This window comes from Nelumbo lutea, chromosome 1 (assembly GCF_056320005.1).
Source record: "Nelumbo lutea isolate HS-2025 chromosome 1, American lotus-T2T, whole genome shotgun sequence".
In the NCBI taxonomy this organism is placed as follows: Eukaryota; Viridiplantae; Streptophyta; class Magnoliopsida; order Proteales; family Nelumbonaceae; genus Nelumbo; species Nelumbo lutea.
Window position 1 is genome coordinate 33134689 of NC_142684.1, and position 107483 is coordinate 33242171.

General features: G+C 35.6%; 2 protein-coding genes, 1 long non-coding RNA gene and 1 other non-coding gene across 5 annotated transcripts; 3 read left to right on the forward strand and 1 right to left on the reverse strand.

The window, feature by feature from the left end:
- Positions 1-20602: 20602 nt before the first annotated feature.
- Positions 20603-30530, forward strand: LOC148874208 (GDSL esterase/lipase At1g71250-like). Its single transcript, XM_088982731.1, has 4 exons — positions 20603-21043; positions 28458-28694; positions 29799-30051; positions 30168-30530. The coding sequence occupies exons 1-4, from the start codon at positions 20642-20644 to the stop codon at positions 30398-30400; spliced, it is 1125 nt and encodes a 374-aa protein (XP_088838857.1). The 5' UTR covers positions 20603-20641; the 3' UTR covers positions 30401-30530.
- A 9192-nt stretch (positions 30531-39722) lies between these two features.
- LOC148874209 (uncharacterized) lies at positions 39723-50707 on the forward strand. 2 transcript variants are annotated; one of them, XR_016104869.1, is made up of 5 exons: positions 39723-39979; positions 44371-44642; positions 44825-45137; positions 49955-50122; positions 50301-50707. It is a non-coding gene; the product is annotated as an uncharacterized LOC148874209 (long non-coding RNA). The 2 variants fall into 2 exon arrangements; XR_016104870.1 differs by lacking the exons at positions 49955-50122; positions 50301-50707 and having other exon boundaries at positions 44825-44891; positions 45082-45308.
- Positions 50708-51761: 1054 nt separating this feature from the next.
- PUR7 (purin 7) lies at positions 51762-85190 on the forward strand. Its single transcript, XM_088964084.1, has 12 exons — positions 51762-52274; positions 52373-52474; positions 52695-52824; positions 54718-54810; positions 54891-54979; positions 61859-61939; positions 80871-80960; positions 81068-81157; positions 81392-81442; positions 81561-81607; positions 84638-84695; positions 84805-85190. Exons 1-12 carry the CDS (start codon positions 51966-51968, stop codon positions 84859-84861), a joined length of 1197 nt encoding a protein of 398 aa, XP_088820210.1. The 5' UTR covers positions 51762-51965; the 3' UTR covers positions 84862-85190.
- LOC148874211 (U2 spliceosomal RNA) lies at positions 63502-63703 on the reverse strand. Its single transcript, XR_016106020.1, has one exon. It is a non-coding gene; the product is annotated as a U2 spliceosomal RNA (small nuclear RNA).
- Positions 85191-107483: the final 22293 nt, after the last annotated feature.

Genomic DNA, 107483 nt, shown 5'->3' on the forward strand with positions numbered 1-107483 from the left:
TGCTATCTTTCCATTGGAAACAACCAATAGCAATGACCCTTGTGTAGCAACTGATGATTCCAATATGGATTTGTCTCAAGGCCAACCACTTCATCAAAATGATGATACAAGCTTGATCTCATCACAAGAGTTGCATATTGACTCTGCAAATCAAAATGAGAATGTAGAATCGTCATAATCACAACCAAATGATGGACTTATTGGGCCCATTCACACCATTGAGAATGTTCAATCCAATTCTAGGCCCACTAGAATATGTTGTGCACCCACAAAATTGAATAACTTGATCTACCACACCATTAAACATGGACAACAAGGTACCAACTCTGCATGTAGTACAAGTCATCCAATTTGTAACTATCTCATCAATTTTGATTTGAGCTCTACTTCACCTACCCTACCTCTTGAACCCACCACTTATCAACAAGCCAACTAACATGCATGCTGGTGTAATGCCATGGCACCTGAACTTGCCGCTCTTGAAGCCACTAAAACATGGTCTCTAACAAATCTTCCTCCTGGCAAAAAGCCTATTGGCTGTAAATGGGTCTACAAAATTAAGACCAATCCTGATAGTGCTATAGATCGCTATAAAACATGCCTTGTAGCTAAGGGCTTCACTCAAACTAAGGGTGTGGACTACACTGAAACCTATGTACCTATTGCTAAACTCATCATTGTTCGTTGTTTATTGGATTTAGCAGCAACTCATGATTGTCATTTGCATCAAATGAATGTAAACAATTTTTTCCTTCATGGTACTCTTCACAAAGAAGTGTATATGTGGCCTTCTCCGGGCCTCCTTCTAGGTGACAACCATTTTTATAAACTGAACAAGTCAATCTATGGGTTGAAACAAGCATCATGAAATTGGTTTGAAACTCTAACTCATGCACTTAAGCAAAGAGGGTTTTCTCAATCTACAGATCATACTCTCTTCACACTTCACAAAACTGGAGATGCTTTGATTGTGTTAGCTTATGTAGATGATTTAATCATAGCTGGGAATGATCCAGTCAGTATTGACTCACTTAAAAAATACCTCAATCATTGCTTTCCCATCAAGGACTTGGGTCTACTTCGATATTTTTTGGACATTGAGATTTCTCAGTCTCCTTCTAGCATCTTCCTAAACTAGCATAAGTACACACTCAGCATTCTCAAAGAGATGGGCATGCTCGGGTGTCGTCCAAATTCTTTTCCAATGGAGCAACAACACCATCTTGGCCTAAATTCTAGGCCACTCATACTAACCATCACCAGACCAGAAATCACCTATGCAATGCACATTCTTAGACAATTCATGAGCAATCCACGACAATGACACTTGGAAGCTACTATGCATGTTCTATGGTATCTCAAGTCTATTAGACAATGTGTGATCCAACTTGATTGATGTATAGATACATTTATTGTAAATGAATAAAAATACATTATAATTTCATGTTGATATTGGTATGTCTCTATAAAATTACTCCTTAAACTGGACACTTATGAGATTCGTGTTAGTTTAGAATGTTCTCAATTATTGGATAGAGTTGGGCAGTTTCTCTTGCCAATGATGACACTGATGTGCTGCCAAGGAAGTTTGAGTGACTTGTCTCAACTTCTAGGGTTAGACCAAAAGGACATGCAATGTGTGTTTGGTTGAAATATTGAAACCGAACCATTTTCCAGTTATGTCCTAGACCTTGGAGATTGATGGGCAAATACTGAAAAGTTACACATAAACCCCAGACTTGATTACAGTGTTGCAATAGGTGTTGGATTGAGCTATGTTTGATATGCCAATCGGTGAGATCCATTGAAAGTCAAAACCTGGATATGCTGGGGCAGTCTGAGAATCATCTGAGTGGGCGATCATAATGATAGGATCGGCCCCCTTGTCGGACAAAGTGGATGATAGGGATTACACTTTCTCTGATACAATCCTAAACTATCGACAGTAGATTTCAACTATGTTTGAGATTTGGTTTTGCAAAATATATTTATATGATATATATATTATGAAAAGTGTTTGCAAAATGTTTTAATTCTCGAAATCCATCTAAACAGAGAGTGTGACATTGTACCTTGCAGCCAAGGGAGAAGTCATTCCCTTTTGGATAGTGTTTGATCACTATGGGTCGAGAGGTTAAGTGAAAGAAACCATTAAGGGGGCCGATCCTATGGATTACCCGATGGGTTTTATTTTACTTAAGTCCATTATCCTTAGGCCTTCATAGAATGGTTGAATTCAATGATCATTTAAGTGTAAATGTTGGGCCTATGTTGAGACCATAGTGATGTGCTCAATGGTTCATTGCATTTAGTAGTGAATTCAACCAAGCCTTTTCACAGGGGTTGGGCCAAACCCACGCAAACTTTGTTAGGTCATTGTGGAGTCCCATGCCATATAAAACTAGAATACCATTCTCTATTGTTCTCTCTTGTTCTCTCTTGTTCTCTTTTGTCTTCCAAGAAACCTTATCACAACCTAGGTTTTCAAGGACTGATAGAGATAAGTTTTCTTCTGATTTTTGCAAGAAAAATTCAGAGAAACTCTAAGCTCACCTTCCCCAGTTTGATCAGATTTGGGCATGAATTTTCACCTTGGGATGTGCACTTGTGGTATCCGTGTCAGGTATAAACTTCCCTCTTTGATTGGTTTCAAATTTGGTCTGGTTCAGTGCATGGCTGATCCTAAAAAATGTAGTTTTTCAAAACATGGAGAATTCAATTCCCGGAAGGATTAAGAAATTTTTGAAATTTTGCTCAGCCATCTAACATGGTTCGGCCATCCATATGATGAATCATAACCCTTCCAATAAAGTCATCACTTGATCATGGGGTGTTTTTCTCTTCTAAATCTGATATTCTCATACGAGGATATCATGACTCAGATTGGGCAAGTTTCCCATCTACAAGACAATCACTGTTGAAGCCGAATGCATATCAATGGCGGCAATAACAAGTGAGTTACTCTGGCTTAAACATATGCTTGTTGATCTTGGACTACAACATCTACAGCCCATGCAGCTCTTCTGTGACAAACGGGCTACATTGCATATCAATTGCCGCCAATCCAGTTTTTCATGGATGGACAAAGCACATAGAGATTGATTGTCACTTTGTCCGCTCTCATCTTCAAGCTCACACCATTGCAACAAATCACATTGCCTCCAAGTTGCAACTAGATGATTTGTTCACCAAAGCCTTAGGGCGTGATCAATTTGTTTTTGTGTTATCAAGTTGGACATTCAACCTCCTGCTCCAACTTGAGGGGGGAGTATTAAGCTATTATGGCCACGTGCTAACTAACTTTATAGGCAGTTGCCTCCAACTGGCATTTAATTCTTGATCTTCATCTTGTTTCTTGCCACTTGCTTGGTAAGCAGCTAAATTGTTATTTGCATTTATAAATATATTTCTATATCCATAAAACGGGTGAACTTTTTGACCACTGAAAGTTGATAATTAATATGGACCAGATTAATAATAGATTCGGAACTGATACACCCTTTCCCATACCAGACCCAATCCATTAATTGACAACCTTGCCTTAATTTTTGGTGTTTGTTGATGCATTTATAGAAAAGGCTATAAAACGGCCACATAAGAACTTAGTCCAACACCGTACCGACAATCCCCAAGTCTCCGTTACAACCATCCAAAGACCTTAACAATTCAACCATTTGGAAATTGGCCATATTGGCATAGTTTCATAGTTGGTAGGGCAGTTATTGATAAAAAAAAAAAAAAATCTTTTGAGAGGTTCCCCAAACCTGTTAGGAAGCTAAACCATAATCAAAGTGTTGTGAATGGGAACTACCTATAAGGAGATGCGATCGATCTATCATGATTGACCAACTATTTACGAGTATGAGCCATAGGCGATTTTGGGTTAAATTTAGGCTGTGTTTGGTTTGATACAAAATAAGATGGAAATAGAAGTTGGGGAAACTCCTTAACAAATTTTGTCATTTTGTGAAATTCATCCAATTAATTAACCTTCCCAACTTTCTGTTTATATTATTTTCTATCAAAGCAATTGAACACAATATTACATCATTTATATGCCATTCCTTGTCTTCTGTGCGAAGATTTCTTTTAAAATTTCAGCCAAATTTGTAACACAGGAGATTGGGAGAGTTTAAGGAGTCAGACTCAAAAGTAATCTACTTATTACTCTCAATGTTTTTATTTGGTGAAATTAAAGGGGGGAGAAAAGTGGGGACCAGATTTGCTTACAACAAAATACTTTTCTACCAAGTACCAACATTATCTGTGTCTGCAAACCCAACATAAAACTGGGATCCACCATGATAAGATGTGTGGATACAGATCATGTTAAAACTCGTTCATATTGGAACTTGTTGGAAAAGTATTTTATGGTGAACGGATCACAGCCACAGAAAATACACCAGAAAATGAATGCGGCATTTATGAATTGACTTTGTGTTCTGGGGTTTTTGGGGTTAGAAATCTGTCAAAAAACAGACCTTTAAAAAGGAAATCTTTAGGCTGAGGTTGATGAAATAGAAAAATCTCTTTAAATTTATATTTATTTTTTCTAGGCAAAAAGCCCCTTGGGGTTTCTGATAATCATAGAAACCTCCCATGAGGTTTTATTTTCATAAAAATCTCCTTTGTAGTATTGAAAAAATCTGCAATTAACTTCCTTTTATTATTGTCTGGAATGGAAAACGTAGTCTAAATGCATTAGTTTTTCAAAAGTACCCATTTACCCTTATATCTATCAAATCATTATGGAAATTTATTAAAATGCTTTCAAAAGAATTTTTCACTTTTAATTAAAAAATTCTTCAAATAAGATTGAAAAAAATAAAATAATTTTACTATATAAAAATGTTAGGTATAGTGAAGTCTAAAAGGGAAAATCTAGCATTTTGCATTTTATTGAAAAGATAATAACTAGTTGTGTTAATGGCCACCCATACCTAGTTTACATACAAACATTTCAAAATATATAATCATTATTCTCATCCTCAATATAGATGGAACACACACCCCTTTGAATAAGAAATATCTTTTGTGGGGAACTTAATTATTTAGTACTAGAAACATGAAGATTTTAAGCTTAGGGGGCAAATGATTCTCCAAACATTTTCTAAACAATTATTGGACATAGGATTTTCAAGATTTGCCAAACACTCACTACTCTAAGTTTACTTCACAGTGTACTCACCATTGAAGGTGAATCTCTATATCATTTTATCTCCCATAGGAATAGATGGGAGAACAATAGGTTTAATCCTCCACCATGCAGCTCCTGGCACCAAGGATCGAATCATCTACTCATTCCAAACATTCCTCTCATTAACTACAAGATCCATATTCTCAATTTGTTCATGATCCACCTCATTGACAAGGGAGGTGGCACCATTCCAAACATTCCTCCTAGAATGAAAGAAGGCTTTGAACAAAATCCCCAACAATAGACCAAACTTTTAAAGGAGCATTTAATCCATTAGGACCGGGAGCCTTCAAGTCCTAAATGGTAAGTAAAGTATTAAAAATCTCTTCATCAATCACATTTTTAATCAGACTTTGATTAATGGCAACCATGATGCAATGATTAATATAGCCTCATCAATACCATAAGTACCCTCTCTTTGCAAAAATGGAGCAAAAATGATTTCAAATATCATTATCTTCATTAATGCACTCTCCCTATTCATTCTTAATTTTAATGACTTTGTTCGAATTTCTTGTTTTGGTGGTTGCAATATAGAAAATTTATTGTTCTTATCACCAAGTTTTAACCAATTAATTCTAGATTTTTGTGCCCAAAACAATTCTTTTCCAGCCAAAATATTGTCTGATTGTTTTTGAAGATCATAATCCTAATTAATTAAACAACAATTCCAAGGATCATCCAATAATGCTTCTGAACTTCCTCAATCCTCCTTAAGATATTATTCTTCTTTGAATGAATATTTACAAAATGAATCGCACTCCATTCTTTTAATTGTTGGACAAGAATATTCCTCTTTTTAATAAATTGAATTGCCCCATAAGCCATCAACTTGACTATCTTAATTGCCTTTGATAATGTTAACAAGATTAGGTTATCACACCACATGAGCTCAAATCTGAAAGGTTTAGGCCCCAAAAAATGATGATAACATGTATGTAGGAGGAATGGTGTACTCAAAAGCAAGACAAAAGGAGATTGAAAAGGTAACCATTACCAAAGTCACGCCTCTAACTATCACCAATAAATTACACCCAATCCAATTTTTCATTTAGGCTATCTTTGGTTTAATGAAAAAGTAGGGAAAGGAAAAGAAAGGAAAGAATAGAAAAGGAAACCTTTACAAACCTTGTAGAGTTTTCATACCTTTTCCTTCAAACCAAACATAGCCTTAATAAAAATGTTTTTCCAAGTAAACTGTGTCTGCCTCATATCCAAGTCAAACAAACTAGGGTGCTTAATCTATGGGTTCGACTATAATATGGAAAAGATATGATATCCGAAAATCTTCAGACCAGTCAACTGTAATCATAAACGTGGTAGCCAATCAAATGTTATTTATCAAAATTCATGGGTGGGTTTTGATTGGTCAAAACTCTTCCCATACCATATCTTTTCTGCATCATAGATTTCCCCATATATATATATATATATATATATATATATATATATATATATATATATATATATATTAAAACAAAGTGGTGAATAAATTTTTTCCTTTTTTTTTGAATTTTTTAGTTTTTTATTCCATGTCATTTTCAAAACAACCAATGAGATGCACTTTCCCAATAACCTAAATAATCTCTTCTCCTAAAATTTCTCCTAAACTACCTCCCCCACTATCCCCCACTTTCTCCAAAATTATCTCTAATTCCTATTTATCCTCTCCCCTACTTTTTATCTATATCTATCTAAAGAAAGTTTGGATAAAAAAATTTAAGAATTATTTAAATATTCTAAAAATTTAAATAATAACTTTAAAATATTTATTAACAATACGAAAAATAATATTATATTTTTTCAAAATATATCCCAAATATTTTATTCAAAATAATTTTATATTTTTTCAAAATATATCATGAATATTCTAACAAATTAAATTATGTTTTTCTGGATTATAAATTTAAATATTTTTTAAATATTTAATAATATGTAATAGCTTTAAATAAATAAAATTAAAATAAAAAATTTAGATATTTTATAGATTATTTAAATATTTAAATAACTAAATATTTATCAAAACTAGATTTTAAATAGTTAAAATAAAGAAATTATGTAATAAATTTTAAAAATTCTGAAAAGTAGAAAAATAATTGTAAATAACTAATTTCACTTATATCAAGTAATAATTCGAGAAAATAACTTTCAAAAAAAGTTAATATTTATTAATAATAATTTTAAACTCTTAATATGTATTTATTATATAATTATATATACTAAAATTAATATTTATTGTATTTCAGTAATTATTTATTTTTTTCATGATAAATGTATTTTCAATTATTTTGTATAAATTTATTTTGTTTTGTTATTTAACAAAAAAACTTTCAATAATAATTGGAGATTAAACTACTATTATTGAAAATTTTAAATTGATTAATATTTATTAGAGATTAAACTATTATTTGAGATTATACTATTTATTGACTAAGGGGATGTTTGGAACTGTGGCCGTTTTTCAAAATAACGGTGCCACGTCAGATCCACTTAGGCGTTTCAACAAACGCCCATGTATCTCATTGTTTGGTTCAGCCGATTATCAAAAAATCGGGCATGCCTCGAAAATCGGGACCCCACTAATGCATGAAACACAATTTGGCGTTTCATGCATCGATGAACCATTTCCCCCAACGGTTGACTGATGTGTATCCTCTGTGGTGCTTAACTGTAAACACATACATGAAAAACGGTGGTGAAAATCACCTTACCAAACAACATAGTGTTGTTCATTGCCTACGTGGTAGAAAAGTGTTTTGTGAAAAACAGGTCTTGAAAGCATGGGCATTCTTTTTTGAAAATCGGTTGTAAAAAGCACCCACACTTCAAAACACCATATAAGTTAATATATTTTTAGTGCATATTGTATTTTTATAATTATTGTATTTTTCATTATCAATATATTTCCAATAATTGTGAATTTTTGCTATAAATTTTCAATAATTATTGGAGATTAAACAACCGTCATTTATCAGAGATGAGACTATCAATTTAGCTGAAACTATGAGTGTTCATGAGTTGGTTCAGTTCGGTCGTAGGCTATTTGGCCAACGAAATTGACTTGGTCAGTTGGGGAGTTGGTTAGTTGAAACCGACTGACCTTCTGTGAAAATTGACCCACTCAAGTTGTATTGGTTTGGGTCGATTTTTTTTGTTTGGTCAATCGATTCAAAAGATTTAAACTTAAAAAATAAATTTAATTTTCAAAATTACAATACAATTATTAAAAAATAAATTTAAAAATTAGATTTATGATATAAAACATTTAGAATAAGAAATATGGTGACTTTCCCACTTTTTCATATTAAAAATTACATTTAAAATATAAAATATTAATATAGATATATCCATGGTTAAGTCGTTTGATTTTGGTCAGTTTACAAATGGCTAAAGTAAAATCGATCCAACTTGGTTGAATTGGAAAATTTTTTAACCAAAGCCAACCTAAAATACTAAAAAACCAACCAACTCAGGTCGAGTTGATCGAGTTGGTCAGCCTTATCAGTTTGATGAATAAACCTAATTGAAATTAATTATTGTTATTTTTTATAAAAAAATTGTTAAAAATAGTATATAAAATATAAATAATTATTAATTATTTAAAAAGTTGAAAATATAAAACAATTGTATACTCCTATGTGTTTGTATTAGTGTCATTTACTAAAACACACCTTATAGTTTTACATATTTACTTAAACCTACCTTATAGTTTTCATTTTACTAAAGCATCCCATATATTTTACAACTTGTTTACTTAATCAACATTTCATTAAGGAGTGTTTGTTTTGCCATTAGTTCCATGATTTTTTATTCCAAAAATACTCTTAACACTTTTTTGTATAGAAAACAAAATTGATAAAATATAACCAATAGAGTGGTTGTCCGTGTCTTATTAAGGGCAAACATGTTATTTTTATTTTTATTTTCATTTGATTAAATTTATTTAAATGACATTAGGGTCAACACTATCATTTTCTATTGTCATCTAATGGAAGATTGGTTAAATCCATTGCAAATTATAAGTGGTGTTTTAGTAAAGTGCTAACTATAGAGTAGATTTTAGTAAATCCATGAAACTATAAAGGGTATTTTAGTAAATGACCTTTCTATTTTTTAGTTTTTTTTAATAAATCTCGTGCATCGCACGGGTCCCCTCTAGTATATATTAAAATAAGGAAGTCTAGAAAATTTCTCATTTTTTGAATATTTTATTTTTTTAATTCCATGTCATTTTTTAAACAACCAATGAGATCCACTTTTCCAATAATCTAAATAATCTCTTCTCCTAAAATTTCTCCTAAACTACCTCCCCCATTATCCCCTACTTTCTCCTAAATTATCTCTAATTCCTATTTATCCTCTCCCCCACTTTTTATCTATATCTATCTAAAGAAAGTTTGGGTTAAAAAATTTAAGAATTTTTTAAATATTCTAACAATAGTATATAATAACTTTAAAATATTTATCAAAAACACAAAAAATAATTTTATATTTTTAGAAAATATATCATGAAATTATGTACTAACAATTTAAATTCTGTTTTTTTTTGGATTATCAATTTAAATGTTATTTAAATAATAAAAATTAACATTAAATATTTCAATAAATAAATATCCTAAATAACAAAACATTATAAATATATAATTAATTATATAACAAAATATTTACTAATACATAATAGCTTTAAATAAATAAAATTCAAATAAAAAATTTAAATATTTTACATATTATTTAAATATTTAAATAACAAAATATTGCACATAACTAGATTTTAAATAGTTAAAATAACAAAAATATGTAATACATTTAAAAAATTCTTAAAAGTAGAAATTATTTAAATGTTTTAACCACTTATATAATAGCTTTAAAATATTTATTAAAAACAGAAAAATAATTATAATAGATTTAATAATATTCATATTATTAATAGTTTTATATTTCTACAAAATTCAACACAAATTTATGTACTAACAATATAAATTATGATTTTCCATATTATTAAAATTAAATGCTATTCAAATAATAGAAATTTAACATCAAAAAAATAAAATATTATTTCAATATTTCAATAACTAAATATCCTAACTGAAATTAATTATTGTTATTTTTGTATTATAAAAAAATTTATTAAAAGTTGTATATAAAATATGAATAATTATTAATTATTTAAAAAGTTGAAAATATAAAACAATTGTATACTCTTATGTGTTTCTATTAGGTCATTTACCAGAACACACCTTATAGTTTTACATATTTACTTAAACCTACCTTATAGTTTTCATTTTTACTAAAACATCATGTATATTTTACAACTTATTTATTTAATCAACCTATCATTAAGGAGTGGTTGTTTTGCCATTAGGCCCATGACTTTTTATTCCAAAAATACCCTTAATACTTTTTTTTTGTATAGAAAACACAATTGACCCAATATAGCTAATAGAGTGGTTGCTCGTGTCTTATTAAGGGCAAAAATGGTATTTTTTTTTCTTTTGATTAAATTTATTTAAATGAACATTGGGGTCAACATTGTCATTTTCCACTATCATCTAATGGAAGATTGATTAAATTCATTACAAATTATAAGTGGTGTTTTAGTAAAATGCTAACTATAGGATAGTTTTTAGTAAATCCATGAAACTATAAGGGGTATTTTAGTAAATGACCATTTCTATTATTTAACTTTCACTTAATAAATCCCGTACATCGCACGGGTCCCCACTAGTAATATCATGAATCATGAGTTTGACTTGGACGGATTTGGAATTAATCTAACACTGCTATCTTATAATTAAAATAATGAAAAAAAATGAAAAATTAATCATTTATGATAAAATCTATATATGAGCTATATACATATAATCAAAGTCAATTTTTTGTTAATAAGGTGGGATTAATCTATGTCCGATCTGATTATCAAATACAAGTAGCTTTTAATATCCAAATCCGAATAATTCGATTCGAATATTAGAATATATTGATAAATTGATGTTGGTGCCCACAACATTCAGAAACAAGACAATATATATTAGAATATTTAGGCTTTTGTATTTCAGGACAAGTGATTTGGTTTTACATTGTTATTTTTTAATCTTTTTGCTAAATACATTCCTTTCAGTTTTTTGTTTCCCACACCTAAAGCCCAAAAGCAAAAGCTTATCAAATGGTGTATTAGAGAATGAGTAGAAAATTTGCACTGCTAATTAATTCCAGTATATCTCTTCTACCACTTGAACCAGTTTGTCCATCCAAAAAAAGATTTGTCCTTTGTGGGATCATACCGACTTTTTAACCACAAGGTGACTACTGGCCCTAACACCTTTTTTTGTGATCAGATTAAAGTATACACTTTACATGTCAACCTGAGAGAGAGAAGAAGAGGAAACCGAAGACCTCTTCAGACCGGTTGTCCGACCAAAGTTAATGAGATAATCTCACCATAGGGATTGGGATTTTAGCGCATCAGAATTTTTACATACTGATGAGATCATTCTCAAGAAATCTTGCCATTCCATTCCCAAAGATAATAATTCATTTGACACTTGAATTTGAGAGACGCTACGAATTTTTACTTAGCTCATCAGAAAATTAAATGCTGGAAAAAGAAGGTCTATGTGATATGTGAAATCATCAGTTTACAATTTTATTTCTTATTAGATCACTCGGTTACCCAGCATTTTTAGATAAGAACAAACTCCTATATTGTTGTAATCAAATACATTTCTCCTGTATTTGTTCCTGCTTTTGTTTGTTCTAGTAAACATTTACGTGCATTTCCACGTGACAGTATCTTCAAGATAAAACTATTTATAATTCATGGACAGTTTTTGAATAGTTATAAGTGGATAATTTCTTAACTGTTATAATTAAATGGACAGTTTTTGAAAAATTATAAGTGAGCAGTTTCTTAACTGTTATAAGTGAGCAGTTTTTGGAGTGAAAGTAAAAGATATATATGCCATTTTTATGCCCGTTGTATGTTACTTAAATAAGGGGTAAAAATGTCTAATGAAATGTCCAGAAAATGAGGCTATTCGTTCTTTTATTGGTAGTATAGATTTATCTCTGTCTTTGATACCCCTAATTATCCTATTTATCATGTTACTCTGTACTTATTCTGTACACATACAACCTGGATGAAACATATGGAATTTTTTTTTAAGTTCTTTCATGGTATCAGAGCCCAGGAGTGCCTGGATGAAACATATGAAACATATGAAACAAAATCATATGTTTACCCCTTATTTAAGTTCTTTCATGGTATCAGAGCCCAGGAGTGTACTTATTCTGTACACATACAACCTGGATGAAACATATGAAACAAAATCATGCACAGCAGGCTGAGCAACCTATCTCAAATATATATGTCAGTATTCTATATATAGGGTCATGAGGCTGCCTTCTATGAAGTATTTTGATACAGCATCTATCCCCTAAGTTATAATTCATTTTGCCAAAATATTTCACCACTTCAATAATATTGGGTACAACTCCAACTTCCCAACATCATCAATTTAACCTTTTACATCTTGGTTCTTTAACAATTGAAGTCCATGAATTATAAGTATTGTGATTATTAACAGGTTATATATGGAATAGTAAACCATAGGCTCAGTTTGGAAGGAGTACAAATACAAATACAAATATGTAGGGTACAAAACCTTGTATTTTATATTATTTTGTACATATATGTACTATACATATTTGTATTTGTACTCTTTCCGAATTAAGCCTTAATTTAGAATGAATGACTCTAAAAGCATGGTTGGAGACAATGGATAGTTCTGCTATATTTAGAATTTTTCTCTTTTTATTAACATCATGTAGACTTTAATATGTATTAAAGGAAATTTGATATTTGAAATACATTTTAAATAATGGATTTATTTATTTTTTGGTAATACAATAGATGTATTCAAATTATACAAGGCATGTAATTTCTTATTAAAATAATATAACCATTTGTTATAAATTATTATATAATTTCCATGTGATGTATGAATGAAATAGGTATTGCTTTAACCTTTAAGGTGACGGTGTCTCTATTTTACTACTTTAATTGGAATATAGCCACGGTTTTCAGTTAGCTATAATTAAAACCATGGCTATAGACTCTAGTTTTTAGCCACAGGTCAAAAATCGTAGCTATAAGCTAATGTATTTATCTTCAGTTTTGGTAGAACTGTGGTTACAAAGTGGTACATTTAGCTGCGATTTTGTAGCAAACCGTGTTATAAATGCAAGTCTTTAGCTACAAACAACTTAAAAACCATAGTTATATGCATCTTTTAGCTACGGTTTAGTCTGTGGCTAAAGGCTCATATAACTTGCATTCACCCTTTAGCTACGGATAGATACCGTGGCTATAGATGAGCTATAGCCACGGATTAGTTGAATCATAGCTATAAATTATAGCCACATGAACATAAATTACGGTTTTCCGTCTGTAGCTAAACTGTAGCCATTGGTCTTTAGTTACGGCTTTTTTGATCTTTAGCCATGGTCTTGTCCGTAGTTAAAATTCATATTTCTTGTAGTGATCAAGTCCGAACCAAATGTTCCAAACACCCTCCCAACATCTCATAATTAATGTATGAAATGTGTGGTATCAGATCATGTTGGGAGAGTGTTGGAACGTCTTTGTTGGCAGGTGATCCCCAATCTCCATGGGACCTGTGTAGTACATGTGCATAGGAAATGCTGAGATAGACTTACCTGGGCGTGGAGGATGGGAATTAGAAGACTCATTGTGGAATCCAACTCTTTGACTACCCATGAGCTATGATGAATAAGAAAGATGAAGAAAAAGAAGAAGGAAGAAGTGGACACTATCTATCAGAACTCCATGTGTCCAAGTCTACACCAATCATTTTTGCTACCCATCTGCTCTTTCAGATTAAAGAAAGAGAATGACACGTTAATGCATGCGTTACAATCTTCGACACTGAAGTCCGACTCTATCAAAACTGGGAAAATGAAAGCCTTAACAAATTTTCAACAACTATTCAATAATTGTACTTTGGTTGACTCAGAATTGCATTCAATATACATATCAAACCAGCTACTCTACCTAATTGCCTGTCTCTATTATCTTCCTCTTTTACTCCTATCACCTCTGAATTACTACTATTAGTCTATTGCCAATATTCCTGCAAATTTTAAACTTGATTCACCTTAGGGCCTGTTTGGTTTTTTGGAATAGAGGTCTAAATGGGAATATTTGATTGGCGGAATTGAAATCCCATTTCCATTACCGGTGGAATGGCATTTTCCCCATTTGAGGGAATGGCCATTTCCTCCCCCTCCTTTGTTGGAAGTATTTTATCGTGAACGGATGACAGCCACCAGAAAATAAATGCGGCATTTATGAATTGACTGTGTTTTGGGTTAAAAATCTGTCAAAAAACAGACCTTCAAAAAGGAAATATTTAGGCTGAGATTGATGAAATGGAAAAATCTCTTTAAATTTATATTTATTTTTTTCTAGGCAAAAAACCCCTTGGGGTTTCTGATAATCATAGAAACCTCCCCTCAGGTTTCATTTTCATAAAAACCTCCCTTCTAGTATTGAAAAAATCTGCAATCACCTCCCTTTTATTATTGTCTGGAATGGAAAACGTAGTCTAAATGCTTTAATTTTTCAAAAGTACCCATTTACCCTTATATCTATCAAATAATTATGGAAATTTATTAAAATACTTTCAAGAGAATTTTTCATTTTTAATTAAAAAATTCTTCAAATAAGATTGAAAAGAATAAAATAATTTTACTATATAAAAATGTTAGGTATAGTGAGATCTAAAAGGAAAGACCTAGCATTTTGCATTATATTGAAAAATGTTTTAATAAGTTGTAAGGGTAATTTGGTAACTTTGAAATGTTTAAGGTGACTTTTATTAAAGTGAATCCTTAGGAGAGGTTATTATGATTGTCAGAAGCTTAGGGGAGGTTTTTATATTTTGCCCAAAAAAGTTTTGCTCATTGAATTGAGATATTACTGAGCACGCAGTGGTGGACTAATTATTATAAAGAGCAATTTATTAACACGTTATGTGTCCATAAGTGGAACGCTCACTTTAATTCCTTCACTCCAGCAAGGATTAGTTGAACGCGATGGGTTTTAGAACCCAGGATAATGTTTACGCCATTAATAAATACGTGGGACATGCACTTTTTATAGTGACGCCCATCAATTTATTATTGGCATGAAACATTATCGTTGGTTCCACAGCCCCTTAAATAGCCACTAATTCGAATTGCCTTCTCTCTTGGGTGAAAATAAAGGGGATGCTTGGAATCGTGGCCGTTTTTCAAAAAAATAGTACTATGTCAAATCTATATAAGCGTTTCAATAAATACCTTTGTATCTCATTATTTGGTTCAACTGATTATTAAGAATTTGAGCATATCTCAAAAATCGAAACCCCACCATACATAAAATGTCAAATTTGGCGTTTCATGCATTAGTGAGTTGTTTCCCCCAACAATTGACTGATGTATATCCTATGATGTGCTTATTTGTCAATATATACATGAAAAATGGTGATGAAAATCACATTACCAAACAACATAGTGTTGCTCACTGCCTATATGGCAGAAGCGTTTTTTTGTGAAAAACGAGTCTTGAAAGCATGGGCATTTTTTCTTGAAAATCAGTTCCAAAAAGCGCCCACGCTTCCAAACACCATGAAAGTCTACCAGAATGAGACAAACTTTTTTTGATTGCAATTAAAATTGCATTTGCCATACTTATCCACAACTTTTTCACGTTACACTGCTTTTCTTTATAATTTTATTCCTATTATTACAAATGGACGGAAGTGCAAATGAAAAAATTAAATTTTTTGCTTAATTGTGTTTTGGGTTTTAATTTGCTTTATTCTGCTTTAGGTCTTATTTTATTTCACTTGTACTGTAATAAAAAAAAAAAAAAACTGTGTCAATTTTGAAACAAAATAAATCAGAATTTGCACTTAAATGATATCATTTGGCTTAGCACAAATGCAAGAGGAAATTAAAATTTGTATTGCAATTCAGTTTTGAAGCTGTTTAGTAAGATGTCTTTTATACTAAGACTATAAATGCAGAACTAATCCAATGTTTTAAACAACCGACCAAAAATTGAAGTCATTTTGGCAACAGGTTTCCATGTCGGCAGTTGGATTGTCCAATCTGAACATATCAACCCCGATGCTTTAAAAAGTTTTAAAAAATAAAAATTGGCCCAAAGGCACTTGTCTGGGTCGAACTTATTGATGGTTTGACTGCCCGAGCTATCGTGTCATTAATTAATTCAGGGTGAAATGGAACAGGTACACTGGCTGGTTTTCTAGACCGAATGGTCCGTTCATCCGACCTGGTCGATGATTGTTTCAAAACCTTGAACCAAGGTTAATTTGTAGTCCAATTCAGTTTTGCAGATGTCTAGCTACTAAAAATCAGAAGTAAGCTTTCTTTTTCCTTGATATTTTTGCACTCAAAATAGGAGCAAAGCTTGTTTCTAAAGATAATCAAACTTTGCGCTCAAAGTAGGTTTTGGTCTTGAAAATTAAGGTTATAAACTTGGAATGGGGGGGATTTGAATAGGATTCAGCTACATCCAAATTTAATCCAATCACTGAAACTCTGAATTTGATCTGAAATGTCGAACTTGGACAGATTTTTTTGCTAAATCGAAAAGGGAAGGAGTATAACATCCCCAAGCATCACAAAAACAAATGAACATCAAGGACCCGGAAGCTCATTAATTGAATCATCTATTCATTCCAAACGTTCCTCTCATTAACAATAAAGTCATTAACTACAAGATCCATATTCTCAATTTGTTAAAGATCCACCTCATTGACAAGGGAGGTGTTACCACTCCAAACATCAGTCTAAAATTTACTTCTTTGCCATCACCAATGACCTACTTAACCAATGCCCCTTCTTCTCACATCTAATGAGAAGAGGATACCCGTCCAAGCCCACAAGATACCCTTTCTAGTTTTGATTTCCTAGAAATTATGTTTTTGGGGTATCTATTAGAAAACCACCCTCACCCACAAATCATCTTGATCAATCAAAATATGTCAATCCAATTTCGCAAGATAGGCATTGTTCATCCATCTAACATTTCTTACCCCAAGACCACTCCAAATTTGGGAGTACATACATAATATCAGTTAATAAGATGAATTGGTTTTCTATTATTGGATTTAGACCAAATCAAATTGTTTGGATTTTATCAAGATCCTCAATCACATTATGAGTAATTTTAAAAGATTTCATAATGAAATGAGGCATCATACAAGTGATAGAATTGCCCAAGGTTAACTTTCTGGCAAGAGAAAGGGAATTCATTTTCCACCTAGTTAGCTTTTCTTTCAATTCTCTTAAGATTTTTGAAAACATCTTTGATCACTCTACCATCAATCAAGGGAGAACCTAAGTATAAATATAAATGCTTTTTATATTCAAGAGGAATTTTCAGAAGTCTTAACCTAATTTTTCTATGTCTAGAATGAATGTTCTTAGAAAAGCTGAGCGCGAACTTAGCATAATTAGGGCATTGCCTCAAAGCCTTAGCAAAATTATCTAGAATCTCTTTACTGATTTTAAGACAAGCGTTGACAAAGGTGTTCTTAGTAAAGATGAAACAATCATCTGAAAATTGTAGGATCGGAATCATAGGACTTTCAAGAAAAAATTACATCAAATTAAATTTTCCCCGTAAATCGATTCTTTTTCTAGCTTCCTAAAACAAGGCTTCTACACACTAAACAAAATATATAGGGAAAGAGGATCCCCATATCTAATAGCTTTAGTGGGAAGGAATTCTCTAGTAGGGGAACCATTAATCAAAATATTAAAAATAAAAAACAACAAATTTGATATATTCTATAACCCACTTAATCCATTGGGTATGGAACCCAAATTTGACCACCACCTTTCCATTAAAATCCTATTCAAGCCTAACATAATCCTTTTGCATATTAATTTTACAAGCTCCAACACCCTTGAACTTCCTTTCTTCTTTTTTATGGAATGAAACATCTCATGAGCAATGAGAATATTGTTAGTTGTATGTCTATTAGGCACAAAAGCATTCTGGAATGGGGATATGATGTTATCTAAGTAAGGTTTAAGATGATTAACTATAACTTTTGAAATAATTTTATAAATCACATTACAGATATTGATGGGGTGATATCCATTATCAATCTCAGGTTTATTGGATTTGGGAATTAATGTGATTAAGGCTCTATTAATATTTCTATTTGCTTTCCTAGAATGAAAGAATGCTTTGACTGTCTTATAGACAAAATCCCCAACAGTAGACCAATTTTTTTTAAAGGAGCTTTTAGTCCATTAATACCGGGAGCCTTCAAGTCTTAAATGGTAAGTATTAAAAATCTCTTCATCAGTCACATTTTTAATCAGACTTTGATTAATGACATCCATGATGCAATGATTAATACGATAGGTACCCTTAATTTTACATCTCATTGCAAAAATGATTTCATATATCACTATCTTCATTAATCCACTCTCCCTATTCATTCTTAATTTTAATGACTTTGTTTGAATTTCTTGTTTTGGTGGTTGCAATATAGAAAAACTATTCTTCTTCTCACCGAGTTTTAGCCAATTAATTCTAGATTTTTTGTGCCCAAAACAATTCTTTTCGAGCCAAAATATTGTCTGATTGCTTTTGAAGATCATAATGCTAACTAATTAAAGAACAATTCCAAGCATCACCCAATAATATTTGTGAACTTCCTCAATCCTCCTTAAGATATTATTCTTCTTTGAATGAATATTTACAAAATGAATTGCATTCCCTTCTTTTAATTGTTGGACAAGAATATTCCTCTTTTTAATAAATTGAATTGCCCCAAAGCCATCAATTTGACTTATCTCAAATGCTTAGGGGTGGCAATTTTTCACCCAATTCGCTGAATTCATCCAATATGTTCATTTACTTGGCGGGTTGTGTGATCAACCCGTTATCTAATGGAAATGGGTTGGGTTGTGTATAACCGTTGGGTTAATCATTACTTTTTATTTGAATTAAATAATTTATAATTAATGCATTAATTTTCTATTAATTATTGACTAAATTTAGTTTTGTCTTGAATCAACACACTTCACCCAACATAAATCCAAATTAATTTGACCCAAGTCCAGATGAATTCAATGCGGTCTGACCCGATCCAACATATATTGATCCGGGTCGACCCATATCCGAAATAGGCCTCGGTTAGGATGGCTCGGTATCGCTTGCTTTGCCCAGTTTGGGTCGTATAGTCCAACCATTATTCACACAGCCAACTCGACTTGGTACAAGCTGATCCGGGTCTGCCCGAATCCGAAACGGGTCGGACCGACAGGGTCCAAACCCTAAACCACCCTGTTTTCTTTGCCCGGGTTGGATCGTCTAGTTTGGCTCATATCCGCACAACCCAACCTGAATCCGGTCCGGTCTGATTTACTTCTTTTGACCCACTTCGGGCCAATCGGTTCAACCCAAAACCCGTGCACAAACCTGATATGAGCTTACCCAAGTCAATCCACCATTGATTGAACCGGTTCGATCTGGTCCGACCAAATTGAACCAACCTGGTCGGGGTCTGGCCCAATTGGACTGATTCCAATCCAATCATTTTGTCCGACCGGACTGATCCGGGTCTAAACGGTTCAACCACTCTTGAACTTGATGTGATTACCTCAAAGATAATCCAATTAGATAGTTCAAGTTGGTCTGATTGGTTTGAACCTATGTGGTTCGTCAAATCCAAAACCCGAACATAGTTAAATGGTTTTGCTGCTTGTATAAAAATAACATGCATGTAATGTAATTTGCACCTTCACCACTTGTGTGAATAGCAACTATTATTACCACCAAGCTATAGCTATCTTATTTGTTAAAAAGGAATTAATTTTTTGTTTTAAGTACATAAAAAAAAGATTAATGGGTTTGGGTTTGGGTGGGTTAGATTGGATTAAAGCAGGTTTGGGTTGAACCCAACCCATTTAATTTTATATAACTGCGTCACTAACGGATTGGCGGGTTAAATGGATAACCTGCAGTTTGGTGGGGCACATCTCGGCTTCAAGAGTGATAACTGATAACGAGTGGCCATCACAACAGACAATTTTACCGTGTCAGTAACAGAGCAGAGTGACCCGGTAGTTATGGTCATTAATAAATTTTGCAGAGTTCAGTTTTCAAAATAATACAAGTCCCTCCTTCCCGGCTAAGTAAGCCCCACACGTGTATGGAACTGACGTGGTGTGCTCTGATTGGCCCACGTATAAATTACACGTATGAACCGTAGACGATTATTTAAACCTCACTTACGTGGGGTCTACAGGACCTCTGCAATCTGCTGCTCTGCACTATAAAACTGTGTCGATGACTACGAGTGAGGTTCTGCCGTATATCCAAAATACTGAAACACAATGGCCGTTGAGAAAGCAGTCCCAGTTTTCTTCTTCTTCTTCTCTTTGTCCCTTCTTCCTACTCAGCTTTTGTGCGGTTGTAGAGAAGGATTTGAGGAAGGCCAAGCTAAGATCAATGGGTTGTTTGTATTTGGGAGCTCTCTGGTCGACAATGGCAACAACAACCACATCAATTCAACTGCAAAGGCTGATTACTTGCCATATGGAGTGGATTTCCCTCTTGGACCTTCAGGGAGGTTCACCAATGGAAAGAATGTGATCGACCTTATGGGCGAGCTTCTTCAGCTTCCTTCTTTGATTCCGCCTTTCGCTGATCCCATGACTACCGGTGACAAGATTGTTCATGGTGTCAACTTTGCATCTGGTGGTTCAGGAATACTAGACGACACTGGTTCTATTTCGGTAAGAATGTCTTCTTTATTTATATATCACTTAGACACGCATACACAGAGACACAGAGAGAGAGAGAGAGAGAGAGAATGGGATATAAAACTCAATCAGAAATAAACACTGTTATCTGATGAACAGAAACTGACGTTTACTTCTGATTGGGTTTCATATCAGCAGACTCGGTCTATTCCTTGTGATCATCTTCTTTCCACAGGGTTCGACGACTACGATGCCGGAAAGACGTGATACCGGAAAAACTTATAACCAACCATAAAAGTGGTAACCAACGACAACGAGGTGGGTTTTTATCAAAATTCACGGGATTTTCAATGGTCAATCACTTGGGTTCGGGGGTACTGGCAGTGTGGCTGCATTTAATGATAGAAGTGGAGAAAGGAGTAAAGCAATTGTCATTCTTACCCCTAACCACTCTGTTCAGAAATTTGGTAAGATCACATTGGCGCCCCACATGCACATCTCACCGTGAAATGGGAACATCTCCCATCACTTATCATGGAGAGATGTTCCCAATAGACGGGTGGGAGGTGCTGTGGGGCGCTGATCTGATCTTCAATGTTGTTCCCCATTTCGAAAACGAAGATATGATGTTGCAGTTAAAATGATGGCTGTCATTGTTCTCTCTTCTTTATCACTATTCTGCTGAAACCAAATATTGTTTGGTAGATCTGAAATCCAATGTTTTAAAACCATCCTTGATCCAAACGATTGGACCTTTTAGCCCGGAAGGCAATCAGTTCTGGTTCACCCCTGAAATGTCTTTTATCAAAACTGTTGACTCGGTCAAAGAATTGCTTATCCAAATGATTGAACTGCTAAACCATTCAACCTGATGAATGGTTTTCGGTTTTTGCTTTTGCAATTCTTTTTAATTTTTAAATACGTTTTCGGGCTGATCTGTTTGGACTAAACAGTCGAACTGCTGACCCAGATATTGGACAACGAATGGTCTCTTAACCCGATTTCAAAACCTTGTTGATATTATATTTATGGAAAAATAGAAATTTTTATTTACCCTTTTCTAAGCATAGACCGAGTCCTCTAACTCAAATTTTCTGATACCAAATATCTTTCAACAATTTCAGTTTTATCTTTAAAAAAAATAGAAATTAATTTACTTTCTCGTTGAAAATCACTTATTCAGAAAAATATTCATTTTACATGCCACCTGACCTATCAATCTCAAATCTTCATTTAACCCTGTTATCTATTGTCAGGTGGGTCCATTAGGTCGGGCTTAGGTCAACCCCCAACCAAATAGCTTTAGGTTTTTTTTTCTCTTTATTTTTTTTATAAAAATATCCTCCTCAAAATTGGAATTGTCCAATTTTACGTTGGGTTAGATTAATCCAATTTCTTCATTTTTTTATTTTTATTTCTTTAAATGCTATTCTTTCTTAAACCTTTTTAAAAATGGAATTGACCAATTAAAGTTAACTACACATAGTAAAAAAGATGTATATGATGCCTTAAGAATACCATATTTATGCTATACCAAGAAATCTCTGCCTATAAACTTAGAATTACTGACAAATATACCTATATAAGACTATATATATAATATTTAGATACACAAATATGAAGGACATGCCAAGTTCACCCCTATCCTAATTTGAAATTAAATAGGTTCATATATATTTTCAACTCCAACCCAATCCTCAATTCAATCCAATCCAGACTTTTTCGGGTATGGTTCAGGCTAACTTGGCCCAAAACCATGGTTAGAAGACATTGGATCTCATATCTTTGAAACATCTACTAGGGGTTTGGGGTGTACACAGTTGGATTAGATTTAACACATCCATGAAAAAAAGGGTAGATTTCTGTTTTCTTTTTTTTTTTTTATTTTGTTTTGGGTAATTGACTACACCACAGCTTTGACCCAAACCTAGAGGTGGTCATTTTCAGTCCAGCCTGACCTACAAATTATGTTAATTATATATATATATAGATATCTTATTTTATGTTATATTTATATTTTGTGTATAAATATTATAATATTGGATATTTGGCTCTAATACCCTTGAACTTTGTAAAAAGACCACTTTGGACCTAATGAAATAACAAAAACCCGTTGATGTACCACTGTTTAAGTCAAAAAATATTTAAAATAATAATTTGATCTTTCAAATTAAATAATTTTAGGGAAAAAATAACAGATGGATCTCACTTAAAATTCCCACTGCACGTTTTTATACATAAAAGTAGTGGGCCTATGTAGGCCCAAACCTAAACTACAACCCATATAACATGTGCAAAGCCCAGATCAGGCCGGGACGATAATCACCCCAACCGATATCGTTCTGAAAAGGGCTGAATTTTGGCTTGTTGCCCTACCATAAGAACATTTTTGTGCTGAAGGTGTGGCAGCATGAAGAACCCCGCTAAGATGGGCTACACTAGAAAAAGTAAATGTGTATTGATTTGAGAATAATATGTTTTGAAAAACAGGGCACACCTCATATAGTGAAATAATAGATAACACAAAAGTTTTACGTTTCATAGAATAAACTTTTAAAAGAAGCATTAAAACCTTTTGACACATAAGGGGCGCAGCCTGTTATCTCCCATGTATATTAAATTTATACTAGCAGGTATCATGTGAGCTATGAGATACAGAGATAGTTTCTGTAAGGGGTGTTAATTAGACCGAATTTCATCCAATCCGATCTGTTTCAATACGAATCCATTATAAATGGATCAGTTCAATCTAATCCGATGACTATTTTGGACCATTTTGAATTAGTCCAATTCAATGTTCACACGGTTCGATCTATTCAAATTGGTTTTAATTTAGATTTCTTCCAATCCACACCTGGTCCATTGATACTTGTATTTTATTTTCTTTCAATGGATCGGATATTGGTTCGATCTGATCCGATTCAACATAAATCCATTACATATGGACTAAGTCCAATGCTTTGGACCATTGAGTGTAGACTGGTCTAATTCAATGTCTTATTGGTTCATCCAATCCGTCCAAATTCAGTGAGTATACTGAGTGAGCACAGAATCAATTGTGCACTATCTATTCTATAAAGTGTCTCTCAACCCACCCATGTGATGCAGGTAGACTTGTTCATGGCTTGATTTGGGCTTAGCTTTTGAATGGGTCCAACCTGAAGCCCAAGCCCGAAGACCAATCCATGAACATGTCTATTTGCAGGTCAGGTGATACATACTAATTTGTGTTTACTCAGTGTGTTCATCACCAAATGTGTCTATCAGATCTATGCAAAACAAGATCTGATAGACACACTCATTGAATATATTAAGTAGACCTGTTCACAGGCCAAGGGCCGGCCAGGTTTGTGTCGGGTTTCACCTCTTACCAACAGAAAATATTCAATTATCCACTACCGAACCTGGCACTTATATAAAAATAGAAGCCCAGTTTGAATAGGAAGTACAAGAAAATTTTATTATATATTATTAATATATATTTTTATTATATTTTACTGATAATAAAATATTAGTAAATAATACCAATAATAATATATTAATTAATAATAATATATATTTTATTTTATACAAAACCAGGCTGGCCTTATTTACAAAAAGCATGAACCAGAGCCCATGACAAGCCCGTGGGTGATCAAGTTATCAGCCCATGAACAGGTCCAATATAGGGAGTGTTCGACAATCTGGTCAGTTTTATTTTAACCCAGCCTATGGATGGCTTTCAAAAACAAAATCAACCATGTTGAGGGCCCTAAGTAGGCACTAGAAATGGCAACGGGGCAGGGCTCATATTCTCCATTCCCGACCCCAACCCCAATTCTGAAATTAACCCTCATCCCTACCCCCAATCCCCAAAATTTTTTTAGATAACAGTATTTTTGTCTTTTCTCTTTTATCTAAGTTTTAATATTAATTATTAGTCTTTTGTCTAAGTTTTAATAATTAGTCTAGGTTTTACTTACAACTACACTCATTTAATGAATAATTTAATGACTAATTATTAAAATAACTATACCCATTGTTAACAAACAATTAATGGGCAATTAATACTTAGTCTAGATTTTAATACTTTAATTGTTTAGAGTCTTTAAACAACTTAATGAACTATTATTAAATAAAAGCTAGAATGGGCCCAATGGGGAATTGCCAAATTGCCCATTGGAAAAGATAATAATTATTAATTAATAAGTATAAAGTATTAAATAGAATATTATATATTTCATATACTTAATTAGATTAAATATATTTCATTATGAAATGATTATTAATTAATTAGATTAAACCATTAGTCCGGTTTTCGGTTCTGTTCGGTTAAAAATCTCAACCAAATCAAACTGAAACCAAAAACTGATTTAAAAACAAAAACGAAAAATAAAAAAACAAAAACTAAACGAAACCAATACTCAAATTAACTGAACCAAACTAGCTTATTCAATTTGGTTTGGTTTGGTTTGGTTTTTGATTTATCATCTGAATCTGAACACCCCTATTCTATTCACAAAGTGCTTTAATTGGTAAAAGATCTTCCGGTGCCATGTCATTTCGGTTTCATAGGTTTTCCCTATATTGATAGTGCTAGTGCATACTCAGTGAGCTCACCAAGTGTGCCTACATAGGGAGAGCAGTTGATCAGGTTTAGTGAACCCACATTGGCCCGTGGTTAGCTGATCATGGGCCAGTCTTAACACCTTTGTCAAGGTACTTAGACTGGGCCCGAGCCTGGCCTAGCCCAGACACTGGGTCTGAAATACAAGCCCGGGCCTGGGTCTTCACAGGCTTGGGTTGGGCCGGGCCTGGTTCTGGACCTTGCCAAAGGGCCAAGAAATCGACATTACATTAAGGCCCAGAGTTCCCTTTTATAGTTCAACTTTCTGATACAATACGACTAAAACGTCATTTACTAGGTATTAATAATTACATAACCACCAATTAAAACGTCATTTGCTAGGCATTAATTGCATTTTTTGAGGTTGTATTGACTTTTGAAAATTTAAATTTAAATTAAAAAAAAATCAATATTCTTTGTACAATGGAACTTCAAATAAACGATTATATTCAAAGAATAAAATATTTGAATAATAATATTATTAAAATATTAAGATTTTACTTATAATATATGATATGTGATGTGAAATAATATGAGATGGGGCTGCCCCAAACCCAAGCTTTTTACATTGCACTAAATTTCTTTATTTAATATAAAGCATTAAAATATTTGTACATAACTCTTGGTTGAGTACTTGAGTATGTGTGTGCCATATGGGACTCGTCGGGTTCGAAATCCCATTTTTGTATAGTCAGATCAGTTCAGTTTAAGGTTGGGGTTACCTTAACCCAAACCCGACTGGTAACATCTCTACATATCTGCTAGATCCGCTCTCGAGCTGGGCCCCTGTATTCAGATGGGCTCAAATGCTTTATGGGTTTCGCAAGAAAATTCTGTGTCACAAGAAAATGCTTTATGGGTTTCACAAGAAAATTCTGTGTTTTATGGGCTAAAATGTTAATGTTTTTAAAAATATGTTTAATTATTTTTAATAGGATTATAAACTTTAATTATTTTATTTTTATTTTTTAAAACTTAATAAAAAATAAAATAAAATGATTGATATTATAAAAAATTATAGGGAGTGGGCATCCCCATCCCCGTAAGGACAAGGATCGGGTTTTTGAGGGGATGGGGATGGGGAGTGACTCCCATCCTGCCCGGCCCTGTTGCCATTCCTAATTCAAATTCCCAATTTAATATCTCCTATTGGATTTTCTAATCATATTAGATTTAGATATACCCCAATTCATATCCAATCCAATCCGTTTATATCCCTAATCTTCTCCCATAAACAATGGGTGAAAAGTGTGATCTAATTGGAAGCAATATTAATACAATACCACTCAACTTATTTTCAATATTTCATTTAATTCTCACGTCCAAACCACCCTTACCAATCTCTCTCTCTCTCTCTCTCTCTCTCTCCATTATGTACTTTGGGGGCCATGATGGGCCTCAACTTTCACGTACTATGTATTTTCAAAAATCAACATTCAAATTTAGCTTAGGACACGTTTCTCTTTTGGATTTTGAGAGAAGGAAAGTTAATTAATGGGACTTTGGTCTCCATTGATCAAGACATTTATGTTCTTTTATCAGATTTATGTGGGATTCCTAGAAATTTCATTTTCCTGTGTATCATGCCTATCTCCCGGATGGGTAAGTAAGTTTTCCACTTAGGGGGAAATTACCAACACTTGAATGGGACAAAATTGCCTCTTTTAATGGTTTGTTATGTCTAAAATGATCATTTTCTTATTTACCTAAAAAAAAAATGTGTAAATGCACTTCCCGAAAAGCAAACAAAGCCTTAATATTACATCAGTAATCTAGAGCATGTGATAACTATGTGTATCTTACAAACATTTTAAAATCTCAAAACTACTCTTTGCATATGTTATGAGACCATTTTGTCCATTCCTTTATTGAGTCTCTAAAACCCTTCTTTTTTTTTCTTTTCATATTTTCATTCTCATAGTAGTTGAATGAATAGAATGTTGAAGCATCACGGCATTTATGCATTAATCATGTTGATTTCTGTCATTTTGCAATTTTATTTTCTCAGTTACTTTAATGGTGAATGGACATTGATAAGTTTACCACTTGGAACATGGTCAGATAATTCAACACATAAACTGAAAAGCTCATTAGGTTACGGTTTTAATGGTTTAACCTCGGTCGGATCATTCAATCCATAAAAACCAAAAAGAAATCGGGACCCCAAAATGCTCACCAAATCTCTGGTTTACCGGTTTAATTGCCCGTCCAATCTGATTCTGAGAACACTAGACTTATCAAGGCTCAAACCTTGAGCACATTTGACAGTTGATATCATTACTCCGGAACATTATAAGTTTATATATTTGTTTGTAGTGGAAAATTGAACATGATACAAATTTTGCACCAAATTCAATTCTGTATCCATTTGTTTGTTAATATGATTTGCACTTTTAATATTTGGTGCAAAATTTATACATTTTATCTTATTTGCATTCACTAGTAGTGCAAAATTTGTACCACCTTCCTGTTTCCTCAAAACTTTTCTCATATATAGTGGCAATTATACTGTCATCTGACTTCACATTTCACAAACAAAGAACCCTCTTTTTATCTCTATTTCCTTTTATATAGGAGACGAAATCATTTTACTTCTCACAAACAAAATAAAGACAAATCTGGAACCAAAGTAAACTAAAACTTACACTTAGCCCATTTTTACTCTCATGCATTTACAAGTACAACAAACTCAGCTTCTATAAATTAGTATCATATGATCTAAACCACCAACCTGATAATATTTCTTTTTGTCCGAAAAAATTCAAAATATTAATTAATTAATTTAATATATTATTTTATGAAATAATGCATTGATTATATTGAAGTGACATTATATTTCAGGGCCAAGTGATCAACCTTAATCAACAAATCAAGAATTTCGAGGAAGTCACACTGCCACAATTAGGAGATCAGTTGGGTCGTAAGACCACAGAAACAAGTATATCAGATTATTTATTCGTTGTTGGAACTGGTGGGAATGATTATTTACTTAACTACTTCTTACCCAACCGCCCCATCAAATTCAGTCTTGGAGCCTTCACCTCTGACCTAATTGCTCAATTGTCTCAGCAGCTCGAGGTAAAAATAAAGCCCTATCTCTGTAATGCATGTTTTTGGAAAATTATATTCTTTGTTATCAGCATGTTTGGTCTATGGTACAATAAAATGATTTCGTTGTTTGATAGTAGTGAATTGGTTGAACTAAATTGCTTATTGTTTTGCCTTTAATAATATTTTCAACTTATATGGTTGAACCAGTTGGTCAGACCAGATGATATGTTCAGTCAGTTTTCCTGGTCCATTTAGCTTCAAACTGTTCACTTGCAAAAGAAAATGTTGAATCAGGCTCCTGGTCACCTATGTTGTAATGGAACAATCCAACCGTTGTGCCAAGACCCACCATCGAGAGATGGTTAAACCAGTTGCACAATATGACCTGGTGATCAGGTCATGTGTTAGACATTAAGACTGTGTTTGGTAGTGATGACCAGTTGCACAATATGACCTTGTATAGGTTTTCCTATTTTTCCCTTCCTTTCCCTACATTTTCCTTCAAGCTAAACATAACCTAATCTTTTTATCCTTTTATTGTTTTTGCATCTATAGATATTTCCACCATTTATATATAACAATAATTCTTATCTATTGCACATTTTGTTTAATATGATGGATATATAATATTGTAGGCATGTCCAAATTTTTATTTTATTCTGTATTTTATTTATTTTTTATATTTTTATTATTTGATTTATAATGTTATGGATTGATGCATTTAACCCATAAGGTTGAATTACTGACTAGCCATCCTGATAATGAAACAGTTCCATTGTCATGACATTTTTTAAACATGGATTTTTAGGATCCATTTGGAAGGAGTACAAATACAAATATGTAGAGTGCAAAACCTTATATTTTGTATTATTTTATATGTATGTGTACTATACAAATTTGTATTTGTACTCTTTCCAAACTGAGCCTTAGTGATTATACACAATTAACTAGGATGTAAGCTCCGGATGAACTTCTCAATGACTTGTCAGTCAATTCAGTAGTTATCAAACAGCCCCTAAGATTGTGTTTGTTGCCTCTAGGTTTTTTCATTTAAGTGAAGCTTTTCTGTTTTTTTTTTTCTTTTTCTTGTTAGAGATTATCATTCTTTCTTTGAACAATTTGGTGATGCAGAAACTGTACTCTTTGGGAGGTCGAAAACTCATTCTGATGTCAATATATCCCATTGGATGTATTCCCGTGGTAAAGAAAAATTTGAACATCCAGCATGGTTGTGTAGAAGCATTGAACCAAGCTGCTCATCTCTTCAACACCCAATTGAAGTCATTGGTTGATGATATTAAGCCAAAAATGCCTGGTTCTAATGTGATTTTTGTTGATTCTTATCAAATTATCAGTGACATTATCAATGACCCCACCTCTACAGGTAAACTGTTTGGCTTATCACCTCTATCTCAACATTAGCATCATTGCCGCCATCATCTATTTCATTGATTGAATGAACAAGTATATATGAATAAGAAGCAATGCTGTGGTTTTTAGGTTTCAATGATACAAGCAATGCTTGCTGTGAAGTGCTTTCAATTCCTGAAGGTGGAAATGGGATATCATGCAAGAGAAATGGGCGCACTTGTGGAGATAGAAAGAGTTATGTGTTTTTTGATGGGTTGCATCCTAGTGAATCTGTAAATACTTTGATAGCCAAAAAGGCTTTTGCTTCTAACCTTACATCAGAAGTTTATCCCATTAATGTTCAACAACTTGCCAAGCTTTAGTAAAGTCATGTACTTCATGTACTACTCTTTTATTACATCATTTCTGTATTTTAGGGCCTGTTCATTTGCTCTTAAGTCTGATATCTAAAAGTGCAATAATTACATTAATAGGTATGTTGGTATTGGTAAATTTTTCTTTCCTCTAAACTCTGAATGCAAATGATGTTGTTATGAATTCTGAATTCTGAAAATTATCAAATATTCATTTTGACCCATATATGAGAGTTTTTGTTTGTCTTTTTGAGGGTATCATTGGAAGACAAAAAGTTATATGATTGCACTTTAAGAGATAAGAGATAAGAGGAAACGAGCAACCATTTTTCTCTTAAAGTTAAAAGATTCCTCTTAAGATATAAGAGTTAAGAGGAAACGAACAGGCCCTTAGTGTTAGCTCTCTCTCTCTCTCTCTCTCTCTCTCTCTCTCTCTCTCTCTCTCTCTCTCTCATTGTCTCTCTTAAAAAATGGAAGATATTTGTTGGTGATACTTGTTGAAATCCAAGACTTTTCTTAATGTTCATCATCTAATTGTAACTAGATAGAAAAACATCATACCCTATTATTATTGTTGATAGTGGATGTTTTAAATTTTGGTCTTATGGTTTTTACCCTCACATTTAAGGTTTTGTCACATAAATCTTGGTAACCTACTCTTCCTTACTTTGTGTTTGATTATTTGCCTCTATTGTTGTGTATTTTCTATTTGTTGTTAAATCTTTTTGAATTGCACAAAGAAAACATAGAGATATATATTCCCAACAAAATAGTTTTAGAGCTCTTGGTTTTTATGAAAATCATGGAATGAGGCTTGGTTAGAATGATTTTATTAAATGAAAGGAATTAGTCTCTTTGAAAACCCAAAATGAAGGACTTATTGTTTTTTCAAAGACTTGTATGCACCTATGAGAGGTGATAATGGCAAGCCAAAAAGATCTATCCAATGAGGATTGAGAACTCCTTGACTTGAAAGTGATTGCTTTTATTGGACAATGGTTGGATGATACCATTTATCACTTTATAGCAAATGGTACATCAACTATTTCACTTTGGAACAAGTTGAAAGAGTTGTATGAGAAGAAGAAGGTCAATAATAAGGCTTTCTTGATTAGGAATTTTGTAAATTTGAAGTTTGAAGAAGGTACCTTCATCACTAAACACTTAAATCAAATGAAAAACATTGTAAATCAATTGACCACAATGAATGACATGGTGTTAATGATGCAAATGGATCAGATCGGATTCGAATCATGGTATATTTGAATCTGATTCAATGCTCTAAAGAGCAGATCTGATCCAATCAGATCTCATAAATAGGGATTTGAATTTGAATCCAATAAGGAAGTTGGATATTTAATATGATCCGGTCCAATTTAATTTTTAAAAAATTAATAAATTATTAAAATAGAAATAAAATAAAATTTAAAAATGCAAAAAATACAAGTATATTTTCAACTATTTTCACTGTATATATATACATGTTTTTTATAAAAAATAAATAATATAAAAAAATTATAAAAATGCAATATAAATAATATATACGTATGTGTTATATATTTATATAAATAAATAAATAACATATATACATCGAATCGGATCTTCTTGGATCGGATAGGGGTGATCTGAATTCAATCCTTTTTTTTTAATTAGGTCCTATTATATGATCCAATCCAAAGATCCGAAATAGGGATATCTGAATCCAACAAAATGGGATCAGACTTCGGATTGGATCAGATCATGATCCAATCCATTTGCACCCCTATATGGTGTTAGATGATGAGCTTCAAGCTCTATTATTGCTTTTCATTGTCAAAAAGTTAGAGATGCTTGTAGCATTTCTTTGTAACTTTGTACCTGATGGAGTAGTGACAACAAGTATAGTAAGCAGTTTGCCTAATGAGGAAGTAAGAAGAAAATCACCAAAACCAAAACTAGATGTTTTTCTTATAAAAAGTAAAGATAAAAGCCAAAGTAAAGGTCCATATAGTCATGACAAGTCTAGAGGCAAATCTAAGCCAAGGAAATATATCACAAGCTTTCACTAGAAGAAACAAGGCCATTACAAGAATAAATATCAAAAACTTAGGAGAGACAACAAGAAAGTTAAAAGAATGAAAAAAGACACCATTGTAGTTACTCTTGCATCAATTTAGCATGTCATGACACAGATTAGATTGTTGATATAGGTGCTTCCCCTTATGCTACCTCTTAGAATTAAATTATTCTAATGTTTGTGGGCTATGAAACTTAGGACTCTTGGTGATGCATATTACTTTGTTATTCTCATAGATGATGCTAATAAAAAAGTATGGGTTTATGTTTTGAAATCTAAAGATTAAGTGCTTAATGTCTTTAAAGTTTTTCATGCTATGGTTAAAAGAGAGACAAATAGACTGACTTCTCAAGTGCATCTGTACTCACAATGATGGTGAGTATGAAGGTTCATTTCAAAATTATTGTAAGAACCATGGCATTAAGAATAAGTACAAATTATTGTAGGTAGTCTCTAAAACCCTACAACAAAATGGTGTAGTTGAGAGAATAAATTGCACCATTTTAGAGATAATCAAATGTATGCTGTCATAGTCAAAGTTATCAAGATGTTATTGGAGAAAAGCTATGCGTACAACTGTATACTTGATTAACTTGTCTCCCATAGTTCCATTGAATGGTAATGTTGCTAAAAGGATATAAATAGGAAGAGGCATTTCTTATAATCATCTTAAGGTGTACAGTTATAGAGCCTTTGTACCTACACCTAAGGATGAGTGGTCCAAGATTGATGACAAAACCAATCAATGTATTTTTTTTTTATTTTTTTTTATTTTGACTATGTAGATGAAAATTTAGATTACTAGTCATGGGATATGGTGGGCAAGAAGATAATCAGAAGTAGAAATGTGGTTTTTCTTGATGATTAAACAATTGAAGACTCTAAGAAAATTGATAAGCCTCAAGTAGATGACAACAAACTTGTAGATTTAAATCCAATTTATCCTCCCTTTATGCATAAAAAATGATGAGAGTGATGTACAATAAGAAAATACAAAATCAAAAAATGATGAAAGTGTTTCTAATGAAGATGTTGATGATGATTAATAAGATCACTTCACTTAAGAGCCACCAATTGAATTAAGAAGATCATCTAGGGAATGCCAACTATCAAGAAGATTCCCACCAAATGCATACATAATGCTTTTAGAAGCAGGTGAACATGAAAGCTACTAAGAAGTTTAAGAAAATGAGCACAATAAAATATGGCTCAAGCCTATACAAGAGGAGATGGATTCATTACACAAGAATCATGTGTATGATTTGGTGGAACTACCTAAGGTTAAACTTATATTTATAATTACACAAGAATCATGTGTATGGGTTGGGTTCAACCGAAACCCACTTTGACCCAATCAAACCTGCCTAAACCGATTAAACTTATATTTATAATTTAAGTACTTAAAACAAAAAAACTTACTCTCATTTAACAAATAAATTGTTTATAGCTTGGTAGTAATAATGTAGTTGTTATTTATACAAGTGGTAAAGGTTCAAATCACATTACATGTATGTTATTTTTACACAAGCGGCAAAGCCATTTAACTATGTTTGACCGAACCACTTAGGTTCAAATCGGTTAGACCAACTTGAACTATCTAATTAGATTGTCTTCGAGCTAATCACATCAAGAGTGGTTGAACCGTTTGGATACAAATCAATCCAGTTGGATTAGACCAGACCGGTTCAATAAACAATGAATTGACTTAGACCAGCCCATATCAAGTTTAGGCTTTTCCAAAAATCGATTACAAAAAAAGCCCATGGTTAAGTTAACCAAATTTTGAGCACCCCTAACAGGCTAGCAATGTCTATGTCATGGATGGAGACCTTGTAGCCATTATTTATTAGAAGTGCACACATTTAAAAAAAAAAAAAAAAAATTAGAAGCACGCGAGTCATGAATATTGATGATGCCTAAACTTTAGGAGTCTGCATTGTGTGCACCCATGGGTGCACTGGATGAATGCACCGCACCCTTCAATGAGAGACGACCACGTTGGCATATTTAAAAGTTATTAACGCTGACGGACCTTTAAAAGTTAACCGAAAAAATCGGTCGAACCAGGCATAAAAGGACAAAAAATACTTAAAAATTTATAAACATTTTAATTACATGGGATTTTTCGACCTTCCTCCCATTGTCAACTCTCCCCCGCTACTCTGGTGTTCCTCAATGCAAGAAATTGCCAGGGGTTTCCAGTTATTTTTTTTGTTGTTTGTGAATGCTTCTGAAGCCGGTGGTACCTAAACCCCCTTTTCTATGAAACGAACAACCACATCCCCAAATCATTGGTACCTTGATAGAAGGCAATCTATCGAAGTTCCAAAAAGAGAACAATTAACTCTTTACGCCAAATCAAGATGGGCATTTTTCTGCAAGTTCTAGACTTTGTGAACGTGAAATCCACAAGCGGACAACATCAAGGGCTACAACTTTGTTTGCCACTGGATAACGCGTATTGTATCTGCCATCGTCGTCTCCGTCAACTATCATCTCTCACCGGAACATCAGTACCCGACACTGTACAACGACAAATTCAAAACTCTGGTGTTCCTCAACACAAGAAATTGCGAGGGGTTTCCAGTTAACACCAGTATTACTTCTTTATACTATTATTTTTTTATTGTTGGTGGTACCTGAACCCCTTTTTCTATGAAACGAACAACCACATCCCCAAATCGTCAGTGCCTTGATAGAAGGCAACCTATCGAAGTTCCAAAAAGAGAACAGTTAACTCTCTACGCCTAGTTTGTTTCACCAAATCAAGATGGGCATTTTTCTGCAAGTTCTAGACTTTGTAAGCAGCTATAAATTTAAGAGTAAAAAAATCAAGGTTTTATTTTATCTTTTACTTGCAACAAATTTGTATCACAAAGTAATAGAGCTTGGTTTGAGGTGGTGCTGAAGTTCTTCCTTGAACTCCTCAAGGTTAGCAGATCAACATGTATTTTTTATTTTTTTTAATTCTAAGGTTAAGGTAAAATGTTGCATTAGTTTCATAAAAAAACCTATACAGGCATAAATCATGTATAGTGAATAACCATGCATTAAGAATATAAAAATCATTTCGGAATTTTTGCAGTGAGATGAACTCAAATAGTATTCAGTATTGGAATTCTAGTAAGTGAATTTCTTTTACAATTTCATTTCTATAGTCCAAATTCCAAGATTTCAACTGTCAAAGCAGTGCAGTAAGTCTCATAGAACTGCATTAAACGGACAAGGAATTCAGTTCTTCTTCATTAGACAAAGGGCACCAGAGCAATAGAGAACTGGATCCAGTTCTGTTTTTGGGGTTTTGATAGATTGCCTTTGATCAAGGTAGCACCAACTTGGGGATGTGGATGTTTGTTTCAAAGAGGAAGGAGTTTAAGGGTAACGTCGACTTCAAAAGTATTAAAAAGAAAAAAAAAAGTTTGTAAGGAAGGAGGAGAAGAAAAAGAATGACAAGCATGCTTATTGCCAGTTGATTTCTTGTCGTCGGTGGATTCCCCGTTCACGAAAGTCGGTTATGCAGTGAAATTGCTGATGGATTGCTTTCCGTGTTAGGGCTCCGAGGAGAAAATGGGAGGGAGTAAGAATGAACTCTCACATCCCAATCCTAAATAATTAAAAGAATCAATGATTTTAAGTTTGTTTTGTCTTTTTCTATCCGGTTCAACTAGATTCATTTAACTAACGTTCAAACACCTATTAACGTTAGCTTGATTTTGCCTAGACGACATGGTCATCTCTCATTCGAGGGTGCATTCGCCCAGTGCACCCATGGGTGCGTAGAACGCAGATTCAAACTTTAGGTTTGCAAATGAATGACATCGAATTGGACCATTTTGATTAGTAATTCATCAGCTTGCTAAAAATGGTCTAGTGGAATCTGATTTTTTTTTTCTTTTATAGTTTGTTGAATTTCATGGTTATGTTTTGTCAACCCAATATTTCAAAGAGACTTTCTCTAGACGTACCTAAATACAAATTTTATTGGCTAATATTCATAATATTCTTCGAATTATCTTATTTATATCAAATCCGGATTGATTTTTTATATCCAATTCTATTAAAGTTGATGTAGATATCATATAGGGTAAGTGATAAACTACCACCCTCTACTTTGGGCTAGTGACACTTAACCCCCCAAAACTTTCAAATCCAACAAAGGTGCACCTTGAATTTTAAGATTCCAATACTTCACCCCTGTCATTAGCATCCTGTCAATTAACTTCAGAAAAGATTCCCATGTGACTATCATGTGCATGTTGAAACATTTCTAAAATCCTAAACTGCCCTTACATTATTCTATGAGACCATTTGTAGAAAATTGTTAAAATACAACAAAAAAGAACATAAAATAATGAAAAAGTAGGAAATTGCAAAAAATGCAACAAAAGAGAAGAAAATGTGAAACACAAAAAATTAAAAAAAAATGTAGAAAATATAACAAAGGAAAAGAAGAAAATACGATAGAAAGAAAATTGTAGAAAGAATTAGAAATTAATTGCAAAACTGACAAAACATAACAAGAAGAACTGGGAAACAGATAAAAAGTATAGAATATTGCAAATAAAGAGAGGAAAGTATATAAGGACAAAAAACTACAAAACAATAGAGAAGCTTGGATGGGCATTTTCATAATTTTATCTTTACTGTCTAGCCCATTAACAAGGTAGAGTGTAAAGTGCTAGAAACTAAAAGTTTAGGGTGCTTGTCACAAATGATAGTTCAAGGGGCTAAATGTCATTACCCTTAAAGTACAAGGTGGTGGGAATTTGTAATTTATCTTATTATATATTATTAATAAGATGAGTCAAAGATGAATTTAATATTACATATCATGGATAAAAACAAATTTAAAAATAACTTAGATCAACATTATTGCCTAAGTGGCTACTGTTAGACAATGTGTATACCCTTAACTCTAATTGATGTATTATACATACTTTTGTTATGAATAAAAGAATGTTTATTTCATGTGTCAAATGGTTGTTTTGCTAAATACCTTTAGTCCATTTAAGTATTATGTAGGTCATAACATGATTGTTATATGGACTTAAAACTTTACAACCAGTGGATATACTTGGGAAATCTATCCTAACAAGGTTGTCATTCTCACATTTCCTAAGGTAGTGGAGTAGTGGGTCTTAGTTGCTCAAGTTGTGACATGCGGTGTGAAGATGAGTGTTTACAAGAAACATTGAATTAAACCAAACCCAACATATTCCTAGACCTTTTGACAAGTGGAACAATTGGTGTTGCTTTTAATCCCTATCAGACTTGCTTATCTTTAATATACCAACCAATGAGACCCTTGTAGGGTCAAATATCTGGATATGTTGGAACATTCAAGAACTGTATATTGACTAATGATCAATGTGATAGGATACGTTACTATGTTAGGACATAAAAAACAGTTTGTACAACTTCCTACTTAAAGTCTTGGATATGACGGTAGTAGGATTATTTGAATTCTCGATTAAAGATCCAATGGTATTGAGAATTGGACACCATGTTATAAAGACAAGGAGGGAAAAAATTCTTCCCTTAATGTGTTATCAAATGTTACTACAAGAAAAATCACATTTAGCATCAATATAAGTTTTAATAATTGAAATTTTCCTCTAAAAGTCATCAAAACTGTTGGCTAAATCAGGTATCACTAAAACTTCTAGCGGGTATTTTTGTATTTGCTAGTAAAGATAAAAAGCTACCACTAGAAATAAGACTTTTAATGCCAATCATTACAGCTGCTAAAGGGGTATACTGACTACCGCTATAGGTCTTTATTTTGGGACATATTTTTGTAGTGGCAGCTAACAATATTTTTAGTAGCAGTCATGACTGCCACTAAATAGCTTTACTCCATGCCTAAACCAGCCTACATAACATTCTAATTTAAATTTTTTCACCTACCAAAATAATCTAGAATTTTGTCCAAAATCCAAGTAACCTGTAATTGTTTTCAATTATTAAACAAAGTTGTAATTTGTTTCAAATAACCTATTTTCTCTTCATTCATCCAAATTGTAATTAAATATAAAAAAAAAAAAACAAATCATCAAATTACGAATAAAATATAAATGCCTATTCTTCATTTAAAACATTTAAGTCACAAATACATCTTAGCTTCAAATTGATAACTCCTTAATACAAATTTCATCCTCCATTCTCAGAAACACGTAATTTCACTCAGAACACTTGGTTTGCAAAATCGTTTTCTACTTCTTTTACCAAAATCAAATAAAGATTAATTCCTATACAAAGGATGAAAACAATTGTAAATAGACCTTAATCATGACCACAAATAAGAAAATAGCAATTATGCAAACAAATTAAAGAAGCATTAAAATTTATGAAACCCAAAGAGTGTTATTAACTGAGGCTTGTGTATCCACTAACAAAGACCATAAGTCAATTGTTTTATATTGGCACCTGGCCCTAGTAAACCCTATTCTAAATCAAATTTATTGGCCTTCATTCTATTTAAGCTATTATCTTTAGAGCCATGGTTTTGAGTTTCTTTATTTTTGTTAGTAGATTTTGTGATATTAATGTGTTTCACATTTAACATTTGATATATTGTCCAAAGAAATGTTAGTGGCGCCTTAGACAAGTTTTAATTTCTTAGTACTATAGATCCTGCATTGTTGAAAGATGCAGTAGATCTTGATATCTATGTATAGACAAATAAAGACAATGGGATTATCACTATTACATAAGTTGGACAACAAGCAAGGTTTCAGTTTGATCTATCACATATTACAGAAATATTATATGATTATATCCTTTGCCTTGTTTAGTGACATAGGTATTGAGATAACATGGCAAGAGCTTTGGTTGTGAAGAACTATCCATAGTTTGAGTCATTCCCCATATACACCTAGTAAGAAAAAGGATTTACTGAAGAGGTATCTTGTCTACTTGATTTTGTTTTTATCTATAATATTATTCTTAGTGGCGTAGTTAAGTCAGATTGGGTTCTTTCAAATTTCACTACAAGAAAAGTGATTTTAGCGACGATTTTTCTGGCAACGGACAAAAAACGTTGCTAAAAACCACATATAGCAACTGAATATTTAATCCGTGGCCATTTACTTTTTTATTGCATGCAACAACCACGGTTTCGTGAGCCATCGCTCGCATGTGACTTAGGCATCATTTATCAAAACGGTTTTAAAACTAACCGTTGCAATATATCTCAATTTTCTTTCGGGATTAGGCAATCGTGGCTAGTTCAAATGCACGCTTCCTTATTTTTGGCCGCTTTCGAGAAAAGCAAATTGCACTCCTGCTTTTCGCTCCCACACTTCTTCTTGCTGCTCTCCCCCCTCATCGCATTCTATATCTATCCCTTTCGTCTGTCATTCTTTTTTCTCCCTTTCATTCTCTCATTTGGTCTCTTGTTCACCCGGTGTAAAGAGATTATTTTCGTACGCACCCTTTCAATCTCCTGCTCTCTCAATGTCATTTTCTTATGCACCCAGGATTAGAAAACCGTTGTCTCTCAATTCGTTTATTTCATTGTATAGAAGAAAAATGTAAGTTCATCTACTATATATTTTTTTTTCTTTTTTTTTCCGAAGAGAATTGCTTGCCATGGTGCTATGTTTGTGGTTCATGGACTGCAAATGGGGACCATGGTTGTTCGATTGCTTTCTCCTACCCCATATAGAACTTACAATATTGAAAATAATCCAAAATAATTGTTTATTCTTTCATCCATCATATAGAAGGGGAAATAGGGGAGAAAATCTATACAAACTGTGGTCTTTCATCGATACTAACATTCTCTTCATGGTTTCTTGGTAAGAATCCTGCTAAAATTTTGATTTAAATCATTTTGACCCAAAGGTTAGGGTTTAACTTATTATATTTTATGGCTTTGTTGGTTCCGGTAACATTTGTGTGATAGGTTATTCTTGAGATTTTCATTTTATTTCTTTCAAATGTCAAGAAAGTGGATCTTCAGAGAGTGGTTGATAAAGACTAGAAAACAGGGACCGCTTCTTTAAGTGGAGGGCAACATGTTAGAAAAATGTCCATGGAACTTGAGAAGAGGGAGAGAATAATTTGTGGCCCCTCTATTTGCACAATATCATTTTCAATATTTTGGGGAATTTGAAATTGGAATTAGTGGTAAAATTTCTTATTGTAACATGGTTGGCAGTGCCCAAGAAAATCATATGATGGATACTAATATATGGGAGAATTTGAAATTTCTGCCTAGCTATTTCAAATGGCTTTTAATCTATGTTAATTTTGTTGCTAGCTAGTTATTTGATCTTTACTACATGTTTCTGAGTACCAGGAGAATAGTTTGTTCTAGATCCTTTCCTTGTTTTTTTTTTTTTTCTTGAAATATTTGGGAGTCTTTGAAATACCATTCATCACATGCTTATGGTCCACTTGCATAATCTCATTCAAAATTTAGAGGTTTGTAACTTAGAATTAGTTATGAGAGCTCTTGTTGTAGCATGGTTAACATACAAATAAACAACATGAATTACTAATTTACGTGAGAATTTGGAATTTGTGCTTGCTATTTCAAAAGACTTTATCTATGTTAGTTTTATTAGCAGCTCATTACTTTCTTTTTAAAGCATGCCAAATATATGGTGTTGCAGTAAGGACGGGAGAGTTGTGCAACAGCTAAACATGATCTTCAAAGCTAAAGACATAGATACCTAACTTTAGTTGTGATTCTTTCTTTTCTTGCTTTTCACATATTGGATCATGATGTGGTTTAGTTGTGATTTAGTTTTGATTCTTGCTTTTAAATAGATACCTAACTTTATCTCAAATAGGAAGCAAGAGTCAATTATAAAAGATAAGAAAGTAATAGTTGATATCTAGGAGATAACTATGAAACAAAAGGAATTTTTAAGCACTAGATATAATAAAGTTACAAATACCTAACATGGTAACATCAAAGCTTGTCTTTTGTTTTTTTGTCATCTTTTGGAGGGTTCGACACAAACTACAAGATCCTCTGTACCTGTACAACATCAACTCGGAATTTCTCAGCAATCTGGTGTGCATCCATGGGTCCATCATGGTCATCAGCTTTGCCTTGATGTAGGAGAAGGATCTGTCGGAGCTGAGCCACATTCAGTGTCCCCATGGGAAATGGCCTCTCCTCATACCGACCAGTGTCCCCACTTTTCCTTGTGGACTGCATCTGTATAAACTTTGTCACACTCATTTCTAAGAAAAAATTATGAGCATGATAATAAGCATGCAGTAATTAAGGTCAATTAAAGACCTTTGAACCATGTCCTTGCATTTACTATACATAATGATTCTGAGAATTAACATTCCATGAGTCCCATTATGAAAATATGATGAGTTGAAACTTAAAAGTTGACCCTATCAATCATCATGCTCTTGGAGACCTATAAATTGTAAGTTTTTAGCTGTAATGGGTAAATCTGATGTGCCAGATAGTCGATCCATCTTCATTTTTTGGATTAACATACCCCTCTAGGCTGGAAATAACCTTTTTTTAGCATCTCTAGTACTACTGAGATGATGTCGAATCCACTTGAAGATTCACTAGCCAACTCTACATTTATTTCTAAGTCTAATTTCTATCTATTTCATTCAATGTTCAGTTCTTGGTTATTCTGTGTAGCCTTTCCCCATACTAGCCAATAGCAGCTTATTGAATTCATTGGACATCCAATAGATTAGTTGAATTTTCATAACCAGAGATTCTTCAACTTATTTTTTTATTACAACAATAAACATCTTCTAAAAAATTCACTTGTCAACTCTAAATCTAATTTTGAGTCTCATTTATATTTTCACAATCCATATTTAGTCCTTGGTTGTTCCGTACAGCCTTCATTCCCCACATTAGCCAAAAGCTTGAATATATTTAGAATCTAGTAGACTAGCTGGATTTTCACCTGTAAAGATTCTTTGCATCTTGATTTTTATTGCAACAACAACACACTTTGAAAACTGTAACTTTAGTTTGGTTGACCTACCTCATTTAGGCCCAATTCATTTCACCACAAGATACACAAAATATTTCCAATCCAACAAATGTCACTTATGTTTCTACCTTTTACTCCTTTTACATAGAAAAAACTGCAGACTTATCTAAAATTCTTATCCTAGTGTCCCGATTAATAGGATCACAGTAGAGGATCATAGTGGAGTCAATAACATCAAAACCATAACTAGTGGAGCCATTTGGTGCTATTAATCTTCTTCTTGTGTTTATCCACTAACAAAGTAACAAACTTTTGAAATGATAAAATTTAGTTCTTGAGTTTTCTTCTTAAAACCATTAGAGTATTAAAATTAACATTACCATGCTTTGTGAGTTTTGTTGAAAACCTATTGTAGATAAATGATATAATTAAATAAAGCTAGGCACATTTTCCATTAATTGTTAGAAGTCTATAGTGAAGTTTTTCTAAGTTTGCAACTAATTGCTTAGGTGTTTTTTTTTTTTTCTTTTCCCAACTTAGTTAGATATAACCACACCAACATAGTGCAACTTAATATTATCGGCATTTTCAAGGAATAATATGTGTATTCTTTAAAAATGTATTTGCATTTAAGGAGGAAAGTAGGTTTTCACTACCCTTGGATATGCAGGTAATTATATGTCCTAAAATATTTTCAAGGAAGTTTGTCTTGTTTAATATGTGTGCTCCAAGGAAGTTTACCCTCGGATATGCAAATATTGTAGTTTTATGATTTTGAATACGAACAAAGTAGCTCATTGAAAGATAGAACATGCAACAGTGTTTAATAACATATTGAGAGTAAATCAAAGAAAGCACAACATGATGGGAGTTTGGAAAGAAGAAGAAATGAGGGGGCTCAATGAAAGATGAGGTAAATAGAAAATAAATTATATTTCTGAAAGGTAGGTAGAAAATAAATTATAATTCTAAACTTTTATTTATGAATGCCATATGGGATTTGTTTGGGATGCATAATTTAATTTTTTCTTGAATCAACTTTGGTTAGTGTATTAATGTTCTTGTAAGTAAATGTAGATGCAGTACCCCCCCCCCCCCATTTGCATATACACAGTTACTACAACCCCTTTTGAAGCTTCCCTAAGAGCTACTCTTGCCAAACTCAGCACAAGTTTGTCATGTTCTAGATTTGGTTTTGATTTGTATTGATCGTTTAATCCTAAGATGGCTCTAACATTTCTTTAAATTCTAAAATGATTTCATTTTGAATGTTATTAGCATTCCTGAAATTAAGCAATTTTAGATGATTAAAGATAGCCATATTCTTAGTGGAAATTTAGAATGAAATCACATTATTCTAAATGGCTACCAGGTGTCCCCCTAACAAAATTGTGTACATGGTATGGGGTTTGTGTTTTTGCTATTGGGTGAGTGAAGAAGTGTAATTGTGTGGAATAAGTTCTAAGATTCAGAAGTGTAGGGGGTTTGTGTTTTTGTTTTGTAAGGTTGCTTCTCGGGGTGGCTTTTCTTTCTATTTGGGGTGACTTCTTATCACCCCTATTTGTATTCCTTCTGTCTTTCTAATGAATTTTCTTTTTTATTTATCTTTAAGAAAAAAATAGCCTCTAAGTAGAGTATGCTAGAGTTGTGTTTCTAGTCAGGGTGGTTGTTGATGAGGTGGAGCATTGTTGTTAATGAGAGTTGCTTTCTTCCTGGTCAGTTTTGTGTAGGTTGTGAATGATTTGATTGTGTTGTTGGGTTTATCTTTTCTCTCAAGTGATTTCTTATCACCTTCCCTCTGTAATTTCTCTTTTTTATTTTCAATGAATTCTATTTTAGTATATATAAAAAAAAAACAGATGTAGAGACCTGGTATATAAGGGCATGGGATCAACTTCAGTGTCAGGCAAATTTTAAACATGGTAATTAAGTAAACCCTGTATATTAGTTATCAACTTTTAAATGATAACCAAAATTTAGCTATTTGGCAGATTCTGAAAATTGCATGAAGTAAAGCCTTGGAAGGAACACTTCTCACGCACTCATTAGCTTCAAATTTTAGAAATTATGAGATACTCCTTTTTCATAATTTTATTCGAGTGGGACCCAATCAGCACCTTCAGACCTTCAGACAGTCAAATTTTCATAGTGGTCAGATCATTGAAAAATGAACACATATACAATTAAGAGAAGGATATCTTCAATTGAGTAGGGGCTATATGGAGGAACTCAGATCAATTGTCTAGATGTTTTGCCAAGCTTGGTAAAATTCTCTTCTATTTCAAGTTTCTACTGTGTTTCAGATATTGAATCATGTGATAGCTTGCCTAGTTTGCAATTAAGAGAAGTTTCTTGTCCTCACATTACTTACTATCAGTATTGGTGAATTTAATGTTCTTTTTCTGTTCTGATTTCCTATGATCTTGTGCCTTGTGGTTGTTGCAGGTAAGGTCACTAGTGCTTGATGTGAAAGTCTGGGAGCCTTCAGTCATAACTTTGTTTCAATCACTAGGTAATACATATGCAAACTCGGTCTCGGAAGAGTTATTGCAATCAAGGAGTAATATTTTCTAGGTTGATGAATGCTCCATAGGATAAGTAGACATGAATTCATTATTATATTTATAATCCTTTTATGGCTATTTATATATTTTGTTGGAAGTCTATAATTTAACTTGGTATTGCTGAACATCTTGGTGCAGTTGCTCCAAATATTAAACACCGGATCTTTGGATGGTGTGAGATATCCTTAAAATCGGTAATGATTAATGATTTAGTTTTGTTGAAGAAATGCAGAAATCTAGTAATTCTTGGAGATACAGTTGGATCTCACATCACTTGGGTTAATTCAATGATAAGTGTATAATGCATATAAAACTCTTATATTAATTAATTTATATAGCTAATTATTGATATCAATCCTTAAGTATTTATTCTTTGTTGATTTGATAGACCAAAGATTATGATCCAAAGTGAATGTCTTGAGTGCGATGCATGTGTATATAAGCAAATGTTTAGATACAATGAGGATAATTTTGTCATTTCTCTTTTATTGTTTTCTTTTGTGATGAAAATACTTGTGTAAATGTGAATATTAAACAAAACTATTGTGGATATTTTGTATAGATGTGTAAATGTTTTATTTTTAAGAACAACCATCACATAGATATAGTTACAGGTGAGAGTAAATGTTTTTTTCTAAATTTGCAATTTTAAACATCCAATATTTGAATTAAAAATAAAATGTTTTAGCAACGGTTTTATTGCACCGTTGCTAAATGTATCATTCAGTAGTGAACCATGGCAACGGTTCTTCGACATTCATTGGGGGGGGGGGGGGTAACAATGGCCAAGTTGAGCTGTTGGGATGATCCAACATTCAAATATAGTTGGTGATCTAGCTCCCAAGGGAAGCTTAAGATATTTGGATGGTGAGGATCCACTCTTACACCCAAGAGTGTCAACCAACTTCTGCAAGTTATACACCTACCCTACTACCATGATTTCACTTTTTTTTGAAAATTAATTCTCAATCCTGATACCATCTCAAACCCTTTTAAGAACTTCCATTTACACTTGTTCTTTATAGTTGTCATAGAGAAACAAAGTATCATCTGCACTTTGTAGTGTAAAGATACCTCCCCGATTTTGCACGTTGCACTCAATTTTCTTGCATTTTTAGATAGAGAGAAAATATATATCTTAAAATAAAACTTCTGGAATCAATAAAATCCTAATGTGTGTGTATGTATGTGAAAAATAAACACATTCTTAGGCCAAAGGCCAAACAAGAACTTCTCTTGAGAACTTGAGAAAATTTTAGAATTATCTATCATTCTCACTTTGTGGACAACCAAAGGAATGCAATTATTTGTGACTAAATATTCATCTTAGACATCACCTCACTTAAGTCCAATGAAGTGCAATGATGCAAATGTTTTCTTAATAAATTCCATCTATTGGCACCTCTCTTCAGTCAGTCCCATTCATTTTTTTCTAGCACATGTTTATCATTAGTTAATGCCACTAAATGTTTCATTTCTAATGTGGACTACATTTGGGGATATATCTTACTAGGGACAAATTAATCCTTAAAGGGTTGGATATCCCTAACACAAGCTATGTTTGTGCTCTTGTCCTCTCAAATCAGCATATTATTTATTCCTGCATTGCTAGGTTAGTTACAAGATTTGGGTATTCTTCCTTCAAAAACTCATGTCTATTGGGTGTTTCTCAATGATGCTTCAAGATGCAATAGTTTCTTGGTCCATCAAAGGCCTTAAGAAAAGTGGGAACTTGCATGGCATGCTATTCCTTCCGTGATTATTTATGAGCCTAGGGAAGGAACGGAATATGAGGATATTCAATAAGAAATTTGTTCAAAAGGATTACTTGCTAAGAAGGGTTGTTGTTTTGATATTCTCTTGGACTTCTATACTAAAGCCTCCCAGGGATCTTTTTCCCCTCCTCCTCATGCTTGAGGGATTTGTCTTTTGCTTAGATGAATATCCAACATCCTTTTTGGCAACTCCTGTGTATAGTTCACTATACTTGGGGCTTATCCAATGTATATTTTATCTTTTCTATTAATGAAATGCATTTATTTTTTCTAAAAAAAAGTTCAATTAAGTGTATTTGAAATAAAAAACATGTTTACCAAATATTTGCATATATCTGAATGCTTCAACTGCTACATAAAGTGTTTGAGAAAAATTATAGAATTTAACAAGGCTTGATAATTTAATTTCCATGCAAGAAAATTTTTTTTCTACATTTTTTTTTCAAGAATACAAAATGTTTTGAAAAGTTAACAAAATGCAAGCTAGGGTTAACATTTGCCTGTAAGATGATTGGGTGCACAAGTTCTCCATTAAATTTTATCTAATTCAATATATGCACCACTTTCTAATATTTCAAAAGACTTGAATTAGGAAGTAGTTTGGTCAGGATCCACTGCCAATTGGATCCATGGCATATGGAGGAGAATGGCTTAGATGTGCTTTGGGTTTGGGGATGGATCATTGACAGGAGATATTGAAATACCAACACACAAAATGGTGCTTCTTACTTCTTCATCCTTATTCACCCAAAGCCCTTGTTTTAAGTGTTCTATGCATAAACATAGTGTCTACTTCTGTTTAGTGGTCTATTAAGCTAGTCCATATGAATTTCGCACTTTAATTAAAGAGAAAAGGACATTGCTTAGTACCATGACAAAATATTAGGATTCCAAACATAAGAATACATATATAAAATAAAAGTTGGAAGTCCATGTCCACTCCACCCATTCCAAAACCCTAGAAATTAGGACTAGTATAATGGCCTTTTTCCCTTGAGTTATAGAGAAAAGGGGTTGGTGTGTTTCCTTCTTTTGGCTGCTAGCCTATAATAATTGAAGGATTTAATGGCATAAGACAAGCTATTACTAAGCTATATTCATAAATAATTTTAAGAAATTAATAAAAGATAAAAATAAAGATTTTTATCAACTTAACTCTATCATGCCACATCCCAATTATAGATCCTAGGTCATCATATGGATAATTGTTTTAGCTAGGTAATATTTTTAAGAACCAAGCATCCCAAAAATTTAATCAGCTTCCAGTTACCATCTGGTTCACGTCTAGAAACATTGACGCATATACCCTCGTCCAACATATACATGAAAGGAATAACTCAGAAAAAAAAAAAAAAAAGAATGTGATTTGTAACAGTTTCTCATATTTTTATCTTTTGGAAGAAGCCTTTCAATTACTAGCAAAACCAAATCCTTTTTCTGAGAGGGCATGATCAAAACAACTGCATTTCCATAAAAGTAAAGTAGAAAAACTGGAACTCCGACTACTAAAAAAGTAGCAATTTGTGGTTATCCCTTGATTGGTTTCCCTATCTTCCAAATTGAATTAAACTCAAAGCAACTTTAAACAGAGGATTTTAGAGAAATTGTACAAAAGCACCAAAAATGCAAGTAAATCACACGATATAATTAAGAAACAAGTAGTGGAGTTTCTAATGGCAATCTCCAAATTGATTAGATATTCAAACGTAAAACTATATAAAATAATTATTTAGCAAATAACTTACAAGACTAAATTACAGTTCCTCTTTTCTATGGCCTTAATGCATCATTCAGTAGTCCTTAAAAGTTAATGCACAAAACTAGAAGAATCAAATGTTTCTGCTGTAGATCTTACAAAACCACTTAGAACCCTACTCAATTCAAAGAGATTAGAATGGGAAAGAAAAATAATGAGAGATCATGCAAAGTTCTTTAAAACAAAAAAATGGAAAACACAAAAATGCATTGAAGAAAAGTGATTAATTGGGCTATACTGACTTGATTATCACATAATAGGCTAAACCATTAAACTTGGGCCTTTGAGATGGTAAGGTCCCAAGTGATTTTAAGTGTTTAGACATTTAATGGGCCTAATCACTTAAGCCCATAACAACTATGGTTGAATTAAAGTGGAGTCATGGAGTGCGAGAACATTGAGTCTCTCGAATGTAGAGAGGGGAAAAAACCAACGAAAGGTGTTATGTATTCAGGTTGTGGGATTTCGTGGAGAGAATTTGGGTTTCATAGTATAAACTGTATAGGATTTTCATTGAAGTGTAAATCGGGTCGTGCCACCCGTGGCCTGGCACGATGGTCAATGAGTCGTGCTAGGCCCGACACGATCATGAGGGTCGTGCTGGGCCTGGGGCTTTAGGTCCACAGGCTGGCACGTCACGGCACAACTCAACCCGCAACCTGGCCCAGCCGGGCCCATACTGTATAGCCAGTGATACACGAGCTTTTATCCATTCGATCTCGATAAATGGCCAGACAATTTCCAAGTTCTTTTTTCCAGTCAGGGTTCTCGGGAGTCGAGTTTTATTTTGAAAATTTGATGAATAGTAAAGGAAAAGTTTGAAATTTCATTTTTTCCCGTTACTGTTTACTGGCGTGTCAATTGTCAGAAAACTTAAAGGTACTTTAAGACAATATGTAAGCAGTAAGGGTAGAGTTAGTCACTTTCACAAATAGTAGGGGTAGTTTAGGAGATTTACCCTGAGAAAAAGCAGATAACCACCGCTAGAGAAGAAATGCTCCACCATTTACTATTATCGTAACAGAGAATTTCCTTTGACCTCCCCCATTTGTTGCTCTTACATTGCTGTTAGAACAACTTTTCTTATCATCAGAGAGTTGGAATCAGCTCCCCATAAGACTGCCCCCCACAACGTCGCACAATACATCCCACCGTGTATTGGGAATATCTCTTGATGATAATACTAGGAATAATGATGGATATCATCATCAGGAAATATTCCCAATATGTAGTAATGTTTTGTGGGATGTTGAAGGGGGCCGATTTGGTCTCCAGAGAAGAGAATATATAAAGGGATGAGTCACCTGAGATCATGGGGAGGGAAGACCCCACACTCATCAACCTAAGGACTAGTCACCTTTGAAGCCAAGTTGCTAAAGCTGAAAAGAGTTGAAAGGATTTTCTTTTATTTTGTCTTCTTATAGAATTATTTTTGGATACTATTTTGTGTTATTGATTTTGGTTCTCCAATTATTTCTAGTGTTCAACCAACATCTTGGGACCTAGTGGTGAGCCTGAACCTGAATTTGGTTCTCCAATTTGACGACAGAGAAATAAGGCCTTTAATCTATAAAACAGATTCCATGTCTCTCAAGTTCTTTTTCAAGGGGATATATGAGAAATAATGAAGAAAGCTTGACAGATAAAGGTAACTGAAAAGATTGAAATCCTAATAAAGGCACAATGATGTAGATATAGGCTCAGTTTGAAAGCAGTATAAATGCAAATATGTACAGCATAAATACATACAGAACATAAGATTTTTGCACTTTACATATTTACATTTATACTCCTTCCAAACTCAGCCTAAATTTTTTTTGTAGCAGGAAACCATGCGACGTCCATTCGTGAGAGAGGAAATAAAAAGATGAAATCATCAGAGGGCGGTTTTAGGCTTTAGTTCCCAGTGATGGTGATGAATATATGATCCAGAAATCTCCGATGATGGATTGATGGCACCAGTTTTTCAACTACAAGCATGTAAAAAAATTTAAATCAGGCTGCGGATTGATTGGCTCACCACTTGTAATAGTTGTGTCCCTCTACCTTTGTAAGCTGCCTTCACCATTTGCGTTTATTTGTTATAGTGATTTGGGGAAACATACTACTTATCCAGTCTTGTGTAGCCCCTTATTATTAAAAAAATTTTTGCCAATTAATTAAACTCCATTAATTTTTTTTTCTTTTTTTCTAAAAAACCTGAGTCGGGAGCAGTTTTTCAAACGGCTTTCTTTAAACATTTTCAGCTTTCTGGACAATGAGAGCAAGCAAGCCATTGTCAGCTTTCTTCAAACGCAGCTCTTAAGCAACAGAACGACAGCAAAATGTCTCTCATTGAGTATAAATGTAATATGGAAGGCACTTGGGTGATTAGGGGCATTTTAGTGATAAAAATAAGTTTGATAAGGCTAATTGGCCATTCAAGGGCAATTTGGTTATGTAAATTTAGGTGAACCACTTTGTTAATGATCAATAACGGTGAAAGGTAAGTTTTGGAAAACAAAAAATCTTCACTGGTATGAACTTTTAGAACTTTTGAAAAGTTAATGAATTTAAGAGAAATACTAAAAAGTGATAGGTGAATTTTAGACAATTTCCAAAAAGAAGGAAACTTATTTTACCGGTGTAAATCGGGCTATGCCGCTGAAAAGTTAATGAATTTAAGAAAAATACTTAAAAGTTATAGGTGAATTTTAGATAATTTTCAAAAAAAAGGAAACTCATTTTACTAGTGGAAGTAAATGTGTAAATTGGGCTATGCCATTCGTGGTTTGGCACGAACTTGGACCAGCTCGACACGATGGTCCATGGGCCGTGCCAGGCCTGGCATGACCGCATGATCATGCAGGCCGTGCTGGGCCTGGGGTTTTAGGTCCACGGGTTGGCACGACATGATATAACTGAGTGTGTCGGCCTACGGCACGGCCCACCCACAGCTCGGCCCGACATGACCCATATATATATTTTATACATGTTTTATATATTATATAATATTATATAAATTATAAATATATAATAATATATTAATAAAATAAAAAAAATTTAATTTTATTATACTAATTTATTTAATTATTTTATATATAAACAATTGTATGCACAAAATTCATATAAAATTAAAATCTTAAATTTTTTATCAATTTTTTTAAATAAATAACTTTGCCCCGATGCACGGCCGACCTGGCCCAAGGCTCGGCCCACGGGCCAGACCGGCCCGCAGCACGGCATGGGCCCGCATGGGCCTGGGCCATGGGCCGTGCCGGGCCGACCCTCAAAATTTTCACCGGCGCGGCACACTTTACACCACTGGAAGAAATGTGAAACGTGAAAGCAGGGCATTCTTAGTTCTTACACCGGAAAGAAGGGTGTTCTTCAAACGCTGCTGTCAGATACGTGAGGAACAGGCGAAGGGAGAAGAAGATAGATTGAGTGCAGAACATTACGCCTTTTGTTCTCCGCTGCGACTCCGGGCAACAGAAAAACAGAAAGAGAGAATGGCGCAGTCTCTTCCGGGCATAAACCCTCCAAAAACCTTTAACTGCGGCAAGACCCCACTCTTTCCATCCATTCGATCACTCCGTCCGCATCAATATAAGATTTTTACGACACCCAGAACCAAAGAACTCCCAATAGTGTCTCTCTCAGTCATGTCGAACCAACCACAACCGTCTCTGGATGTCCTCACCAGAAGCCATCGTAGAGACGATGTCCTTGGCTCCATCCGGAGCTCGTTGTCTAACTGTCTCACTGAGACCAATCTTCTTCAAACCGTTCCTGGTCTCAAATCCAAGACTATAGGAAAGGTTGAGTATTTAACACTGCTCTATTTGGCACCCTAGTCTTTACTCGGAGCAATTCTTTGTTTGGATATGGGTTTTGATCTATCTGGTTGGTTTTGCAGGTTAGAGATATTTATGATGGTGGGGATTATCTTGTTCTTGTCACAACTGATCGACAGAGTGCCTTTGATAGAATTCTTGCTTCAATTCCCTTCAAAGGCCAGGTCTTTTTTTTTTTCTCCTTCTAAGCTTTTTTGGTAAAACTACCGTCTTTTAGGTATCTAGTCTTTTTAAAATTTCCTAATTAATTTATTCATATAGAAAAATGAAGCCTGGTTAGATAATGTAATGGAGAAAACCTCAGTGGTGATGGTGATATGTAATTTTAGTGGTATAAACAAGGATTTGTGAATGATGTCTTCAGTTTGGTATTACAACTTTCAGGTTCTTAATGAGACGAGCTTATGGTGGTTTGAAAAGACTCGACACATAACTCCAAATGCGGTGGTATCAGCTCCTGATAAAAATGTTACAATTGCGAAGAAATGCTCAGTTTTCCCGGTTGAGTTTGTTGGTGAGTTACTGTGGCAGATTGGTTTTTTAACTTTTTTTTTGCCATGCATATGGTCTTTTATCAACTTGCCTTGCCTTGATTCTAATTTTGTTCCTGTTATAAAAATTACTTGTTTGCACAAAAAATGAAAGAAAAGGAAGAGAGTGGATAAATTGTATCTCCATCTTATCTATCCGAAGGTGAGTTATTAGAAGCCACTGTATTTTGTGCATTTAAGATGCTTTCTCAATCTAGGTTGGTGCTTCTTTTGTTTTCTTTTGCAAATTTATACCATGATGGATCCATTGATCCTTCCGAATTATTAGCGGTTGTGGTATCTACTTCTGATGTTCTTTTGATTCTTTTTTGTTACTGAAAGCTAAGCTTGGGTTAAGTGTCCAAGTTGGCGTTGCCACCCTTAATTGGATACCAGTCTGTTAACTCTCTTTCTGGAGTTTGGGGGGTTAGTATACATGAAATTGTTATAGATATGATATTTGAACTTGGACTTTTTGAGAATCTAGGGATATGACCCTTGGAAGACTAGATATTGATTTCGGTTTACACAGGGTTTCTAAAAATTGTCTGATTGTTTGCTTCCCCAACTGGGCATGTCTAGATATTGACCATAGGACGTGACATGCTACACTTTAACCTAAGTGTGGTGAGAAATGAGCAAAGGTATGCTAAGGTATTCCCTGAAAGTGAAGCACCACGACAACGCCTGGTTGTGATGAGAAATTAGATATACTACTGAACTAGAATGGTGGGGATTCATGAAGCCAACCCCATATAGTCGGGACAAGGCTTAGATGATGATGGTGAGCTTTAAGTTCATTGATTTTTTTTTTTCACTAGCTATGAAAATATCACCTTTATCTTCAAAAAGAAGTTACCTTTCAACAACATTTTTGAATCTAGATTTGAATTGAGCTGGGTCATGATGATCTATTGGTAAGGTAACAAAATATATGCCAATGTATTGGTAATTGCTGAAAATGAAGAGACAAACCAATTAGAGTCATATATGGCAACAAACTGGCATGCGACTAATCCAGTTAAGCACAGAAATTGGTCAACCATATGAATTAAGGCAGTGTTTACAACTCAGAGCTCAACTAGTGGCTTTTCACCCGGTCTTATTTCTGTGTCCATTTCACCTCCAAACCATTTATTTGCAGAAAACCATCGATCAACAACCTGGTGTCCTAGCGGTTGCACCACTGTTATGTTTGATCTGGTTAGTGGGTCATGGGTCAGACATTTATTCTCTGTATTATGTTTTATTTTTATTTCAATCAATAACGAATAATTCTTGTATATCATACTTATTTTTATTTAATATAATGATTATTATTAGAGACATGCCCTATGTTTTATGCATTCTTCTGTAATTTTTTGTATACCTTGTTTATTTTTATATTTATATTATTTAATTTATAACATCGTGAGTTGACCCTTTGACCGGGATGGTTGAACTGATGACCCACCACCTGGATGGAAATGCAATTCTGCTTCTTGGTTGGTTTTATAAACATTGAGTTAGAGTACTAAGCATAAGCAATAAACTATTTTAAGATATTGTAAATATGCTTGTCAGAAATGAGAAAAAGTTTCAGTTAAATTGGAACTTGAATTGTGTTTGTCTTGTTCAATTGCCTTTTTGGATAGGTAATTGTTCAATGTTTATTTTCTTTTTTTTGGATAGGTAATTCTTCAATTGCTTTTATTCTATGTTAGCATTTTTGTGTCATTGCTCTTGTTATGTTAGAGAAATGATCATGTAATTTTTTTGATGATAAGTTAACAGATCATTTCTTTCATCCGTTTTAACCTATTTGAGCATGAATTGTCTAGCACTTGTTCACTTTAAATTCATCATGATTGATACATGCTAAACTTTGTTCATTGTAGTTAGAGGTTTTGTGACTGGAAGTACTGATACATCACTATGGACGGTCTACAAGAAAGGTGTCAGAAATTATTGTGGCAATATACTCCCCGATGGTGCGTTTCTCCAGTTTAAATAGTATGGCCTTTTTTATTGTAGCTGTTTCTTACTCATCTAATTGTTAAGTGTATTACAGGGTTGGTAAAAAACCAGAAACTACTGGCAAATATCCTCACACCAACAACTAAGGCTGAAGATCACGATGTTCCTGTGACTCCAACTGAGGTTTGCTTTATTGTTTGTAAGAGATAATCTGGCATAACTTTGAAATTGTTCTTTCCATTTCTGTAGGTGAAAAAGTTTTCAATATGAAACACCATTCTACAGTTTCTTTTTGTTTAATAACAAAAATAGTCCTTGAATGTTGACCCATTTCTTAAAACGGAGACAGGATACATGTTTTGCAATTTTAGGAAAATATTTGAATGGAAGGTAGTGCCTCTTGAAGGGTTGCCTGTATTATATGTACACATTCTATTTAATTAATCAAATTTTAAAGTTACTTATTGAAAAAAAAAGTAAAAACATTAGTAACAATGGTACAAGTAAGACTACTGATTAGTAGATGCCTCAAGCTAATCACTTCTGGTGTCTTGGATAGATCAATTGAAGTGGATGTTGCCCAGAACAAGGTGGTTGAAGTGGAGAGGTGCATGATTTATATCAATGGGAGTAAAAGTAACTACTAAATGTGAATGGTTTACCTTTTGCAAGAAGTTGCAATATTTCAAAGAGAATTAAAAATTGGGGTGAAGATTTTTGAAATGATAAAGGAAAGCAAAAAGGCAATTTTCAGCCAAATTGAGAATTGGATCAAAGAAGTTTCAAAGACAAATGGTTGAAGAAGAGTGGAAGTTAAGATGAAAGTAATCTTGAAGGGAGGAAATCAGTTGGAGAGAAGTCCTATATGTACTTGGGTCAAAGAAGTGGATGAGAATTCAATGCTCTTTTACTCAATAATGAATAGAAGTAAATGGACAGCCTTTGTGTCTAGATTGGTAGTTAATGAGGAGGTGACTAGAAGCCTCTAAACCATTTTGAATCACTTCATTGCTACTTTCCACAATCTAAAGTGGTGGAGGGGCTGAATTGGCCAAGTCTGAAGGGGGAATCGGTGGTAGTATTGGGAAGGCTCTTTGATTTCGGGGAAGTAAAGGATAATATTCTCTGTGGAAAGATCGAAAACACTCGGACTAGATGGCTACTCTATGGATTTCTATTAGTATTGTTTAGAGATGTTGAAATGAAATTTACTTGAAGTGTTTAGGATTGTTGGGAGGTGGAAATACTACATTTATAGCCTTGATCACTAAGAAACTTGAGGCAAACCATCCTGAAGACTTCAAAGCAATCAACTTAGTAGGAAGCCTCTATAAGGTCATGGCAAAGGTCTTATCTCAAGGGTTGAAAGTTCTCCCTCCTATTGTGATATAGCATTAAGGCTTAAGGAAAAGAGTCATGAAAGGATGGGTATGTAACTTACACTCGGAAATGGCTTGTGATATGGTAGAAGGGAGTTTTTTTTGGCCAAAAGGGGATTCAGGCAAGGAGATCTATTATCTCCATTTCTATTTACACTCATTGTGGATTAGGGGTGCAACTTGGTCAGGTTAGGCTTGGTATTTTGTCAAGATTTGAATGGGCTTGACCAGAAGCTTGATCCCAAAATAGTGTAAAATGTAAACTCGGGCCAACTGTCAACTTGAGTTACACCCCTATTGTGGATGTGTTCATTTGGTTGGTTTTGAGAGTCGACAATCTAGGTTTGATCAAAAGGATGGGGGGTTGGCGGGAATGAAATAGTAGCCGACCCCACATAGTTGGGATAAGGCATGGATGATGATGATGTACAATTTGTGAATGGCATATTTCTTTTTTGTGAGGGTGGGGCAAGGAACTTATAGCTTCTAATAAAATGCTTTGAAAGGATTTCACATTTGAAAATAAGTTTTATTAAGAGCTATATCATTGTCATTAACACAAGGTGTTAGAGTATAAATAAAAGAAGGGCCAACTAGAGGGTTTTTGATTTTTTCTCTCTAGTTCGGTAGTGACTTTTCTCCTTTTTCTTCTCTTTCTTCTTCTCCTTCTCTCTCTCTTTTCCTTCTCTTTCTTCTGGTCTGAACATATACAAACATCTAATCTGAGTGTTATCATGGTATCAAGCCACGATAATCAGTTCAGATCAGTTGTCTCCTTTTCTCTCTGTTCTGTGCATTCCTCTCTAGGGTTTTGCAGAATTCTCATTGATATTTAGAGAGTTTTCCAAAAAGAAAGAAAAGGACTGGTCGTTTTCTCCTTTTGGGGGTTTCCATGCGTCCAATGAGTGCAGTCGTTGTGGTTTCATGTGGTTGGTAGAAAACCCTCTAGTCGCAATTCGAAGAGGGCTGGCTTTGTGATGGTGACAGTGCAGACTCAATGGTCTTACACTTAACCTCTCAACCCATAATGATTAAACACTGCTCGACAAGAGAGGACCTCTCCTTTGGCTGCAAGGAATAGTGCTGCACTCTCTACTTACATGGATCTTGAGAATTAAAACCTTTTGCAAACATTTTGAAACCATAATATATATATGTATATCTCTATATAAATATATTTTGCAAAACAAATTTCAATTGTTGAAATCGGCTGCCAGCAGCTTTGGTTTCCATCAGAGAGAGTGCATCCCTGATCATTCACTTTGTCCGACAAACGGGCTGATCTTGTCACTATGATCACCCACTCAGATGAATTCTCGGACTGTCCCAACATACCCAGGTTTTGACCCCCTCTAAGGATCTCATTGATTGGCATATCAAAGACAGTCCAATCCGACACGTAGTGCAGTATCATAATCGAGTCTAGGGGTCAGGTGTAACATTCTAGTTTTGCCTATCTATCTCCAAGGTCCAGGGTAGTATTGAAGTTCTGGTCTGGTTCAGGGTTTCAAGAAAACCCACACTGCATGTACCTCAGGTCTCACCCTGGTAGCTGAGACAAGCCACCCCAACCAACTTGGCGGCACATCAGTGTCAACCTTGGCAGGATAAATCTCCTTAGATCTATCCAACGACTGTGAAGATTCTAAACTAACATGAATCTCATTTGTGTCCAGTTTAAGGGTATTACATAGAAACACACCATAATAACATGAATCGAATATGTACTTTATTCATTTACATTAAATGTCATAAGGTACATCATTCTGATTGGAGCTAAGGGCATACATTGTCTAACAGCTCCCACTTGCACTTAGGTCCAATCTGGTATAAGCTGGAGTCCCATGCCTTTTTACATGGTGATTTTCTTGAGGAGGTGTACATGGAGCAACCACCAGGGTTTGTTGCTTAGGTGGAGGGTGAGAAGGTATGTAGACTCAAGAAAGCTATTTATGGACTTAAACAATCTCCCCGTGCATGGTTTGGGAGATTTAGTGAAGTGGTGAAGAAGTTTCGAATGAAACAGTGTCAGGTTGACCATTCCTTATTCAGCTATGAATCAAATGCTGGGAAGATTCTCTTGGTGGTATATGTAGATGACATTGTTATCATAGGCAGTGCCAGACTAGGAATTGACAAGTTGATGACTTACTTGCATGATCACTTCCAAACAAAGGATCTCGGCAAATTAAGATACCTCCTAGGGATAGAGGTTGTAAGGTGCAAGAAACAGGGTTATTGGGTGCCAGACTAGCTGAAACACCTATGGAACTGAATGTTAGATTGGGTAGTGATACAGGTGAGGAGTTTGAAGATCCGGGAAGGTAGATGGCTGGTGGGTAAGCTTAATTACCTAACCATCACTTGACATGATATCTTATTTGCGGTCAGTGTAGTGAGTCAATTTATGCAGAATCCTAGAATCCCACATTGGGAGGTAGTCCTAAGGATTGTGAGGTATTTGAAGGGTGCTCCTGGGAGTGGTTTGTTGTATAAGAGTGGAGGAAGTCTTGAGATAGAGGATACACGGATGCTGATTGGGCGGGTCCATATCTGACAGGAGGTCCACTATAGGGTATTGCACTTTTCTTGGTGGGAACTTAGTGACATGGAAGAGTAAGAAGCAGACAGTGGTAGCAAGAAGCAGTGCAGAGGCTGAATATAGGGCTATGGCTCATACGACATGCGAACTGGTGTGGTTGAAGCATTTACTAGAGGAGATGGGATACTCGATTGACACTCCTATGAAGCTATACTGTGATAACCAAGCTGCAGTTCATATCTCTTCTAATCCAATGTTTCACGAAATGACGAAGCACATAGAAGTGGATTGCCACTTTGTACGTGAGAAGGTGCTTAGTGGAGTGATAAGTACAACATATGTGAAGACAGGAAATCAATGAGCAGATCTATTTACCAAAGGGTTGAATTGGAGAAGAGTGGACTACATATGTAACAAGCTAGGACTATATGACATATACTCACCAGCTTGAGGGGGAGTGTTAGAGTCGGCTGTACAAGGGTAGTACAGTCCTTTTATATTTAGTTATATATGTACTGCTCAGCTGATGCAGCTCTCACTTAAGTGAGGGCACAATGGTAATCTTTGTATATCTTAGAAGATTATAAATAAAAGAAGGGCCGACTAGAGGGTTTTTGATTTTTTCTCTCTAGTTCGGCTGTGACTTTTCTCCTTCTTTTTCTTCTCTTTTTTCTTCTCCTCTCTCTCTCTTCCTTCTCTTTCTTCTGGTCTGAACATATATGAACATCTAATCTACGTGTTATTACAAGGGAAGAGGTAGAAAGGTATGGCAAACTTTTGGAGTTTTTAGTGACTTAATGGCCAATGATATAGCTCTGCTTGGAAGAATCATCTTGGTAAACTCAGCTCTAGCTAACCTGCTCCATGTATTATCTCTCAGTCTTTAAAATTCCTATACTAGTGGCAGAAGACTGTAAAAAAATGGTTATGGGAACCAGTGGCGATAACACATCTACAATTTGCAGATGATATTATTTTGTTTTGCAAATGAGATTCGAAGGAGCTGGTTAACTCAAAGTGATTGGTGACCCTTTTTCAAAGGGTTTCTATTCTCATTCTAAACTGAGGCAAGAACTCTATAGTGGGAGTGAATAGGTTTGGAGAAGAGGTGGAAAGCTTTGTTAGTTTGTTGGGTTGTGATGTTGGGGAGTGGCCATTAAATTACTTGGGATTACCATTGGGGGGGGGTGGAACCCATGCTTTGATAGCTTTTGGTACCTGGTCTTGGAAAGATTCACAAAGAGGCTTTCATTATACCTCACTAGGGGGTAGAATTACTTAATCAACACTGGCTAATTTATCTGTCTATTTCCTTTCTACTTTCCTATGGAACCGGTGAAAAAAGGAAAGATCATTTAGTGAAATGGGATTGGGAAGTGGTTTATAGAAGCAAGGATGAAGGGGGCCTAGGTATAAGAAATATTAGACTAAGGAATGCAGCCTTATTGGGGAAGTGGTTGTGCAGATTTCCTATAGAGCAGGATAGGCTGTGGCACAAAGTGATTGTAAGTGTTCATGGTATGGCGGAAAATGGGGTTGACCCTATGGCATCTCAGTCTTGTTCTTGGAAATCTATCCATGGCATTTTGCCTTCTCTTCTTCCATATTTCAAATTTGTTGCTTGTGTAGGTAATAAAATGTTATTTTGGGAAGATGTTTGGTCTGGGGATATTTCTCTCAAAGATAGATTCCTATCTATATATTCTTTCTTTGAATAAGGGAAAAGTAATTTCTTCTGTCCATGGTAGTGGAAATTCTTAGGATTTTGGGACTGAGGACAGGGTTAAGGAAAACTGAATTGGATGACTGATGAACTTATTTCACTTCTTAATACAGTATTTTTGGATCAGTCTTGCTTGGACAGAAGAATTTAGTTGGCTTTCCCTTCTAGTTACTTCACATGCTCCCCTTCAAGGTTTAAGCCTTTTAAAATCATTCATATAACTGCTAATGGGATGGTTGACCACAGAAGTCTGCTCCTCTTGTTTGTATTGCCAATGTTTGATTTTCTCCTCTCTCTGAATCTTTGCTTTTGTCTTCTCTGTCCTCCATCTCTCTTGTGTTTCCTTTTTTCTCTGCTGGTTGTTTGAGCCTGGTGATGACCCAACACCCAAACCTGTTCCTCTTTTTAGTTTTGGTCCTCCTATAAGTAGGGCTGTCAATGGCACAGGTCCAGTTAGAACCAGAACTGATCCGACAAGAAATACTAAGGACCTGGAACCGAACCAGAACCAATAGGGTCTGTAATTTTTAGACCCAGAACTGAACTGATCGGTTTTTGGGAAATTTGGGTCTGACCTGATAATAATTGGGACAATATATTAGGACCTGGAACCAACCCCAATCGGTTCGGGTCCTTTTGGTCGGACCCGACCCATTGACAGTCCTACCTATATGTTCAATTTTATCTAACAATATGTTTATTTAAACGTTTTTGTGGTTTTTTCTGCCAAAAAGTTTATAGGGAGTTCTACCAAATAAGGCCTGTTTTAATACTAGTTTAATAGTAATAATAAAATTGCAAATGATAATGGCATTTGGGTTCCTATATTTGTTGGTCAATAAGTTATTATCTGTTGGGGTGAATCCTTGATCATTATTTAAGCCAATTCTACTGAAGGACTTTGTACTGCTAGGACACTCTTTTGATACTATTACTCAATAACATTTTCTGAACTGTCTAGAGTTTCCAATATTATCCCTATTTGGTTCCTTGGTTCGCATCTATTAAGTGTTCAGTTCCTTGCAATTTATTGTTTAACACTATTTGATGTCTGAGATAGACAAAGTACAGTTTTGATTGTTTGAATTCCATGATGCCAGAATGTATATTTATCTTCCATAATACTAGAAATAATATAATGTGGACGCATTGAATGCTATAGAAAGTACATATAAAGTAGCAATGAAAAATTTTAAAGGCTTATTGATAAAAAAATAAATAAATAAAGCCTTAGTCAAGTTGGAAAAAAGTATTACAAGATATCTTATTGCTTGCATTGGCTTCAATTGTTCTGTAATTTTTAAAATGTAACTGTTTTATGGTGGAATTTTTCTGCTATAATGATCACTTATTATTGGATCGATCTTTACATAAACTGCTGACTGAGCATATGCATGATGCATATTTTTTCTATCCAGATAATTGAACGTGGTCTGATGACTCAGGCTGAGTATGATGAAGCAAGTAGAAAAGCATTAAGTTTATTTGAATATGGGCAGGTGATTAACCTTAACTCTTCTTTCTAATTTTGTTGTGCATTTCTGCTCATTGCTGTTTTCAATGTGATGTTTCACTAGTAGGTAGCCTGTGTTAAGAATAGCCATGTAAAATAGAACTAGATTCAAGTTAAAGAAATATGAAGTTGTTTTGTTTTGATAGGTAACTGGCGTGTTTTGTTGCTTGTTAAAAAATCAAATATGTACGAAGTACCATGCTTCGCAAGGTATAGGCTGGATGTACACCAACATTCCCTTTTCTTAGATTAATATTGCATTTTATCTCAAAAAGGTTGCTGCCTAATTGCCCCTAATTTTGCCAAAGCATCGTCTATTCCATTTGCCAACATTTGAACCCACTGAAATGTTACCTCCATTCTTCTCATCAACCACCTATTTGTCATTGGTTAGTTTTGCCACATCGCCTCACTGTTGCTGTTATGCCTACTGATGACCACATTGGAATCCCCTTCTACCACTATTTTATCGATAATCATTGATTGTTTTAGCTTCAGACCTAGTAAGACAGCTATTGTTTCTGCTCTTAAAGAGTTACCTCCTCCAATTGGTCCTGTGAACAGTGCTAGGATTCTGCCATTACTGTCCCTAAAAAACCCCACCTACTCTAGGACCTGGTTACTGATGTTTCTTCCATCAAAGTTGTGTTTTATGTGTTCATTACACTACTTGGTGGTTGCTATTCTATGGGCATCCTATTGGTAGATGAGCTGGCTGCCAATCTCCATCCTCTTAAGACATCATCTACCAAGAATAGGGTGAAGATATCCAAGGTCTTAATCCAATATTTCACTCTCATCTTAGTGACCTATAATTGCTTCCTTGGAGTGATTCTTCCCTTTAAAATTTCTTGCATTCCTTTCTTCCCACATTGTCCAAATGGCTATTGCCCTGGTGCATCCCGACATGATTCTTCCTCTTGGCAAAGTGAAGATGTTCATGCTAAATAAACTAGCTAGATCTGATGGTGGTGTCCACCTAGAACCAAAAGAGTGTATACCTTGTATCCAAACTAACTTCCCAGGCATTTCCCACTATGCCATGAATGGTTCTGATTATTACATACCATTATTTGTTTGTAACCAAGGGGAACTGCGACAACTATTTCTCCAATGGTGATGCATTCCTATCCATCAATCTATCAAAACCCAGCCCTTTATCCTCCTTAATCTTACTATTTTCCAATTGACAAGGTGGTCTCTTTGCTATCAATGTTGGGGCTTTAAAAACTGAGAGGTAATACATGGGAAGTTTTGCAAAGGTGGGCTTGATAAGAGTAATTAACCTTCTCAAAGAAATTTAGTACCTTTCCCAGGTGGCCAATTTTTTGGGGAATTTAACCAAGACTGGATTCCATAAATTACTTGACTTGGGATTACCAGCCGAAGGTAAACCAAGATGTACCAAAGGCCAGTCTGTCATTGGGCAGCCCAAACAACGAGCATAAGAGTCATTCATGTCATTCTTCTATTCTTAATTCAGAAAGGATACTTTTGGGCTATCAGGCTATGTTTGGTTTGGTAGAAAGTAAGAGAGAAACAGAAAGTTGAAGGAAACTTCTTAAAGAATTTTGTGAAATTCCTTAAGAACTTTCCCTCAACCTTTTGTTACTCTTTCATCTTCTAAATAACCAAGTATAGCCTTAACCTTTAGATTTTGTGAAAAGAGAAATCATGCTATTAGAAGGTAAGATAAACTGATAAGAACCAATACTACACTTGATCTTATCCAAAAGGACAAGAAAGGTATTAAACCAAATGCCTACATTTGAATCTTTTATCAAATGTGTCTGTTCAGAATTTAGATCTGTGGAGGGATGGAATCATGTTAAGAAAACGTTGGTCTCTCTATACCTGGTTTGGATATTAAGAGAAGCTTCTTGGCATAACTATTGAAGGAAGAAAAATACATGTAACTCATGATAAGGTAATTCCTTTCTTTTATTACATGAGAGTACAATTAATAGAAGTCCTAGAAACAAATTTTAAAGTCAGCTTATACTATGTTTTTATTTTTTTGATCAATAACTAAAGATTCATTAAAATAGAATAACATTAAAAAGGAGAGGAGCTAAGGTTTCTTAACTCCCCAAGACAGTCAAACATACACCCAAAAATAAAAAGACACTTACAACTGAGCCCAAAACACAGAACTCCTATTCACCCCTTGCCTCGCTAAGCCATCTGCAAATGAATTTGCACTTCTTTTTACCCATTTGCACCGAACTTCCATGTCCCTGATAAACCATTTAAATTTCTTCTTCTCATTGCTGTAGTTCCAAAGCCTAGAGGTGTCTTCATTTAACCAATTCACTACAGTCTCAGAGTCTCCTTCTATGATCAGTTTATTGACATTCAGATCCTTAGCCCTTTGTACCCCTTCCAGAGCTGCTAGTATTTCTGCCCTCAAGGAGTCTCCCACTCCAATTGGGCCAGAGTACAAAGCTATTATAAACCATTTTTTCATCTTTTAGTACTCCAATTCCGGAGGGCCCCGGATTGCCCATACTGCTGCCATCAAAGTTCAGTTTGATAAAACCGAGAAGTGGAGGGTTCCAATGGGAATTTGAGACCATCCTAATTGAAGCTGAATTTGCAATTTCCTTCGACTTTCTTAGCAAACCGTCCACTGAGAAATCTGCAAATATATCCAGAGTTTTCATCCATTGAATTACCCTTATGTGAATCACCTGTAGAACTGCTTCCTTGCTTCTTTCCTTTTTTGAGAAAATCCTTGAGTTTCTTTCCTTCTGTTTAGTCTTCTTATGCTTGTTAAGTAGCTTGCTTATGTGGCAGTGTTATTAGAGTCACTCTGCCCCATACCTAAGTAAGGGCATTTTTTTGTCTTTGTAAAGATCATTGGAATCTAATGAAGATTAAGGGGGTCGACTGTAGGGGTAATCCAACAGATTTCGACATACCCTTATTTTCTTTCTTCTTCTTCCTCTTCTCCTTCCTTCTCTTCCTGGTTCGGACTACTGTAGCAGCATTCGAAACATGGTATCAGAGCCATGGTCCTGACCTACTTCAGTTGGTAAAGCACCTCAGCAGTGTTCGTGACTCTCCTCCTTCGTTTCTAGTCAGTCTATGGAGAGAACTGGTTTGCCCTAGGTCTGAATCATCCCAGGTTGTCTCTCTCTGCTGCGCATAACCTTCTTCATCAAGAAAAGTGGCTTCAGCAGTGAATGGTTGGTTGATATTCTCAAAGGAAGGTCGGTTATCTCTTCTTCTTGTGTTACTGATATTTCTGGGTAGAAACCCTACAAGAAGCTACTAGTATCGATCAGAACCTAGAGAACTAGGTTCATTGTTGCCCTAGAAAGGGCTGTGTGTGCAGTAGCTGAATGGTGTAGGGGATGCTGTGAGTTGTTGAGTGGTGTTAGGGCTGCTGTGAGTGGCTGAGTGGTGTAAGGTGTAATGCTGTGACCTAGCCGAGTTTTTTTGTGGGTGTGTAGTGCCCTCTTAAAACTGTTAAACTAGTCTGAACTGGGTGTAACAGGTTTAACTATGTTGTGGTGCTTATGTTGCACGATCCCTATTGAGTGGATGTAAGAGGGCTTACATGTGATTAGTGAGTGTTAAATTGATGCCTATGTGGTCAGTGGTGTTGTGAAATCAGCAGTAGTGTGAATAAGAACAAGGCATGTGTACCAACTGTTGTGTTTAGGAGTTGCTATAGGTGCTGGAATATCAATTTTTTGAATAACAACAGTCAGCTTGTTGCTGAGAATTCAGATTAGAGGCAACTGTGAAAGAGTTCAATGATAGCAATAGGAGATGGGTATAATGATCAGAAACCTAGTGTGGTAGTTTCCTCTGACTACCTAGGTGTACAGATGACCTTAATTAAACTGAATGGGGAGAACTATGTTCCATGGGCTAAATCTGTGGAAGTTTTTCTCAAGGCAAAGAGGAAAGTGAAGCACATAAAAGATGAGAAACCATTGGCTGACTCCCTAGGGTTTGATGATTGGGAACAAGAAGATGCTCAAATCATGGCTTGGCTATGGAACAGTATGGAACCCAAAATCAGTGCTAACTTCATGTTCCTTGATACAACTAAGGATATATGGGAACATGCTAAGAAGTTGTATTCTGGACAAGATAATACAACAAGAGTATATCAACTTTATCAGGAGTACTTTGATTTGCAACAAGGAAACAAAACGCTAGAAGAGTACTATGCCTGCATGAAGAATATAAGGAATGAACTCAATGTCTATCATCCCCTCACTCCAGATATTAAAGTTCAACAACAACAAAGGAAACAACTAGATGTTACAAGATTCTTGGTGGGGCTGAAATCAGAGTATGAACCAGTTAGAGCCCAAATATTAGGGAGCTCCACCCTTCCTACACTTGAGGAAGTATTCTCACGGCTTCGCAGAATTTCTTTGGGACAGACAGAGAATCCCACACAGTTTGATAGATCAGCACTTGTGACAGTTAGAGGAGGTGGACACAGTACAAGAGGGGGAGGACATGCCTCCCGAGGTGGCCGTGGCAGTTTCATGATTGGTTGGGGTGGTCGTGACTCAGGGGGAGGCCGTGGCAGAGGGAAGAATAACTCTACAAGGAAGTGTACTCATTGTGGTAGGGAAGGGCACACAGTGAATTTCTGTTATAACCTACATGGCCCTCCCTCCAAATGGGCTAATCATGCTGTAGAAGGTGAGGTTGACATCAGTGACAGTAAACAGGCAGACCGTACTCCTCTCCCATCTACATCTACTTCTAGGAGGGAGATGGTGAATGTACCGCGTGATGAGTATGAACGGTTCCTTCAAACTACTTCACAGCATACCACTGCCACACTTGCCCATTCAGGTATTGCTTGCATGTCATCTAAAACCTCTCCCTGGATTATTGACTCTGGAGCCTCATATCATATGACCGGGACTCTAGGTGTGTTCTCTTCTCTTTCTGAAACCTCCACATCACAAACTGTTACACTTGCCAATAGGTCATCATCTCCCATCTATGGTGTTGGTAATGTTGACATGGCTTCTGTGCCCTTATCATCTGTTTTATATGTACCTAAGTTTCCATTCAATCTTATGTCTGTTAGTAAAATAACCAAAGCTCTTAACTGTTCTGTTACCTTCTTTCCTTCCATTTGTGCTTTCTAGGATCTCAAGACGGGGAAGAAGATTGGTGGGGGGCATGAAGCTGGTGGATTGTATTACCTTGACGGTGGTGGATCTTCAATTGCTCTTCAGACTTCACTTACTCCTCTACAATGGCATTGCTGACTGGGACATCCATCTCTCAAGGCTCTCAAGATGATGGTTCCGTCATTGAGTCAGTTGTCAGTTTTGCAATGTGAGTCATGTCAGTTTGGTAAACATCGTCGTGTGTCCTTCAATCCAAGAGTTGAGAGTCGTATGTTGAGTCCTTTTTCTTTGGTTCATTCAGATGTTTGGGGTCCAATCAAAATAGAGTCTTACAATGGGTACAAGTATTTTGTCTCCTTTATTGATGATTGTTCAAGAATGATGCACGCAATTTGGTGTTCCAATCAAAGTTCTCCGTTCAGATAATGGTCGTGAATACTTTCTTACTTCATTTCAATAGTATTTAGAACAGCATGGCATTATTCATCAGACCTCATGTGCATTCACCCCTCAACAAAATGGGGTAGCTGAACGGAAGATTCGTCAGCTTCTTGAAACTGCTCGGTCTATGCTTCACCACATGAATGTTTCTAAACGGTTTTGGAGTGATGCTGTACTCACTGCATGTTTTCTCATTAATCGGATGCCCTCTTTTATTCTTCATGGTCGGTCCCCCTTCTCTATCTTGTTTCCCACTTTACCTCCATTTCTATTAATTCCTCGTGTTTTTGGCTGTGTATGCTTTGTTCACAATCTGAGTCCTGGAATAGACAAACTAGATGCACGCTCAATTAAATGTGTCTTCCTTGGCTACTCTTGGACTAAAAAATGGTACAAGTGTTATAATCCCATTACCCGAAAGTGCTATGTCTGCCCCGATGTCACCTTTTTTGAGTCTGTATCCTTCTTCTCAAGTCCTGATGCATCCTTGTCTTCACCCTCACTTCCTCTTCCTCTTCCTGTCAGTGATCCAGTTCCAGATGCTGTTGTGGAAGTAGACTCATCACCTCATCTAGTGCAGGTCACCACCGAACGACCACCGATCTGACAAGTGTATACACGTCGAACGACACCGGCCCCTCCTCCAGCTTCTACCTCATCTGCGGAACCTCTCATGGCTCCTATTGCTGAACCTTCAGACCTTGACCTACCCATTGCCTTACGGAAAGGTAAACACAGTTCTACCCTCCATCCCATTTCCAATTTTGTTTCATTATCTCGTCTTTCTACCTCATCGTCAGTTTGTTTCACTTTTGTCATCTATTTCCATACCTAACAATGTTCAAGAAGCTCTTAGTTCACTTGGATGGCGGCAGGCAATGAAGGAGGAACTCTTTGCTCTTCAACATACTCAAACGTGGGAACTTACTACTCTCCCACCTGGTAAGCATGCTGTGGGCTGTAAATGGGTGTATACTGTGAAATACTTTCCAGATGGTAGTGTGGAGCGTCTGAAGGCCAGGCTTGTTGCTAAAGGTTACTCACAGTTGTATGGAGTGGACTACATGGAGACATTCTCTCCGGTGGCTAAGATTGGTTCTGTTCGTGTACTAATCTCCCTGGCAGTTATGTATGATTGGCCTATCTTTCAGCTTGACATAAAGAATGCCTTCCTCCATGGTGATCTGGTGGAGGAGGTATATATGGAGCAACCACCTGGGTTTGTTGCTCAGGGGGAGGATGGTAAGGTGTGCAAATTGAAGAAGGCAATTTATGGGTTGAAGCAATCTCCACGTGCTTGGTTTGGGAAGTTCAGCGAAGTGGTGAAGAGTTTTGGAATGAAGCAATGCCAGGTTGATCACTCAGTGTTCAGCTATGACTCAGAAGCTGGGAAGATTTTATTAATGGTCAATGTGGATGATATTGTCATTATTGGTAGTGATAAATTGAGGATTGGCAAACTAAAGGTATTTCTGCAAAATCATTTTCAAACAAAAGACCTTGGAACATTAAAGTGTTTTTTGTGAATAGAAGTTGCCAGGTCAAAACAAGGTGTAAATCTGTGCCAGAGGAAATATGTTCTTGATCTATTGGAAGAAACATGACTGCTAGGTGCAAAACCGGCTGAGACCCCTATGGAACCAAGTTGAGTAGTGATACAAGAGAAGTATTTGAAAATCCTGGAAGGTATAGACGATTAGTGGGAAAGCTGAACTATCTGACTATCACGAGACCCAACATCTCCTTTGCAGTCAGTGTGGTGAGCCAATTCATGCAGAACCCTCGTATACCTCACTGGGATGCAGTCCTTAGAATTGTGAGGTATTTGAAAGGAGCTCCAGGCCGTGGGCTATTGTATAGATCAGGAGGAAAACTTGAAGTAGTTGGGTATACAGATGCAGACTAGGCAGGCTTAGTGAATGACAGAATATCTACTACAGTATATTGCACATTTCTTAGAGGAAATCTTGTGACATGGAAGAGTAATAAGCAGGCGGTTGTGGCCAGAAGCAGTGCTGAAGCCGAGTATAGAGCCATGGCGCACACTACCTATGAATTAGTGTGGTTGAGGAATCTCCTACAAGAAATTGGATTTCACATGGATAAACCTATGAGATTGTACTATGACAACCAAGCTGCACTCCATATCTCATCCAACCATGTCTTTCATGAGAGAACAAAGCACATAGAGGTTGATTGCCACTTTGTGAGGGAGAAGGTCCTTGTTGGAGAGATAAATACAGAACATGTGGGCTCTAATGACCAATGGGCAGATTTGTTTACAAAAGCTCTAAGCTCAGGGAAAGTGAACTATCTATGTAACAAGCTGGGATTATATGACATATATTCTCCAACTTGAGGGGGAGTGTTAAAGTGTGCCGAATAGGGGTAGTTTAGTCTTCTTATGCTTGTTAAGTAGCTTGCTTATGTGGCAGTGTTGTTAGAGTCACTCTGCCCCATACTTAAGTAATGGTATTTTTGTCTTTGTAAAGAACATTATAATCTAATGAAGATTAAGGGGGTCGACTGTAGGGGTAATCCAACAGATTTCGACAGACCCTTATTTTCTTTCTTCTTCTTCTCTTCTTCCTCTTTTCCTTCTCTTCCTGGTTCGGACTACTATAGTAGCATTCGAAACACCTTCCAAATAGTCCAACATATGGCTTCCCTAACACATCTCCACATAATCCTCGCCCTTTTTGTTGGTCAGTCGGAGGGAAGGGAAGTAAACAAGCTTTGCACATTCATTGGAGGATCCCACCTGCACCTAAACAAAGAAGCAAACCAGTCCCAAATATATTTTGCAAATTGATAGGAGATTAGTAAGTGAACACTAGACTCACCATCAACTCTATAGAGAACACACCAGTGAGGAGACAAACATCTATTAGGCTTCTTTCTTTGAAGCAAATCACCTGTGTTTATTCTTTCTAGAAAGGCTTCCCAACAGAAACTCCCAACCTTTGGAGGAATAGATTCACACCACACCTCTTTGATAGGGAAAGACAAACCAAAAGGAACGGTTGGTTGTGCTAGGGCTTTAAGAAAGGAAGAAATAGTAAAGGAATATATTTATAGACAGGTTGGTCAACTTATACTAAGTTACTAACTACTTATAGAAAAGCATCTACCCTTCATTTTAAAAGAAATTTCCTCTTGATATTTGTATCTTGTGGTATCTCTTCTGGAATATATTTTCTTTTTTATCTATCATCAAAAAAGGAAAAACACAGCAGCTCAATGAGATATTCGAATTTCCATTCATCTAAAAGCTTGGTGGTGGCTCTTCAAGGTCAGTTTGCAAAATAACATTCATGAGACGAACTCTAATACAAGAATACTTAAGATCCCAATTTCTGTTCAGAAAAGAAAACACATTTTTAAATCCATTAGAAGATTATAGGAAAAGAAAGGATTGTATTGATGACCTTTTCTTCCTAACCATTCACTTGGTTCCATTGAGTTTGGTGGTGTTTGGTTTTGCAGGGGAGTGGTATGACTTGAGAGTGGTGGTCAAAGGCTGCATACCGCTTCGATGGTTTGAGGAGGAGATAGTGGTTATGCCGAATCACTGTCGGGACTATGTCCATCGTGAAGAGGAGAAGGGGGAACTGCAGATGCAGGTCTCCAAGAGTTAGGAGGAAGAAGATTGGAGATGAAAAGTCGGGGAGTTGGAGAGCCATAGAGAGGAAAAAGAGAGATTCTAGAGAGGTGGGAGGGCAAAAAAGGAATTTTGGGGGGAGAAGAAGAGACACTTGGTAGAAGGTCTTAATACAAAGACTGGTCCCGATAAGGCTATTTGCTCCTTTTCGAGTATGAATGTGGAGCAAAATGGATGTGGGGTCCACGTGGTTAGCAGGGATTTTCTATTGACTAAGAGCAATGTTAGAGCGACATCAAAGGGATATGAGTTTAAAGGTAAGGTTTTAGAAAAAAAATCAAGACGGATTTGATTGGGTCCGTACCAATGTTTATGGACCAAGTTCTTATTAGAGAAAGGATGTGATGTGGGAAGAATTAGCAGATATTAGAGGCTTATGGGGTGGCCCTTGGTGTTTAGGAGGTGACTTTAATGTGATCAGATTTGTAGGTGAATCAAGTGGGGGAAGACAGAGGGTCACTTCAAGTATGAGGAAATTTAACAATTTTATTGGGGCCTTTGAGTTAAGAGATATCCCACTAGGGCAGTCTTGTTTTACTTGGTCCAATCTCCAGGTTAATCCTATTTGTTCTAGACTGTATAGATTTCTTTTGTCTCTTGACTGCAAAGAACATTGGGTTAGTCTTAGGGGGAAGTCTCTATCTAGAATCACATCTGATCATTGGCCAATTTGTTTGTTTTAGAGGTCTAGTGAGGGGGGCCCATTCCTTTTAGGTTTGAGAACATGTGGCTCACCCACCCAGACTTTAAGAAAATGGTTAAGGAGTGGTGGGTTTCCCAATGTTCACAACCTATTTGGGAAGGACAAAAGTTTTTGAGGAAATTACAAAAGCTGAAAGGGGAGATTAAAGAGTGGAGTTTGGGAGATTGGAAGAAAAAAGGGTAGCTTGTTTGCTCAAATTGAGGAGTTTGATAGGAAAGAAGTGCAAGGTGTTTTAGAAGGGTATGAAAGAGAAAGAAGATGGTCTCTAAAGGAGTCAGAGGATCTTTTGTTGAGAGAGGAGATCAGTTGGAAGCAAAAGTCAAGAAATGGATTAAGGAGGGCGATGACAACACAAAGTTTTTCCATGCTTTAGCAAATGGCAGGAAAAGGAAGGGCTATATTTCCTCTTTAATAGTGGAAGGGGCTTGAGATCACAAATCAAGAGGAAATAATTGAAGCCTTTGCAGATCATTTTAGATCAGTTTTTTTGTAGGCCAATTTCTAAGAGGTAGAATTTGGATGGATTGGATTGCGAGTGTCTGGATGAGAATCAAGTACATTCATTGGAAAGGAACTTTGAGGAAGCTGAAGTTAAAGAAGCCATATTTTCTATGTCGAGACCTAAGGCTCTTGGGCCTAATGGTTTCACATTGACTTTCTATCAAGATTGTTGGGAGATAATAAAATTTGATTTGATGAAAGTGTTCAGGGAGTTCCATAGGAGGGGAGTAATTAGCCCTGGGATGAATTCAGCCTTCTTAGCTTTGATCCCAAAGAAGCAAGCTACCACCCAACCAGGAGACTTTAGACCTATATACTTAGTGACTAGTATCTACAAGATAATTGTTAAGGTGCTATCTCTAAGGCTTAAAAAGGTTCTTTCTTCTATCATTTCCCTTTACCAAGGAGCCTTTGTCCAAGGTAGATAAATCATCGATCAAATTCTAGTTGCAAGTGAATGTGTGGATTTGGAGAAGGCCTACGATCTTGTTGACTGGGATTTCTTGATTGATATCATGAGAAGGTGTGGATTTGGGGATCTGTGGTGCAAGTGGATCAGAGATTGTTTGTAAACAAGTCATTTTTCAATCTTAGTGAGTGGTATTGTAGTTGATTTCTTTAAAGGGATCAGAGGATTGAGATAAGGAGATTCACTCTCTCCTTTCCTCTTTATTTTGGTGGTTGAGGTTATAAGTAAGTTAATTTCTAGGGCTAATTCAATGCTTTTGATTAAAGGTTGGACAGCAGGGAGAAACAATGTTTTGGTCTCACACTTGCAGTTTGCAAATGATAATTTGGCTTTTTGTGATGGAGAGAGCCGTGATGGTGTAGAAAATCTAAAGCTAGTTGTGAGCCTTTTTGAAAGGATTTCCAACTTGAAAATCAATTGGTTGAAGAGTCTAGTGGCTAGTATCAAATTGGAAGAGGATGCTTTGAGAGTTTGGGCTGATATGTTGGGTTGTGAAACAAGGGAATGGCCTCTGCATTATTTGGGACTGCCCCTAGGTGGAAATCCTAGATTGATTAGCTTTTTGAATCCAATAGTGAAAAAGATCGATTAGCTTTTTCTGAAGAGGAGATCAAGATGGCAATCAGCAGCTTGGACAATGAGAAATCTCCTGGCCCGGATGGCTTCTCCAATTTATTTTATGTTAAGTGCTGGGTTTTTGTGAAGCAAGATATCTTAAATGCCTTCCAGTCATTCCATTCTAATGCATCCCTTCAAAAGAGCCTGAACAATGTCTTTATTACTCTCATTCCTAAGATTGAAGGGGCAGTTCATGTCAAAGATTTCAGACCAATTAGCCTTCTGAATAGCTTTTATAAGATTGTGGCTAAAGTCCTAGCTGAAAGGATGAAAGGAGTTTTGGAGAATGTGATCTCTAAAAATCTAAGTGCTTTTGTGCCGGGTAGGCAAATGATTGACTCAGTCCTTATTGCAAACAAGCTGTTGGATTCAAGGATGAAAGAGGGATGTCCAGGTTTGGTTTACAAACTAGATATTGAAAAAGCCTATCATCCCTATGACCATGTTAACTGGAATTGTTTAGACAGTCCTAGAAAAGATGAACTTTGGACAAAAGTGGAGGAATTGGATGAAAGTTTGTGTCTGTTCCCCTAGATTTTCTATTCTGATCAATGGTCAATCTGCAGGCTTTTTTGAGAGCTCTAGAGGGTTAAGGCAGGGAGATCCCCTTTCTCCCCTTCTCTTTATTTGTATTGCAGAGATCCTTACTCTATTTAGTCAGAAGGCAGCAACTTCTGGTGTGTGGGAAGGGTTTGCAATTTCCCCAAGGGGTGAAAAAGTGAACATCCTTCAGTTCGCGGATGATACCTTATGTATTTTAGATGCTTCTCTTGATCAGTTGGATAATCTGCTTGGGATTCTCAGCTGGTTTGAAGTAGTCACAGGGCTGAAAGTCAACCTTAACAAAGGTCAAGTCATTCCAGTGGGTGATGTCCCTAACCTTGAAGATTGTGCTACTGTTTTGGCTAGCCTGGTGGAACAGCTTCAGGTAAAGTATTTGGGCCTTCCGTTGGGAGCTAAAAACTCATCTGTCGCCATATGGGATCCAATTATTGAAAGATTGGAAAATAAATTGTCATCTTGGAAGGCTAAATACCTCTCTTTTAGTCATAGAATGACCCTTCTTAAAATTACTCTCTCCAATCTCCCCACATATTTTCTGTCCCTTTTCCCTATCCCAAATAAAGTGGCTAGGAAAATTGAGAGACTCCAAAAAAAAAATTTTGTGGAGGGGTTGGGAGGAAGAAAGGACGATCCATCTTGTGAATTGGAACCAAATCTGTCTTCCTAAGGAGAATGGGGGTCTTGGTCTGAGAAGAATCAAGGTGACAAATTCAGCTCTGCTGTGTAAGTGGATTTGGAGATTTGCAACTGAGGGAAGTGCTTGGTGGAGGAATTTAATTGCATCTAAATTTGGGGTTGAGTGGGGTAACTGGAAAACTAACCCCCCCCTCCTAACTGGAGTTATTCTCTGTGGAAAAATATCATGAAAGTTGCTCCCCTGCTTGATGGGGGAATCAGCCTCAAAGTCGGTAAAGGGGACAGATTTAAATTTTGGAAAGATCATTGGTGTTGCAATCACTCCTTGGCAGAAGAATTCCCTCTTATTTTCAAGTGTGCCTCCAACCAGGATGTCTCGGTTGGTGATTCTTACTCAGTTTTGGGTAATGAAGTGGTTTGGGCTCCTCAGTTCAGAAGAGGTCTTTTTGACTGGGAAATACAAGAAGCTTCAAATCTGTTGGAAACTCTACAGGCTCAAATCTTTGACCATAATCAAGATGACCAGTGGATTTGGAATTGGTCCAAGGATGGTCTTTTTTCAGTCAAAACAATGGCTAATTGGCTTGTTAGCTGAGTGGCAGTGGAAGGTTTTCCTGAAAAACAGATTTGGAATCCTATCTGCCCTTCTAAAGTAAATTTCTTATCTGGACTATGGCTTTGGACAAATGTCTGTCCTGCACCAATCTTGAAAGAAGAGGGCTGCAGATTCAGGATAACTCTTGTGTCCTTTGTGATGACCATCTGGAAACTACAGACGATTTATGCATCCATTGCCCGTTTGCTGCTCAGGTGTGGCATCATTTCTTGAAGAGTGGGGATTTGTTGGGTCATGCCTAAATCAACTAAGGAGTTACTTTGCTGTTGGAAAATCAGCAATTTGAAGAAAAGAGGGAAAGTGGTATGGACCACTATTCTGGAAGCTGTGATTTGGGCCATTTGGTCTGAGAGAAACAATAGAATTTTTAATCAAAAGGTAAGAGGGGCAGAGGATATAGTTCAACTGGATGTTGGTAAACTGACTTCTTGGATCTCAGTCACTCCTGAATTCTATTGAGAACTCAATCAATCTGGTGTCTGTAGTGGGAGTCTTTCAGACCTGCCTGTTTGTGGGCAGGTTCTGTTCTGTATTTTTTATGAGTTAATTTTAATAAATTTACCTTACCTTTCAAAAAAAAAAATAGTGGAAATGTTTGAAAATAGGTTGGCAAGTTGGAAAAGGAATTATATATCCTTGGGAGGGAGAATAACATTGATAAAATCCACTTTGGCTAATCTTCTAGTCTATTACATTTTGGTCTTTAGGATGTTATGAATTGCGATTAAAAGAATTGAGAAGATCATGAGGGATTTCTTGTGGGAGCCTGGAGAGGGGAAAAAAGATGATTTGGTTAGGTGGGAAAAGGTGAGACAGTTGAGAGAGGAAGGGGGTTTAGAAATAGGAAATGTGAAGATGAAAAATGTGGCTCTTTTAAGTAAATGGCTTTCGAGGTTCCCTAAAGAAAATGAGAAATTATGGACTAAAGTTATTTCGAGTATCCATGGGTCATTAAGCAATGGTTGGGATGTGGGCTGCTTACATAGAGCTACTTTGGCTGCTCATTGGAAAGGCATCCATGAAAAACTTCCTTTGTTTCTACCCTACATCAAGTATGATTTGGTTTCAGGTCTGAAAATCAGATTTTGGGAGGACATTTGGATTGGGGATTCCCCCTTGTCCGAGGTGTTCCCTTCCCTTTGAGAGAATCTGAATTGTCTAGTGTCTCTGCTTTGGTTAATTTGCTGAACTCTATGGTCTTGGGGGACAGTGGTTCAAACTCTAGAGTTTGGGCACTCAATCAGTTAGGGTCTTTCTCTTGCAAATCCTTCTTTTAACTCCGTAGTTGCTTCTGATTCCTCCCCTTCTTTCCCTATCAAGGAGATTTGGACTTGCCCCATCCCTCCTAAAGTCAATGCATTCTGTTGGGAAGTGTTCCATGGCTCCATTAATACTTGTTATCTGCTTCAGAGAAAAATACCAACTTGGTGCTTGTCCCCAAATCGGTGCTCCTTATGTAAGCTGCACGGTGAGATTGCCTTTCATCTTTTAATTTTCTGTCCTTTTGTTAACTTCATTTGGGAGTGGTTTTCCTCTTTGTTTGGTTGCAGCTGGACTCCTACTAATCTGGAATCCTTCTTAAGCTCTCACTTATTCAGGTGTTCTAAAAGGAGACACATAATCATGGGAAGATACACTAGGGCAGCAATCTCTTGGACAATTTGGGAAGAAAGGAATATGAGGATATTTGATGACAAAGAGAGGAGTAAAGAAACTGTGATTGAAGTGATAACTCTAAGGGTGGCGCATTGGGTGAAAAAACTAAAATTGTTTGCTGATTTTAAGATAGAAGACTTTTTCAGATCATGGGGAACAATTGCAAACACTGCATCTAGAAAATCTATTGCAATTGAGTCCTGGTTCCCTCTGCATGCTGGGTGGAAGAAACTAAATTTTGATGGCAGCTGTTTGGGAAATTTGGGGCCAGCGGGCATTGGTGGACAGATTAGGGATGTGAATGAAAATTTGGTTGCCATGTTTTTTTTTATCAGCAACACAAAATTGATTCATTAGATTAAAAAAAAGAGGTGCAACAAAGATTTGTGGGCACAAAAACAAAGTCCATCAAGAAACTATTCCCTATTTACAGAATTGCCCAGAACATAGTGTCGTTGAGTTCGCCAGACCATCAGGCAAACTGTTTGCAGACCTCTAATCCATCTTATTTGGATCATCATATCTTTAGAAATCTGCTTGAATCTCCTGAATTCATTCCTTAACTTCCATATGATTCCTTCCCCTTTTTTCAACCAGCCAACAACTACTTTTGAATCACCTTCAATAATCAGCTTAGTAATCCCCATTTCTTTAGCTTTCTCTACTCCATAGACTGCTGCCAATAATTTTGATCTCACCACATCTCCATGCTGAATAGGACTTGAGTACAAAGCTAGAATGTTTCCATTTTCTTCCCTAATTACCCCACCAATACCCAATGGTCCAGGATTGCCCATTACAACTACCATCAAAATTTAATTTCTTCCACCCAACACATGGAGGAGACCAGGCTTCATGAACAATCTGTCTTCTAGACGAAGAACCTGTATTATTCCCCACGATCTGCAGAAATCTTCAACCTTAAAGTCAGCAAAGAGCTTTTAAGTGCTTACCCAATGTGCTACTCTGAGAGTAATCACCTCAATCACAGCTTCTTTACTTCTTTCCTTGTCTTCAAAGATTCTTAGATTCCTTTCCTCCCAAATTGTCCAGACCACTGCTGCTCTAGTGCATCTCCACATAATTCTGCCTCTTCTTTTAGGGCAACTGAAAAGGTGAGAGCTAAAAACACCTTCCAAACAATCAGGGGAAGCCAACTGCATCCAAAAAGAGATGAAAACCACTCCCATATAAAAGTAGCAAAAGGACAGGAGATCAAAAGATGAAAGGCTCACCATTCAAACCAGACTAGAACACCACTCTCTCTTGTTCTCTTTTGTCTTCCCAAAAACCCTATCACGACCTAGGCTTTCAAGAACTGATTTAGATCAGTTTTCTTCTTTGTTTTTGCAAGAAAAACTCTGAAGAAAATCAGGTTCACTTACCTCATTTGATTCAAGCAAGTTGGATCACAGTTTTGCTGAAAACAGTGTGGCTGAACCGGCTTCACCTACACACTGAGCCATTTTCAGTGAAGGCTGGTTTTAGGAATGATTTGGGTGTGAACTTCCACCTTGGGATCTGCATATGTGGAATCCGTATCAGGTATACATCTTCCTTTTTGTTTGGTTTCAAATCTGGTCTGGTTCAGTGTAAGATCGATTTGGAAAATTTAGTTTTCAAATTCACTGGGAAATCGATTTCTGTAAGGGTTAGAATTTTTTTTGAAATTTTGCCCAGCCATCTGCATGGTTCGGCCATCTATATGATGGATTCTAAACCCTTTCAACAGATGGACCTCCAACATGTGAGTTTGAATGTGTGAAGAATGAAATGAGAGATTTGAAAGGTAAGTGAAGCGATAATGCGTCTCTCCTTCCACCTTTAATATATAGTATATTAGTTTATGATAACTCATCTATACTAGTGGATTAATAAACAAGTAAAATGTTCTTTAAGCATCTAACCTATTTGATTCCTATAAATCTTCAGTCTCGTTGTTTGACAACCTCCATGAGTGGTGACACTCATGCTGCTAGGACAACAAAAAGATCCATTAATAACTTGATGCTTCTAAAGAAATAGAATTAGGGAAGTGGTGAAATGGTAAAAAGAGCAGATAAAGAAAGGCGAGCATCTAGTCTTCCCACTGTGAGCCCTGGACATAATATTCTACTTGTCTATATTCTTCACTTAGAGTACTAGCTACATCTTATCCCCTTCTTGTTTTAGTCCTTTGAGATCCATGTCTTGAAGCTAAACTAAAATTAGGGCCTGTTCGTTTCCTCTTAACTCTTATCTCTTAAAAGGAATCTTTTAACTTTAAGAGAAAAATGGTTGTTCGTTTCCTCTTAACTCTTATTTCTTAAAGTGTAATCATACAACTTTTTGGTTTCCAATGATACCCTCAAAAAGACAAACAAAAGCACTCATATATGGGGTCAAAATAGATACTTGATAATTTTCAGAATTCAGAATTCAGAACAACATTCTCTGCATTCAGAGTTCTGAGGAAAGAAAAGTTCACCAATACCAATATATCTCTTAATGTAATCATTGCACTTTCACATGTCAGACTTCAGAGCAAATGAACATGCCCTTAGTTATGCATAATTTCATTCATTACAAGTTATTATTGTAAAATGATAATGTTTTGTTGTTTACTGTGGATTTGATCTGCTAAAGACCAAGATGATTAAAGCAGTGTTTGATGCGTCTTTCGGTCTGCAGAAAGCTCAAAAAACTAAAAAATGTTCCTTTTCCATTTGGTATCATGTAGACTGAAAGACTTGAAGATGAGTGCACAGAAAGACCGAAAAATCCGAAAATTGGGAAGCTTCAAATGATGTTTCTGGTCTTTCCACGCTGAAAATAACCTTCCCAGTTGTTTTTAACAGCCCAGTAGACCATGACATGGACCAAACAGTCTTGGTCTTTAAAGACAAGACCCCAAAAGCTCAGTGTGCCTTTTTGTCTATTGGGCTGTTGAAAGATCTACTTAGAAAGACTTGTCAAACAACCCCTAAATGTTGCTTTCTTCGTCTTCTTTTTGACTGGCTAATCACAATATGTCAGAACACCAATTTGCATGATTACTGCTTGAAAAATAGATTTTAGCTTATTGTCCGCCATAGTCCTACATCTTTTAAGGGAAATTTAGATACATTAGAGTTTAAAAGGTAGAAGCATGTGGAAGAAAGGGAAGGACATTCATGTTTGTAGAAGCAAGAAGTGGGTGATTTTTCAGAGAATATAGCATTTTATGCATACAAATTCAATATTAGAGAAATACAGATGTATCAGAAAGAAAGGAATAGTAGATCATGTACAAAGATATTTAACGTGCATTCCCTTCTCTTTCAGCATATGAACCTCCATTATACATACAAATACGTGAAACATTAATGTCCAATATGCAACCAGGACTTTTCCAAGGCATTTAATGGTTGTTAGAAACCCATTATGCTGGTTGATCCACTATAAATTCTTTTGGGGTGTGTGTGTGTGTTCCAAGGAAGGTCACATAGGGATTTAAGATCTACTCCCTTCTCTTTTAGTACATCAGCTTTTCATTCTTCGCAATGAATATGCCAACAATATTTAACATGCGACCGCAAACTCACAAAGGCACTTAATGGTTATAGAAGTTATGATTCCATTGACCTATTTTCTGTGTTTGCTGTGGTGGGTACAAACATTTCTTTTTTCTTTCAGCACATCAACTTTTCATTCTTCACAATGGATATGTCAAAACAATATTTAACATGTGACAACAAATTCATAAAAGCATTTCATGGTTATAGAAACTTGTGATTCTATGGACCTATTCACTATGAATGCTGTGGTGGTACAAGCATTTCTTTTTCTTTTTTCTTTTATTTTCTGAACAGTTTATTTCCTTGTTTAAGTATGGATATATTAATTTGTTTTATATCAAAGGACTTCTATAGATTGTTGACCAATTCCTTTTATATGTCATCTTTCTTTGCTATTTGCAGCATGTAGCTCTGGAACATGGGTTGATATTAGTGGACACAAAGTATGAATTTGGGAAGGGATCTGATGGGACAATTCTTTTGATTGATGAGGTTGGTCTTCATTTTGCCAAGAGCAGAAAAATAGTTTACTTCATAACTAAGGTTAAAAAATAGCCCACTTATTTCTAAACTCTCATATTCACTATGTTAAAATCTAGGTCCATACTCCTGATTCCAGCAGATACTGGATTTCACATTCTTACGAGGAGCGGTTTCAAAATGGTCTTGAACCTGAAAATGTTGATAAGGTACATTCCTTGTTTCAGTGCTTTTCTTGCTTCTTGCTTGTTAAGCATTTTCTGGATTTGTGAATGTATGTCATTGGTGATTGCATTGCTACACCAATATTTTGTTTCCGATTGCATAAAATAGTCTTATGCCTTGTATTCCCTGCTGCATTTTTCTTATCTCTTAGTATAAGGAAGGCATCAATTGGGAAAGCTATATTCTGCTAACAATCATGATGAATTATCTGTTTTTAGGAGTTTTTGAGGTTGTGGTTCAAGGATCATTGCAATCCATATGAAGATGAGGTAACCGATACCAAATCAGCAATGGTTCAAATTATGTTTTCCTTTATTGTTTACGCATATATATATATATATATATATATATATGTAAAATCTCACTTGATGAGCCAAAAATCTGTAGGTCCTTCCTGATGCTCCTGAAGATCTTGTTTGTGAGCTTGCTTGGCGGTATGTGCTATCAGTTGTTTATGCCTTTCAAATTAGATTGTGCTTCTATAACAAATCATCATGGTCAAATTAGATTGACCATTTGATAGAGAAGTTCTACTTTATATTTATATATTTAAGAGCGGGGAAAGGAGCCAAGTCATGTGTCATGCTTGACTCGTTTTTTACCACAACATTGTGCTAACTTTTGTCCCTAGCAATGATGTTGTATGTTGGGATTCGATTGCATCTAGTGGTGATCATGGGCCAGGCCAGGCTGGGCTTAACACCTATGATAATGGGCATAGATCAGGTCTATAATCTTAATAAATTCTATACTATATGTAATATTTATCACATATGTGATATTGATAGGTAGCTGTGAAAAAATTTTATTGATAGTCAGAAAATAATATACAAGATTAAGAGTACAAGCGAGTCCTTGGGTAAGTAGCTAGTGCTACCTCCCCCAAGTAAGCAGTTTGAGATTATAGTTGAGCTCAATACAAAGACTCCCTATTAACCCTCTATTTGGCTAAAGAATCAGCCAGCCCATTTGCCAACCACTGTACCCATTGAACTCTTATGTCCAGTTTCTAGTCAACCTTTTGATCCTGTTTAACTCATTCCTGTATGCCCAAATTGCTTTCTTATTGTCCAACAGCCATTCAATCACAACCATGGAGTCACCTTCCATGATTAACTTGTTCGAATTCATATCTCTAGCCCATTGGATTCCTTGGATAGCAGCAAAGATCTCAGCCCTTATAGAGTCTCCAAAAACCTATTAGACTTGAAAATAAAGCTACAATATGACCAATTATGTTTCTAGAAGCTCCAACCACTCTAAGGGACGTGGGTTTCCAAGGATTCTACCACAAAAGTTTAATTTGATGAAGTTTCCTTTAGGTGGAATCCATTGTTTTAGGACTCTTTGTTTTCCTTGAAGAAGATGCAGCCACTTCCCTTCACTTCCTCCTCACATCCTCAAAGGAAACAGGTGCAAATAAGTCAAGAGTCTTAACCCGATATAACACCCTGGCCATAATGCATTCAATAACTGCTTCATTAGTCCTTTCCTCATCTTTAAAGATTCTTGCATTACTTTGTTCCCATACTGTCAACATAATTGTAGCCCTTATGCTCCTCCACATAATCCTTTCTCTATTCCTTGGTCAAACAAAAGTTTTGGCATTGAAAATTCCAGCCACACCTAAAAAGAGGGAAAACCAATCCTAAATGCTAGAGACAAATAGACAGGAGATTAGTAAATAATAGCAAGCCTCACCATTGCCTTGCAAAAAATGCACCAATTTGGGAATATTCACCAATTCAATCTTTTCCTTTGTAAGGTGTCCATGGTACACCTCCCAACAAAAAGCTCCAATTTTGAGAGGAATAAGTTAGAACCAGACTTCTTTTGTGGGGAAGGTCAAAGAGCATGGAGAGGAAGGGGCAAGGGTTTGGAAAAAGGAAGCACAAGAAAAGGTGCCCAAAGGTTGAGGAATCCAAATCTGCATGACTAAGAAAGGGCCAAACGAACCCCTTTTATGACTTGCAGAAGATTGACTATATGATTAGACTCACAATCCCTGAGCTCTCTTCTCAGTCCTAGATCCGAATCAAGCCACCAGATGAAAGAGAGATTGATAGGAATTTCAAAATTGGTTCCCTTTTATAATTGGAAATAAAATACATAGATGGAAAAAAGGTCTTTCAGAGTTGAACTACCCACCCACTCAAAGGTCTTTACAAAACAAAACTTTATCCCTAGAGCATCATACCTGATATGACTTGGAAATTTTGGTAGTATAACATGGATAGCCTTCTAGGGGGAAGCATCCCAGCTGTTCATCATTCTGTGAATGCTTACTACTTGTGCCATAGCTTCCCATGATCAAGGGGTAGCCTCCACAGCCACTTAGCAGTGCGCATTCTTTGCTCCCACGTGTCCAATTCCCAGCCCACATGGAATTGGAAATTCTGTTTTGTTTTCATTTGCTGCATCATGTCACCTTTTTTAAATATGCAATTTAGTAATTTAGTTATTTGATCCACATGAACACTTGGTGGAGGTTGAGTTGTGAGGACGAATTGATTTAATTTTTTTATTTGGTGAGAGGTGTTGGGCTTGCTTCTGGTGTATGATGACTATGGTCTATGCAAGCCTTGGGAATGTGTTTGCCAGATGGTATTGGGTGGTTCAGTTTGGCTGAGTTTGGAAGGAGTACAAATGCAAATATGTAGAGCGCAAAACCTTATATTTTGTATGTATTTACGCTATACATATTTGCATTTGTACTGCTTCCAAACTGAGCCTTTTGGGCTTTGTGTTGGATGCTTATTGTGTATTACTTTAGTAGTTTCGAGCATTCTCATTTATCTTACAAAAAAATATCTTATATTTTTTTTTTCTTGGGTGCACAATGTATTATTATTTTTATCTTAAAGTTTTTTAAAAGAACAATATTGTCAGACTTGGACCTGACTGAAAGTTGAAGCAATATCTGGTGATCTTTCTGGGTCTTGGTTTATTTGACAGTTCTTATGGGCTGAAAGATTTAACTGGTAAAATCATGACCAAGTGAGCTTTCTGGTTGTCTGGTCCAAATCTGACAACGTTAAAGAAAATTCACAATACATGATCAATTCACATGTCCCTTCATCTGATATCATATCAGAGTAGGAGTTTTTTTCTTCCTTTTAGTATCAACAAAACTGTTAATAAAAAGTCAATAGAACCCTTGATAGCCATTGCTGGTAATAATTCAATTAACAGTACATGATCAGGGTTCACAAGTTTGGACAGTGGGATACAAGTGTGCTACCATTTGGGTTGACGAGGACAAACCTTTTTCCTGACCTTAAGTAATAGAGTGCACCCTTGGCTTTAAAGTGGGCTGCATGCAAGGAGGCGCCATCGATGCAAGCTGGGGTGCTATGCTGGATTTTTAATTTAATGATTCTTTAATGACTCTTCCTTTAAAGTATATTATGTTTAGTATGTAGTTTTGTGTTTCCATATCTTAGGCATTTGATTGTTTATGGCAGATATATTTTCCTGTATGAGACAATTACAGTGTCAAAATTTGAGATGCCAGGAACAAAGGTAATAAAAGTGCTGAGCTTAATTCTTTTTTTTTTTGGTAGTGCTGAGCATTATTAGTACCCGTTGCGATGTGATTGCTTATATTGGACTTTTTGTGCTTTTTCTGCAGGAGCCAATACATGACCGAATATCAAGGAATGTATCGAAGGCACTGGCATCCCTATAACGACTTAATACATTACAGATGGAAAACTATGAGTGCTGTCCAGAAGGATACTGGAAGCTAATACATGCTTATTTACAAACAATGTATCGAAGGCACTTCAATGAGCATCCTTAATTATGGACAATTCTCTCCCCCACCCTTTTCACTGGAAACGGTTAGGATTAGTCTGGAAGGAGTACAATAGTGGAAATACATACAAAATACAAGGTTTTGTACTCTACATATTTGTATTTGTGTTCCGCCTTAAGAACAATCTGGTACCAGAAGAACGAACATATGTTGTAATTTTACATGAAAATTATTTATTTTGATTTCTGTTATGAACCCAAGTAAGCTATTCTGAGAAGGTGACCAAAATCATTATTTTTTTTTTCACTTTTATGGGTGGGTAGGGGGTGTAATCTTCTAATGTCTCAGGGACAGAGACACCTGACCAGAGTCTGAAATTGACGATCTTGATAAATATGACCTTTTCAATTTGTACTTTGTAATTTTGTATAGACAAGTCAGCAGTCAGCGCTGGAAGGGAATTAAGCATAGAGTATTTATTTTTTGATGGATAGAAGCAAAATTGTTTAGCTGGTTATGTTCTATACTCATTAACACTAGTAGACATGTTAATACCTAAATTTGACGAAAGTTCACTTTGTGAGCTTCACTGTGGTAGCTATTATATGTAAGATCCTCATTGAAAGACTGCTAAAGGCTGTAAACATTATAGACATGGTGGAAACATCATAAAATCTGCAATATTCGATCATATTTTATAATATGGTAAGAAGCACAAATTCATCCTTTTAGATTGTTATTTTGTTACAAATGTTAATATAAGACAAGGAACAAAGATTAATATATGTAGAGAAACAGTATAGTAGTTATTTCTTTATTTTATCAGTTTGGGCCTTGTCATGGGCTTGTTAGTTGGGCCTACATTAGTTATTGTTATATTCTATTAAGCAGTCTTAGTCAATAGGGGTATAATGGTCTTTGTAAGTTAATTTATGATAGAAACCTATAAATACAAAATCTGGGCAGCAGAAAAGATATTACTGTTTTTCATTCTTCTCTTCTTTTCTTCTCTTTCTATCTTCTCTCTTCTGTTCTCTTTCTTTCTGTGTTTTCTTGTTGAAATCTTAACTTGAGTATAGGTCGAAGGTGATCAACATCAGCCTTCTTGGTATCAGAACAAGGTGTAAGGCCTACTAGTGTTCTCATGTGTTCTTGCTCCAACCGACTTTATGAAGATAGACTAGGGCTAGATTTTTCTGTTAGACTTACCTGGTTCTTGGAGGTTTGTTAGATGAGTTTGTGCTGCCAAAAGGATGCAACAACATACAGGGAACTTGTTGAAACAAATAGTGTTTGAATTCCTTGCTGGACTGAATTCATAATTGAAGGGATGAGAGATCCATCATATGGATGGCCGAACCTTGCAGGAAGGTTGGGCAAAATTTCAAAAATTTTTCTCTCTCCATGTCGGAATTGCATTCCCTAATTTAGAAAATCGCATTTTCAATGATCAATCTTGAGACCAAACCAAACCAGATCCGAAACCAAAAGGGAGTAGAGGGATATACCTGATATGGAGTAATAGTAAACCCCCTATGAAGGTATTCATACCCAAGGAGAAGATCAAAGACTACTTCCACCGAAGATGACATGGTGTGAGGTGAAGCAGAATCAACAAGGCGATTCTTCAGCAAGAACTGACTTCTTCAACAAGAATATGATGAAAGGCTAGCAAAAGGAAATATCAAAGACCGTTCTTGATCATTCCCACTGGTGGAAATCGAACTGGGTATGGTGGCAAGAGTAAAAAAGAACAAGAAAAAAAGATAAGTGCAGACAAACTGTGTTGTCTCTCTTAATTCAGCTGACTATGAGATGTCTTTTGAGGTTCGCCCTACTCTCCTATTTATAGCCTTAAAGAGAGGTTCTCCTAATCCCATTAGGAGTTTCCTAATCCAAATCTTATATTTGGATCTAGACTCTCTTTAAGAGATAAAGATAATCTCTTATCTTATTTACAGATGAAGATAAACCTTCCTAATCTAATTAGGAGTTTCCTGATCCAAATCTTTATTTGGATCTGGACTCTTTGAGTGGATAGGGATAAATCCTTATCCTATCAGTTGATCCAAATCCTAGAACCACCCCTTATTTAATTAATCTTATTAAGCCAGTTTGAATGGGCTTTAGGCCCATTAAGTTTATGTGCTCACTTAGCCTCTTAACCTGTTGCCCAGTTGGCTATCCTTGTATGGCGTGGAACCCAAACATTAATCTACACATCAGCCACATGGTTCAACCCAACCTTTGTTACAAGGCTTGGCCGAATTCACTGTAGGAGACAGTGAATCCCTGAATCCATCATCATGGGCTCTTAATGGGCCCAACATTTACACTAAATGGTCATTGGGTCCAACCACCTTATGAAAATCCAAGGACTATGGGTAGATGTAAGATTAGCCCATTAGGTATTACCCTCGATGGTCTTACACTTAACTTCTCAGCCCATAATGATCAAACACTACCCGACAAAAGAGGACCTCTCCCTCGACTGCAAGGTACAGTGTTGCACTATCTACTCACAAGGATCCCGAGAATTAAAACCTTTTGCAAACATTTTGAAACCATAATATATATATATATATATATATATATATATATATATATATATATATATATTGCAAAAATAAATTTCAATTGTTGAAATCAACTACCAGTAGTTTAGGTTTCCATCAGAGAGAGTGCATCCCCGACCACACTTTGTCCGACAAAGGGGCTGATCATGTCACTATGACCACCCACTCAGATGAATTTTTGGACTGTCCCAACATACCCAGACTTTGACCCCCTTTGAGGATCTCACTTATTGGCATATCAAAGATAGCCCAATCTGACACCTAGTGCAATATCATAATCGAGTCCAGGGGTTAGGTTTAACATTCCAGTTTTTCTCATCTATCTTCAAGGTCCAGGCAATACTAGAATTTTGATCCGGTTTAGGGTTTCAAGAAAACCCACACTGCATGTACCTCAGGTCTCACCCTGGTAGTTGAGACAAGTCACCCCAACCAACTTGGCGGCACATCAATGTCAGCCTTGGCAGGATGCTGTGAAGATTCTAAACTAACACGAGTCTCATTAAATGTCCAGCACACCACAATGACATGAATCAATTATGTACTTTTATTCAATTACAATAAATGTAAAAAATGTACATCAATTTGATTGGAACTAAAGAGCATAATTGTCTAATAATAATGACATTGTGAGGTAACAATTACTTACTAGGGATAGTGTCTCTTTGTCTTAGGCCTATTTACTAGTACATAATGAAGAGAGTAAAAGGAAGGTTATGTTATAGTCTTACAAATCTTACCCATGGAATCAACCTTGGTAGTAGTGAAACCTAAGCCTATTGGTAATAAAGAGAAAGAAATAAGGAGGGAAGACAAAAGGGAGATGGTTTGTGATTATGGTAAGAAGCCAAAGCACACTAGGGACTCCTGTTGGAAGCTGTATCCCCATCTTATCCAAGCAAAACTTAGAAATAAGAAGGGTGGTGCCAATGCAGTTGTTACTTCTGATGGTGCGTCTTCATCTACTACAAAATCTACATCCCTAGATGCCTTAGCTATAGTAAAAGTTGCTTGTACTCAATTAGAGTGTGAAGTTGGAGTCTCAGGATTAGCCTAGTCATCTAGATAAGTTACTACCACTACTCCCAGCTCAACTTTTGCTCACTCAGGTAATAAGAACTATTGCCTATCATGCTTCAGCCCCAGGTAACTCTAGCCCCCTATGGATTATTGATTTAGGAGTTTCTGATCACATGACTAGTTTATCTCATGCATTTACTTCCTATTCATTATTTTTGGACAGAGACAATGTTTCTATTGCTGATGGCTACCTTGTACCTATTTCTAGAAAGGGAGATATCAGAGTGTCTGATTCCATCTCCTTGTCTTCTGTCCTTCATGTCCCCAAACTCAACACTAACTTGATTTTAGTGAGTAGCATTACTAAAGCTATAATTGCTCAATAACCTTCTTCGTTGATCATTTTTTCTTTCAATATCTGGCAACAAGGAAGGTGATTGGGACTTGCCATGAGGCGAATGGAATTTACTTGCTTGAGCATCCACCTGGGAAGAGGAAAGAGGTTGGTAAGTCTTTTGTGTTTCAGTCTGAGTCAGATTATGCTCTAACATAATTGGTTGGGTCATTTGTCTTTTGAGTCTTTGAAAAGTCTTTTTCCTACTTTGTTTGTGTTAGTCCAATTGTCTAGTTTGAGGTGTGAGTTGTGAACTTGCAAAGCATTATAGATCAACATATTCCTTGGGTAACAAAAGAAGCATTGCTTTTGAACTTGTGCATATCGATGTTTGCAATGGGTGGATACAGATATTTCCTTCTATTTGTGGATGATTACTCCCAGTTTTCTTGGATTTATCTTATATGTTCTTGATATGATGTACGCACTTTGACCCATGTATTCCACCATATGGTTTTGACCCAATTTGGAATCAGAATAAAAAAAATCCTAAATTTGATAATGCCAAAGAGTATTTTGCAAAGCCCTTGGCCTCACATCTCCTTGAGTATGGGGTTATTCATCAAGAGTACACCCTAGTAGAATGGAATAGCTGAGAGAAAGAATAGACACGTTCTGGAAGTTGCTAGGAGTATCATGCTGAATTCTAATATTCCTATTCATTTTTTTTTTTTGGGGGGGGGGATGCCATCCACACAACTATTTATCTTATTAACAGAGTTCCTTCATGGGTTTAGGACATGAAAGCTCCTTTTAACCTGTTGTACCTTGATAAGGTCCAATTCACCATTCCCTTTAAGACTTTTGGATGCACTTGCTTGTCCAAATCCTTGAACCTCACCAATCCAAATTTGATCCTAAGACAGCCAAGTGTATTTTTCTTAGGTATTCATAAAATCAAAAGGGGTATTGCTGTTGTGATCTTGTCACTAGGACTCATTTTGTGTCTATGGATGTTATTTTCTTTGAGCATATTCCTTATTATTCTAGGATTTCTTCTCAGGGGGGAGTGGTGAGCAGGGTGTTTTTTCTCAGGAAGTCCCTTTGCCTTTTCTTGTCACTGAGGGGGAGAGAAGTGAGGGGGGCTATTAGAAGTGCAAGGAGTTGAGGGTATTTCATAGACGATGGTGGAAGCAAGTTGGTTCCAATGATGAGTAGTCCAGCCACTTCCAGTCACTTCTGAGGCTCTAGATTCAGGCATTACACCCTCTGTACCCACAATTTTTACAAAAGATATGCCTACCACCACCATTGAACCTAAACCACCAACAAATGATCTTGACCTTCCTATTGCAATATGCAAAGGGAAACACCGTTGCACCTAGGGTGGATTCGAGATGATCCAATCCGAATACTTGGCTATTTGAGCTCGACTCACAGGAATAGTATTGGGCTCGACTCGAGCTCAAGCTTGAGCTTGACTTGGTTCATAGCTCGCAAGTTCAAGCTCGACTCAAATCAAGTTTGACTATAAGCCAATTTTTATTTTTTAAGTAAAAATTATGTCTAAAATTATTATTATTTTTTATTTTTAAAACAAAAAGTTAAGAATTATAAAAATTATTTACTATTATACATAAAAAATAAAAATATTATTATATATAACAAAATTATTTATTATAGTTATATATATATGTATGTATGTATGTATGTATGTATGTATATATGTATGTATATCTAGTACATAATTAGATATTGTTTATTGACATCTGTGATTCGAGAACATCACTTAGATTGATGGTCCAGATGAGACCACAATGGATGAAACCCTAGCATCTTATGGAGCTTAATGCTAAGCGTTGTTAGACTTGAACATCTCTACAGTTTGTCCCCTCCCTGATCGGATTTTGGATGTACCTCGGGTTCCATCTTCTATTTGTCAAGAGCCTAGATACGTGCTTCAACAATCTTACAACTTGTTCAAACATGCACCCATTCCTAAAATGCATGTATGGATGATCTCCTTTTCCTATAATCAATGATTTTCTCTTTGGTTAAAATCCTTTAACCTACAACATGATATATGGGTTATGTTCCTCGATTCAAAGAAGAGTACAAACACAAATATGTACGAGACAAATATAGACGAAACAATACAAAGATACAAGGTTTTGCACTCTATATATTTATATTGTAATCCTTCCAGACTGAATTTGAAGGAGATTATCTCAAAATCTGGCTAAAGGAAGCAGCATTCAAACTAAAGTTCTCTTTTTAGGCTTTATAAGTGGATCTTTGATCTCAGACCAGGATGGGAGCCCTCCATAGTGCTCACATAGACCAATTTTCCATTTCTGATTGAATTTGTTCTTCTTTAAGAAACATCCCTCTCAAATCTGCATTGGATCACCTAAAGAGAGTTGAAATCAGCTGCCCCTCACAAGATAATTTTCCACAACATCCCACAACACATCCCTACCATGTATTAGGAACATCTCCTGATGATAGTATCAGAAATGATGAGGCATCATCAGGAGATATTTCCAACACATGGCGGGGATGTGCTATGGGATATTGTGGGAAGCAATCTTGTGGGGGGCTGATTTGAACTCACCTAAAGAGGGTCTCTGGCAACCTTATTTTTTACGAACAACTACCAGCTTACTGTTTGGGGTGTTTCAAGATCGGCCATAACAAGAAAAATTGCTAGCATAACAATTTCAAGAAGAGATCAAAACCCTCCAATCCCAATGCTTTGAAAAAGAAAGAAGATGATGTATTAAGGCTGTGTTTGGTTGCAGTGAAATTTTATTTGCACTAATACAAATGTATGGGAGTACAAATGAAAAAAATGCAAATTCTCATTTAATTATGTTTTGGATTTTACTTTATTATTCTTCAAGTCGTAATTTACTTCATTTGTACTACAATCAAACAAATCAAGCTAAAATTTAGAACAAAAATAGATCATAATTTACACTCAAATCATTTGCACTATCATAGTTTTGCATCAGCACAAATTTATTTGCATTGCTACCAAACATAGCCTAAGGAAATTCTTGGGTGGTGGCTAGGGATCATTGAACTTCTTGATACTAAAATATATCTATACTAATTTAAAAAGCACAAATTGCCTCAAGGATACTCCTACATTTTTTGAAGATAAAATTTACCCCTTAATATTTAAATTTAATGATAAAAAATTAGGGAAAATGGGGTAATTGATTATTGATATTAAATGAATTGAAAAGATGTAATTTTAAAATATTCAATGCATTCATTTTGCTCATTAAATCCAACACTTAAGGTATTAACTTGCATTTACCACTGAATCATATATTTGAGGCATTTTTGTTTCTTCTCATCATTAAATTCTATTAATTAAATCCATACATAATATATTAATAATTCCAATAACATAAAAATTTTCTTTCAAAATCTACCTAGATAAAAAATAGCATTTCAATCTATGTGGTGGTAAGAAATTAAACCATTTTGCATCAAATGGGCCTATCCATTTTTCCATAATTAAATAATAAAATTCAGAAAAGAATTAAATGCAAAAAATATAGAAATTTTAAAAAAAATTGAGGACATTTTTAACATTATATATTCAACATATTAAACAATAATAAGTATGCTAAATAAGAAATGTTTATTAGTGATGGAAATGAAATGTAAAATTTAAAACCAATTGGACATAAACCAATTTTTCTATTCTCTCATTAAATCTCATACCTGTTTTCCATAAAATTAATTTTAATAGTGTAAAAATAAATATTTTAAAAAGTAATTTAAAAACAAAACCATTTTCTTTCCTCCCATGGTGGGTAAGCAATTTAACCATTTAGTGTCAAATGGGTTAATAAATAATATCATAATTAAATAATAAAAATTAAATATATAAAATATATAATACAAAAAATATAAAGAATTGGGCATGTCTCTAATATTGTATATTCATTATATGAAAAAAATAAGCATGAAATGTAAGAAGTATTTTTATTAATACCGTTTGAATCGAATGTTCAGCCTGTTCTAATAAAAATAAATAAAATTCAAAAAAATAAAAAATGGTCAAAATCGTTCGAGCAGTTCAAACGGTTAACTGCCTGATTCAACGATTTACTGACCAAAATCAACGATTTTGGGAGGAAATTCATTTTTTGGGGAAAATAGAACCGGTCAACTGAACGGTTCCCGATTTTTCCGGTCCAACCATTTGGTCCAGTCCGGTTTTGAAAACCATGCTCACAACTAACAATGAAAAATTAAAGAAACCACACAAATGCAATGTGTGTTGAACGAGTTACTAATAGATGAACCTAACTACACGACGAACCTACTGGGTTGAATTGAATAGTCAACCAAGGGGACTACTTACTAATGCAATCTAATATCATGGAAGTCAACCAAGGGGACTACTTACTATTACAGAAGGAACACTCCGTTTCTAATGCATGACTGATGAAAACAAAGAATCAAATCAAGTGTCTAAAGAAATGAATTTGCGGATTAAATTAACTAAACCTAATGCAGCCTTTGCTAAGTTTTGAGAGGAGAATGAGAAAGTGTCAAACGGTATATGACTTGAACACTCCATGCACACTGATGCAAGGGGACCCAACATCTAATGAACCATGAGTACTATGAGAATGACACTTGTTCTTTATGCACAATCAACTAGAGTGATGATGATGATCAATGTGGTGATTTCTCGAATACCCATTAAACCATTTGCACATGTGAATGGATTTTAATGGGATCACACGTTCAGTCCTAACTCCTAAGTTTAGCATGGTTAATCACGTACTCAGTTTCTATAGCCCATGGTGCGAAAACGATGTGCTGGATGACCATTAAGCTTTAGGCTTTGTGGCTTTCAGACTCACCTTTGGGACACCTTTGGACACTCCACACTCTATAGGGTCGTGTCTGTGCATGGTATATGTAGCACGAGAGTAGGAAGATGCTGGATAATTGTAATTTTTCCGCAACAGGATCTTTGCTTCAAGAATGCTTTGGCTGCTTTGTCTTGAGTGTGTGTACAATCTCAGGGGCGCTACTTGGCTTCAAACATATATCGAGGATTCTAGGGACGTGGAGAGTGAGTAAGGTATTCGATGTGGTTAATGGCTGTGTAAGTGGGTATCCAGGATTTCTCCCTCTCCCAAAAGCTAGGAGTGGGTCTTTATTTATAGAGGAGATAGGAAGGCTCTAAAAGGGAATGAATGGCTAAAATTTGAATTTGGAGAAATCAATAGTTGAAGTTTAACGTGTTTTTGGTGGGAGGTTAGTTGGGAGAGGGGCTGACATGCCAGTTGTAAGTGCTGTGGACTCTCATCGGCGGATAGTCAAATCTCTAAAGGTCCAGAGAGGACGACAGGGAAGAGAGAAGAAGGGAGAGGAGGATTGTTGTCGATGACGGTGGGAGAAGAGAAGAGAAGAGGGGGGAGAGAGAGGGATCCCCTAAGAAACCCTAAGATTAGAGTTATATGGTTGTCCCTTGTGGACACATGTTAAGGGCAAGACTTGGACCTGACTGGTGTGTTTGGGTGTTTTGCTTGAGATGCCTCGTCACAGCTGGCTGTGAACAGAAGGAATGTCAATCTCCTGTAGATGGGTGTCATTGGCCTTGGGGTCTATCATCCATTTATTCCATGCTCATCGTAAGGTGCTGATAGTGCATTGGGCACATCTTGGACTTGTGATGTCATTTTTAGGTCCATCTCAAGTCTCAGATGACGTTGATTGCTTATCACAGGTCTGCAGATGTGTTTTATGTTCATCACAGGTCTTGGACAACATTTTGTTCTCATCGCGGGTCTCAGACAGTGCTTCTGTGTGCAAGTATATGAGCTTTTCATAATTTAGATAGTGTTTTGTACCGTTGTAGGGGCACCCCGATCGGGATTCCTCCATATGGTTACCTTTGGCATTCTCATCGTAATCTTGGTGGTGGTAAAATATATGTACTTACAATTAGCCCCATTTCTTATAGATAAGAGAATTCTTGTCAATAAGCATACTTTGTAGTTTTGTCTTCTATTTGATCTTATGGCCATGATAATTATATAAGGCAAAGTTTGGCCATTTGCATCCTACGATTTGCGTCTTGTTGAAGCGATGGAAGTGTTTAGTGTTTATTCATCGAAATTAGGTGTCACATCATGATGAGGTTTTTCTTGTACTCGTGGTAACGAGAGTGTAGGTTAAAGTAGTTAGGTGGCAAGTTCATTACATGACTCATTAGATGGCGACAAAAATTGGACCAAATATTTGTCCATTTAATTATTTTCTATGAGAGTAATCATTCTGTTGCATTACATCCTTAGTCTTCTAGGTTGGCTTTGTTGCATGGTTTGTTTCATGGAATACAAGAAATGAAGATTTATACACGGTGGTTCTAAAGGGAACAAATGTTGTCATTAGTGCCTTTGTTCGATGGTAGTTACTATAAGTCATTGTATCAAGAAACAAGTAAAGTAAATAGCTGGTTACTTTAATGTTCAACCCCCCTATATCTTGATAGAATGTCTTTTGTCGAGAAACACTTAAGTCTGGTTTGCTAGATGTGCTATTTTTGCTATTCCCTTGTGTAAGTGGGAGGGTGTTGAGTCGTCATAGGTGCTTAGCAGGCGGAGCACCCAACCCCTCTGCATTTTGATAGAAGGCATTGTGTCAAGAAACATGTAGAGCATCTAGCCAATTATTTAAATTTTTAACCTTCCTTGTGGCTGGATGGAAATCATCTTGTTGATAACTCTGCATTTTGATGCCTTAAGGGCATCGATTTAAGGGTATTTTTGGCCTTAGAATAATCAAGATGTGCCATTTTCCTAGTTAAATGCAATGTTGTGGCCTTTAAAGGTCTCTGTGAAAATTCCGGGGAAAATTGGGAAGTTTTCATGGCTGAAATATAGATTTTGCGAACCTGGTGTGAAGTCTAAAAGAGAGAGGGGGTGTTTTTGTGAAAAACTGAAAGCAGAAGGATGCCTCCTAGCTCCTAAACCTAGTTTAGCGCCCCACCTACTGTATTAGCATGCTCCCCACGCCTTAACGAACCCTAGGGTGCCTTTTAACCCATTCTTTTCACTTTTAACAAACCCTAGCCGCCCCTAACTGGTAAATCATCACCTTCCATCCCTTCTAATTTCCACCATCCATTCTAAGACACTCTCTTTTTAGCATTTTAATCCTAGGAGCCACCTAACTTCTAATTTTCACCATTTAGCCTTTAGCCATTAAATTTCAACCTTACATAATATTGGGTGCCTTCTCATTTTATTCTCAGCCTTAGGATCACCCTAGAACCATCCTAACCTTTTATTCTAAACCCTAGGGCACCCATATTTTTGCTAAAACCCAGTTGTCGCCCCCCTCTTTCTCTCTAATTCCAGTTATATCCACCATTCTCTATAAAAAGGACCCTAGGGGCCCTGGAGAAGGGGTTGGTCAATTCACCCAGTTAACAAGGCTAAAGTTTCTTGAGGAGTTTAAGGGTTGTAGAAGGGGAAGACACCCATATCTTGTCAGGAGGGGTTCCTACAAGCTGTTCAACCATTGTGCAACTACCACCACTAGATCTAGATTCTGGATCATTTTTTTATTTATTTCTTTTATTTCCTTTGTTGATTCCCATAATTTATTAAATTCTGATTTTTATTTATTTCAGAAATAATATATTTTATTTTCGTATTTTCTACCATTCCCGATTGCATTGTCTTGTCCGGATCTAAGTATATATTATCACTTGCTTCCCTATGGATACGACCCATTTTCACCCATTTACTACATTACCAGTTGTTTGAGAAATGGAAAAATTTTATAAATATTAAACTGGTGTTACGAAGTGCTAAACGACACGCTTCTACCAACACCAAGTTTTTGGCACAGTTGCCGGGGAAGCACAGAGAAAAATTTTTATTTGCTTTGTTCAGATCTATTTCACTATTTTTTCTTTTTTGTTTTATTACTTGTTCCATTATCTCAGTTTAGTTCTTGTTTCTCTTTGATTTTGCAGGACGGAATAGAGAAAGTTGGTGTACTAGAGCGTTGCGGGATTGCGAGACGGAAGAGAAGAGAAGAAAAATTGGATTGCATTTTAGGTGTAGTTGTTCCATTTTACTTTTGATTTTTTTTTTATTTTTATTTTTAAACTCTCTTTTCAGTTGAATGGTGATTTTTGAATTTTTAATTATTTTTTTCCTAGATCTGACTTATATTTTTAGTATTATTACTTTTTTTCTCTTCAATTTCGTTTCTAGATCTATTTTTCTTTATTTATTTTAATTTCTTGCTTGAATTTATATCTTATTAGGTTTGTGTTTTTCTTTTCTTTCAAAAAATAGTCTTTTATTTTATTTTATTTTATTTATTGCCGCATAATTTTCTTTGTTTATTTTATTTTTGGTTTAATTTTTAGAATAGCAAATTTCTTGTTAGAATTTATTTTGGTAGTTGTTAATCTTTTTATCATAATTAATTTATTTATTTTTTGTTTGTTATAATTATTTGTTGTCTTTTTTAATTCTTTCTTTTTAGTTATTTAATTGAATAATTAATCGTTAAATACGGAATTTTTAAAATTTTTTAATTGAGTTTAAATTTCGAATTTGAATTTAAATTTAAATTTTAATTCGAATCTGAATTTGAATTTGAATTTGAATTTCAAATTTCGAAATTTAAATTTCAAATAAAACTAAAAGTAAATAAAAATTAAAAAAAAATAAAAACAATTAATATTTTAAAAGTTTTGCATTTGCATTCCAACATCTAGGATTTGATATGTTTTAGAGCATGCATCATATAGGATTATTTAATCACTGAAATTATTTTGTTAGTTGTGAATGTGCTAGGCTTTCTTTTTATTTTAATTGCTTCTTGTGCTTAGTTTATTTTATTCTTTTTATGTTATCTTGCTGAATTACATTTTAGAAATAATTGTTCATGCATTGTAATTACTTGCATTCATTTTGTTTGATTGTTTTTGTTTCGTTAATCCATTTAAGGGCATCCAACTTAAATAAAATAAGGTGGGGATTTCATCACCCTTTCTTGGCCCAAAAATACTACCCTTCACGTGCGGTTTACCCTAAACCCTAATTTAAAATTTGGATAGCAAGATCCTTTAGGAAAGTCTCACATTTGGTTCAAATGTGTGCTGAATTTTGGGGAAACTTGTGATTACTTCCCATAACTGGTGGTTGGTGTCTAAGGAAAGAGATTAAACGGCTATGCCTAAGCGGGTTTTGTGGTTATCTAATTAGGTCCTTGCAAGAGCAAGGGGAGCCTCCCACATCTCCACCTCTTACCTGGCTAACCAAAGGAAGTGGTGTAATTCCAAGTGAACCTAAAAGAATTCACATTGGTTAAACCACTAGTTTAGGAAACCCTAGGTCAGCCCTAGGTCGTGTGGTTGATTTTCTTGCATTTTTTTTAATTTAAAATTCAAATTTGAAGCTTCAAAAAAGGAAGATGAAAAAGGGGATTAAAACAAAATAAGAGAAAATGAATTCAATGGCTAGAGTGTGTGGAATGAGAAACTACTTCCAACCTAAGCCACAAATAAATTGAAACCATGTGTCACGACAACTAGACAAGATTAATGGGATGGCCCACAGAATTGGCCAAGTCCTTGCATATCGTCAACAAAGTGGCTCATACCCAACCTTTTCAGCCTATTCATCATGTTCCATCTATGCAAACCTGATCCATCATGTTAGCCACTGCCCTGTGGCAGGCCCATGTCAACCAGTTAGTACAAACCAAGTACATGCAGCCAACTAATTTTTCTAACGCAATGCTAACCCACTCTTTAGTCCATATAACCTTGGGTGGGAAAATCAGCCCAACTTCTCTTACAGGGCCCAAGCCCAAGAAACCCCCTTGCTAGATGTGCACTCTTAATGGTTTGAAGGCCAGACCCACTGGGAGTACAATGATTACCCTAGGACTTGACCAGCTCAACCATGTTAAACCTACACACAAACCCAACAGTACCATTCATCTAACTCCATGGCCCAACAATTTCAGAGGCCACAAGGGCAGACCCAATTCTAGTAGATGTATCCTAGGAACCAATCGACCCAACTGTATCAGGCTTACCCTCAACATCCTCAGACCCGTACAGTAAATGACCAATTCATGCAGCTTCAGCAGCTGATCCTAAGTCAGCAATAGTCCATCGATAGATTGGAAAGCCAAATAAGATGGCTAGCTGAAGCCAAGGCAAGGAGAGAAGTAGGGCAAATACTGAGTCAATTGGTTACGACTCCTAGAAATTATCCACCGGGTTTTCCTCCACAACAAATTCAAGCACCTCGTAAGAACCCTCAACCTGAAAATGCCAAAGTTGTTACAACCTTAAGGAGTGGGAGGATGTTAGAGGACCCGTGTGAGAAAAAGAGAGTTAATGAAGAAGAAAAGGAGCAGGAAGACCCTAAGTTGGGGGGAGAAGAAGAAGGAAAGAAATCTTTAGAAGAAGAACCTTTAGTGAACCAACCCGAAGTTCCCTTTCCAACTGCATTTATAGTCGGGCCGGTGGGAAAGAAGAAAGGGACTCACAACGAGGAGAGCAGGGAAGTCCATATTAACTTCCCTATCCTCGATGCAATCCAACATGTCTCGGCCTATGCCAAGTTTTCAAAAGAGTTGTGTACTCAAATGATGGAGTCACGATCGGCCCTACAAAGAATAATGCTCTCGGCAGATGTTAGTGTAGCTCTCCTAAACCACTTTCCTCGAAAAATGAAAGACCTTATTGGATCTAGGGGTCAGTATAAATATCCTTCCATCCATTCATGACAAGTTCCGGATCGGCGAATGAGAACCTACCCTGGTAATTCTGCAACTCGCTGATTGGTCAGTCAAGACTCCTCGAAGTGTTATTGAGGACATCATTGTTAGGGTAGAGGGTTGTCACTTCCTAGTGGATTTTATCATCCCAATGCAAAAGCCAATGCAAACGGCCAATGCAAACGCTAACTGTAAATTGAGAGAAATTGACATTTCATTTGGGGAGCAGAAAGTCCAGTTAAACATTTTTAGTGCCTCTAAGTATCCAAACCTAGGGAAAGATGAGTGCAAGGCAGATATAGTGGATGATTTTTTAGATGCCCTGTCTACCCCTTGGTTAGCCCAATTTGAACTATGTCTGTTTGAAGATGAAAGTGAGTCGGAGAGTTTAGTTGAAGAAAGTGCATGAATGTGTCCGGCTGAAGACGTTAAACATAGCATTGGTTGGGTGGCAACCCGACGTAATTTTCAATTACTTTTAAGATTAGAGTTTTTCTTTTCTTGATTCGAGACCAGGTGGAAGACCTTGAACCCCTCAAGAAAACCCTATTCACTATTTCCTTTGACCCAAATCCTTTTTGCATCATTCTAGTTATTCCATTAGGGACAATGGCATTTAAATTGGGCGGATGAGGAAAGAGAGAGAAAAAGTAAAAAATATATATATATATATATATATATATTGAAAATTTTTGAAAAGTGAAGCCTTTAAATATGTAGAATTAAAATTTCACTAAAAATTTTAAAATTTTCCATTAAAAGAGATTCCCAAACATAAAATGTTGAAGAAATTGATGAAGAAACATTGAATGTTGTAGAAATTGGTAACAAGTGATAGGAGTCAAAATTTGCCCTATTTAAATATTGTTGAAACCGTTTAGAACTTTGAAAATACTCATAATTTGCCTCTAGCAAGATAAGAAGAGAATGATTGCGAAATTAGACAAAAATTCTTCAAATTGTTTGGGACAGTGGACACCCTGAACAACGTTGCAAAAAAAGAAAAGAGAGAGAGAGAAAAAGGTCAATGGACACCCTAGACTTAGTAACCGAGTCTTTTCACCTAAGTCAAGTGTCAAGATTCATGTAAAATGGAAAAGGGAATACCAAAGACACTTACCTAACACTTAGTAAATGGGTTTCTTCACCTAAGGCAAGAGTCTAGATTCGCATCAAATAGTGGAAGGTAACAAAAAATGCATATCAAGTTCAAGGGTAGTAATCCATTGTACAAAAAAAAATGATAAGAAGAATATATGTCTAATTTTAAAATCAATCTCAAATTATTAATACAGTTTGCAAATAGAAGGGTAAATAAGATTTTTAAGCCAAGTTTCTTTAATATTCAAAGAAAGACAATTTTACCCCTTAAGCCCAATACCGATCTATACAGAATTTGATAATGCTAGAATCAGGATGCTTGACTAATTCTGTTAGGGAGGATCTTGAGATGGGAAAAATCTCTATAATTAGTGTAATTTTAAGATTGCATTGCTAAGGGACTAGCAATGTTTAAGTTTAGGGGTGTAATAACTCTGCATTTTGATGCCTTAAGGGCACCAATTCAAGGGTATTTTTTACCTTAGAATAATTAAGATGTGCCCTTTTCCCAGTTAAATGCAATGTTTTGTCCTCTAAGGGTCTTTGGGCTAATTCTAGGGAAAATTGGGAAATTTTCATGGCTGAAATGCATATTTTGGGAAGCTGGTGTGAAGTCTAGCTGAGAGAGGGGTGTTTTTGTGAAAAACTAAAAGCAAGAGGGCGCCTCTTAGCTGCTAAACTCAGTTTGGCGCCTTTCCTACCATATTAGCATGCTCCCCACGCCTTAGCAAACCCTAGGGCACCTTTTAACCCATTCTTTTCACTCTTAACAAACCCTAGCCGCCCCTAACTACTAAAGCCTCACCTTCCATCCCTTCTAATATCCACCATCCATTCTAGGGCACTCTCTTTTTAGCATTCTAACCCTAGAAGCCACTTAACTTCTAATATTCACCATTCAGCCTTTAACCATTAAATCTCAACTTTACATAATATTGGGTGCCTTCTCCTTTTCTTCTCAGCCTTAGGATCACCCTAGAACCATCCTAACCCTTCATTCTAAACCCTAGGACACCCATATTTTTGCTAAAACCCAGTTGTTGCCCCCCTTTTTCTCTCTCATTCTAGTGATATCCACCATTCTCTATAAAAAGACCCTAGGGGCCCTGGAGAAGGGGTTGGTCAATTCACCCAGTTAACAAAGCTAAGGTTTCTTGAGGAGTTCAAGGGTTGTAGAAGGGGAGGACACCTAGATCTTGTCAAGAGGGGTTCTTGTAAGTTGTTCAACAATTCTGCAACTATCGCCACTTGATCTGATTAACCATTATTTTATTTTCTGTTATTTTTATTTCTACAATCTTTTAGATTTAATTCTTGTTTGTTTCTCTGTTTTGAAGATTTGAATTCGTTCGGTTCAAGACTAAGGTGTCTCGAGGGGTTCAAGGGTTATAGAAAGGATGGATGCCCAATTCTTGTTAGGAGGGGTTTCTACAAGTTGTTTGGCCAATTTGTAGCTACTGCCACCGGATCCGAATTCTATGTTGTTTATTTATTTATTTCTTTTATTTCCTTTGTTGATTCCCATACTTTATTAAATTCTGATTTTATTTATTTTCTTCTTTAAATTTGAAACATTTAATTTCAGCAATAATAGATTTTATTTTTGTATTTTCTGCCATTTGTGGTTGCATTCTCTTGTCCGGATCTAAGTATATATTATTTTTCCACTTGTTTCCCTCTGGATACGACCTGTTCCCATCCATTTACTACGTTAGTAGTTGTTTGAGAAACGATAAAAATTATAAATGTTTAAACTGGTGTTCTGGAGTGTTTAACGACGTGCTTCCGGACACACCACCTGCCAAGAAGTATGGATCAAAAGCATGTCAAATTGAATTCATAGCCCCCCTACTACTTGACAAAAAGCATTCTGTCAAAAACATTTGAGAGAGGGACAGTCAGGTCTATTTTGCAACCTCACATTTAAATTCTTCTAAGGTCAAGTTGACCATGTTTCTTTGAGAGGTGTATATTGGAACTCGAACACATGGATACGTGACAAAAGTTGTTGGAACACCCAAATAATTGCATAACGTTGTCAATAAGTATATGTTGCGAGGTTTAATGTAGTTGATGTGTTGTTGGTAAAGTTGCCGATGGGTTTCCAACATTGGAAAAGGTTCAACGATGGTTTAGGGCCGTGCATTTTGGTGAATGAAGTATCAAATAGGGGAAAATATGGCACAAAGGTGATAGGAAGACCCCAATTTTTGTGTGCAAAATTTTAGAAGGAATATATTACTCTTGTGATATGATTTGAGCATTTGTTGCAATTGCTTTATTACAACATACGGATATTCTTGTAATGATAATATCACAGGTCATGATGAATGTATGTGTTTTTATTTGAACTATGTATACGATATATGGTCGCATAGTTTGGTTAATGTGCTGAAAGATTAATGATCAATTGAAAAAGCACTTTCCCTGCTAGTTTTGGCGTGAGATGGACGGTTTCAAAGCTCACTAATTTTGATTTCTTATGTAACTATTTAATTATAGTAAGTTTTGTGGTCTACTATATTTGTATCTTTTTGCGGTAAGGTAGATTGCTAGTGCCTAGAGCATCATAAATAATGTGCAATTCCTAGGGCTGCCAGGGAATGATGATGCATGCCTGGGATTGCTAGGGAAGGAAGACGTGTGCCTAAGGTTGACAGTGCCTTCCTGGAATTGTTAGGGAATTAAGATGTGCACTTCGGGTTTCCAGGGCCGTCTTGAGGTTTCCAAGGAATGTAGAGATCACGCCTAGGGTTGCTAGGGAATATGTGATCGCTTCTGGGGTTACCAAGATATGTAAGATCGCTCTTGGAGTTGTAGGGTATGCAAGACTACTCCTGGGGTTGTTAGGGTATGTAAAATCTCTCCTAGGGTTGCCAAGGCCTTCTTGGGGTTGCTAAGGTATGTGATATTGCTCCTAGAGTTTCCAGGGCCTTCTTAGGGTTGATAGGATATGTAAGATCATTCTTGGGGTTTCTAGGGTATGTGAGATCACTCTTGGGATTTCTAAGGCCTTCTTAGGGTTGCTAGGGTATGTGAGATTGCTCCTAGGGTTGCGAGGGTATGTGAAGTCGCTCCTAGGGTTGCTAGGGTATGTAAAATCGCTCCCGAGGTCGTCAGGGCCTTCTTGGGGTTGCCAAGGCTTATTACAACCAGGGTGTCAACCTAGAGGCAGTGCTTGGATCTGAAAGACCAGTCTTGTAATGAATAAGTTGCATTGGTGATTGCTGCTTGTTGCTCAAGACTTCTATGTGATGCTGCAAGAAACACATTAGGGAGTTGCATGATATGTGATGTGTAAAGAAACATTTGTCTAAAACTCATTTTATCTCTGAATAAATTTGGAATCATACGAGGTGAAGTAAGACCTATGTTCTAAAAGCATTTTTCTTTTTAACACAAAAGAAACATAATAATTAACCTAACTAAAGTTATAAAAATTTGAAAATAGATTGACCACAAGGCTCAAGCGCTTATGAATACAATAAGAAAACAAGCCCAATCTGACTTTTGGTTGGCAAAAATAAAGCAAAAGCTTCAAACAAACATAAGAATGTAGTTACAGAAAGTACTAATGAATTCTAGATAAGAAATAGAAGAAACAAAAAACCATTCGATTGGATAAATGTTAACACCCAAATATTTTAAAACTAAAAAAAATGTCATGGTTTTTAAACACGTAATCTTCATTTTTAAACCAAATAATGTTACAAAACTAGTTATGTCTAACCGTCAAAGAAGTATAAGGCAGGAAAAAATAATATATTAAAAGTATTAATGAAGTTTGGAACAAGAACTAACATGGTAGGATAATACTCATATAGAAAGAATCGTCACACAATTTTCCCATTGTGTTCAATGATTACCATAGAATTAGGAAGTCCCATTTGTAAAATACTACTAGTCTTCCACAGATAATAAGGGTTACCAGAATAAAAAATTAGTATCCCTGAAAATAATTGATGGATAAACCGATTAGACCTTAGAATGCTTGACGGGTGCCATGAACAATATAACATCCTTAAGCAATTCAAAATTAATAAACTAGAAAGTAGGAGAATTGACACGGTATCTTGACCATCAAACGACTTATGAAAGTGGTTAATTTCAAACATTGTTATCGGTATGAAATATTGGTGTTATGACCATTATGAAATATTACAACCTCACCATTTGGTGTGACCCGGAGCATGTCATTAACAACTTTGAAACACCAATTTAAACATTTATAAATTTTTCTGATTCTCAAACAAATACCAATGCAGTAAATGGGTGAGAACGGGTTGTATCCATAGGGAAGCGAGGGAAAATCGTTTATTTACTTAAATCTAGGAGAGAGAACATGATTGGAGAGTGCAGAAATGAAAAAATTAATTAATTAAACTAGAATAAAATAGAATTTGAACATTGCTAAAAATTAAAAGTGTAGAAAAATAAGTAAATATAGAAATAAATGAACGAAAGAAACAAAATAAAGAATCCGTCATCCGATTAGAGGTAGTAGTCTCTGGATCTCTCCTTCGATCCTCAAACTTCTTGAGCTAGGCCTTCCATCTTACTTGGCCGAATTTCAGATCTGCAAACAAGTAAACGAAAATCAAATAGAATGAAAATAAATTGCAGGAAGAAAATAATGAAACTGGAATTAAAAGAACAAAAATTAAAACTAAAGCTAATGTAAACTGGTTGGATCCGATTCTAGATGTGACAATAGTGGTGTTGGCGAACTATAAGTAGGAACCCCTCCACTTGCCTGGGCATCCTCCTCTTCCTTTACCCTTGAACTTCTCAAGATCAGCCTTTTCGTCTTACCTGGGGGCAAAATCCAACCCCTTCTCAAGAGCTCGTTGATCCTTTTTATAGAGAATGGTGGACACAACTGGGATTGGAGAGAAAGAAGGGGGCGGCAACTAGGTTTTAGCAAAGTTATGGAAGCCCTAGGGTTTCTAATGGAGGGTTAGGATGGTTTTGGGGTGATCCTAAGGCTAAGAATAAAAGGAGAGGTTGCTCAATATTATGTAAGGTTGAGATTTAATGGATAAAGGTTGAATGGTGAAGATTAGAAGTTAAGTCGCTCCTAGGGTTAGAATGCTAAAAAGAGAGTGCCATATAATGGATGGTGGAGATTAGAAGGGGTGGAATGTGAGCATTTAGTACTTACGGGTGGTTAGGGTTTGTTAAGAGGGAAAAGAATGGGTTAAAAGGTGCCATAGGGTTTGCTAAGGCATGGGGATCATGTTAATACAGTAGGAGGAGCGTCAAAATAGGTTTAGTAGCTAGGAGGCGCTCTCCTGCTTTCAATTTTTCACAAAAGCACCCCCTCTCTCAGCTAGACTTCACACCAGCTTCCCAAAATCTGCATTTCAACTATGAAAATTTCTCAGTTTTCTACATAATTTGCATAAAGACCCTCAGAGGTCACATAATTGATTTTAACTAGAAAAATTGTGCACATTGACTAATCTAAGGCCAAAAGTACCCCTTAAATTGATGCCCTTAAGGTATCAAAATGTAGGGTTATCACACCCCCCAACTTAACCATTGCTAGTCACTTAGCAATGCAACCTTAAAATTACACTAAGAATATAGATCTTTCCCATTACAAAGTTATCCCTAACAAAATTAATCAAGCATCCTGATTCCAGCAATCTCAAACTTTGTATAGATCGGTATTGGGTTTTAGGGGTAAAATTGTCTTATTTTGAATATTACAGAAACATGGCTTAAAAATCTTATTTACCATTCCATTTGTAGACTGCATTGATAAAATGAGATTGATTTAAAATCAGACATATATTCTTATCAATTTCTGACAATGGATTTTTACCCCTGAACTTGATTTGCACACTTATTTCTATTATTACCTTCCATCGCTTAACACGAATCTCGACACTTGTCTTAGGTGAAGAGACCCGGTTACTAAGTTTTAGATAAGTGCTTTTAGCATTCCCTTTTCCATTTGACGCAACTTGACTTAGGTGAAGAGACCCAGTTAGTAAGTCTAAGGTATCCATTGACCTTTTATCCCCTTTTGTTTTGTTTTTCTCTTTTTTTGCAACACTTTTTAGGGTAGTCCACTATCTCTTAACAATTTGAAGAATTTTGTTTAATTTTTCAATCTTTCTCTTCCTATCTTGGCAGGGGCAAACTTGGAAGTATTTTTCAATTTCCAAACGGTTTTGACAATTTTCAAATAAGACAAATTTTGACTCCTATCACTTGCTACCAATTTTTACAGAATTCAAAATTCTTTTATCAGTTTCCTTAACTTTTTCTATTTAGGAATCTCTTTTAATGGAAAATTTTAAAAATTTCAATGAAATTTTAATTCTCCATCTTTAAAGGCTTAGCTTCACAATTATTTTTTTCAATTTTTCTCTCTCTTTCCTCACCTCCCAATTTAAATGCCATTGTCCCTAATGGCATGACTAGAATGATGCAAAGAAGATTTGAGCCAAAGGGAACAACGAGTAGGGTTTTCCTGAGGGGTTCAAGGTATGCCACCTGGTCTTGAATCAAGAAAATGAAAAAACTCAAATCCTAAAACTAAATGAAAAAAATTACATTGGGTTACCTCTCAACCAGTGCTAACTTTAATGTCTTTAGCCAGATACAACTATTCATTTCCCTCTGGATCACTTAAACCTATATTCTCAACCTTTCCGCTCTCAGAGACTCCTTCTACATATGGTTTAAGTCTTTGACCATTGACATTGAATGTGTTT

What these genes read in the sequence shown, in the direction of transcription:
- LOC148874208 (XM_088982731.1), top strand. Translation starts at nt 20,642, where the DNA reads ATGGCCGTTGAGAAAGCAGTCCCAGTTTTCTTCTTCTTCTTCTCTTTG. An exon ending in ACGACACTGGTTCTATTTCG is followed by an intron (nt 21,044 to 28,457) that starts GTAAGAATGTCT and finishes ATTATATTTCAG; the next exon opens with GGCCAAGTGATCAACCTTAA. An exon ending in CAATGACCCCACCTCTACAG is followed by an intron (nt 30,052 to 30,167) that starts GTAAACTGTTTG and finishes TGTGGTTTTTAG; the next exon opens with GTTTCAATGATACAAGCAAT.
- PUR7 (XM_088964084.1), top strand. Translation starts at nt 51,966, where the DNA reads ATGGCGCAGTCTCTTCCGGGCATAAACCCTCCAAAAACCTTTAACTGC. An exon ending in GTTTATTTGAATATGGGCAG is followed by an intron (nt 61,940 to 80,870) that starts GTGATTAACCTT and finishes TGCTATTTGCAG; the next exon opens with CATGTAGCTCTGGAACATGG. An exon ending in CAATTCTTTTGATTGATGAG is followed by an intron (nt 80,961 to 81,067) that starts GTTGGTCTTCAT and finishes GTTAAAATCTAG; the next exon opens with GTCCATACTCCTGATTCCAG.